The sequence below is a fragment of the Clarias gariepinus genome, chromosome 6, assembly GCF_024256425.1.
Source record: "Clarias gariepinus isolate MV-2021 ecotype Netherlands chromosome 6, CGAR_prim_01v2, whole genome shotgun sequence".
NCBI lineage: Eukaryota > Metazoa > Chordata > Actinopteri > Siluriformes > Clariidae > Clarias > Clarias gariepinus.
In genome coordinates, this window is record NC_071105.1 from 4905580 (window position 1) to 5013598 (window position 108019).

The following is a 108019-nucleotide window of genomic DNA, read 5'->3' on the forward strand; positions in this document are numbered from 1 at the left end:
TTTATATAAGGTATATTAAATTATAAATATAATTCACGGAAAGCTATCATTATGTGTATTGTTTCCTCTTTTTTATTTGTAGTGAGTTTAAATTTGTAGTGTTTTACTATTATTTAATGTACTATTTGTTTTTTTCTGAAATGTGTAGTAACTCTTTTCGTAGCACTTTAAATAATTAAGCAATGTCGCTTGATTGGAGAAATAAAATTCACATCCCAGTATTAACAGCGGTATAAAATACCTTTATATAATTTATTCAAATCTCTGTGTGCAGATATACAGTACTAATGTTTTCTTTTCTTTTTTTTTTCAATTAAGTTTATTTTTGGTATCTGAAACTTAAATTAATAATAATTATATTCCATATACTATTTTAATGTATAAATATATAATGTGTAGATTTATTATTATTATTATTATTTACTGTTGGTGTATTTTCTTAACTATGTAATACTTTATTTCTACCACACGATGGCACTTCAGCATATTAAATAACTAAACATCTTGATTTCAAAGCTTTTTTTAAATTAATTTAAAATATTTAAATCTCAGTATTGCTAACATAATAATGTTTTATCGCCTATTTTACCAGAATTTGTTTTTGGACTTGCTTTTTAATTTTAAGTAGCACTGTGGTGAAGTATACTGTAGTATTTCTCTTACTACCACTACTACAACTCCCTAATTACTGTAGTAACTCCCTTCTACCACAAGACGGCAGCACTTTGGCACTAGTAACCAACTGTAGTTTCGCTTTATGGAACACAATCACGTCTCAAATTCAAGACATTTAAAAAAAATTTTACTTACCCTGTGTTGATATTTATATTTATTGTGATATACTGTACTAGTCTTTTTATAAGCGGATTTTTTCCTCCAATGCGCTTATAACAACGTTCCTAACAGCATCCCTTTTTTTCCACCCGTAAACGACCCGTAAACAAACCCCGCCTTCTGCGCTATGATTGGTCGGTTATTTTCAATCTTCTTCTCTGTGATTGGTCAGCTGACAACGAAGAGGAAAAGAGAAATATTTTAATTATTTATTTATTTTTAATAGCAGTGGTACTTGTGTGGCGTGAGCAGCCATGTTGATATTGTGTCACATTTTGACTCATCTTTTCATTTTTGTATAAAATATTGGGGAAAGTATATTAATAAAAACGTTGCTACTGTTATTACTCCTAGTACATGGACTATTGTTAGAGCTGCTGTTGTAGGAAATTAATCAATACCATCTCAGATTTAAGTGTTGTTTTGTTTAGTTTTTTTGCTATAACCATGCTAATTAAACTGTGCAAAAATAACAATATTTCCCAAACAAATGCTCAATAATAATAATAATAATAATAATAATAGTAATAATAAATGTACTGGTTTTGTCTGACTATAATATTGGACTAAAAGAGGAAAACAGATGCCGAAGTGATCCTCATTGTCATACGAGCCACTGGAGTGGTGGCAAAATCCTGAGTGCACAGGATTTTCCTGAGTGCACAGAGAAGCTATCGCCCAGTATAGAGATATTGATCTTTTAAAATCAATATGCACTGCGTCCATCGTCAGCAGATTCATCAGCACCAGCAGCAACTAACCTCATCTACTGCACCTGTGTTTGCCTCAACCAGCCAGCTGCAACCCTAACTAGACCCTAATACCCAACCCTACACTCATCTCTAAATTTTAGCTGTTCCCTTTCTCAAAAGGTCTCATAGGATAGTTCTCATACCAGCAGAATATCTGTGTAGCCCAAAGAACTGGTTTACATAATAATAATAATAATAATTTAAGGAGCGGTGTAGCTAAAGACTCTAGACCTCATGGTGGTGTCAAAGGGAGCCTTGATGAGGAAGAGTGTAAAAGGGGTGAAGAACTGTTGATGCTCTGAAAGGTAAGGTGGAGCATGATTATGGAGCTCTTTCACAGTCAGGAGAAGAATTTTAAACTGTCTATATATTTTTTACTCTGTATATGTTATGTTTAGTATTGTCATTAAGGTGAGTATAGAGGTGAATTTCAACTACTTTTTCCATACTTTTTTAGACATTTAGGGTTGGTGGACATGTAGAGGACTAGCACAGTCGCCTTGCACCTCTAGGGTCAGGGGTCGATACCCGCCTCAGTGTCTGTGTGCATGAAGTTTGCATGTTCTCCCCGTGCTTAATGGGTTCCCTCCAGGTCCTCTGGTTTCCTTACACAGTCCAAATTTATACAAATTGGCATTCCCAAATTGCCCGTATTGTGTAAATGTTGATCGGAGGTCCAACCACGGTTGTGAAAATTGGGATAAATAAAATGAACACCATTGGCCAGAGGTTCCAAGATGTACGGATGGTAAAATTATGGCAGGAGCTTTAAGGGATGATGGAGCAATGGGAGTGAAGTAAATAATACGAGTTATGGGGGATGAATTTATCTAAAACAATATATAAAACTGGTACTATAACACCTCAGTTTATCACCTTTCAGTTTGTACGACGCTTCCGTGTTTGTGTCTGATTGTTATGGCGACCTGACGGACATCCAACCGGATGTCTGTTCGTGTCCGTGACTTTCCAACCAATCACAGCCCAGGAAAGAGTCCACGCGTTTGCAAATCCAAGCCAGTAGGCGGCGCTTGTTTTAATACAAGCGTGAAAACATAACGCTTTACCCACAAGTCCCTTCTTCCCGACTGCCACGTAACTGCTAACGCTACGCAGGCGGCCGTGTCCCCGCTGCACTTCCTACCCGGCTCGGCTCACCCAAACACGGGGAACAGGGTTAAGATTCATACCGCTTACACGGACAAGGGGGAGTTATGGGGGGAGCACAGAGCGTGGAGATTCCTGGAGGAGGTTCTGAAGGATACCATGTCCTCAGGGTAGGTGTCGGCTGCTGACTCGGGGTTTGGACGCGGCTAAGCTCCGGTAGCGGGTCCTGTCAAGATGCTAATGCGGATAACGAGTGTATACGTGGCGGCCGGAGGAAAAAATCGACCACGGGGATGATTAGCGCGGCCTGCTTTACGTGGCTAATGCTAACACAAACGTAAACTGAAGCTACATATTGGAATAAAATTCTTATTCAATTTTTAATACATTTTAAATTCTGTTTTAAGAATTTAATACGTTTACGAAATAATTACTTTGCATATTAAATTGTTTTTTTTTATGTCATTTCTCCAGCACGTTATTCGCGTATCACTTTAGCTAGCTGTGGGTATTTGCTAATGTTTTATTTTTGCTAGGTATTATATTGTTAATTAGCAATATTGTCCAGAATTATCACATCTGAATACTTAAATCTTTATTAGAGTGTTAGAAGCTGGCATGATTTGTTCATCCAGGTGAACTTTGCAGGTGATTTCTGCAGGGTTTTGTAATTCCTGTGAACACACACACACACACACAGACTGTTGATTCAGGGTGTGTAGCTGCAAGACATTCCGCATTCATCCTTTGTGAGATAAGAACAGGTCTACTACTGGAAGTATGTGTGTGTAAGAGACAGAAAAGGTGTAAAATGGTTTCAGCCCCAATTTCTGTCTCATTCAGTACCATAACTTCAGATTATTTCTTTCTGTCTCAGGTGCAGGAGAACTCGCCTGGACACCGGGCCGGACTTGAACCGTTCTTTGACTTCATAGTGTCCATCAATAACACCAGACTGGTACGTATTTGTCGCTCTCATACATACACTTGAACACTGATCGCGCCAGGAGCTCTGAAATGTTCAGTGGAGTAAAATAGTTTGTCCTGAGTAGTCGAGGATCCAGAAGAGATTTGCAGGGAGATTAATATTGCTCTGAGACTTTGAGACTGATGTATGCAACAACATTACAGCCCATGGCATGGTGGGACAGTTCGTTAAAATACGATATCATTATGATACCTTGGTGCCGATCTGATCTGTATTATGTTTCTGTAAGTATTATTTTTTCAAATTTTATTTAAATTCACTGCGCTGCCTGCTGATGCGTGAATAGTTTATAGAAGGCCATCTGTAGGATTATACACTATTTTACCATCTCAACTGCAAACAGATATACAGGTGGTCCCCGACTTACAAACGAATTTCTTTCCGGGAGCACATTTGTAAGTTGGATTTGTTTATAAGTCAGACAAAGTGAGTCTTTTACACCTTTGACACGAATATACAATGTAAAGCATGTCTAACGAGTCAGCTGACCTTATTTAAATTTTACCCGGGAGGGAGGGACAACACGCATGATGTTTACTGCGCTTGAACGGACAGCATTTTGTCTCTGAGCTGTTTTCCACTGTCTTGCACTGTGACCTCTTATTTGTTAAAGTTTTTCAGAATTTAGGATTATTCTCCATCGGGGCAGCTTTCGCACTCACGCGCATAGTCAGTGCAACGATACAACACCTGAAAGAATTGAGAGATGTAATCAGAGGGGAAAAAAATCCCCCATCTGACATGGCATTTTTACATGGTTACACACGTATATTAAATAGGACATAAGGTATTTTGTAGAACAGTAAAGGTGTAGAATAAATATGATGCACATATACAGTGAAACCTTGGATTGCGAGTAATGCGGTTTGCGAGTGTTCCACAAGACGAGCAGATTTTTTAAAAATTATTATTTGACTTGGAAAACGAACAAGTCTTGGTTTACGAGTATCATGTATCACACATGCGTTTCTTGTTTTGACGCCGATCCCCACGTGATCACAACTGAGCCAACGTTTTTTTCTTTCTTTTATGCTGCGGAATTGTGGGTAATTATCTCCTCTGCTGGGTCTTAGTGCTCGTCTCTCACTGGTATAATCAACATCCGTGGACGTGTGTACTGTTTACTATAACACCGTGACTATGTGTTTGCGCGCGTAAAACGTATTTTATTTTGTGTCTGTATGCGTGTGTGTACAGCGCGCGTGTAAAGCAAAAGCAAGTCTCATTAGAGAGGTTAAAGATCCATTTTCTCTGTCTGTATCAGCCTGCTCTTTGTGTCTGTGTGCGATCCTTGGACACTGTGACACACACACACTCTCTCTGCTCTACACAGAAACACTGCTCTGTCACGATTCTTTTCGAAGGTAAAGTGCAGGGTAATTTGTTTTATTTTTACTTTACATCAGTGATTCCGTTAGTGTGTCACTCGATCGAGTGTCGTTAGAGATTTCTTGTTTATTTTTCCGATAAAAGTGTTTCCGTTGTGTGCGCATGTGTGTGAATACATGATACAACGCATGAAAGTGTTTTGAAATACGAGCTCGCTTCTGAAACAGTTCGTAATCCAAGGTTCCACTGTAAAGTTATTTTTATTTTAAAATGTGCATTTAAGGCGAACCAATAAAGTGTTGCTGTAGAGTCATTTATGCAACGTATGTAAAATAATTGAAGTTTGAAGAGAAAAAAAAAAGATTGGCACCACTTGCTGTTTCTTCTCACCGTTTGCTTTCGTCACTTTCTTTTTCACCCGTTGTTCTTTCTCAGTTGTTATGATAAACCTAGTTATGTAACTCTATATACTTTTCAGAAACATTTGTGAAATGTTTTGCATTAACATCTTTGTTTTTGGGATGTCATGTTTGATAAGTTGTCTTAACTAAATAAACATATTAATCAGCTTCTAAACATTCAGCCATTAAATTATATTTATCGTGGTTCTTTGAGGTAAAATATAGTACATCTTTAATCATTGGAAGAGCTGAATTTCGTCTTCCAGGCAGTGCTGAACTTGAACGTCACCCCTGCCCTGGATAAACACTGTCTGAGTAATGACTGTTTACCCAGGTGTTTCTCTACACGCTTGCTGATCTCATTCGCTTTTAGTGCATTTAAGACATTACACACATCCATGTAAGTGCGCACAAAAAGAGCGTCTCAATTCAATATGCAGGATGATTATAATCTTTTTAGATTGAGTAGTGTGTGAGGGTGTTACCTCAACGCTCTCTGGGATTTTTTTTTTTTTTTTCATTTTGTTAAAATAAACCTTTTGTTTTTTATTTTCTAGAACAAGGACAACGACACACTGAAGGATCTGCTGAAGGCCAATGTGGAGAAGCCTGTAAAGATGCTGGTGTACAGCAGTAAGACTTTGGAGCTGCGCGAGGCCACGGTCACACCCAGCAACATGTGGGGCGGTCAGGGGCTCCTGGGGGTCAGCATCCGCTTCTGCAGCTTTGAGGGAGCCAATGAGAACGTCTGGCATGTGCTGGTGAGTGGAGGAACGGTGGGGGTGTGGGTGTGTGGGTCAGAAAAACTTGATGGTCTTGTAAGTTTAGCGCCTTCTCAGCCCTGAGGGAGCAGGGTGAGATTTGGGACACAGCCTTCAGAGGCCTAAGTGATCAGACTGGTCTAACAGGACAGCGCTGATCATCTGGGTTACTACACGGATTAAATTTTCGATCTGTTTCACGTTCTCTCTTACTCATCCTTGTATTAAATCTGTCTAGCTATCTGTCTCTCACTTGTTCCATCTGTCCTTTGTTTGAATTTGTTCTTTAAGTCTTAGTTTAAACTGTCTTGTGTGCGCGCATGTGTCTCTCTTTCTTGCCCTGAGTTTCTTTTTCTGTATCCCACCCCATCTGTCTTACACTGCTCTGCCTGTCTGCCTGCCTGCATTTTTTTCCTCTCCGTCTGCCAACTTTCTGTCTGTCTGACTTACACCCTCTGCCTTTGTCTGACTACTATTGGTGTAAATTCTAGCTAATTAGCTATTGTCAATTTTTCTCTTGATCTTTGTCCAAGATAAATATCCCTGTTAGTTTTTATTAAATTTAGTCAATCTTATCTTATTTTTGTTTTGTCAAGTTTTAATCAACTGAAAGTTTTGGCATTTTAGTCTAGTTTTAGACAGAGGAACCCTTAAGCTGAACCCTTAATTTTACCAATAAGATTATGATTTTTTTTTAACCATTTTCTAGTTTTTCACACAAAACATTTAAAAATTTGTCTTTTCAGATGATATTTTTAGCTAATGATATTTATTTTTAACCATGACAACAACTGCTGCATGTCCGATACTCTTTTTATTTTTCTTATATGTCGTCATAGTGTGTAAAGGGCCATATTGTTTTCCTAAGGATTTTTTTTCCCTTATTTCCAACATTTGGGGCTTTTTGTTGGTCTTAACATTTTCGAAAAACTCACGAAAAATTCTCAGACAGTTTGGAATCTACTGCCATTAGGATGCCTAGCTCATCCACACTTGCACATATGCACACAAAACCCAGCGCACATTTAGAGCTCATTGAGCTCAACTTAACCAGGAGTCAGTTATTTTGGGTGTTTTGCAAAATGCACTCAATGAATTTTTATATACTTCTCCTCTTAAATGATTTATACGATTGCCAACAAACCGAGCTGTGTGATCTAAAGACATTGAGGATGCAAATTTGTAGACGGATTTTTGATATCTTAAATAGGCACCTTTTTTTTAAATCAGTCCTTTTTTTGAACAATGTAAATAAAAGATCATCAAAAAACTGAAAATACAGTACGCACCAACTTGAAAGTACTTGTTTTAACTTGGTAAAAAAATTTATTTACGCACTTGTAGGGATACTGTAGCTCTCATGGGTCACAATTATCAATCACAAACATCAATGTTTTTAGCAAAGTTTGTAGCTATGAAAATAAAATACCTCACATATAACAAAATGAAATTACCACAGCAATTGTTTCCTCTCCGATATTAATACACATTGGCTTTTTTTCTCTCCGGTCCAGTATCAAGAAAATGGGCCCAAATATCGGCTCATCTCTTTCGCCTGAGTAATGCTGCTGTCATGAGCAAAAGTTAAAGATGACTGAGCTTGTAACATCCCGTCACTGTGCGCGATAACTACCCCTACTGATCTGCCGCACGCAGTGACCCGTGAAACACAGCTGCTTGTGTCGTAATAAATAAACGTCCATATTCGTATGAACTTCATAACGCAATGGATTGTGACAAAAACTATATGTTGACCAAAATAAAGACCTTTTTTTTTTTTTTTTTTTTACCACTTTCAACAATAGTGCATGCTGATTTAGTCACTCTTATTGTTCATTGAGATCTGTGACGTCTTAGTCACAGAAAAAAAGGTCGCCAACTAATTTTTTTTACGTCATTATAGTTTCGTTGACGAAATTAACACTCTTAAGCAGTTTTTATTCCCTCCCATGTCTGCTTTCTATCTATTACAATCTCTCACTATTTCCTTCTCAGGAAATCGAGCCGAACTCTCCGGCTGCTCTGGCAGGACTGAGGCCGCACACAGACTACATCATCGGGGCCGACACTGTCATGAATGAGGTGCGTTTCTTTGCCCGTGTCCTTTTTCCATTTATGAAATCTCTAATTTCACAGTGTAGTTATAAATGTTTATTTCTAACACTGAAGATCTGCACAGCTGATTTATTGTGCATTATTCATGCTTTAATTTGATGTTTGTGTTTTGTCTTTTTTCTCCCCCCTCAGTCTGAGGACTTGTTCTCATTGATCGAGACACATGAGGGTAAAGGATTGAAGCTGTATGTTTATAACACAGACACAGACAGCTGCAGAGAAGTCGTCATAACTCCTAACAGCGCCTGGGGTGGAGAGGGCAGGTGTGTGTCTGTGTGTGTGTGAGAAATGCACAAATTTAGAGAGCGAGTCAGTGATGCCAGTAGTAAGTTATAAATGTAATGGTTATACGGGTGATGGTAGTTAAGTGTGTGTGTGTGCAGTAGGGTTGGGTATCGTTTGGGGTTATTTCGATAACGGTGCCAAAACGGTGCCTGAACCGATACTTTACAAAAGCCACAAAATGATGGTGGATGACTCAAGAATACATTTTTATTGAATACTTAAAATTGAACAATATATTAAAGTTTAAAGTATATATGAATATATAAATAAATACAAAAAACAACAACAAAACATAAGCCACCAAACCCAACTACAATAAGTAAACTTTTGCAGAAATATATTTTGCAGATTTGCATTTTGCAATTAACATAACATTAGCCTACGACTAACCTGCGGAAAGGCTGCTGTCGTCATTATAACTATTGGGCGTCCACACTAATAGTGCCAGCTGTTGTCCGCAAGCTGTCAAGCACGGTGCATCCCTCCGCTTTTAGGTTTACCCTCAAATATTTTATTAGATTTGACGCGTCTCCCCCTTTTACACGCAACTGCTGTAAAACATTCGCTGCACGTCAAGGTGTCGGAATCCTTTCTTGTGAAATAAAGCCACATTTTCGATTATTTAGTTTTAGGCATTTTAACATTTTAAAGTTGTTTAATTTAGCAAGCTAAGATAGCGGTAGACCGCCTGCTGCCGTCATAGCAAGTGTAACGTTAGTTGCTGCGTTCATGTGCATCTCAGATGACCTTATTTCCTGATGATTTGTGCTTTTAATTTTTTAATCTAATCTAAAACTTTTAATCTACAAAAATAAAATGGACAGTTACATTACTGCAACAATGTTTTGGATTTGTATTATCAAAGCTTTCCGAAGTTCTCAAGATTTTTCTAATTAAGGAAATTTATTTTTCTGATCATTTCTGACACCCCATGAATGCAGTATTTAAATTTTACTAGCGATCATGTGTGTTGATGAATCTGATGCTTATTACGACTGTGTCATCATAGCCCCAGAGAACAAATATTTAAATCGACAGTCCAGGCATTTAAGTGGCACCGAAATGAGGCATCGAAATTCATGTTCTGTTTCGGTCCGGTAAATACCGGTTATATTTTCGGTACCCAACCCTAGCGTGCAGTCAGTGTAAAAATTGGACACACCTTCTAATTCAGCGAACTCAGAAATCACTAATTAACAACAAGCACTCCGATTAGAGCCGTTATGAAGGATTTACAGATCATAAGACAGAGCAGATTCATCTCAATATCAACTGTTTAAAGGAGATTATTGTGTATTTTGGAGAAACGCCATCAGTATTGTTTTACAGTGTAGAAAGAAATAAAAATCCTGTTCAGTGGGGTTTATAATCTTGTTTTCATATAAAACTATTCAAATAGTCCTAGATATCAAACAATAAATTGGTGTAGTAATAGTTTTTTCTGTTTCCTTCTGGGTCTCAGTCTGGGCTGTGGAATCGGCTACGGTTACTTGCACAGGATTCCAACTCGACCGTTCGAGGAAGGGAAGAAGATCAGCTTCCCCACACACACACCCAGTGCACCAGCAAGCCCACTGAAAGATGGCTTCACTGAGGTTCACACACCATTTTTTTTTTTTTTTTTTGTTAAGAACAATACCTTTGTGCAATAATTTACATTATACTGAGCACGAAACACTAGCCAACTAAAATTGCGTGTTTGTGTATAAAAAAATTTAATGTGTGTGATCTTGTGATATATAAAATTATTATTATTATTTTTTATTTTTTATTCAATGACCTGTTCCTTGTCTTTCGGCTCTCAGGTTCAGCTCTCTGCAGTAACCCCACCTCCTGTTACACTGCCCGGCCCCACCGGACTTGAAGATAGCCTGTCTGGGCTGTCAATCAATTCAGCTCCACCCACTATGCCTACTGAACTTCAAACAGGTTCCTGCCTGATTTTCTGCTAAATATTGCACCTCCTAGTCACTTCTGTATTTGAGTACATCTCTAATATAATAGTGTTGTTTCAGGTGTGCCCACAGTCCCCCTGCTGCCCACTCAGGTCACCCCGGCCATGGGCACTCTGCCCTCGGTCAACCCCGCCTCTACGCTACCAGGTAACCCACACACGCGTATTCATGTTTGCAGCATATTAACATTGTGAATAAAAAACAGTAACATGGTGTTTCTCGATCCTGTTTAATTTAGTCGCTTCGTTCCAACTAACAAGACTTAACTGAAAGATCAAAAATTATTTTATAATAAGATTTAATTTTGGAAGCCAGAATCAGATGCCAATCAGAACATGATATCAAATTTTGGACTCTGTATTCGTACATTTGTGTTGCCCTTTAGTTTGTAACGCGGTAATCCTCTGTGTTCTGTAAAATGCTTCTTGTTACTCAGCATCAAACTGAATATCTTCAGTAGAGCGAGTGTTTATTGTAGTATTATAGTGCCTGTAATATAACAGACTGGCAGAGAAGATCGCTTAGTGTTTTATTACACGGAGATGTGTTATAACACTTACAGCCTCTTTGAAGTAACTAGATCTATTGCAAATAGCAACACCAGTGTTTCCCATACACACACACAGAGTATACTTTGGAGTATATTGATGGCCGTCCAAAGTATATTTGTAGACCCTTTTTTTTTTTAAAGATCTGTCCATCTGCCCTCCGCAATCGATTTAACTAGCTGTGGACAGTTGACTCTTGCGCTAGCAGAATAAACGGGAAGAGGAGCAGCAGCGACAGAACCGTGTACTGAGTGGCTGTAAATGCAGCGTAAACCAGCTGACGCAAAATGTAGAAGAAAGCTGTACTTATGGTCGCATATGTGTCTGTGAGAGGGTAAAAAAAAACACAGGAGGATTAAAAAAAAAATCATAAAAAAAAGTGTGTTACCGGGGCACACTGCATTTGGGTTTTCTAATATGTCATGTAGAACCAAAGGTATCGTTACTTTGAACACGTATACATTTTACTGCTACTGGATTATGAGCGTGAGGTAGTTTTATTATTTGCTTAAAAAACAACCAAAAACACATGATCTCATCAATCTGTGCCATTTCTTCTCCTTTTTTTCCTCCCATTTATAGTCATGTTTGTATAGTTGGTTAATATTAAGTAATTCTTAAGTTCATCATATTGCCTAGATAAAAAATTGTACTGATAAACGGACAGGTCGCTCTGTACTGCACAATCCTGAGCCCTACATACTGTGTGTATATATAATAAAATGTAAACGTTATGAAGTCATGTAAAAATATATATTTATAAATGCCGGCCTGTTGTGGGGGCTGCCACCGCAAGACTATAGCAGACTTGTGGAAAACACTAGACACACATGTAATGCTGATGATTTTTAAAACCCAGCTTTATCTCTGTCCTACCTCTGAATGTGTGTTTTGACCTGCAGTGACCTCTGGGCTTGGCTGTAATTAAAATAATCTCAAACATGGTTTTGTTTTAGGGTTGATGCCGCTACCTGCCGGCCTTCCACCGCTGCCCAACCTGCCCAACCTGAACATCCCTCTCCCAGACCTCAGCGCGGTAACGTTAACGGGAATCCCCGGCCTTCCTCCTTCCACCACAGGTACACACACACACCTCCTGCAGGATATGCAAGTTACTTTTTCCTCGTAAAAAAATAGCACGTGAGGAACTCTGTGTGCAAGTGTGAATAGTTGCCCAGATGTTTGAATTTTTCTCATATTATAATATGATGCTATCTGGAAGCCCCGCCCCCTTTCTCCTATCTCTCAGTTGCAATCCTAAAAATGAGCAAAGCAGTGATCTCGCTTTTTTTGTCTGAGATAAATATTTCTTGCTCAAATTTTCATCTGTTGTAGTGATATTTTCTTAACCTTTACTTTGTGGAACATCAACAAGAAGTAAGAAAGTGTGTTTAACACATTTGGCGTTAATGTCCTGTACGTCGTTCTGGACCTGAGCTTGTGTCGCTGTTTCTTCTTCTTCTCCTCTGCAGGTTTGCCAACTCTGCCTCCCTTCGCCCCCCTAACTCATCTCAACCTGCCCGGCATGGCCCCAATTCCCAGCATGCCCGGCGTCCTGCCCTCCACTCTCCCCCCTACTCTCCCCCCAATGCCCAGCATGTCCCTTCCCCCTGAGCTCGCCCCGCTCGCCGCCCCGGTGACGTCCTCCCTGGCACCCCATCAGACACCTGCGCTCATCCTGGATGCTACGCCGAACGCCGCTGCCGTGACCGAGATGTCCGCAGAGACCCCCATCGTCACGGCGACGAGCACGTGCGAGATAAGCGGACACGCCCATGTCACGGCAGAGTCGTCATAACAACCAGGCTTTTTATCTTCATCCTAAAACAGGCCTGTCTCTCTCCTTCTCCACATATATATAGCTATATCTCCCCCTCTCCCTCACTCTGATACCGTCTCAGAAAATGTATTTATTCAGTCGATAAAGATCCAAAATGGCTCAGGAGGACACGCTGAGAAGGACGGGGACGGAGAGTATGATGGGCGCATGCGGTGAAAGAACAGGGTTTTAAATCCAGAAAAATCCAGAGGAGCCGAGTGTTAAAACGAAAGATTTGTTCATTCCAGTAGAATTGAGAGTGAGATTAGGCTTTATAATTGTTTTACAAGATTCTGTACTACACAGCACTACATAATTTTTTGTTAGCTAACTTAAATCTAAATATCATACTACGTTCAAGAGCAAGTAAGGATGCAAATCTCACAGAGACTTGTGCTTTTAATCGGCTTAAAAAAAAAAATTGAATAATAAAACGTGGCGTTTAAGAAGTCCGCGACTCTGTAGAGCAAGGCTGCATTATTTTGCTGTTTAACACGAAACTGTTTCAATAATCTGATTACTCATTTTGAATATTGACTTAAAATTATAATTAAATCCGAATTGTAAATTGTACAGTAGAGTCTTTAAATAAGCGTAGAAGCACTGGTTTTCCACCTTTAAAAAGAAAAACAAATATGTGCGCACAGCTTCTCTGGATTTTGTCTTTCTGTTCCATGTCTTTTTTTTTTTTTTTTTTTTTTTTCTTTTGCTGCTTTTGTTTTTTGTCACTTTTTCTTTATTATTATTATTTTTAATTCTCTAACAGTACGGTTGCTAGAGTTATAGTATCACTAAAGCCGTTACAGGATTGTATGATTCCCATCTTGTGATTAGACATTTTATTTGAATTAAGAGTGTGTGTGTGTTTGGGTGCGTGTGTGAGAGAGGGAATGTTAAGTGTCCTCTTCTTCTCAGTGAGCTCTTTCTGCTGATTTAGATGAACACCTACAGAATCTTGTACACACTATGTAGAGCAGTGAATAAAGGGGAACTATTTGAGCTTGTGCAGAATTGAAATGTTGACAAAAACACACAAGCAATAAAGTATGAGGTTTTACAGTAATGCTGTGTCCGTGTGTGTGTATGGGCCAAACTTTGTTGACTAGATATCCCATAATTCCATGCTCTGTAGTCTGTTGTTTTCTGCTTGTTCTTTTAAATAGATGTAAAGTAACTTGAAACATGGCAAATAAGGGAATCATTAATTAAACTGTCAAATTATTTATAAGCATGTATAAAGTTAGACAGTTAAAAGTATATGCATTGTCCAAAAAAAAATACTATGAGGGTTTTTTTATCAATAAATTTAAATAATCTGTCAAATCTAAAGTTTTAAAAGTTAAAAAACATTAAAAATAGAAAACTTGTATGATGCATCATCAATATACTGTAAAAATCTAAGGTGGTCGGTGGCATCTAGCACAAATATTTATTTACATTTTTATTGGTGTTACTTTCATATGTAGAGTTCATTACAGATTGAGAATGATGGTCTAAATAGCAATGTGCAGTTTTTTGTTTTTTTTTTCCCTCCTCCAAATAAGAGTCTTGATGTATGTTGTACAAGTTTTGTGAACATGTCCTCAGAGTAAATAAGAAAAATAATCCATGTGTATGACTTGAAAGTGTAAATGACTTGCACCTAATGCTCCTTTAATCTTAAGATTTCTGTCGGGAAAGCATTTTTCTTTTCTTTCAATCTCGCTTAATGAACTAAACCGGTATCTTGCACAGCTTTGAATGTGTGTCCCAAACCATTTCCCTACAGTAGGCTCTGCAGGGGTGTGTGTATGTGTGTGTCGGAGATAAGTCCAGTTAGCCAATAAACGCATGCGAAGCAGGTGTATTAAAATAGCTTTAGGAATTTTTATTTCTCTTTTGGCTACATTCCCTACAACGGCAGCAGCATTTTAGAGACAGATCACAGATGAAGGGCTGAGAGAGAGAGAGAGGGATTGAGGATGAGAAAGCTGAATGAGCACCACTGCCTCCGGCTCCTGATTGGTCGCACGGTTTCAGGGCAGGGTCAGGACCACTTTCTGTCTGTTAGCTTAGAAGTTGTTTTACACACACACACACACACACACACTTTACCCATCTTGCATACCTGACAAAAAAGGATTGTATCATCATTCATGACAAACTTTTCAAATATGACATATCTTGTTAAATTGTACAGTATACAAAACAAAAATAACAATAAACTGAAGCTTAACTGAAAACTACAAAGCAACAGCGAGCAGCAGCAACATGAACATTGCTTCAGTGGAGATGGCGGCTTATTCCAACAGAGATCCTCACCATGTGACATTTATTTCAACCAATCGCTGCCCTCTGGTGTCATCAGAGTGTACTGCATGCTTCTCCCACATCTGTATTTCAGGTCTTAGTGCTGATGAACCATCCTGACATTTTTCATCCTAATCATGTACAGTATGTGTGTGTCTACTACCGACAAGAGGAGACACGTCTTTCTTAACTAAGAAAAGAAAACGCAGATCAGCCTTAACGATAAAATCAATCTAATGCGTCACTAAAACAACCATAAAGTCATGTTTTTCCATCAGGAACAATCTGATCGATTTGATTTATCTCTTATTTTCCCACACATTTCATTCTTGTGGCCTTTATCTTCTTTTGATTCTGTAAAGGTGCTTGCGACAATGACTTGTTAAAAGCGCTATATAAATAAAAATTAACTGAATTGAATTGAAACCACAAGACACCACAAAACCTCTGAAGGTGAGCTGTGGGATGTGGCACCAAGGGGTTAGCAGCAGATCCCTGAAAGTTGTTGCAATGGTTTTGTCTACATGGATGAGACTCATTTTCCCAGCACATCCTACAGACCATCAATCAGACTGAGATCTGGAGAATTTGGAGGCTGAGTCGATACTTTGAACTGTCATGGTCCTCAATTACTCCTTAATGATTGTGCAGTGTGGCAGGGCGAATTAATCGTAATGAAAGAGGGGGAACCAAGTTTGCACCAAGTTTATGTAGGAGCGTTACCTGTCAATGCAACATCCACTACTTTTTTTGCTCAGAACATTACAATGTCTTCGCCTTCTTTCCATAGTGCATCCTGGCGCCATCTATCGCCCAGGTAAGTGCAGCGCCATTTTAAAAAAGTCCTGCCGTTTTTGAGATGCTTGAACCCAGTCTCTCGGACACTTACACTTGTCCATTGCTCCCAGTCCTAGTTCACGGCCTGACCATCCTGAGTGTGTGTGTGTGTTTGTGTGTAACATTTTCACAGAAGACAACTAACTAAAGTAAACCGCGACTTGCGATGGTTTACTTTACTGCACTTTGATACGTAGGATATACTGACAAGGCGGGATTGTGTAACTGTGTTAAGCTCTCTTATACTATATGGCAATAAATCAAGTAAAGAATTTAAAAACTAAAAGCAAACAAGCGAACACCTATAATTTAAAACAAACCCATTCAATAAATTAATATTATACAAAGTATGGCACATAAAAAATTTCAATTAAATACAAAAAAAAAGCATGATGCATAAAAGAAGAAGAGGCTGGTCTATCTGCAACACTCGCAATACCTTCTGAAACATCAGCACGAAAACTTGGAAACGATGTCCGATATCCAAATATCCAACGTGGGGACTTACAGAGGTGCAAACTGATGACATCAGAGGTCAACAATTAGTTTCAGAAAAACATTGATTCAGAAATATCTATCAGAAGAAACTTGAAGTATTAGATGTTTACCCTGGACCTGCTCCGTCTCTCCCACACACACAGTAACGGGATATGAGAAAGCAATAACAGAAAAGTGTGAACTTTAATGCCCTCTCCAACACACACACACACACACACACACACACACACACCTTGTGAGATTAATATTCAAGTTTTATTTCCCCCTCTCTCACCTGTGCTCACAAACTAAAGATTCAACTACGTGACACCTGACTGGTCAGACATGAGCTCAGTAAGAGATGAGAGAGGAGGAGGCGGGGCTAGTGGGTGTGGCCTGCAGGATTCCAGATGAATTGGTTCGCCGGATGTGAGGAAGCAGGTATGAGTCACTGCAAAGCTGGTGCACGTCGTATCGGTCCTCCTTCCTGTAAGCCAGGCAGCGGCGAATGAACGCCTACATGGAGAGAAAGAGGAGGAGGGAGGAGCTAATGAGTGATGAGGAGCTGGTGTGAGCATGGTGTGTGGACATGGGAGTGTGAATACAAGTGGTCCCCGACTTACGAACGAGTTCCGTTCCGGGTCACATTCATAATTCGGGGTTCGTTCTTAAGTCAGACAGAGTGAGTCTTATACGCCTTTGATACGAATATACAATGTAAAGCATTCCAAACGTGTGGGCAAAAAACGTAACCACACATACGGAAATTGATCTAAAAGTAAAATGTAACGTGTTGTCTCTGTGCCTGTTAATCATAAGGGGAATCCTGGATACCATTTTGTCTCAGAGCTGTTTTCAACTGTATTGGACTGTGAACTCTGTTTTGTTGAGGATTTTCCAAAATTAGGATTATTTATAATCAGGACAGCTTTACAAGACAGACTTTTTATTCTACGATTGTGCTCCCGGTCTTATTCACTGAAACCGGTGAGGCCAACTGATTTCTCTCTCAGAATTATACTTTGTATTTGTATAACACGTGAGCTACTTCTGTGATTTGTTTGCATAAACGGATGTTCATAGAATCATGGTCCGTATGTGTATATGCGGAAATTCATAACTCAAATGTTCGTAAGTTGGAGACTACCTGTACAGTGGTGTGTGTGTGTGTGTGTGTGTGTGTGTGTACCTTGGCTTCATTGCTGACCACAGGTTTGGGAGGGAACTGGACTTCAGTGGCTTTGAGGATGGTGTTCTCCTGGAGGATGTCCTGCTGAGACTGGTTATGGCCGAACGGCTGCAGAATCACACACGCGCACACACGCGCACACACGCGCACACACGCGCACACACGCGCACACACACACACACACAGATTGATATGGCAATACAGTGGGGCAACAAAGTATTTAGTCAGCTAGCAATTGTGCAAGTTCTCCCACTTAAAAAGATGAGAGAGGCTTGTAATTTTATCATAGGTACAGTAGACCTTAGATAGTAGATCCATGTAAAGGAAAGAATGAATGGGGCCATGTATCGTGAGATTTTGAGTAAAAATCTCCTTCCATTAGCAGGGCATTGAAGATGAAACGTGGCTGGGTCTTTCATCATGACAATGATCCCAAACACACCAACCGGGCAACAAAGGAGTGGCTGCGTAAGAAGCATTTCAAAGTCCTGGAGTGGCCTAGCCAGTCTCCAGATCACAACCCCATAGAAAATCTTTGGAGGGCGTTGAAAGTCTGTGTTGCCCAGCAACAGCCCCAAAACATCACTGCTCTAGAGGAGATCTGCATGGAGGAATGGGCCAAAATACCAGCAACATTGTGTGAAAACCTTGTGAAGACTTTTGAAGACAGAAAACATTTGACCTCCATCATTGCCAACAAAGGGTATATAAAGTATTGAGATGAAATTTTGTTATTGACCAAATACTTATTTTCCACCACAATTTGCAAATAAATTCTTAAAAAATCCTACAATGTGATTTTCTTTTCTTATTTTGTCTCTCATAGGTGAGGTATACCTATGATAAAAATTACAGGCTTCTGTCATCTTTTTAACTGTGAGAACTTGCACAATTGATGACTGACTAAATACTTTTTTTGCCCCACTGTATGTATGTGTGATATTACCCAGCTATAGCTCCAACACAACATGAGGTTTACATCATTAAAAAGTTCTTGAGTTTAAACCTGTTTATTTTAAATGTGGTTTTGTGTGTGTGCGCACAAATTACCTTGCGTCCATAGAGACACTGGAAGAAGATGACGCCCACAGACCAGACGTCCACCTTATTGGAGATCTTTGGTGGCTCTTTTCCAACCACGAAACACTCTGGTGGTAAATACCTAAAACATAAAACATTAAAAAACACACGGTTATAAACCTGTAACATCCTTCATTCACAGCTCTGCTGTACCGTCCCAAACGGTCCTGGCTCACCAGTAGGTCCCTGCTCCCTGCGAGGTCAGGTCCATACCGTCCACGCCATAATTATCGTCGTCCATGATCTTCGACAGGCCGAAGTCGGTGATCTTTATCTCTCCGCACGCCGTACCGTCCACCAGCAGGATGTTACCTGGGAGAAGATAGCTCACATTAATACACACTAGTTTGGCAGCGTCAACAAAGGGTTTTGCAAAAATTTGGTGAAATGCCAACCAGTATGACCTCACAAGAGAATCTGATGCATTTCTGACGTTGCAAGCATTCAGGGCAGGACATAAAAGGACAACATGGGATCATCTTCTAATACTTTTTATTTGTGCCCAATTGTGTCTTCAAATGTGGAAATATTATGCAACACTTTAAGCACGGAAATGGTTTTGTCATCCTGAATAGAAACGTTTCTTTCTCCGAGTTACACAACATTGCCTCAAATGCGGACACTCGACAAAAAAAAAAAAAAAAAAAACACTGCGTTCCATGTAATAAAACAATCAGCTGCTGCTGGAACACTAAGATGTCTTAGATAGTAACACACACACACACACACACACACACACACAGGTACAGTCTACCAGCTGAGAGACGTTGGTGTGCCTCACCTGGTTTGAGGTCGTAGTGAATGATTGGCGGTTTGATCTCGTTGAGGTATCGGAGGGCGTTGGCGATCTGCATGACGATAGAACGGGCTTCTTTCTCGGACATCAGCTTGTGCTGCTTCAGATAGAAGTCCAAATCGTTCCCCTCACAGAACTCCAACACTGTGCAGAACCTGGAGGACGGGGACACGCGATCAGCTCATCCATGTCTGCTCTTATTGTGTTGCTGTAGTAGTAAACGCTGTCCGGTTAGTTTAATCTAGCTTGTGTAAATTAAAGTTAATCACCAGTATGGAGTGCTAGAGGGCTGTTTCATGCTGTACATTATTTTTTGTTGTTGTTGTTGTTGTTTTTTTTAAATCTTTATAAAAGGATATAAGGCAAGGAGCATTCATATATACATATGCTTAACAAAAGCTTGCGTGCTGCTCGTGACTCACGTGTCCGTGTCCAGGGAGAAGTAGTCGTACAGTTTGACTATCCTGGGATGGTCCAGCTGCTTGTGGATTCTGTATTCTCTACATGCATGTCTGTGGAAAGAGCACAAACGCAAAACTTACAATCAATCGATAAGGAAACCAACAAAGAACAAACCGAGTTTAAAAGCAGAAAAGTATGGAATGCTATAGGGTTTATAAGGGGGTTAGAAAACCTGTATTAAAGCATTAATTCAATTCAATTTCATGGCTCTTTTAACAATGGTCACTGTCTTAAAGCAGCTTTACAAACATGAAAAAAAAAAAAAAAAAAATTGAAAAAAAAATTACATGTTTACCCTGTAATATCCCTGTTTAAGGCAGAAAAGCAGACGCCGTATCGCCATGACTACTAGAGACATTTGGATCTGTTCAAAAGTACAAGTTTAAAGGTGTACGTACTTGTGGTAATTCTCCTTCTTCTCCTCTCTCCAGTTCTTGTTGAGTTGGTGGATCTTCACTGCTGCGTACCGTTGCTCAAACAAATCAAAAGCCTTCAAAAATAATAACAAAACAAAAGTCTGCATATGAGCAAGTCATGTGACTAGACAAGTTAAAATAACAAGTTAAATTAGTAGAGGCAACAATCATAAATTGGTTATTTAAAAAAAAAAAAGGTCATTTGCCCTCTGATATTAACAAAAAAGTTCTTTACAGAAATCATTCACAAGTTAACACAAGGGCTTACTCAGATTCGACACAAAGTTGGTCAAATATGGATTGAACGTGATGTAATACTCTTTATAAATCAGTCCAGCACTCTTCAGCAGTCTGGACAAATAAACAAATGTTGCCTTTAGCATCACTTTTATACTGCATCAAATTTATCATAGTTTCTAAATCTAAAATTCTTTTAATATCAAATCAGGGGAGATTCATAAAACCGCAATATAAACTAAATCTGCACCTATTAGGTATTGTTATAACAACAACGTATCACGTGTTCACTGGTGATTCTCATCCTTACTAAATAATCTAATTTATATTGTATAGTATCAGATCTGATGATGTCAAAAGTATTCGTCCGTTTCTGAATTGGATGATGTATTGTTCATTTGTCTCATTTCCTTAGCGTTTTCTCACACACACGCACGCACGCACGCACGCACGCACGCACGCACGCACGCACGTACGCACGCACGCCATAAGGAGCAGCAAAGGCAGAGACTTTATGGCTCCATGTCCACCAGGAATAACTTTACAGATCATCCAACGCTCTGCACTGAGAATTTTAACAACGGGAACAGAGCAGCGTGGCACTGATGAACCGAGTCACCTTATAAACCTCACTGAATCCTCCTCGGCCCAGCAGGTGCAGCAGCAGGTATCGGTCGTTGAGGGTTGGGTGATCTTTAAACCTAGACACCAAACACACAAACACAAATTTGTTCAGTAGTCTGCGTGCACAGAGACAAACATCCTAAAAAAACATCTGGATGTGTTCTATTTTTTCCGCAAATATCTTCAATGTACAAACACACCAACTTTTTATTATATGTATAGAAGATTATCAGCACACAGTCTGAATGATTAATAAGCAATGATGTTGGAGATTTTTAAACCATAGCATTTGTAGTATTTTTTGTTTTAAATGTTTTTTTTTGTGTGCCTACCTGTAACATCCCGGTTTTCGTTCTACAAAGATCACGCTGTGTTAAGGGCCATTTAAACAAAAACTGCCATAAAAACAGCCACATAAAGATGTCTAAAGAGATGTCCTGCTCGTTAAGTGCGACTTCCTCATGCTGAGAAAGATCAAGTTGCTGGATAACTAATAGTTATAGCTATAGTGAGAAAATCTGTTTATTTTGTAACCAGGTGATGTTTCTCTCTAAAAATTGTACTTGCTGCTGTAAATAAAAACTTTTTAAAAATGTAGCTGAGGATCTCCACGCAAAAGAAAAAAAAAATCAGATATGTAGTTTTCACAACCATTTCTAAATGTCATTATGTAAATGGTTTTCCCATCCCATAATTATTTCATGCTCAGAGACGCAAGCAAACTTGGGCCAAAGACAAAGAGCAGGAAATGTTTCATTTAAAAAAAAAAAAAAAAAAACTTTCCTTAACGTCATTCTTACGGCTTCTGCTTTTTCAAGCACGTGGGAAGGATGAGTGTGTAGACGAGACTGTCTGAGAGAGAGAAAATAAAACACACACACGCACAGAAAGAGAGGGACTCACTGGGAGCTGTCCTCGTTACTGATCCTCTTCAGCTCCCGGATGTGCAGGTTCCTGACTCGCTCCAGACGCTCCAGCTCGGCCTGAATCTCCGCTTCCTCCTACAAATACGATTGTAAAGATGAGGGGGAAAAAAAAAAAACAGCAGACACTGCTAACAACACGAGTTAGCCAGATGAAGTGAATAACAGGTAGACTGTCAATTCCATTCAACTGTTTTTTTTTTTTTTTTGAATAAACATCACGAATGTTCAGTGCGTGATTTATTTCAAGGCTGTTACACAGGGTGATTCACTCGAAAGAGGCCCAAAATATCCTGTAATTACTCTTCTGATGAAGCAATCTAAAAATAAAAAAAACGCTTTGTGTACGTACTTTGACGTATGTGTAATCGATTGCATTACACGCGATGCTGAAAGTAATCTCTGTTTTCTGCCTGACGAATGTTGACGCGGCGTTCTGTGTTCCTAAGCGTATCAGCAAGGACATCGGGGGAACAGCAGTGATTTCAGGAACACCACATTTCTTCTTAAATCCACTGACTTTGTTTAAACGAATCGGTGACCCAGTAGGTTCACACTATAAGACACACGCTGCTTGTTAATTTACACCCCCATGTTGGAGTGAGGAGTGACTGAGTGTGTGGGGGTATGGCGTTAAACGGAGCACTGGCTGTCTGTTGGCGCCTATATTATCACCCCGACTCTGGGGCGTCCCGGCGTGTTCTGAGCTCCAAACACTTGAGGAGCACCTTGTATGCCGTTTCGTTCAGATTGCTTCATCCTAACAAGAATATTCTGGGCCTCTTTCGGGGGAATCACTCTGTATATTTCTTACAGGTTCTAAAGTATTACAACCTGCTGAAAAGTATCTAATAAACACAAAAAGTGTAACTTGAATTAGTTTACATGTCAGGTCACGCACAAGGCAATAATCTTTACTCCTGACAATATTCTACATCACACTCGAGTGGTGTTTTTAAACAAACTGCACGTAAACTTAAGGATTTTGTAAGTTTATCTAAATAATTTAAAAAAGCTTAAAAAATCTACTCTGAATCGAAAACTGACCTCCATCAGGTCAGATAATTTAGTCCACCTACACAATATTGACTGAATAAAGCGCTAGCGGATCACGTGAATACGGGTCACGAGGTTAAACAGCACACTGCTGACCGCTGACTTCTGACCTCCAGGCCCTTAAGCACGGCCCCTAACCCTAAACTGCTCAAGTGTAGAAATCAGATACATGAACAGATGCAATTCACTCACTCACTCTCATCGTCTAAACCTCTTTATCCTGTATTCAGGGTCACGGGGGTCTGGAGCCTATCCCAGGAGGCTAAGGCACGAGGCGGAGTACACCCTGGACAGGGTGCCAATCCATCGCAGGGCACACACACACACATACAAACACTCACACACTACGGACAATTTGGGAACACCAATTTGGACTTTGGGAAGAAAACCTAAGTCCCCGGAGGAAACCCACCAAGCATGGGAAGGAAAAACGCCTGGGCGGAATTCGAACCCAAACCCTAAAGGTGCAAGGCGACAGTGCGAACCATCAGATGAAATTCAAGTCAATACCGTGGCAACGTAATTATATATTCTGTGTGTGTGTGTGTGTGAAAGAGAGAGAAAGACCTTTTTCAGATGGCCCAGGCGTAGTTTAAATATCTCTTCCTGTTCATGATACTCTGCCAAGGTCAACCTGAAACAATTAATAAAATAAATAAATAAATGAACACAATAAAGCAGTGTTAAAGTTCTTATTCCCTCATAACAAACTAATTACTCTATAGACATGACAGGTATGTGTGTGTTTGCATGTGTGTGCTGCGTACAGTGTAGGTAGGCTGGGTTTGACGAAGGGATCGTTGTCCGCTCCGTTCACTGTTTTGGTCTTTCTGGGTTTGGACTCGCTGTAAGGCGCCGGGCTCTGAGACGGCATTGTGTTCGGAGGTTTACGCTTTGCGAGAAGTTTCCGCTGCCTTTCGATATCTTCCCTCTGCTGGTTGATCCACTCTTGCTGCCTACACACACACACACACATTTGTTTCATTACAAACCAAATTTATAATAATAATAATAATAATAATAATAATATTAAGGGCACAAGCACTATAGGGTTTTTTTTCTAAGGATTTTTTTTCCACCCTTCTGGACTTTTTGGGGGTCTTAACATGCTCAAAAACTCATTAAAATTTAACAGGTTGGAATCTGCTGCCATTAGTTCTACAAATCTGCAAGTTGTGCGGTGCATCCGTGCGGCAATGGCTTTTTTTTTTTGTAGGTCTTAACGCACTCAAATAATACACAGGTTGTGTGGTGCGCAGGGTGCTTGGACATCATCGTTGCTTGTGACTATATTTATTTTTATTATTATTATTATTATTATTACAGTAGAACCTCGGTTCACGACCATAACTGGATCCTAAGGTCTGTTCGCGACTCGATTTGGTCGTACGCCGATCGTACAGGACAGGAGTACAGGTAAACAGAATTTATTTATTCTCTGACAACTAACTGAGGTGGAGTTTGTAAACAGAGACAAATTTTAGGTATTTGTTTGGTCGCAAACTAATTTGTTGGTACTCTGGGGCAATCGTGAATCGAGGTTCCACTGTATTATTAATAATTATAATAATAATATTATACGTTTCTTACTTGACCAGGTTCTGAAAGGCGTATCCATCTGTCCACTGCTCCGAGTAGGACGCCCCGTGGCGCACAGCGGTGAAGTGACCGAGCCGTAAACGATCCTGCATGCTCTTCTCCCGACACGATTGCTTCTCCTGGGTGCTCTGATCAGACGCAAAACATAAGGGTCACAGTTCTACACCCACGCCCGGTTTAGGTACAGTAAAGATTTACAATATCTCAGGAATCTGAAGAACACGTTACACGTCAGCACTGATTCCTGAAATCGAACTTCAAAAACACAGCAATCGAATGCGGAAGATAACAGATCAATAAAAAGAATGGTCCACGTGGAAATACACGCTACACGTGCCGAGCGGTGTGTGACTGGCTGCCTTACCTTCTCGATGAGCAGTTTTTTGCTCATGGTGGTGCACTTGTTCAGACGCTCCTTACACCGTTCCAGCAGTTTCTGCTGCTCCTCGATCTGTCTCCGCAGGTCACAGTTAGCCTGAGGACATCAGAGAGACAGAGGAGTCCTGACGCTTAACACATTAATAGTACAAACACAATATTAGTGCTCAGTTATTTTGCCAGATGATGATGATGATCATCATCATCATCATACAAATACACTGTGAGTCACTCCTTTTGCAATCTTACCCTGAGCAGGTCATCTATTCTGCCTTCCTTTTTCTCTAGATCAAGATTTTTATTGCTCTCAAGGGCAGCAAGCTTTAACAGGGTCAGATCAGTCTGAAAAAAATCATATACACAAAGGTGATTTCCCTGCATCACAAAAGCTAAGTACAACTGCATGGTGCGTCAGTCTCACTGGTGCATGCACATAAGGTGGTCACAGATCAATTACACATTTTTACACATATTATATATATATATATATATATATATATATATATTTAGTACATAAATGACTATTTTATAGTACAGATGCACCGGTCAATCAGAACGGGATTGGTGCAACAGGACACATTTTTTGAAGTTACGTTATAAAAAGTTGCACCCTTTTAAAAGCCTCTGATCTGGTGTTACTTCAAACGAGCAAATTAGCCTTAAAGGCCACTCATTACACTCAAGACTTTGGAGGCATTTAAGGCGGTAAAACATCACAGTTTCTTTATAATCCTACAGATGGCGCACTCTGAACTATTCACACATTTTTATCCCTTGTGGTAAGAGTGAACAATTCACCAAGTTTTGTTTAGAAATAACAATAGTGGATGACAGAAATACATGATGATCAGGAAAAATGTGGCTTTTTGTTAAATTAAATTTGAAGTTAAACGTTGAACTCTTGTATTTGAAGTTAGTTCGTATTGTTTATAAGGAAAGGGCTACTTTTAATTACACGTGTCCAGTTCATTTGTGAAGCTGCTGAATAAAGCTAAGCTATACAACTTTTAAGTTATGATGAACCTTTTTAAAAAATAAGGTAAGAATTTACTTACAGAATATTAATTGAATCTCCACCTAAGGCATCATGATAATATTGTATCAATTGGTGATTCCCTACACTGTATATTCAAAAATATTTACTTATCTAGAAAAGTCCTCTTGAGAGATTTAAGAGGTTATTAGAATTTAAACACTACCTGTTGCGGACACTATGTGTTTGTGTTAGTACTATGGATGCTAATCATAAATCAATGAATTGCCATATAAAATGTAAACACTAAAATGTATTAGCAAATAAGGCTTTGTTTTGCATAAAAGTTCTCTGTAGTTCATTTATCTACTATTTTAGAGTCGTATTGTTTTTCTTTTGTTCTGTTCATTTAAACTGTACTTCGTTAATTTGCCTAACATCATTAATTTGTTGGGATTATGCCGCTTGTTTAAATTAAATTAACACTTAATAATGAATTTTGATTTCCATTAATAACTGACTGATAATTGATTATTTAACTGTTAATTTGTCAGCTAAGAAACCCTTAGGGTTTAATATTGATATAGAGTAGTAGACAAGTATGTGGTTTGAGACACAATTTTAGTTGCGCATGGATTGTGTCAGATGGAGTAGCACTTCTTCAATTATTTGATCTGTACTGCCTCACGTGCATGAGGTCAGAGGGGCCGACTTATCCATCAGTATTTCTGTATCAGGATGGAAAAGTTTATTTTCTTTCCGCCTTGTGGCCTTGATGTCAAACTTTTTACTCACGAATGTAGAATCAAATGTATCGGAAACGCTACCATGAGCCAGTGCTGCTCGCAAATTGCACGTTTCAGTGTTTCTATTGTAATGCGTCATTTAGACGTCGGGTCATTAGCTCATATTCATTAGCTCGTAGATGAAAACCCAGAAGCTCTACTCTCTGAGTGAGAACAGACCAGTAAGCAAATCCCACAGGAATAAATAGATGTTAGCACCATTAATAAAATCTTTATAGAAACTGAATTAACAACAAACAGTTAGTCACAGGAAGCAGCTTTACAGAATCCTCGGATGTAGATTTGGATCCCTAAGGAACAATCCAGACGTGACAGAGTGGGCGAAGGAAGAACCAGGCTCAAAGCCACACCCTGTCCTCTATTGGTATGCTGCGGAGTGTTTGTTTACCTGCACACTTCTGAAACTCAGCTGCTTTGGTTGCATCATTTGATCGGTGAAACACAGGCTGGTGGGTGAGGAACTGTTCTGTCGTACCTGATGGTCAGAGACGAAAATGATTGAGGAAAAATAATAATAATAATAAATCACAAAACATGAACAGAACGGTAAGAACAGAGACACTTACGATGGAGCCAGGGGCAGAATGAGAGCCGTGAGGGGCACGAAGACCAGGCGGCATTCCTCTGACGGGGCTGGAGCCGTTCCCTGCCTGAAACTGCAGCATCGAGAGGATCAATGATACACTGGAGTGTAAAGCAAACCTCGTGAATACTCGGTTGTGTGTACTTTGTAAACCCATGCTCACACACACACACACGCACGCGCACACACGCACAATTAACAACACTTACATCAAAGTAATCGCTGATCTTTGCTCCTCGGCCGGAAGACTTCCCTGGAAAGTAAAATTAACATATAAAAAGACAATCTGTCATGGAATCTCTAGTTACATCTCTGGACAAATATGACATGCAGTATCTCCTTTATCTCTGACAATAAAGTCTGTTTAACAAGCCTCTAATAATTCCATAAACTCACTGTTCACACACTCGTATACACGAGTGACACGTACGCTAACGTCAAAAATTCCAACATCGCCCACTCCCTACAACTCAATCTACCAAACTGTGACCTTATTATTTCTCATCAGTGGGTCACACCTTGGCTGGCCTCTGATTGGTTGTCAGCTTTTCTCTTCCTCCTAGTCGTCTCAGAGTGTTTCTTCTCAGGTGTCTGCAAAAAAAAAAAAAGAAGTAAAAAAAAAAAAAAAAGATTTAAATATACTGCGAGATTGATTCTGAGCCATGGTGTCTGGGCATGGGGATTAAGCGGGTGCCAATATTTTAAGCGAATAAGGCGGCTGGCTTACGGAATACGCCGGAGAGCCTCCTCGCTTCAGATCGGAGTTCTGCCGAAAAGACGGGAGAAGGAATGAGTGACGCGTGACACTAGTGACTACGAATTGGTAATCACTTATTGTGTGTGTGTGTGTGTATATATATATATATATATATATATATATATATATATATATATATATACACACACATATACACACACACACACACACGTGTCAGTATTATTACCTCAGACTCCTTGTCACTTAATGATCCCAGACTGCCAAAGCTGTGGTTGGAGCATTCATTATTGATCAAGCCCTAAAAAAAAACACACACACACACACACACACACACTTAAACTTCTAGGTAACTGTACACTATGAACGTCTGTGTGTGTGTGTGTGTGTGTGTGTGTGTATGTGTGAGCGCATCACACACACCTTGGCTCCTCCGCTGGCGCTGCCCGTGCTGCCCCCGGTGTTTCCACTAACTGCCCCCATGAAGCGTGCCTCGAGCAGCTCTTGTCTGCGGGGGTCCAGTGACTGCAGCTCCTCCATCTCTGTAACACACACGTGAACAAACTATCACAATACACTGTCGCGGCCTAAATCGCTCCTCGCTCACTCCGTAGGCTCCCATAAGACCTCGTGTGAGAGTGCGTCTGTGGTGCCACCCGCGCACAAGGGTCGAACCCGTTACAACACACTCGCACGCACAGAGTCCACTCACACAGCACATGGGCATTAATACTGCCTTGGTGTCAAACTGAGAGGATCAAATGAATAGACCTTTAAACTGTTCGACTGTCTGTGTGTGTGTGTGTGTTCTGGGTGCAGGAGTGTGTCCAAAACACACCATCCACTCACCTCACACACAAACACACCGAACAGTCGTGGCATAACAGATGTGAGTGGATGTGTGACCATCACAGTGTGAAATAAAATGTAATGGTATCTTCGCTCACTCAGTCTCCCTCGCCCACACACCTTCACACGGAGAGAAATTACTGAGAGGTTTCAAACACTGATCAACAAAAACAAGCCGAATAACTACAGGGTGGGCCATTTCTATGGATACACCTTAATAAAAGAGGAATGGCTGGGGATATTAACTTCCTGTTTGTGGCACATTAGTATATGTGAGGGGGAAAACTTTTCAAGATGGGTGTTGACCATGGTGGCCATTTTGGATCCAACTTTTGTTTTTTTCAATAGGAAGAGGGTCATGTGACACATCAAACTTATTGGGAATTTCACAAGAAAAACAAAGGTGTGCTTGATTCTTTCATGGTAACTTTATTCTTTCATAAGTTATTTACAAGTTTCTGACCACTTATAAAATTTATGTTATAAATGTGTTATACAATGTGTACAATGTGCTGCCCATTGTTTTGGATCGTCAATGCAACCCTCTTCTTCCACTCTTCACACACTGATAGCAACACTGCGGGAGACATCCAACACAATGGGCAGCACATTGAACACATTTTATAACATTTATTAAGGTGTATCCATATAAATGGCCCACCCTGTACATCTGTACTAGAACTGTAAAAAAGTCACACACACACACACACACACACACACACACACACACAATGTGGTGTCCAGTTGACGGTTAAAAATTATTCCTTCTGCTCCCAGGATCTCTCGTTCACACTCTGGAACACGACCCCGTGACATCAGGGAAAAAGAAAACCCCCATAGATGTGATAACCTGGTGATTCAGTACATTCAGGTCGTCAGCTGACTTTATTTTATTGCCACATAACATTGCCGAGTCTCGACCTGAGCGACTGAAGCAACACCAGATCATAACACTGTCTCCAGAGGCTTGTACAGTTGACACTATGCGTGATGGGCGCATCGCTTCATGCGCTTCCCTTCTTACCCAACAATCAGGACTCATCAGGTCACATGACCTTCTTTCTTCGCTTCAAAGTCTGATCTATACGCTTTCTAGTAAACTGATGCTTTTTGTTCTGATGAGTTTCACTAACAAGTCGTTTTCTTATGGACACACAGCTGTTAAATCTCAATCAAGTAAAAAATTTAAGTGATCTTCATTCATGATTGTGTTTCTTCCACAAACTTGACGCTTCCAGGTTTTGATAATGTGTTCATGACTTCTTAACCCAGTTACAAATTATTTAAAATCTCCTTAGTTGTTTTCTTTGCTCGATGATTTGACCCTTCTGAAATGGTGACTGTTTTTCTTTTGCTCATGAAGTGTACATACACATTCTAGTTTCACATCAGCATTTTTTCCCCTGATATGGCAATCATATTTTTTTCCATTCACTATGTGTTACTAAAAAAGAAAGCACTGACGACCTCCCACTAAACAATTAAATTATTTTTCTTTTTAATCATAAAAAAAAAAAAATCTGCATGCCTCATACTGCACTTCAATTTAACACCTGAGTATTGAGGATCTTCTTTTAAACTTTTCTCTCTCTCTCTCTCCAAGTGATCATCCATCAGGCTCTCCCTGTTTCTCCACCTTTCTCTCTCTATTTCTTTCATTTTCTATATTCTGTTAATTTATCTGTATCCCTCTCTAAGTTTGTCTGTCTTTCCATCTGTTTCTCCACCTTTTCTCCTCTCATCTCTTTCTCTCTCGTTATGTCTCTCTCTCTCCACATGTGTGTGATTCCCTCCATTTCTCACCTCATGCGTCTCTTTCTTTCTCGACCTCTCTCATTATTTCCCTCTCCAACTCTGTGTCATGTCCATCTCCCTACGTGTGGGACACTCTCCATCTCTCGCTCCGTGTATGCGCGTTTCTCTCTCCACCTGCCCGTCTCTCCACCTTGCTCATTCTGTTTCCTAATTTTTCTCCTGCAATGTTTCTTTCTTTCTCTCTGTTGACCTTCGTGTGTGCCACGCTGCCACCCTTCCTCCATCTTGGGAGCATTTCAGCTGCAAGCACTTTTTGGCATGTAGTTGTACCAACTGTGTATGTGCATGCGTGTGTGTGTGTGTGTGTGTGTGTGTGTGTGTGTGTGTGTGTGCCTGTGCCTGAGCGTAAGAGAGAGAGAGAAACAAACACACAAGTGTCTGTAGGAAAAAACAAGATTCGTCTGGGTTTAAAATGTCTGAGTAAACACACACACACACACTGACCCAGTCCTACTCGTTCATCACACAGACAGCACACAGGAGCCATTTTGTCATGTTAGAGACACACACTGCAGAACGAACACCAGTCTGTTACATCCAGTGTGGATACCAGAAGTGTTGTGGCTGACGTTCCACAACATACGATGGAGTACGACGATGTGGCCGAGTACGAACCGTGCAGAACTTTTATACAGAAATACGAAATTTTTTACAAAATCTGTAAAATTCCCCAAGAGCAGAAAGGCCGTGATTCAGAAGGGCTTAAAAACTACATGATTAAAATACACATATTCGAATGGGAAAGAGAATTATATATTGCCAACTCAAATGTGAAATATATCTATCAATATATATTTACGTATCTATATATCTACATGCAAATGTTGCGTCTGTCGCGGCACAATGTATTTTGTCCACATCACGTTGATTTTACAAAGTGCGACATTATCAGCTGGCATAGGAAGAGGAGCAGATCTGGTACCTACACCATTGCAAATAACCTGATGCTCGATGATAGGAAAAAGTCTTTGCCTAAATTCTCACACTCGCTGATCAGTGGTCAGTAAAAATCAAACAGGCTTACACACTTGAACGGACACGATTTTGTCCCAGAGCTGTTTTCCACTGTATTGGACTTTGAACTCTGTTTTGTTGAGGATTTTCCGAAATTAGAATTATTTACCATCAGGACAGCTTTACAGGATAAACGTTTTCTATCACCGTGCTCCAGGATTGATTCATTAAAACCAATGATGCTGACCTATCCCCCCTCCACACACACATACAATAAACCGGACTTTAAACGTTTTATACATTCACTCACACACTGAGAATATTTTATATAATTGTAAACATTGATATCTGGTTCACTGCAGTGTCTGTTTTTTGTACAACACATGTTAGCTACTTCCGAAGTTTTTTTTAAATCTATGAATGTTCATTGAACCGTGGTCCGTTCGTATCTGCGGAAATTATGTAATTCGAATGTTCGTAAGTCAGGGACTTCCTGTGGACACTTTTATGCCTCACCTAAATAATAATTACCCGCTTGATATAAAGTAAAACATGGTTTAAAAAAAAAGAACAAAAATAAAAACAATAGATTAAGTTTATACGCTTTTTCTGGAGATTGTAGTTGTACAGAAACCCTGCCTGGAAACCAAACTTCCGATCTGATAATGTTTATGTTATAAACACTCCAAAGGACACTAACGATTCTGCAGCAGAAGATTTATGAATACTGGTGGGAATAATTAAAAGAGAAACAAACCTAAACATGAGAGACCTGGAAAAGTGAAGCTTTAAAATGGAGCAAGACATGATGGTTTATTTAAACTGCTGCCGCCATGCAGTGTTCTGCAGTTTCTCTGAAGTTCAGCAGCACCTCAACATACTCGCTCTTGTGACGTGCATCAGTGCAATTAGCACATGCTTGATGCTAAAAGTAAGGCAATTTTCATCACCATCAAACACGTCTGATGAGTATGCTCTCAAAATTCCAGAATCACAAATGTGAAACGTTTTCCTGCGTCATCACACGAATAGGTCACCATTTATAATTGTTGACCCCGGAGCAAAAAAAACAGATGAGAAGTCAATCCAGACTAATACATTATTACACCAAAAAATTAAAGCAGTCGTACTTATCTTATCCAGACCTGCACATTTCTGCTTCCTGGATGAAGTCATGAACTTTGGCACTAATCTGTCATCCATGTCAGCATTTTGGTCAACTGTTGAAACATTTCTCATCCACACAGTGTCGACTTTAACGAGGACAGTGTCCTAATGAGGTGACTCTCTGTAGTTATATCAGAAAAGTTTGAGACACGGCTGATCATTGGTGACGCTTAAAGATAATGAAGAGTCATCACCGTGAGACATCTGAAGCCTCCGCAACTAAAGACTAATAAACATGTCACAAAAATGATGTATGAAATCTGATCACAATCACAAAGTGGACAACGGAGACACGTTTGTATGTTCGGGGGTAAGCAGTTAGGCGTCTCAGCTGGATCATTCAAGGACGTTAACATCAGGGCCATAATGATGGAGAAGCCATGCCGGTGTAAAAGACACTCAACTTGCACAAAAACTTAGAGGAAACAAAAAAAATGTAAAAGAGCTTTGCCTAAGAAAGGGGCAGGACTTGTGTTTTAAAGTGCATTTAATTGGACAAACGCAAGATTAGTACAGAATGAGTCACCAAAACTAATTCATCCATCACTTTCAATCTCCAAGACGATTCTGTATTCCATCATACTGTATGCATTTTAAAGTATATACACGGTCACACTAATGAACAGGTGAAGCAAACCGTGAAAAATGGGTGTTGTTTTGTGGTTAACTTTAAAAGGCCTGTGAAAGGTTGTGGTGAAATAGTGTGACAGACGTGCTGAGGCATGACAAGGCAAAGCAGGAAAAGGGAAACAAAAAAAAAAAGAGAGATTAACCTCCCTGTTTAATCCTGATGTAATGTTTAAAACGCACAAGCTCCATGTACAAAAACAACACCACAGCCACAGTTTAATTTCTGATCAAATGACGTCACACTGTGGCTGATTAACTGACCAGCTCGGGTGTTATTTAAGTGTTATGTGGTGTTTAAAGGGCATTACTGACACCAGGCTAGGCTAGGCACATTGACATCGCAATACATGAACATGTTGTGCTGTCAATAATCAATAATAAACAATAAATAAAAAACACTTCTGTGGGGGGAAAAAACTTCTTAAACTGGAAGTTGTGTTTTAAAAAAATTTAAAAATTAAAAACCAACGAAACGGTTGGTGAAGAATAACCGCTTTAGCGCGTGCGCTAGCAGGGAGACTGGAGCAGTCATCCCGCGGCCTGTTCACATCCAGGGTCAAAACTGTGAATTAGACATTCTCTCGGTCCAATGCAGGAACTGAGGATAGTTTCAAGGGAAAACGAACTTTAAATATCACAAACACGCTGTCATTACCTGTGTCACGGATGCCGCTGGTGGAGATGTCGGTGTTTTTAAAGCCAGGCCCGGGGTCGCTGATGGAGAATTGGGACCAAAGATGGCGCTGCGTCCAAACTTCCAGCGAGGCTCCTCTCACTTTGGACACTCATTAAGCCCAGAAGTAATAGAGTAAAAACGCAGCGTCTCAATCCCAAACTAATCCCACCTCCGACATCTCCTGCGTCGCGTTTCCGAATGACACCCGCTCACATGTCTTTTGCACTATGAAGTGCTTATGTCTCGGTTATAACGCATCGCTTTCACGCTGCACACAGCCGTTATAGCCACAGGTTCATGCACTCACTCTCAAATCATCCCCACACTGTCACAGCCCGAGCTGCGTCCTGCTTCCATTAGGCACCGCGCATGCGCCGAACCTTTGCGCCTGCGCATTGTGTATCACGCGTCCGTCAAAACTTCCGGTTTTATTTAGTTTTGTTTATCCATTTATATATTTTTTGCATTTAATGATTATAAAACACACAAAAAAAGTTTTACATAAAAATATTTACAGACACAAAACTGACTATTGGCCACCTATTAAACGTCACTCGATAGTGATAGCCACGCCCACTTCCGGGTTTTTGATGCCAGGCAGATGTCAAGAAACAAGCAATAAATCAATAAATAAATTCATCTAAAAGGTGTCTATGAGAATTAATTAATTAAATTAAGCTTTAGTTTTTAGGTCACGTTTTGGGTGTCATGAGCTTTATACTTTCAAATGGCTTTTGCTAATAAACTAGTCTACACAATGTGATTAAGCAAGAGCATTCCCTACTTCCGGTTTTGTTTGTTTGTTTGGTATTTATTAATAAAAAAACAAAAACAGAAATGAAAACAGAAAAAATGTCTTCAAATGTCACCATTAATGTCTCTTAATGTTTTTCCATATAGAAACTGTATACTATTGAATGTCACTTAAACGTATGTACCTGTCCACTTTTCTATTTGTTCTTTTGACTTTCTTTGTTTATTTGATAAATATATATATTAAGAAACAGCACATAAGTAAACACATATACAGTAGAATGTGTCAAAACATTACTCAATTATTTTATAGCAAAAAGTAGTTTTATTTAATTAAGTTGAAGGAAACCTCCATGCTGAAACATGTAATACGGTATGTGTTTACCCTAAAACATTATTAGGTGTCTAGTAAGTCTGGTGTTAAGTTTGTTGGCTGAAGCTGTATTTTTGTTATTACAGTGGGACCTTACAGTAAAAAAAAAAAAAAAAAAAAAACGGATAGCGGTTGTGTGATGCTCTGACATCTCCGGGAGACATTCTTATAACTTGCAGCGGAACATTTTTCAATAAACTTAGATATAAAGACTCAGACATCTCTTCTTTCTCACCAGTGTAGAAGTGGTGCAGACTTTGGTGCAAACCCTAGACTCGGTTTCTCAGACTGCAGTGCAGCTATATGACACAGTTAGACAGCAATTCTGCTCATCCGCACACATAAATACACGCAATAAGGATCCATCTGATACATCCTAGCATGCTTGCTTAATCCTTCATGTTCATTCTGCTGCATACGTAAGAGATATGATGAAACTCTATTGTTACATAAAAGCGTATGTGGAAATTTTAATTGATGATAAAGTTATGGCAGAGTGAATGCATATTTTAGTTATGTTCCGGTGATTAAGATGTGTACTGTGAGGACACAGATGGCTGCTGTTTGATTAACTTAGCCCAGATGTGAAGAAAAATAAAACACATCTGTCATATTTTTCTATTTATGCAGCCTTGGAAACTACAGCTTTGTCTGCATTCAGCTTGGAGATTTAAACGCTTTAGACCTGCACTAGTATATGATGAACACACATATAGTAGCTATATCTTAGTAAAATGAATATTTTGGCTATTTACAATTTTTCCCCAAATGTTCATCAGGGAAGATATGAATTATCATTTTGTTTTGTTTTGTTTTGCACCAGGGCTCTAACAAAAGGAATAATGTCTCACCCAAATTTTTTTTACAAAAAGCTTACAAACAAATTGTCTCTTAGAGAATGAGCAAAACTACACATTTTATTTATGTCATTTACTTCTTAAATTTATGAAGAAATAACAAAATGTAATTTATTTAAAAATATTAATTTAAGAGGCATATGTTATGTCACTCACATTGTACGTTAATAATATTTTCAAAATTAGTTCATACTGAGAGTCAGGGTCAAGATGGATTTGGAGGCAAACCGACAACTTATTATTATTAATATTATTACATAAAAATAAATGTCTTTATGTACAATTAACAATGCATGGCTAAACAACTAGATCAGTTTCTAAGGGATTTTTGATGTCTTCTTTGTCTATTCCTTCACAGCTCAGTAGACTTCAGAATTATCAGAGAACTCAAATCTCTTAATTCAACACCTGGGAATTGCAGCTTCTTATCTTAGACTGTGAGTTAATGGAAATTTCCAGAACCTTAATATATCCAGAATGAGCATAGGAGGTACAGAGTGGAAAACTATTTCATTTCTCACTGCTCTTCCTGCTTAATAAACCCCTTGAGAATCATACGAATTGTGCTCATGCCAACCATTCTCAGTACTCTTGAGTTTACTCTCTACACCTGTATATTATAAGGATTTATAATCTCACTATCCAGTGTCAGCCAGAAGAGGCTCAGTTCTCATCATTTCTTCCTCCTGACGTCTTAGCGTTTTTCCTCGCCACTGTCATGTTTGTCATCTCCGCATTGTTCACTCTGGATTTAGCTAAATCCACATCTGGATTTCTGTCAAGCTGCTGTCTGACTCGTCTGTGGTTTAAAGAGCTGTACAATTAAAATGAATCGCATCATGACTGACCAAGACCTGACACGTCTGTACAGTTTTCAGAGTGACTCATGGAGTGATAAATATTTCTGGGAAATGTATGATGTCAGCGTATATTTCCAGCTCAGATATTAACATTAAATAACCAAGCTATTAACAATGAAATAACCAAGCTAAAAAAACAACTATATTAGTAATCTACAAACAACTTACTCAACTTGATTACTAATTTATTGATGTATTATAGTACAGTACATAAAAATAGTCTCAAAATGCATTAAACTTCACTTGGAAACATGTACATCATATTGAGAGAGTATGCAGATGTTTTTGTGTTTTATGCGTGTGTGTGTGTGTGGGGGGGGGGGTTGTGTGTCAATGCTGTGTGTGGTCGACAGAAAGGGAACTTAGTGGCACGCTTACAGCTGCAGGCACCACACACACACACACACACACACACACACACACACAAACACCTGCATATTTAACCTGATTTGAAGTCATACACCGGTTGCCATGGTAATTTCAACAGGTATTTGATCTCATCTTTTTAGTGCTATACAGAGTGTTATAGGTCACAGTGTCATCTCTCTCTCTCTCTCTCTCTGTCTCTCTCTCTCTCTTGATTAACACACATTATATTTAGATGATCTGATGCTACCTTTAAGTGATGTTGGATTTATCAAGAAAATAAAAGCTCTTGAATTTAAAGGTAGATTTTTTTTTTCTTAAAATGAAACAGGCTTTGATTTTATGTAAAAACTTTACTTATACTCTATAGTATAACTTTACTGTATTTCTTGCTGTACTTTCTCACTGAAGTAACTTCTCTCTCAGTTCACAAACTGCTGGGTTTAAATTGGTTTAATATTTGTTAGTCAACAATGACTTATAAATTAAAAAGTCCCGTGACGATTAGAATTAGACTGGGGGTTGTTGCAGAGGTTAATATCATTATATATCATCATTATATAAACTGACATCCCTGGACGAATAATTTTATAATCACTCAAAAAAAACACACACACTGCTTTCTAGACGGCTCTAAATTCCACTTAAGTGCAAATGCACATAGTTTTAAAATGATTCAATGGCCTGAAGTGATGATTTCCTCACTGAGCTTAGCATGAACAGAGAGGAGTGGAATGAAGAAATCATAATGAGGGAATTTAACTGTAATATTCTGTTTGTTTTATAAAATTACAAATATAGATGCTATTGTGGTGTTCAGTTTAATTATAATTTAATGTCTCGGTGTAAGACAGTGCTATTGAATCCTGGATTCCGATTGGACGGGTGTTGATTCATTTTCTACAGCCGTAGCTCTGACAACTTCATATTAATGCACTTATTCTAAAAGGTTTTCATTTCCATATTAACAGCTCGTTAACAGGTAAAATCTATACTATATAATCTGTTAAAGCCGTCTGTATGGAAACTTAATTAAAGATGTATGAGAGGAGTCTCTGTTGTCAGTGTTTTTCCACAAGGTTCACACTTCATGGTTTCTCAGTAATACCACAATCTGTATTTGAAGATTTCAATGAAACCTTACTTCATAAAAAACGGGCGGTGATGGAAACTCCTGTTTATAGCTGTAATAATGTGAGAAGATGAGCGAGAACAGGAACCAAGTTGTTTTGTGGACGTTCCACAACATTCAACAGAGGAATAGATTATTTGAAAAATTCACATCTTGTAATTGTTCGCATGTCGCTGTGATATAAGAGGAATAAAACACTTCAGGAAGTGCTCTGTGATCAGGTGACAATAACAGTGCATTCGAACTTGGCACCATGGCACAGGTAAAAAGGAAATATATTTTAGACCAGAAAAAAATCTCTTCCACTCCATGTTTAACCACATTGTGTTTTCATGGATCTTGCCCTGTACATGGGTATCGTCATGCCAAATTAGACCTTAGTTTTGCTGAATGGAAATGATAATTCTACAACATAGAAAGACATTCGATGGGCTACAGTTATGTGTTTTATGTTATGTAATGTAACTTTGTGACAACTTTCTGATGTCTGCACACTTTTGCACTTTCATCATCGGCACTCACACTCAGCGTCCCTCCTTAAAGGACATCGACATTGCGGAAATTCTGTCTGCAAAGAGCAAGAGGCATTATCAAAGATACCTCTCACCCCAATCATGGACTATTCACTCTTCTTTCATCGGGCAGGTGCTACAGGAAGAGGCGAGGAGCATGTATTCGGTCGAGCTGCCACCTTTTTCTGTCATGGAGAAGATGGGATGTTCCACTGTAAAGACTTTTGCTGCATCAGGGGGTCGTACCCACACACACAAGTTCCATTAGCGGTACTAATCCTCAACATAAAGGACGGCTCATTTACGGCGGAGTTCCTGGCAGACTTTGACGTGATGTTTCTTCTACTCCTGGGGACAAACTTGGCAACAACACACAGCATGTCCATAACCACACGATCGTCTGGACTGTTGCGTATGACACACTCACAACGGCAACCATTATGTGGATTGTTTTTTTGACGATCATCATAATCATTCTAACAATTTGGAGGCTTGAGCTCGTTGAAGAGCCTCATGATTACTCCTCGTCTTCCAGTGATGTTCTTCCACCCTTGCAGTGCCAAAACACTTGCTGAATCAGGCCAACGTCTCTGTGGCATATTTGCCCAGTTTCACACGGAATTTCACGTTTACTTTGTTCTAACTTGCTGTCCATGATGAAACAGCAGACGTAGACCAGTGCACAAAGCAAGGTCCATAAAGACATGGATGAGCGAGTTTGGTGTGGAAGAGCTTGACTGTCCCGCACAGAGTCCTGACCTCAACCCGATAGAACACCTTCGGGATGAATTAGAGCGAAAAACCATGAGACAGGCCTTCTCGTCCAACATCAGTGTCTGACCTCACAAATGCACTTCTGGATGAATGGTTTAACATTCCCATAAACACACTACTAAACTTTGTGGAAAGGCGTTCCAAACGGTTAGAAGCTGTTACAGCTGAAAAGGGGGTGGGGCCAACATCATATTAAGGATATTATGGATTAAGAACTGAATGTTACTCAAGTTTATATGCATGTGAAGGCAGGTGAATGAGTACTTTTGGTGATATAGTGTATGTTTATTATTGATCACTCTCACCCCTATACATACGAACACACACCCCTCATTTACCACATTTGTTGTTTATTGTAAATAGGCTGCTTGGGCATTTCTTGGGTCTATACATGCACTTTGCACAATGACAATAAAGTTGAATCTTATCTAATCTAATCTAATCTAATCTAATCTAATCTAATCTAATCTAATCTAATCTAATCTAATCTTATATTGTGTACAACAATAGCCAAGATGCTCCATGTGTGAGGAAACGTGAAACAGCGCCCTCTAGCGCCTGACAAGTGTTATTGCTCAACTGTGAAACCCTCCCGGCGGCCATAGCAGTCCAGTGTCCTGTTACAAACCTGGGAACAGAAGATTAATAAGTTATAATCCGTGAAGAACAGACGCCCAAAATACAGGACTTTATACGCGGCTATAACGACTCGTCACTAGTAAGTCTAACCGTTGCTATAGCAACGCTACATTAGAGAGATGGAGCGAGTGGAGTTATTAATCCGAGATGGAGTGTAAAGATGGATGGAAAGGCTTCCTGTTGTTGACATAATCCTTTAGAGATCAGATTGCACAGAGAATAGTTCATGCTTTGTGTGTTTTATTAATTTATCTAAACTACTGCAATCAAATACAATGTTTATTTATCTAAAGGTATTATTATTATTTTATGTTTTATTTATCTAAATATTAATGTTTTTTTCCTAGTGTAGTTATTTATGTGAAATCTACGCGGTGGGTGTGTTTCTAACCTTTATAAAATTATTAAGTGTATTACATCAAGAGCATCTATCTGTGCTTGTATTTTAAGATTAATAGCAGCATTGCTAAACTGATGCTTTATTATTATTATTATTATTGTTTTATTTATTGTCATGCACTGAGGGATCTGTACACTTAGCTGAATATAGGCAAGTAAAGACAATCATGTGAAACTAAAACCGTTTTTAAAACTTAAAATCGATTCCAGTTGTTGCTTTTAATGAAACAAAGGTGGAAACAGGTTTATAAAACAATATTTGCACATTGCCACGTCCCAGACTCCATTGTGTCAACCGGCTTCTATCATCGGCAGGGCGTAGCCCGGCAACGCTGCCGTGCTTACGTCACAGCTCAAGTATTCCGGAAGTAAATTTCTTCACGGATTTTATTAAATTTTTTTTACTTTCACAAATCATTTTAACCTTTTCTATGTAATTAATGTTTATAGAGTAAAACATAACGACATCTTGCTTTTATGTCGTTATCTGTACCCTCTTATGCGATGTATTATTTTTTCCCCAAGACGTATAACAGTAGACGCTACTTTCTCAAACTTCTGGGGCACGTCAAAAAGTCCGCCATATTGAAAAGGGCGGAAGTTACGTACAAGCCCACGCACGTTTATACAAAAAAAGCGGGATAGAATGCTTGTTTAAGGTTAAACACACTACATTGCTGTAATGATAAATGTCCCAATAAAAAAATCTGGTCTGCCACGTGGTCCATACTGCAAATGTACATTTAATATAAATCAAGTGTCCGATTCCCAGCTCACGTCTGTGTGCATGCTCTCCCCATGCTTCCATGTTTCCTCCGGGTACTCCGGTTTCCTTCCACAGTCCAAAGACATCCAGATTAGGATTGTTGGTGTGCTCAAATTGCCCACAGTTTGTTAATGTGAGTGTGTGTATATGTGCGTGTACTCCGCCTTGTTGTCCTGGGATAGGCTCCAGGCCCTGTATACCGGATAAAGCAGTATAGATGATGAGTGAGTGAGTAATTGTGTTAACTGAAATTATATGTGTATTCGTGTGTTTTAGTCTGGACATAATGTCAGACAAAAGTGAGCTAAAGGCAGAGCTGGAGAGGAAGAAACAGCGCCTTGCCCAGATCAGAGAGGAAAAGAAGCGAAAAGAGGAAGAACGCAAGAAAAAAGAAGTGAGGTTCCCTTTTTGTGTGTGTGTGTGTGTGTGTGTGTGTGTGTGTGTGAGAGAGAGAGAGAGAGAGATCGAGAGCGAGAGAGAGAATGACACTGACATTGAGCCTCCTGTTCTTGCTGTAGACTGAAGGGCGTGGGGAAGGCGCCTCTCCATCAAATGATGACTCTGATCTGGAGAGAAAGAGGAGGGAGACGGAGGCTCTGCTGCAGAGCATGGGTATCACCGATCCTGCCATGGGTATGACTCCGTTAGAACATCCTGTAAAATGTAGTACAATGATCTGAGGCTCTGAGATGGCACTTTAAGATCTTGCATGTAGATGTTGGCCTAAAATGCTGATTGGTCTTGTACCAATTATAAATAATACCATGGTATACCCTGAAATATTGGTATGTGCAATCTCAGAAAAATCAATATTGTAAGCAAGTTATCAAAAGAAACCTACAGAAAATGAGCTTAGCAATATGCTGAGAGGGTCAGGATCAGATCAGAATCATCAGAAACAGAATTTTTGGTCACGTGCAATATGGGAAATACATGTTCACATTCATAAAAGCTTTAAACATTATTATTATTATTATTATTATTATTATAAGTAGTAGTGTAATAGTACTAGTTGTAGAGGAGTAGTACAGTAGTATTAGTACAGTAGCCGCAGCGGCATGAGGGATGTTGATTTCATAGAGATGAAAATTAGTGTAAAGTTCTAAGGGTGTGTCATTAGCATGTAGCATGTAGCCCATCGTTGCTGCTCTCTGTGTTTGACTGCTGTTTATTTCTGTGTGGAATGAGCTCATGTTAACCTCATGTTATTCCTGCATGACTTTTAACCAATGCTTCTTTTTGTCTTCTCTCTTTTCCCTACTTCCTGTCTTTTCTTTCACGGCCCGGACCTTGCACCATATTGTTTCTCTCCTGTGCCTCCTCTATTATTTTTATGAATGTCTGGTTTTGCATTTTTTTTGCTCTCCAAATCCCTATGCTTTGTGTGTGTGTGCGTGTGTGTGCGTGTGTGTTTAGTTCAGCCTCTGCGAATAGTAACAGAGGATACGTGTATGTTTCATTATTTAGTCCCCCCTCCCATGTCTCCCTCTGCCAAGTCAGTGGGCACTCCAAGCGAAACCGGCAGCCAGGACTCAGCAGATGGCGCTACTGGAGTAAGGTATGCTACATACAGTGGTACAGATACAGAGGTTTTTATTTTATATACTTGTATGATTATTAATATCTAGGTATACACTAATATAGTGAGTTTTCATTTAATACATGTATATATTATTATAATACTCATACTATACTATACACTGTACCATACTATACTATACTATACTATACTATACTATACTATACTATACTATACTATACTACACACTGTACTGTACTATACTTATATGGTGTTAACATACAGGTGGGAGCTCTGTTTGTGTCAGTCCCAGTGAAATGAGGTGTGGCCTCGGTCTCAGTTCAAGTTTTCAGCATCGCTCGGAGATCAAGGAACTAACAACTAGACTGTTTTCTGCGTTGGCACCTAGCTGTTGAAATGAACTTTCTCGAGATGTCCGTACACCTGAGTCTCTGCCATTCTTTAAAAAAAACAAGAACAGTATTTGACCGATGGTACTTAGTTAGTAACCTACTTATCCAGTGTAAGAATCTATTCAATGAAGGAAACTTTAAAACACTTCAGTAAGTCGCTCTGCATAAGAGGGTCAGCCAAATGCCTACATGTAGGCATTCCCAGTGAAAGAGGTGTGGTCTCCTTACCTACCAGTCCCAGAGGAGGAGGCGTGGCCTGTGCACATGTCAGTCCCATAAAGGAGGCGTGGTCTCTATACATGTCGGTCCCTGTGAAGGAGGCGTGGCCTGTGCACATGTCAGTCCCATGAAGAAGGTGTGGTCTCTGTTCCTGTCAGTCCCACTGAAGGAGGTGTGGCCTGTGCACATGCCAGTCCCAGTGAAAGAGGCGTGGCCATGCTTTACAGAGCATATCAACTGATCAAAAGAGATTACTGCATATTTTAGATGACTTCATCAATGTTTTGAAGTGTAAGAAAAAATAAATAAATCAGGAACGACCATGGAGTTAGAAGGTGTGTTCAAACTTTTGACTGGGAATGAACAGTACATGTCAGTCCCAGTGAAGGAGGCGTGGCTTTTTGTCAGACTTTTTCATGGTTTTTCTACATGAGCTTGTCCATTTTGAAATAAAAATAGATTTTCACCAACAACTGTTATATTAATTTACCTTTAAACACTAATTTATACAATATAATATCTACAGTATGTGCACGCTATTGACTGTGTGACTAAAATACTGTCTGTGTGTTTGTACTAAACTCTGTATGACAGCTGTTCCACTAAAACATATCTCTTTTTTGACTGCATGCTTATGTCTGCGTGTGTTTTGAATGTTTTGTGTGTTTACTCTGTGTGTGTGTGTGTGTGTGTGTGTGTGTGTGTGTATAACAGGGCTCTCCACTGGGATTCTGACCCCTCTACTCTCCTGCTGCATTCAGACTCTCAGCATGGGTACTGATCGCTGTTCGTCTGTCTAATTCTCTGTCCCTCGCTCTCTGCTTTCCTAAGACACACCTGCCAGTCACCAGACTCTTCATCACACACACACACACACATCTGTCAATCCTCGCTCCTCACCTCACGGTACAACAGAACACCTCGAGCAGGGACATGTGTCTCTGCGTGTCACTGCAGGAAGTGTTAGTGCCATGACTAAATGTAAATTACAGGATTGTTGAAGGAACATTTCACACTCACTCATGTGCGTTGTAGTTGATCATTTAACACATGCCTGGCTTCTTCAGATTAGATTTGCTCTGAAGCTACAAGGGATAGAGGTCTGATTCATCTTAAATATACGTAAATCTTGAAACGTAATGACACGTCCTCAACCATTAGGGATGAATATGTCAAAAAAATCATTATTGCAATAAAATATTTGCCCTCTTAGAATTAGAACAGTAACTCCCCGACTTATGAACATCTGAGTTATGAAATTCCGCAGATATGAAAGGACTGCGATTTGGAAGCTCAGTCTCGTGAGAGTATAATGCGGAACCAAAACATCAAACCTGTGTGTTAGGTTTTTTTATGAATTACGTTGTATATTCTTGTCAAAAGTGTATAACACCACTATGTCTCCTACGCGGTTTGACTCGCAGTGAGACGCAGTTTTAGGTGCGGCGAGTGACTGCCCGACATTCAGAAAGGTTCCACAAGGCCCAGCAAAAAATTAAATGTTAAATTTTTTTGTGCTGAAAGATTTGAAATGTAATCACTATGGCAAAACTGCAAAAACTTGTGGTAAATTACAATAAACTGTATTTACGTGCAAAATTGCCCTGACACTACGCAGGTGAGACTTGTGAACAAATCCGACTTATGAACGTGCTCCTGGGAAAGGAACTTAGTTGTAAGTCGGGGACTTACCTTGCAGCTTTTTGTTGCGTCTATGTTGTAACTAGTTATAGCTACTTGGCCAACTAGTTCTAACTACAATATTTTAAAGTGTGTGTGTGTGTGTGTGTTCATGCTCAGACGAGGTCCTCTCCGGCTCGGCATGGCTAAAGTCACTCAGGTGGACTTTCCTCCCCGAGAACTCGTCTCGTACTCTAAAGAGACTCAGACACCCGTCTCTACTCAACCTAAAGAGGGTAGGTCTCACACCCCTTCCCCTACGCGGCGCCCGTCCTGTGTGTGGTATTTATATAGTAACCATCTCTTTGCTTTTCCTTTCTACAGCGGCAGAGGAAAACGAGGAGGAGGATCTGGCAGTGGCACTGGCCGCTCACGAATCTCTGCAGGAAAATGAGCCTCATGCTGATGAAGACGAGGGTTAGTCGTTCACTAGTATATACAACACATGTACAGTATGTCTTACACCAGTGCTATTTGCTTATCTCGTCCTCGTATTGTTTTGGCTCTCTAGCGCCACCTCATGAGCTGACGGAGGAGGAGAAGCAGCAGATCCTGCACTCGGAAGACTTCCTGACGTTTTTCGATCAGAGCTCCCGCATCGTGGAGCGCGCTCTGTCCGAGCATGTCGACGTCTGCTTCGACTACAGTGGACGAGACCTTCAGGACAAAGAGGGGTGAGCGTCAGTCACTGGTGGTTGTTCTAGCAAATGGTGCATGGCCCGGGGGGAATGCCTCAAACTAGTTTCAATCCTCCTTCCTCTTCTGTTTTAAAAAAGCAGCTTTCTTCACATCCTAAACAGAATGACTGTTACTGTATAATACACTGTAATAACTACTGTATAATACACTGTAATAAGGAAAAGCTGTATATGTTCTAACAATATTGCATTCAATTATGTAGTCTACATAAACAGCTGTACTAGATATGATCTCATCTTTTACTCCACTACATGCTGCAAAAATAGCTCAGATACATAAACCATTCTGTACTGGAGTGCAGAAGCTTCCGAGTGGCGTAACAGAGTTGCCAAATTCTCCGATCTGCCTTTTTCTCCAAACTTTATGAGCGAATTAATCTCTAACACACTTACTACACGGCCTCAAAACACTGCAAGTGCAGATTAGTTAAAAACCACGTGCGTTAGAAGCCGCTCACTCCTGCCTGCTCGCTCCCGCTCAACCCTCGGCCTTTAATTAAGTTTTAAGACTTTGGAGGGGGTAAAAACTTTTGCAGTTTCTTTATAATCATACAGGTGAGCACTCTAAACGATGTGTGTGTGTGTGTGTGTGTGTGTTGCAGAGATACCCAGGGTGGGACCAAGCTGTCTCTGAACAGGCAGTTTACAGACGAGCGTTGGTCCAAACACAGAGTGGTCACCTGTCTGGACTGGTCACCCCAGGTCTGTGTTTACTCATCACACACCCACACACACACACACACACACACACACACACACACACACACACACACACACACACACGCATTTGTTCATTTTGCTAATATCTCTCCCTCCCTCCCTCTCCCTGTCTCACACACACACACACACACACACACACACACTTGTGCAGTACCCAGAGTTGTTGGTGGCGTCCTACAGCAGTAATGAAGAAGCTCCTCATGAGCCTGACGGTGTGGCGCTGGTGTGGAACATGAAGTACAAGAAAACAACAGCGGAGTACGTCTTCCACTGTCAGGTGTGTGTGTGTGTGTGTGTCTCTGTTACTGCAATCACACTACCGTTAATGCCACTCCATCTACATTCACCCTCACCGGCTGAAAGTTATCACCACATCCTCCGTACAGTCCTAATCTCGCTGTAAACCATTAAAGGAGTTCCTAGGGGGCCGTCGTTTCAGACGTGTATCAGACAGGCAGTGCGATCACGGCTCCGGCGTACTGGGAAATCTTTCTGCCTTGATGGTGTCCAAGCGCTAGTAAAACACTGGGATGATACGTGCATCAGTGTAGCAGCGGATTATATAGAGAAATAAAGGGAGTTTTTACTCTCATAACTCGATTCTGTTATTCTGCACAAATTCTACTTGATTCTATAACAGATTATTCTGTTTCTTATTTTAATTGGCTATTTAAGAAGGGTTTATTTAAAAGATATTTTATTCTGTTCTCCTTAACTTTCTAATACAGTACTAAACTGTTCTGTTCATCTTCTGTAGGACTATTTTAGTCAAACTGTTTTCTAATTCCATGTTATGTTCTTCTTTTAAAACATATTCTATTCAACTCGTTTCTTCTAATTCTATTTCGTCCTACTTTATTATTTTAAACCTCTATGGAAAATGCACTTTATTTAAATCAATTTTTAAATTGTATTATGATCGTAATAACTTCTATACTTTTAAAGCACTATTCTATTAGAACAATATACAGTTTTTAATAATAAGTTTTATTCTAATCATATTAGAATTAGAATTAGAATCTGTGCTGTTGTTTGAAACATCCATTAAAATCTATTGCGTTCTTTTCTATTAGAAAACGATGTAATCTCCCTCTCCCTCTCTCTCTCTCTTTCTCCCTCTCTCTCTCTCTCTCTCAGTCGGCAGTGATGTCGGCAGCGTTTGCACAGTTTCACCCGAACCTGGTGGTGGGTGGGACGTACTCGGGACAGATCGTCCTTTGGGACAATCGTAGCAATAAGCGGACACCCGTACAGAGGACGCCGCTCTCTGCCTCCGCACACACGGTACGCACTACTTTACTTCTTCTTCATCTTCAACATCTTCACCCTCATCATCTACTGTAGGATTAGACCTTGACACCCCGACCCTGTCCCTCTCCCTCCAGCACCCGGTCTACTGTGTGAGTGTAGTCGGGACTCAGAACGCTCACAACCTCATCAGCATCTCTACTGATGGCAAAATGTGCTCCTGGAGCCTGGACATGCTGTCCACACCTCAGGTAACACACACACACACACACACATATACAGTACACATTAATAGTATGGTCTTTAACATGGGTTACCCAGGAGAGACCAATTCTAAATTTCGGAGACTTAAACCAGGAAGTAACACAGCTATCGTGTGTGTCTGTACAGGACAGTCTGGAGCTGGTGTTTAAGCAGTCGAAACCTGTTGCCGTGACGTCCATGGCGTTTCCTCTGGCTGATGTGAATAACTTCGTTGTAGGCAGCGAGGACGGCACCGTCTATACCGCCTGCAGACACGGCAGGTGTGTGTGTGTGTGTGTGTGTGTGAAACGTATAGGCTGGATTATAATGCCATTTTAAACACTTAATGAGCAACTAGTTATATACCTGTTATAACAGTGTTATTACATTGTAGCGAAAGTTAATATGAGCTGAGTTTGTCATATGGAAAAAATGAAATATGTGTTTTTAGTAAAGCGGGAATCAGCGAGATGTTCGAAGGTCATCACGGCCCAGTTACAGGACTCGACTGCCACACGGCCACCGGACCCGTCGACTTCTCTCACCTGTTTGTGACGTCGTCCTTTGACTGGACCGTCAAGCTGTGGAGCACCAGGGTAACACACACACACACACACACACACACACAGCAAACAGAAATGCTTTAATTCACTTGGATTTAAGTTTTATCTGCGTATCTTTGTAGAACACCAAGCCACTTTACTCATTCGAGGATAACTCAGATTACGTGTACGACGTCATGTGGTCTCCTGCTCACCCTGCGCTGTTCGCCTGCGTCGATGGAGTCGGACACCTCGACTTGTGGAATCTCAACAATGAGACTGAGGTAGACACACACACACACACACACACACACACACACGCACAGCTAATAGGTGCTATGTTGTAACACCACCAAGAAATGAAAACATAACCATATATATACGGACACAGCTATACAGGTTATAAGTATCATTGTGTGTATTTTGTGTGTGTGTGTGTGTGTGTGTGTGTGTGTGTGTGTGTGTGTATTTTGTCAGGTTCCCTCGGCTTCAGTGACAGTAGAGGGAAACCCGGCGCTAAACCGCGTGCGCTGGGCTAACTCTGGCAGAGAGGTTGCCGTCGGTGATTCTGAAGGTCGAGTACACATCTACGACGTAGGAGAAGTAAGACACAAAGGCACACACTTAATGCTGATTACACATGACTGCTATACAAAAAAATATACAATACATAAATTATTTTACTTGGCTGATTAAGATTTCCCATGAAAAGACATAAACCTAAAGTGTATTAATCTAAAATGCTAAATTGTTTAGATATTCCAACATGAAATGACAGGGTTACGGACACTACAGATTTTCTAGCTTTTTAAGCTTTTTCTAACGTGCAAAGCACTGAGGCAGCCATGGAATTTAAAGGTGTATCTGTTAACAATAACTATTTTGCAGATTACAAAAAGCAAATTTAACTGAATAAACTAAAGTTTTCTATGTTTTATGACATATCATAAGGAGTGTGTTTACATTAAGCTAAAATTTAAACATTTGGAACATTTAAACTACTGTTGTTCGTAATTTGGGGGAAAATCCTTAATTTTGCATGGAATGCTTTAATTTAAAAACGTTTTTCAAGGTCATATGCTTCTAGAAGCTTACACCCATTTTAGTATCAATACTAAAACAAATAATTTTAAATGATTAATGTTTGAAGTGAGACATATTGACTTATTTATTGAATTGATGTCCCTCTGCAGCAGATCGCTGTGCCGCGGCAGGACGAGTGGACGCGCTTCCTGAAAACACTAAGCGAACTCGGTGAGAACCAGGAGGAGGCAGAGGATCTGGCAACCCAGCGCCTAGCTGCCTGATTGGTGGGCCGCGCTGCTCACAGTGATCTCTCCACTCAGAGTCAGGTCTTATATTTCTAAACGTACCTGAGTGACAATCTCGAGCTTCCGACATGATGGGAAAAGCCAGGCAGTGAGAGAGGTATTATATAGAGATGTGGGTTTTTAATGAAAGAAGGGATGATCTCGAGAGCTAAAGTTCACACTAATCCACTAGAGACCATACCATACTCTATTTTCCAGACTTTAGGAATTTTATTTTCCCTCTATCAGGAAGTACATGGTGTAATTTCCGCTTTTGGTTCATTCACACCTATTTGTGATGAATATTTAAAGTAATTTGCTTTTTTGTGTGCTAAATTAGCACTACTGTTGGCTTGACCCTTATATAAATTCCCTAAAATTAGTATTACGCACATAAATTAGCATCTTTGTAGCAATGAAGGAAATGTCTTTGGTTAGCTTAAATGGCTAAAGTGTTGCTGAGGTAGCTAACGTTTAAGTGTTTTTACAAAAGGGTCTAACAAATCTTTTGGTGCGTCGTACAGTAGCTAGTTAATTCTATGATTCACACAAAATGACATGTATTTTGATGTTTTTTCTTTTGAAATAACTAAATTAAGGATATGAATTTTAATTTGGAACATAGTTTTTATTTTTATTTAACAAAAAAAATAAGTTGTTTGAGCTCCATTTTTATAAAAAAAAAAACTATTTTACGTACTGTTTTTATAAACTAGCCTAGCATAACAGTGGATTTCTGATGTTTGTTTAAAAGCAGACTGTAGGAAATGTTCATACACAAAACCACACACCCTTGAGTGCAGTAGCGTTTAGCTAGCATGTTTAGCTATAAACCTCTGAGTGACGACTTGCTATATGTAGCTGCAACTTTTCGACATGGCCGACACTCTAAACGATCATGAAGTAAAATCCTCACAGCGGTGTTGTAAAATGGTTCCTCTTTCTGTGGAAGTTGTTTCCTGTTCTGTTTGATTAGTCATTTCAGTGTGAGGATAAAACGCTAGCGTTTACTTTAACCACAGCGTTACCTCGGTATACGAACTTATTCCATTCTGTAGGCGAAATTTCGTATTGCAAAACACATTTTCCCATAGAAAATAATGTAAACGCAAGTAATCTGTTCCAGCCACGGAAAAATATTACCAATATTACAAATTTCTAACACTGTAGTCATATTTTTTGCATTGAAAAACAATTAAAATGTAAAAAAAAAAGACATAAATGTAGTAAAATATGAAATAAATTGACATTAAACCCCACTTAACCTTAATTTATGACAAAAAAGAAACTGAAAATGTCTCCTTTTTCTTCTTGCTATCGTTCTTGCAAACATTTTTGGGACCCATGGTGCTATGTATTCACTAAATCTTGCAAAAAAAACAAACATGGAAAATAGTATGTAAACTCGTTTCGCTTGGCTTTCCACTGACGCAAACAAAGTAGGAGTTCGATACGGTTTGTTCGCTTGTATGCCGAGGCACATTTCTTGCAAAATTTCAGTTAGGGTGAACATTGTGTTCTTATGCAGAGTTACCACCGCACATGCACTCAAGTACTCGAGAATCTAGTGTAAGATTAGAGTGCGCACTGTGTGATTCAGCACAATATGATGTTTGTTTTTGACTGTTCACTTTTATAGCTTTTTTTCCCCCTTAATTTATCTAAATTATTAGTGCTTCAAAAAAATAATAGCGTTAATTTTTTTTTCTTAAACCTTTATATTTTAGGTGTTTATTAATGCTTCCTTTTAACCACTAATATTTATATATTTATACACATTCCCTTTTAACATTTGAAAAAATGAAAGGGCTGGTGAGTTAGCCTTTAGCATGTTTACATCATGTCAGAATTACCTTAATGACCGACACATGGCACTGAAAATATCACTGTTAGCTAGTTAAACACCATTTTAGCATTTATGTATGAATACATTTTTTAAATGATGCTAAATGTTACAGGTTACAAAAAAGTTATATTGCAGAACATTTAAAGAATTTTAAAGAGAAAACTGGGACTGTTAAGCATCAATGTTGGCTTTCTGAGTTTCCTGTCGTTACTGTAGTTCTAAGATGATGTGAACATATTAAAAGTGTGTATTTATATCCTGTGTAGTTTACAGGCTGGCGTTTAACATGGTGCACTGCTTTTAAAAAAATACACTTTCTTGTACTACATTAAAAGTCACTTTTTAACTCCACTTGTGAATTTCAGTGTCTTTGCCTTTTCCTTAAAGGGTGGTTCACACACTTTCTACTGAAACTATACATGATTCCACTTCTAGTTAATGTCAGGGACTTGTATTTTATATTGTTTAATACTGATGATGCCACCTTGATTTAATGATACTACACATATTTCCCCCCTTATTTCTTTTATCAGAAATGCAGGTGGATAAAGCCTGAAATTGGGTATAACTGATTGATAAAGTCTCAAACATGATTTCTGGTCCCTCCGTTCTGATTGGCTAGATGCACTTCCTTAATGAGGTGTAACATCCAACCACAAGCTGTATGTTTATATCAGGATTCAGCACTGATAAGTGGAAGACGTTGGCATCCCAGAAATATTAGCAGAGAAATGGTATGTGGTTGTTTTTGTTAAAATGTACAGATCTACCTTTTGGTGTCTTCATGATTTTACTTTTACTGTACATAGTCCTGTCAATAATGAATGTAGTCTAAATGCTTGGCTAAAGTATTTGCGAAGGCTAATAGATACCAGTTAACCAGAATAAAAATCACTCATTCTCTATACTGCTCATGCCCGAAGCCCGGAGGAACCAGAATAAACTTAAAATTGATATAGTAAAAAAGTTTAAAATGCAGTGAAATAAAACTCAGTCTGAATTTAAAATTTTAACTGTGTATGATTTATTTCCATAAAATACAATACAAGAATGAAATGCATTTAAATTATCCCCTAAACATTATCAGGTCAATTATATCATCTCATATTTTTATTTAATTTTTCATTTTCTTTTTCTGCCTCTGGTCTGATTTTGATCAGTGAGCGGACTCTGGTAACCTCTGTACACGCATCAGTGTGAGGCCGTGATGAAGACGACTGCACCGCGCTCCTCTGTGCAAAAGAGATGTACAACTATGTACAAGGCTTGTGCAAGCTACGCAAAGCATTATGGGGACGAGGAAGAGAGGGAGGAGGAGGAAGAGGGGGAGGCGGGGCTCTACAGAGAACATGCTTTGATACCACAACAGGAGGAAGAGATGCCTAAACACCAGCAAAATTATAATAACAATAATAATAATGAGGAGAGAAAGAATTAGATGCAGCATATACACACACACAAGCACAGAGAACTCAGGTCAAGTGGGACAGGACGAGAAGATTATTCAGAAATAAAACAGGTTGTGTGCGTGATTGTGGAATTATGTTTTATGTTTTTTTCCTTTCCTCCCTAGAAGTGTTGAAATGATAACAGGTTTATTAAAAAAACAAACAAACAAACAAACAAAAAAAGCAATGGCAATGGTGATGGCATTAAAGCTCATCAGAAGGAGTGTGTCAATGATAGCTGCCTTTCAAAACCCTTATCTGAATCAATTACAGGATATTTGCATGATCTGATCTAAGGGAACATTACAGGCATTTTTTAAATTATGTGGTATCACCATCAACCCAAATTATTAGATATAATTAGTATTTGTGTTAATTTTCTGATCTTAATCATTGCTGTGTTTGTGTTATTTGTGCCCTAAAAACAAATTGAATGAGTAACTGTTTGTGTGCTCACACAACGACGTGAGAACTTTCGTTCAAACTTAGGTAAGGAAAACAAACATACATCCTCAGGTACCCTTTATGAACATTTTTCTGTACTTATAAAACAGTCTTCATCATTCAGTAACAGCCTACTCAGTGCTCTATTGGTCTCATACTTAGTAAGAGGTGGAATATTTACAGTAACAGTTTCAGGTATGGAATGTAACACAGCTGGATTTCATTTTATTTTTCTCTCTTTTCTAAAGTGTTTTTTTTTTTTAAAGAAGCATAATTTTCATGCTCAGTAAGGTTCCTTTCATAATTTGTAATATGTTCGTCTGATCAAAAGGGTTGCCAGATTTCTGAAAACGAATGGTTGCCAAATCTCTCAATCATCCCCAAGCACCCAGTAACACATGTATATACATACACACGCAGCAGTCATATTAAGATGTGATTAGGAATTAAAGAGGATCAGGCAACCACTGCTGTCCCACATCACCCGAGTTAGAGTCAGAGTAAAACAAAAGGCTCAAGCAGCTCATTTCAACGCATGAACTGAAACATTCAGTCGAAACAGAGGAGGCACTGATGAACTCCTAGCGGTAAATAAACCCACCGTCTCCCCCCCACCACAATGACGACAACAACAAACTGAAACTAAAAACCGAAGCAAAGCAGGCTGGTGATCAACACGTACACACAGCCTCTGGAGAACAGGACCGTCGTGGGCGTGGCTCGTTTAAGGAGCTGCCGCTTTAGCGGGTTGGATGCTGACCACGCCGGACGATTTGAATTTGGGCAAGTGGAGTCCGAATTTGCTCTCGACGCCGGCGAACGTAGCGGCGGCGAGCCGGTACCCTCCGACGTGCTCTGCATTTACAGGGGGGAGCTCGGAGATACGGGACTTTGGTGTCGGCTCCGAACCAGATGGACGGCTGTGAGAACAAAAGAAGGGTCAAAGGTTATAATATCCAACATCAAAGTGGTCCAGATAAATGAAACTCCCTGGCTGTTCAAGTAACTAAATAACAAGAACATTTAAATGCTCATGAAGTCAGTACTTACTGTCCGCCGAAATCGACATAGAACCATCTCTGCAGTAACTCGTAGGTCAAAAGGGTCACAGCGAACTGCGGCGATGAACGGAAAACACGAGCTAGAAGGGGAAGAGGGAGAAATTTTGGGTGTATTATTAAAAAAAACAAAAACACAATATACAGTATAAACCCCAATATACAGTATATTTACAGTCAATCACTTGTAGTTGCAGTAAGTAACTAGAGACAGGTCTGTACAGTTACATAATGAACTTAAATGCAAATGCAGGTTTGATCTCAGCTCATTACTATAACCTGAGTGTAACGTGCGTGTGCTCTTTTTTTTTTTTTTTTACCTCCTGCTCCTTTCCAGAAAGCTCTGAAGCCCTCCTCTCTCATGATCTTATGGAAGCAGTCGATAACGCCGTTGTAGGTGGTCTGACCCGCACGGGCTGCCACCTGCAGTCGCGTTTTGATGACATCAGCCGGGGTGACTAGTGAGGCAGCTGGGACTCCTGTTCAAAAAAATAATCAAGAATATCCAGTGTGTATATTTTGTAATAAGAATTCGAGAACGCTGAGATACGTTTCATCATGTGCAGGACCCAAAAGTAAGTATATACACAGTAAGGTCCCGCCTTACTAATGTTCAAATTACAAGTTTGTTAGAAAGTATAATGTGGAACCAAAACACTAAACCTGTGTGTTGCTTTACATCGTATATTCATGTCAAAGGTCTAAAACACCCCTCTCTCTCCTACGTGGTTTGACGTGGTGTTAGGCCAAAAAAAAAAAAAATTTCATGTTTAATTTTTCACAACGAAAGGTTCGATCACTACGCCAAAACTGTAAAAATCCCCAGTGAATCACAATAAACTGTACTTAAAGCCAGCACATAAAACTGCGCAGACTCCATGTAGGTGAGATAGGGGTGTAAGACTCACTTTGACCAACTTATGAACAAATCCGACTTACCCGGAACAGAACTTGTTTGCAAGTATTTTGTACATTGTTTTGTATTTTGTATTATATACAGTGAAACCTCGGATTGTGAGTAATGCGGTTTGCGAGTACAGAGTATCATGTATCACGCATGTGCTTCTTGTTTTGAGCGCTGAGCGTCACGTGATCACAGCTGAGCTTACGTTTTTTTGGTCTCTCTTGCACTGCAGAATTGTGGTTAATCGTCTCCCCTGCTGAGTCTTAGTGCGTGTCTCTTACTGATATAAATCAACATTCGTGCAAGTCTCCTTGGAAAGGTTAAAGATCCATTTTCTCTCTCTGCTCAAGGCTTAGCATTTTCTTTGTGCCTGTGTGCACGTGCATTATTGGACATCATGCCCCGCACACACACACACAGACCCCTAGTACTTTTGCCTTTGCGCGTGCACACACACTTTCTCTCTCTGCCCTACACAGAAACACTGCTCCGTCATGATTCTTTTCAAAGGTAAAGTCCAGGTTAATTCGTTTTATTTTTACTTAACAGCAGTGACTGTTAGTGTGTCGCTCAATCGAGTGTCATTAGAGAAATTTCTTGTTTATCCTTCTGATAAAAGTGATTCCGTTGTGTGCGTGTGTAAGAAAAAAGTGAAGAAAGGGTAACTGTTTAAGACAAGAGGGAGAGGGGCTCCTTTTTTTAGCTTAACACGCACACACACATGGAAACACTCATCTGTCAGGATTTATTTTTCCTTTTTTTTAAAGGTAAAGTGCAAGTTAATTTTATTTTTACTTAATATTTTGTGTTAATTATTTTTATGTATTTATTTTTTTGGGCTGTGGAACAAATAAATTGAGTTTCCATAGTTTCTTATGGGAAAATTTTATTGGGTTTACGAGTGTTTTGAAATACGAGCCCACTTCAGGAACGAATTATGCTCGTAATCCTGTTTGGACAGTGGGATTGTAAAAAAGGTGATTGTGTGACAGGAGTATTTACCAGCGATGGCTCCGGCAGTGAGCAGCTGCAGTGCACCGACTCTTCCTTCCTCATCAGCAAATGATGCTTTAGTGTGAGCGTACACAGGGAAGTAAATTGCGGAAAAGGGAATATCACGCAGGAAACAAGCCTTTGCTCCCTAAACACACACACACAGTGCAATTGTTTAAAGTGTTCCAATACATCATAATCGTGTTAATAGGCTTGGCTTTGCACTCCTGCCTTTTGGATGTGATCATGCTGGGATTTGCAGTGTGCGTTACCTTGTAAAGACCAAAGAAGCCGAGGTCCCGCATCACACTGAGGGCACTCACTCTGGGGCCTGTGGTGATCTCACCTGCAACCTGGAGACGGATTTTGACGATCTCAAGGGGATTGGTGAATATCACCTGAGACCCACCAGCCTGTGGGAGCGGGAATAATACTGTTTAGTCCAAAATATAAAAAAAATTATACAACAGTTATCCAAGCAATCCGATTGGACTAGAGGCATTCCATGAGTGGTGATAATCAACAGTAACAGCACTGGGATGTTTATATGCATCATTCTGCGTGACAGGACATCTAACAAACATTAACTACGAGAGCAGCTGTTTGCCAAAACTCACATTTAACACCAGTCACGGGAGCACTTTCAGCAGGAAAAACACATCTGATAAGGTTGTCATCTAAAAAAAATAGTATTTTTTATAAAAAAAAAAAAAAAAAAAAAATCAACTACACTTTGTCTCATTAATAATGGCACCCAATTTGTTCCAAATCTCATCTGAACCGGTAATGTTCTTTGATTTACGGCTACAAAGCTAACTGGCTCCTAACACAAGTCTAAAGCCCCAAATGCCCCTCTAATCCCTGATCAAGAGCACTACTAGGCGTGTGGGAAAAGTGACTGTACACTCTAGCACACTAAACACTATTTGGGATTTATCCCTAGAAGTTAACAGAGCTGATATCCTAAAGTGGAATAAGTGAAAATATAAAAAGAGACGTACGAGATTGACAGGACTGTCCACTACCTTCATTATTTATTCTCCTGACATTTTGTCTACTTTCACTGGTGTTAATTACACTAACTGTTGGTTGGCACCTCATTAATTAAGATTAGTTAAGTTCCATCCAGATGCGGAAGGTTATGAGTTGGGTATGATTGAAATTAAAACAAACAAATCAAAATTTGAATAAAAGAAGTATCACACTCAAGGTGATGCTGTTGTGATGACTATGATGTCTTTTGCACTCAAGCTACGCCCTGGTGCCTACGACTGCATCCCAGCTGTGCTGATATTAATTGCAATAGCACAAACCCGAGTGCGAGATCTTTTAATTATTGTGCACTGAACATACACTATCAAAACACTGTTTATAACAATGTGATTAAACAACCCTTCTGTTGCTTAATGCATGTCATTAAAGAACCCTTTTTTAAAATTAAGTGAATAATAAAGCAGAAAAATGTTTTGATGAATAGTGGATTTTAAACCATTAATTATTGTGTAGGTGCAAATTCAATATGGCACATTATCCAATATCAGAATATAAGAGTACCAATGACAAGAGAATATAAATGAGTATATACATTAACAAACAAACAAACAAAAATCCCCTTTTGGTTTGTGACATATGTAAAGTGTAGATATAAATACAAAGTTAGAAAAAGTAAGTGAGAGTCAGAACGTGTGCTGATGTTATGATGTGATGTCGAGAATACAAGAATCGGCATTTCAGCACCATGGACAGCTCTAGTCACAGCATGTGCACTTTGGGTGACTTACTATTTTGTCGAATATCCAGAGCAAATTGGACAGCTATTAGGAGTTTTAGTCATTTGGTTCATGCAGAACCGACCATTATTATTACAGATGTGTTTCAGCTTTATTAAGTACATTGTCTGAACAGCTTTAGAGAAAAATCTCAGTGATCTTAGTCCTTTTTCTAAAGACTATTTCTATTAATCTGGTAATTTTTTCACAACTTTTGTTATTCAGGGAGAAATAAAAATATTTTTTTAAACATCTCGTATCAGAACAAAACAAGCTTAAAATGCAAAGCATTGTAAAACTTTAAGAGACCGGTCACAACTCATCCAAGCTCCTGACTTTGCATACATACAGTACTACATCTTGTTTACATACAGTACTTATGGTCATGTGACATACTAATTATGACTATTGTTGTGATAATAGTTTGAGTTGAGATCGTAGATACAGAAAGTTGTGCAAATCACGGATAAGTATTCTTTAATTGCATTTCTTCAAAAACTTTAGAGTATATCTGCACACCCTCACATCCTGATACTCACACATCCACCAGCCAGAATCTCAGCAGCCAGAGGAATGGAACCATCTTTTTCAGAAAATTTGTCCCTCACAAAGTCGTTGACCTGGACGATTAAAATCAGAAAAAAGAAATTATTAAACTAATGAACAAAAATATTAAAACACTACTAAAACCGTTCGTCTTATTTTGTATTTATTTTATTTATACATACTACAGATACAAAGGTGTGTCTTTTTAAGAGTACCAACTGGGCAAAAAGAAAATGAAGTTTCAGCGCCCCCTAGTGGCACAGGTAAAACTGATGAAACCAGAAAAGTGCATAGGAAGGGTAGATGGAGTCGCAACGCGACTAATATTAGGGGTGAAATAAACAATAATACAATTAAGATCTGAGAAAGTATCATAAACTGAAAACTTTTATTTATTAGAAGGCGACGCATAAAACATTCTATTCTCCTATTTCGTTTAGAATATAAAGAAACTGAAACCAAAACAACTGTGCGACTAGAAAAGGTTTTATTCCTTAGCTGAAGACAGAATGTTTATCTAAACCGTTACTGTCCTGCTCCACTTACTCGACTGAAACCGTAGGCTTTTAAATACACACACTGTCACTTTGTATTTTGCGAGCCAATCACGGCTACTTATTAGTTTATTACAAAATATGAGCATTCCTGCATTGTTAAGAAACACTCTATTCCTCTCAGTCTCCAGAACGTGTGCAGCCGTGATGAAGTCGCCCGCATACAAATCCCGCTTTTTTCTTTTTCTTTTTATTATTATTGTTGTAATAATAGTTTGAGTATTTTTTACAGAATAAAGACCGTTTCAAGCTTTTAGAGGGTTTCTGCTATAGGTGGTTTAGTGTGGATCGACTCGGAGCGCCCTTAAAACAACATCGTGACGAACAGACAACAGTGTAATGAATTTCCTTTGCATTGTCGTCTACATCAGTGGTCCCAAACCGTTTTAATACCGCGGACCGGTAAACGCGCGAAAATTTTTCTGCGGCCCGGGGTTGGCATGATGGTGTGCCCGCTAATAATCACAAGCTCTACTTCTCTCCAGAATACCGGTAAGCCATTTTTACCACCCATTACTTATCACTGAAATGTGCTGCCAGCAGTGACTTCTTTTCGGAGAGAAATCTTTGCAGAGGCTCTCGTGATGTTCCGCAAGATGTAACCGAGAAAATCCGGACATTTTTCAAAATAAAATATTGTTTAGACTCAGATAATTGATAAAACGGAAAATGTATTTATTTATTGTGCGGCCTGGTACCATTTGCTCCACGTACCGGTACGCGACCCAGGGGTTGGAGACCACTGGTCTACATGATAAAACTTTCTTTTGTTTCTATTTGATGCAACTTTTCTGTTGTGAAATAGAGTTTTGACATCTTCAAGTTTTCTTTGGATTTAAAAGTATTTGTGTTGATTTCTGGCCCATTTTACAAACAGGATAAAACCACTAGTGAAGTCAGTTCACTTAAATTTTATTTATTTAATACTTTTTGATTTCTCTCTTTTTTAATGCCATGCCAGCTTGTCTGGCTACACTGTACTCATGGCTAGAGTCAGTTTTAAAATTTAATATTAAAACTAGTGATGTTAATAAAAAAAAAAAAAAATCTAAAAACTTTAAAATTACATTTGGATTTACTCGTTTTAAAACTTTTTTAACAAGTGTCAACAAAATAAAACAAGTTACCTAAAAAAAAGTAAAAAAGTTACAGTCAAATAACATATGTTTGATGGACAGCAAAGTTCTGCACGATAAACATTGTGGTGGATTTTCTCTAGACAGTAAAAATGTGTGTTTAGCTTTTGAGTGCCTGATCCTGCATCTTGTATAAGGATTTTTGATCCCAATCGATTTTTGAAAGGAAGCGCATGTCTTGATCCAAATTGGGATTTATTTAATATAGTTTATTATTTAAGCATTGGTCATACTTATGATTTAAATACAATTTTATTTATCTTATTTTTGCTAATTACATAAAAAATAATCATAGTCCTCATATAATATGATTATCAGATTCAGAGACCAGGTATAAAGTACTGATATGTCCTGCTCCACAGTATCCACGCTTTTCTGAATACACTGGAACAATTTTTACTTAAACGTGGAACCTTTAGGGTACAATAAACTGTGGCACTGTCACGTCTGACTGTCAGATACATCACTGTGTGTGAGACAAAGGAAGCACCTTGTATACGACAGTGTGTGTGGAATATCAGTAAAACCGAGGAACAGGTAAAGCACTTACAGTGAGTTTGATAGCTTTCTCAGGAGCCACACCGATGAGCTGGGGAAGGAGACCTAAAGAAATATAAACGTACAAAAACACAAAATGAGCCGAGCTCAGATTCATTAACTCTTTTCAAAATTAGCAAAGTTGAATTAGTGGCACAACTTCAGGGAGCTTCTTGGAGCAGTCCGTCTCTAGGCTTCTAATTATGATGTCATTGAAACAAGACTCTCTTATGTATCTTATAAACAACGTGTCTAGAGACGTGTCCAGACTACAGGCTGCCAGAGACATGTCCAGACTACAGGCGTGCACTGACGTTTTACAGAGTGAACTTTTACAACACACTGCGTTACCTCTGTAGAAACCAAAAAAGCCTTCGTAACGCAGGACTTTCTTGGCACAGTCAAAGCTGTTCTTGTACATCAACTCTCCTACGAAGGAGCCCGTAGAGCGCTGGTTCTGCATTCGCGTCTTCACCAGGTCGATAGGGTACACCGCCGTCGCGCCCGTTGCTACGCACAGGCAAAAAAAAAAAACGCTTATTAGTCATCTCACATCAGCATGCGGTGGATTCAGAGGTGGGACATTTTTTAAATAGTCTTGAATATGATGCAGCTTACAGTTATGCTAAGGAACTACATGAGCTGAATGGTGTGTGCGTGTGTGTGTGTGTGTATGTTTATGTTTCGTTTCACCTCCAGCAATGGAGCCTAGGGTGAAGCGATATGCTGATTCAGCAGCTTGGAGCCACACAGGACGAGACTTGTCGCCGTGCATCTGAAAGAGACAACAGATCAACATGCTCACATCCTTTAATTCGTTACAAACTGCCATTTTTTTTTTTTTTTTTAAACACACACACACCTGTCTCTGAGCCTCGGCGAGGTGATAAGGCAGCGCGCCCTCCTCCAGGGGAGCTATCCGCTCGATATCAAACAGGTTTAGACGCCTAAAACAACAGTTAAGCACGTGATCAGACATCCAGGTCGTGTAACCAACAACAGTCTTAACCGTTCTGTACGTGCTAAACCATGTGGTGGAGATTATATTATATTACCCAGTTTGAGAGTGGAGACCGGCGAGCTGATACAGGATATCGATCTCCATAGGAGTGATCTGACCAAACTTGTTTGCAGCGTGGACAAACTCCTCTACAGACACAGAGTGAAAATGAGAAACATGGAGAGGTAAAGAAAGTACTGGTTAGTACAGAGATAAATCCCAGGATAAACCATCAACTCATGATAATGAGAAGTAGAGATGCCCTGACTGGAATTGATTCCGTTATGAATTGAGATTCTTTTGACTCCAAAATTCGTTTTTTTTTTTTTTTTTTAACTATTTTTAAGTTTATAGGACAGTCAGCCTCAAATGTACAGAGCGCAGAAGCTTCTGAGTGGCGCAACAGAAACGCATTTTTACAGCGCTAAATTATCAAAAATTTTGGACGTTAAAATCCTCTGATCTGCCTTTTTCTCCAAACTCTGTTGGTGAACTAGTCTCCATTCCCCTCATTACAAACATTTACATAAGTCTCAAACACTAAGTGCAAAAAAAAATTAAAATAATAATAATAATAAATTACATGTGCTCAACATTCGAAGCAAGAGCAGAGTTTTGAGACTTTGGAGGCAAACATCGCCATTTCTTTATAATACGGGTTGGGTCTTGGGTCTCCTGTTGTCCAAGAGGTGGTCCTTCTCGCCCATCACCCTGTCTCATCTCAGTTTTTCATCATTTGAATTTCATGCAGTTAAGGTAACCTCTCCAATTAACCTCCACATCTTGGTTATTTACCGTCCTCCTGGCTCTCTAGGAAACTTTCTAGATGAAATGGACATACTTCTTAGTCTTTTTCCTTCTGCTAACACTCCTCTCACTGTTCTAGGAGATTTCAACCTTCCATCTGATAAACTCCAATCCTCTTTCCTTCTCCCTCTCCTTAACTCCTTCTCTTTAACCCTAAACAGCTGCCCTCCTACACACAAGGCAGGAAATTCTCTCGACCTTGTTTTCTGCCGCCCTTCCCCAGTCACAGATATCACTACTATTCCTCTTCATAAATCTGATCATTACCTGGTATCCTTCACTATAACCCTTCCCATTCTATGTAAACCTAACCACCAAATTGTCTCTTTTACCCGCAAAAACCTTCACTCTGTCTGCCCTTCCTCTGTGTCTTCATACACCCTATCATTCCTCCCAGACCCAGACTCCTTCTCCTCTTTACCACTAGAGACTGCGACTGAAACTTTCCTCTCCTCTCTCTCCTCATCCATAGATCTCCTTTGCCCGCTGTCATCTAAACCAAGGAAGAAATCTTGTCCTGCTCCTTGGCTATCTGATGTACTGCGCAACAACAGGAGAGAATTAAGAACTGCGGAGAGAAGATGGAAGAAATCACAGCTTGATGCAGATCTCATCTCTTACCAGACTCTTCTTTCCAAATTCTCATGTGATGTGACTTCTGCCAAAACTACCTTCTTCAGACAAAAGTTGGAAGCGTCTGCACATGATCCTGGCAAACTCCACAACATCTTCTCCTCACTACTCAACCCACCGACTCCTCCTGCCCCTTCCTCTCTGACTGCTGACGATTTTGCCACATTCTACGATGGGAAGATTGTAGCAATCCGCCAGTCCTTCGCTCTCAACCAAAGTCCTACGGCAGAACCTCAGGACCTTTCCTTCCCTCCTTTAGCAGATTTTTCCAACTTGTCATCTGACGAGATTCAACAGATCATCTCGTCATCTAACCCCACCACCTGTTCATTAGACCCAATCCCTTCCACAATGCTCCAGGCCATCTCACGTGACCTCCTTCCCTTCACCACAGCCATCATCAACCAATCCATATCATCTGGTCATGTTCCTGCCGCTTTTAAGAAGGCGAGGGTTATTCCCATCCTCAAGAAACCCTGCCTGGACCCATCAGAAGTTAACAACTATCGCCCGGTATCACTGCTCTCTTTTATTTCCAAAATTCTTGAAAGAACGGTTTATAATCAAATGTCTCTTTATCTCTCACAGAACAACCTTAATGACCCAAACCAATCTGGATTCAAAGTGGCACATTCCACAGAGACTGCCCTTCTGTCAGTCACTGAGAAGCTCCATGCTGCTAGATCTGCTAAACTTTCATCTGTCCTCATCCTCCTGGACCTGTCAGCTGCATTTGACACCGTGAACCACAAGATTCTATTATCTATTCTTACAAGCCTTGGAATTTGTGGAACAGCGTGGCAATGGTTTGCTTCTTACCTTAAAGATAGGTCATATGAGGTAACATGGAGGGGATCTACATCTGCCTCACGTAGACTCTCTACTGGTGTCCCGCAGGGCTCAGTACTTGGTCCTCTTCTGTTCTCCCTCTATACCCGGTCTCTTGGTAAGGTCATATCATCGCATGGATTCTCATACCACTGTTATGCAGACGACACACAACTTGTCCTCTCCTTTCCTCCCTCTGACACTCAGGTTTCCACCCGGATCTCAGCATGTCTGGCAGACATCTCATTTTGGATGGCTGCTCATCAGCTGAAGCTCAATCTCAGTAAAACCGAACTGTTGTTTATCCCTTGTGACTCATCTCCAGGTCAAGACCTTGTGATATCCATGGACAACAACCAAATCACTCCCTCAACCACCGCCCGCAATCTTGGGGTAACCGTGGACAATCATCTGTCATTTTCCCCACACATCGCTAACCTTACTCGCTCTTGTCGATTTCTTCTTTACAATATCAGAAGAATTCGCCCATTTCTTTCTTCACAGGCTACTCAGGTGCTTGTTCAGTCCCTTGTTATTTCAAGACTGGACTACTGCAACTCACTCCTGGCAGGCCTGCCTCTGTCCACGATTCGTCCTCTGCAACTGATCCAGAATGCAGCAGCACGACTCGTTTTTAACCTTCCCAAGTTCTCCCACACCACCCCACTCCTCCGCTCCCTGCACTGGCTTCCTGTAGCTGCCCGCATCAAATTCAAAACACTGATGCTTGCCTACAAAGCCAAAAATGGCCCAGCACCCACTTACCTCTCGCAGCTAATTACACCACGCACTGCACCACGTTGCCTCCGATCCTCCAGCACTGCTCGCCTCATCCCACCATCTCTAAGGGATCGAGGGCGGCATTCATCCAGGCTCTTTTCTGTTCTGGCACCTAGATGGTGGAATGAACTTCCTCTAGATGTCCGTACATCAGAGACTTTGACTATCTTTAAACGACGACTCAAGACTCATCTGTTTCTCCAGTACTTGGACTAACCCCCCTCCCCCCCCAAAAAAAAAAAAAAAAAAAAAAAAAAAAAAAAAAAACTCAGTTGTGTTGGACTAATGGTACTTAGTTATTAACTTAGTTAACCCAGTGTAAGTATGTATCCAATGTTGTAAACATTAAAGCACTTTTTGTAAGTCGCTCTGGATAAGAGCGTCTGCCAAATGCCTAAATGTAAATGTATGTAAATGTATAATTCTACAGGCGGTACAATCTGGACTATTTACACTTTTTCAATTCTGTGTGGTAGGAGTGAATTATTTGCCAAGTTTGTTTAAAAATTATAATTATGCCGGATGACGGAGATACGCACTGCTCAGTTAAATGTTGAACTCTGTATTTTTTGCAGAAAAAAAAGTTAGTTTATATTGTTTAAATGCTGCACTTGGCTCTTAATTGAGAAAACTGAATGAAAGTAACGCGTTCCTTATAAAATTACTCACTCATCTTCTATACCGCTTTATCCTGTATTCAGGGTCCGGAGTACCCAGAGGAAACGCGTTACATTTAATTAATCATTAATCTTTTTTAAAAAGTTTTATAATTGTAACAAAATCAGGGAAAATGTTCAGGGAAAAAATCTAATTGGGATATTTATAAAATAAATAAATCGTGATACTTCTAGAATTATAATTTTAATCAAATCAGCACTGACGCATCATAACGGGGATTAGTGACTAGTGATTCCCCTACTCCCTATTACACGAACACACTGTACGCTCCTGTACCTTTAGTGACGAGCGTGTCTTTGCGGCTGCCGGCGAGCGTGCTGTAGATTTTCCGTATGAGCTCCATGTTGTTCAGAAGCGAGTTGAAGGCGTTGAAGTAGGAGAAGCTGACCATGTGAGAGGTACCGCTGCCTGCTGCCTGGAGATGACAAACAGCACCGCAACAATCAGCTATGTCCACAAATACAAACAATTTAAAATGTTTAAAGCACTAAACAGTCTCTCATGCTGTCTTTGTCAGATAACTCCTTGATATCACTGAGCGAAAACAGAGGTCGAGAAAGTAAACACAAGACTATGAATGAATGTGGATCTACTTTCCTAAATAATAAATCTAGTACAGTGAGTCTTCAACATACAAACAGTTTTTCAAGTCTAATTTGTCCTCAAGTCCAACAAACATTGTTTAGGTATTGGAATTCTAACATATTTGGTTTTACACAGTATAACTTCTTAGCAGTACCAGCTTCATCGCCGATGCTTTTACACCCTATGCATGTGACAATGTACGCAGGACATGTGATCTAACTGCTGCGATTGAACGCATGTGTACGTATCTTCGAAAAATTCAGAACTGGAATGTTCATATGTAGGGGACTTACTGAATTAAAGAAAAAAAAAAAGGTGTTTGATTCAGGCTTGGGGTGACAGAAAATCCATATCCATGTCTATTTGGCGTTATAAAAATTAGATTCAACTGTTTTTCTTATTGAGTACATAGAGCTTATGCAAGTGACTAGAACAAAAAGTGCATTTACTTTATTGATGCTGCCACATTCCCAGTCTTGCAGAAGTGAACCAGTATACTGTAGCGCTGATCGACATCACCTCAAATCAATATCATGTTTAAGTGAACATTTTACCATTTTGATCTGAACCATTTTGTTGTCACTGAAAAGGTTTTGTAAATATTCTACTAAAGCTGAGATATGCATTTGATTTTTTTTTCTTCATTTTTGTTAAACAAATAATTTTGTTATTTATCTGAGGTAATGCAGGTTACCCAAGACCTGCTACAATCAGATAATTTGTAAAATGTTTTTTTAACATAAAAAGAATTAAAAAGAGGGAGTACTAACTTTTGAGCATGACTGTAGACTGTTTTGAAATCAGCTTCTCTCTAATAATGTTAAGCATGTCACTATTAAATCAGCAGGTTAAACATGCAGGTGTGTGCTGTTAGTCACGGTGAGAGTGGAGGCTAAAATGACATTTACTTTATATTGTCGTCCTGCAGCTCTGATACAGAACAGGATATTAACTCTGGCATATCACATGAGCATTTTATTAAAATTACAACCTTTGACCCAGTATGGTCTTTAAAACAACTAGTCTAGAGGATGTAGCCTGAGATAGAGCAAAAGTTTATGAACTCAGCACAAGAATCAGGCAGTCTAACAACCCTGTAGTGAGAGTAAAATAAGCATGATGGACTTAAAGACAAATCAAATGTGACGTAGCTGCACAAACTCTGAAGGGAAACATACAACACGCTAAATAGAAAACATTTTCACGACTGCAGTTACACTAAACTTTAATTTATCTACATCACTGATAAATCTAATATATAGAACAATCTAGCTCTAGTTAGTTAGAGCGTCATTATGGTACAGTACAGTGTGTCAAATTTACCTCGCATGGAAATCTCATGGGCCATAATAATGAGTGTAGATTTTTAATAGGGTGTTGGTTCTCGTAAATTTACTCTCAGTGGACTGACCCAGATTACAAAGAACATCCCTAAAAATACACACACACACTTACTGAGACCAGATTCTCCTCAACAAAAGTGGTCAGCATGTGGTGTCTGATGGTGGACATGATGTCACTGAAGTCCAGAGCGGAGATCATCCCGGTTTTGGCTTTGTCTTTCTGTGCGAACGCCTGCCGTGCGTGCTCCAACTGCAGCTCCTACAGCAACAGGACAGGCACAACAACTAATCAACGTCTGAAAAATGAAATACGTGAGAGAGAGTATTGACGAATACAGCAAGCCAGAAAAAAGATAATAAGCGAAAACAAAGAGAATAATGATTTACAAAAATAACCCACACCCACCTCTACCTGTACCCTCATAAAAGCCACACCCATCCCAACACTCAACTAAGCCCCACCCATTCCTGTGCCCCCTCAATTAGCCACACACATTCCCACACCCTCAATAAGTCACTCCCATCCAAACACCCTCATAAGGCCACACCCATTCTTGTGACGCCAAGTAAGCCACACACACTCCCCCACCCTATAGTTGCACAGTACCTGCAGGAACTGGGTGAACTCCAGGTAGTTGAGGTGTTTGGTTCGGTCGTGGCCGAAGTGAAGGCGGATGAACTCACAGTCCCAGTTGAAGGGGATGTGGTGATGCACCGTCGTCTGGCTAAATATATCACGCACATTTTCTAGACAGACAGGCAAAATAAAAATTGATAGATAGCCAAGGAGATAAAAAAAAAAACAGATTGAATGACCGGGAAGAAGAGAGAGATAGATAAAGATAAAGAATGAGTTAAAAAAAAAAAAAAAAAAAAAAAAACAGTACACACACAGTCATTTATTACGTTTACTACACTTTTTCTGTTTCGGAATGAAATTAGAATGTGTACGTCATAAAATAAATAAAATAAAAATATTTATCACTCAACAAACTGCTCAGGTGAAGTGATACAGCATGAGACTGGAACATGGTGTTCAGCCAAGATGCTTCATGTCAATAAAACAAACAACAAAGTGTGTGACAGATATGTTCCTGATCAGATAGAGGTCAGGTAGATAATAGGATAGAGATAGAGAATAATTAAGACACAAGAATGAAAATGCGACATCACTGTAAGCTTTCATACGACAACAAGTAAATAACACATTAGATGTCTAAATGGCCTGAAGTGGTTACAGACAGGGTGCTGTTATAGAAGATTTAAATCACAGAAACTCCCGATAGTGAACTGAGTACGAAGTTGTGAAGTGAAACAAGGACACGAGGAATGAAAGGCAAATTATTACCGAAGGAGATGTCTCCGGTCCCAGTTTTATCGAACAGCTGGAAGGCAACGATGAACAGAGCATCTGGGACACAGAGTATAGACTCAAAGGCCAGAAACTCCTGAAATGAAATCAGCCTGTGTGTTGAAACAGAGAGAGAATAAGAGTTTATTACTACATACGGGTTAACAGTGAGCCAGCTCTTGCCTGCAAAAAAAGTAAAGTGGAACCTCGGGTTACGAGCATAATTCGTTCTGGAAGCGGGCTCGTATTCCAAAACACTTGTAAATCAAAGCACATTTTCCTATAAGAAATAATGGAAATTAAAATTATTCATTCCACAGCCCAAAAAAATAAATACATACAAATAATTACAACAAAATATAAAGTAAAAATAAACTAAATTAACCTGCACGACAGATAAGTGTTTCCATTTATGCACACAGGCGCTGTGTGTGTGTTTTTTTTCTCTCTCTCCTGCGCTGCTGAGTGTGTGTTATGTGTGTGCACGAGCGTAATTTGACACCGTGCCGGTTGTATGTGAGTGAAGCACCCCCTCTCTGTTTCACACACACACACTAAAGGCAAGAGAGAGAGAACCTGCGCAGTGTCAAATTACACGCGAGCATACACAACACACACTCTGCAGCATAAGAGAAAAAAAAAAAAAACTAACAGTAAAGGCGAAAGAGAAAGAGAGCGCGCGTGTGTTTGTGTGTGAACCGACGCGGTTCACACACAAACACACACACTCAAATTATGCGTGCACACACGTAACACACTCTCTGCAGCGCAAGAGAAAGACAAACACACACACGGATGTTGATTATAGCAGTAAGAGACGAGCACTAAGACCCAGCAGGGGAGATGAATACCTGCAGCGCCAGAGAGAGAAATTTTTTTTGTCTCAGTTGTGATGACGCAAAGCTCGGAGTCAAATTGAGAAGCGTATGCGTTATACACGATACTCGGTGCTCGTAAACCACGACAACGCTCGTTTTTTTAAGTCAAAATTTATCAAAAATCTTTGCTCGTCTTGCGGAACACTCGTAAACCGCCTTACTCATAACCAGAGGTTCCACACTGTATTTGGTCAATAACAAAATTTCATCTCATTACTGTATTATATACCCTTTGTTGGCAATGACAGAGATCAAACGTTTTCTGTCTTATTAGAAAATGAAAGACATACATACTCGATAGTTCAGGACTGGAATTTCCTACAAGTCTACCCGAGTCTCCAATAACTACCTGGACTCCACATTAACATCAATCAACATCGACTGTTATAGCTGAACTGGCTGCCGTCTAACACACAGTATGAATGCAGATTAATTCCTGCTTTTTGTTTCACCCAGATGCGGATGGGTTCCCTGTTGAGTCTGGTTCCTCTCAAAGTTGCCACTGTTGCCCTCAGCTTGCTTACCAGGGACTATCTGACCATTTTGATTCATACACATTCACATTCCATACAAACTTAAATAATTCTTTTGATTGTGTAAAGCTGCTTTGGGACAATGACAATTGTTAAAAGCGCTATACAAATAAAATTGAATCGAATTGCATTGAATACAAGACCACTAATGATCTCCCTCGATCTGGGGCTCCATGCAAGATCTCACCCGGTGGGGTCAAAATGATCACAAGAACTGTGAGGAAAAATCCCAGAACCACACGAGGGGACCTAGTGAATGACTTGCAGAGAGCTGAGACCAAAGTAACAACGGCTATCATCAGTAACACACTGCGCCGCCAGGGACCCAAATCCTGCAGTGCCAGATGTGTTCCCCTGCTTAAGCCAGTACATGTCCAGGCCCATCTGAAGTTTGCTAGAGAGCATTTGGATGATCAAGAAGAGGATTGGGAGAATGTCATATGGTCAGATGAAACCAAAATAGAACTTGTCATGTTTGGAAGTGAAAGAATGCCATATCTACTGAGAAGCATGGAGATGGAAACATCGTGCTTTGGGGCTGTTTTTCTGCAAAGACACCAGAACGACTGATCCATGTAAAGGAAAGAATAAATGGGGCCATGTATCGTGAGATTTTGAGTGAAAATCTCCTTCTTTCAGCAAGGGCATTGAAGATGAAGCGTGGCTGGGTCTTTCATCATTACAATGATCCCAAACACACCGCCCAGGAAATAAGGGAGTGGCTGCGTAAGAAGCATTTCAAGGTCCTGGAGTGGCCTAGCCAGTCTCCAGATCACAACCCCATAGAAAATCTTTGGAGGGTGTTGAAAGTCTGTGTTGCCCAGCAACAGCCCCAGAACATCACTGCTCTAGAGGAGATCTGCATGGAGGAATGGGCCAAAATACCAGCAACAGTGTGTAAAAACCTTGCAAAGACTTACAGAAAATGTGTGACCTCTGTCATTGCCAACATGGGGTATAACAAAGTAGTAAGAGAAAATTTACTACTTACCTACTTGGTTATTCACCAAATACTAATTTTCCACCACAATTTGCAAATAAGTTTTTTTTAAGTTCATAGTTGAAATATACCCATGATGAAAATTACAGGCCTCTCTCACCTTTTAAACTGGGAGAACTTGCACAATTGGTGGCTGACTAAATACTTTTTTGCCCCACTGTAGCTTGCTTAATTAGTTATTTTTTTACTGTTATTATAAATATAATTTAATTCAGATTATCAAGTCACTGTTGCAGCAGATGCGACTTAGTCATAGTAAACATGAATGTTTCTCAATAAAGGGGTGCACTTACTTTAGCAGTGTTCTCTTTGTGCACTAATGAGATTTGTGGTATAGGAGTGTGTGTGAGAATTATACTGTGTGTATAATTCAGATGTGCGAGATTAAATAGCAAGTTAATTAAGCTATAGGAGACAGGAAGGAGCTGAGAGAGAGACATTACTTTTGTACAGTTTCAACACTTTACACGTACTCCTGAAACACACTGCAAGAAACAGCACAACATGAAGCAGCAGAAACGGGGAATCTCTCTCTCTCTCTCACACACACACACACACACACACACACAATAAAGTCAGTGATGTGACCAATACACATGTCCTGATATAAACATCTGCTAGTCAATAACGACCACATGTTAAGCAAGATGGCGGACAGGAAGAGACAGAGCCGGAGCACAGACAGAATAAGTGAAGAGATGACACTGACGTGAGAGCACAAAGCAGTGAGAACGAGTGGAGAGAAGAAATGGAATGAAACCACAAAGAGGATGAGTGGAGAGACAAGGACAGGGCAGAGAAAAAGACCATGTTAAAGATGAGGGCACAGACAAGACGAGAGGAGAAACAGGATGGAGGTGAGACAAAGAGTATAAGAAAGGAGGCAAGCCAATAATAAAAAAAAACTAATTACAACAAGTTCTGTCGTTCGTAAGTTGGATTTGTTCTTAAGTCGAATTAGTTCTTAAGTCTGACAAAAGTAAATCTAGTACGCCTTTGACACAAATATACAATGTAAAGCATACTGATCCACTTGACTGAATCGGTCCCCTTTTCCCACACTGCCATTATGTGGCCAAAATCTGTAACCACGACTATGGTGTACTTGATCTCTCATTGTCGTCTCTGCGCCTTTAAACACGAAGGCGAATCCCGGATGCTATTTTGCATCAGCGCGGTTTTCCACTGTATTGGACCGGGAACTCTGTTTTGTCAAGCATTTAGGATAATGTTAAGGAAATTAGGATTATTTACCATCAGGACAGCTTTACAGGACGGGCATTTTCTATTATAGTGCACCCGGACTAATTCAGTGAAACCTGAGTCCGGCTCATTTTTTTACAGGAGTGAGTTTATCTGCCTTTTGGTTTTTTATACATTTAATTACACACTGAAAATATTGTATAAAATTGTAAATATCGGTATCTGGTGCACTGCAGTGTCTATTTCTTGTACAATACACGTGAGCAACACGATTTGTTCGCATCGACGAAAGTTTGTAGTTTGTGTCTGTGGAAATTCATAAATCAAACGTCCGTAAGTCAGAGATTACCTGTACGGTTGGGATCGCAGAAATGAACAATTGAAAGAAGAGGAGATGAAAATTACTGCGCAAAAAATTCATGAGACCACAGAGAGAACATGATGAGACCAAAGGCAGAAGATGAAAAAAGAAAGGAAAAATATAAAAAGATTAAAACAAAGAAAAACTGAAAGACAACACAGAGATAAAAGCAGAGAAAGGAGCAGAGAAGAAATAGGACCCCAAAGAGAACGAGATGGCTGTAAGAGGACAGACAAGATGAAAGGAGAGAGAGAGATGAGACAGAGGCGTGTCTTGGTCTTACCCGTCCTTGGTGGTATCTGCCACTCCGGCGAGCAGCTGCACAGTTTTGGGGTTGTGATGGACTTGTGCGTGGAGGCCCAAAAACTTCTGCACAAAGTCACTGGGGGTCATAAAACGCTCGCCTTCCTTATCCACAACGCTGGCATACTGATACACAAACACAAACAAACAAACAACGTAAGGTAGGCTGTCTTGTTTCTGTTGTTTAATTTAGAAACACTTTTAACTTAAGTGAAAACATCCTGAGGAACTGCTGTGTCGCTGCCTTCATTCCCCTCCCGTAACAACTAAACACTGCTTCTAAACCACACGGCTCAGTCTGCAGTAACACTCGTCCCAAAACAACTCTGCTGGCGCACTGCCCAGGTCACCTGAGACCAAGTCGGGTGCGCACACGGAAACACACACACACACAGTGTGAGAAAGAGGAAGCCAATGAATCCCGCTGTATGCGCATGCAGATTTGCGTGTTATTAGCTGAAAGAAAAGAAGGTGCGACTCTGCACTCCTATTGTGCTACATGGAAATTACACACACACACCCTGCTAAAGCTCATCTGTAGACAACTTTATTCATCCCTCAAAAAAATTAAAAACATAAAAAGTGTTACTAAATATATAAAAATATGACAAGAACGTCCAAAAACAATTCTTGTCCACAGTCAGCTGTGTACTGTGTACAGACAAAATAAGTTTATTCACTAATTTAAAGGTTAGGTTATATCTAGCTATTATGACCAACTCCATTCTGTTGAGTTTCTGTCTGCTGAAGGTCTTTAAAGGGGTCATACAGGCCTACATGCACTTTTTTAAGCTGTTTGGACTGAACTGTGTGTTAGGAGAGTGCGTACACAACCACTCTACGATGATAAAGAGCCGCCCAGTGGTTTTCTTTTCATTTATTACAATAACATGCCCCTTCTGAAATCAGGTCAATCGCAAATGCCTGTCGATGTGACGCCACACCGCAAGAGGCCGCTCCTACACTAGTTGATTGACACTGGTGTTTTAGCAAAAACCCGCCCCGAGTGAGAAGAAGCTATTGGCCATTGTTTTTCGCCGCTGGAGCAAAATGTCGCCTAAGCGAGTGTGTTGTACAGTTGTTGGGTGTAATAGCGAACACAGCAATCGTCATTCACTACCGACATCTGAGCCGCTGAGGACGCAGTGGCTGAATTTAGTTTTTGAAGCTAACGTCCACGCCGATCTACCTAAATGCGTTTATGTTTGCGCTAATCATTTTTCAACAGACTGCTTTATAAACGCGGGTCAATATAAAGCAGGTTTTGCTACGAAGCTGCTCCTAAAAAAAGGATCTGTACTAACTTCGTGTTCCTGCTTCATCTTCACCAGGCTTGGTAAGTGTAATTCCTTTTTCTATGAATCTTTGCAGATCGCCTTTTTAATAATCACGATGAATGCGGAGTGTAAGTTAACCCTATACTCTCATAGAACATGGTTATGGCTTTTTCTCTGTGTACATCCGTCTCTATATAATCCCTAATCGCCCGTTTATAATAAACAATGCATTAAGGTGATTGTCTAGTTGCAAACTGTGTACGTAGTCGGAAAACTATATTATGCTTACCTTTGTTACGTTAAATGGTTTATAACGATGTCTGTCAAAGATTAAGAAGTCATGTAAACACATCGCGTTTGTATCTCTCTCAGTAAGCTTCTCCGCTTTTGTTGTTGTTGCTCGCGGCAGCGTAACAGCCTGTTAATTCATGCCCATGCAGTGATGAGAAAAACAAATCGAGTTGATGCATGTCCATTCTTTTAATTTTTGCGTTGTCAGGCGATATTACAAACTTCCGCGTAGGTTCCGTACTTAAATTAAACCAAAAACTACTTAAGAAAACAGGCTTATGCTCTATATTCCAACGTTTTTCAGTTTGGACAGCATTACCCACAAAGCACTGCACTACACTCCAGTGGCTATACCCCACGTGTGTTGTGAAGACACGCCCCACAGAACAGACAACCCCCTGGGATTTCACTTTAGTTAACATCAAGTGAAATATTGACTTAAAAAAATAAAAATTAAAATTATCGTGGAGCAATCCCCTGGTACGTAGCCATGTTCTTATGCTTTTTTTTAAAGCTTGCTTCGGGACTTTATTCTAAAGCTGTTTTATACATGGACAAAGCGAGAGAGCGAGAGAGGGGTTTGGCCTTGTCCCTGTCCTGAAACACAAATCTAAATTGACCTCCTCACTGTACTTACACAACATTGGTAAACACTTGTTTATTCACAGAACAAAAAAAAGGTATACAGGCCGTAAGCCAAAGCCCTAAATAAACACAAAGTAAATACATGATCCTATCACTGACCGCCATGTGAGCGATATGATGGGTACATGCACCGATACATCACTGAGCATGAGACATCCACATGCTCTAGTACATAAAGTACATAAAGCCACAGTGAGGCTTCTGTAACAGAGGGAATAAAAAAAACTCAAGAAAACAGAAAGCGAGAGCATGCTAAAAGTTTATATAGTTAAAGAAAAAAGCAGGAAACCCTGACAAACCCTGGGACTTTTATAAACCGAGTCATGCTTAAATATTATTTTTCTTCTGAGTTACACTTACGGACAACATATCTGTTCATCACAAAGAGAGCAATTATTATGTGACACAAGCCACAAGCGATTCAATCAACTACCCTCACGTTTTACTTATGAACGGACATTAAAATGCAGAAATATTAATGAAATTATAATTAATAAAATTTTATATAATAATGTTAAAAAATATATCTTTAATAATTGTGTTATGTAAAAACTTGACAATTTTTTTTTAAATCATCTTATCATGACAGGTCTCAGACTATTAGATGATTATGAACCGCTGACAAACATCACCCCTTTTTTATTTTTCACTGTGCCATTATTTATTTAACTAAAATAAAACAGAAAAATAATAATAATAATTAGGGCAATAGTATGATTTAAAGGCTTGTAAATCCACCTTAACAGCAAATTGAGGTAATTATTTCCTGTATTTCCTGACTTTATTAGGCTCACATTAATGTGGTGGAATTTTGCCTCATCCTATTTTACAACACTACTTCAGTTTATTGAGGTGTGTGTGTGTGTGTGTGTGTGTGTGTGTGTGTGTATATATATATATATATATATATATATATATATATATATATATATATATATATATATATATATATATATATATATAGGGGATGCACCGAAATGAAAATTCTGGGCCGAAAACGAAAACGAAATTTTTGGATGCACTTGGCCGAAAACCGATACCGAAACCGAAAATGGCTTCATTAAAAAAACATGTTTAAAATATTTTCTTTTTGTTTGTATTAAAAAAATGTTGCATATTGCAACTTTGCTGTCCTCATCTGAAACTTTGAAGTGCTTCCAAACCGCCGACATACTCCGTGTTTGATGCGTAATGACAGCACGAATGAGACGGGAGGATGGGAGAGGCGTGGCGACAATTTCGGCTTTTATTTTTTGGCCATTGTTTAAAATAAATAAATAAATAAATTTCGGTGCATCCCTAATATATATATATATATATATATATATATATATATATATATATATATATATATAGAGAGAGAGAGAGAGAGAGAGAATCAATTAATCAAAATCAATGGCTGATGATTAGCAGCACATGCCTGTAACGACGTGTTTTGTTTGTCGTTCTTGTTAAATAAATGATGGAACGTGAAAAAAGTTCTATGTTGCCATAAGTATAAACGCATGTGCTTTATTTTTTTCCAATGTACCCGAACACAAGACCACCCCGGCCCGAGTTGGGAAATCATCACACGATGACGACAACATCTAAACAACAAGCAGATTAGATTAGCAGGTAATTAGATTACATTCTTTGTGAACTTTGCTCCCCTGCAGGTGATCATTACAAGCTGGATATTTATGTCTCCTCTTTCAAATTGTGAAATGACATAACATACTGCACAAGCTTCAACATTATTGTTCAAAAAACAGCAAGAGATGTGTGTCGGACTGTGTAGTGCGCACTTTCAGGATCAAGTGAGCCATTTAAAACTGATTTCCTAAAACTAAACATGAAAAGATGTGATTGTTCTCACAATGATCTAGAAGGTCCAGCTCCGTCACATTCAACAGTGAGAAGAATAGACAGAGACAGTCACAGAGAGCGCGCGCGAGAGAGAGACAGACATGAAAAAAAATAGAGCGAGAGAGACAGACAGAGAAAGATAAAGAGAGAGAGAGAGACACACACAGACAGACAGAGGCAAAGAGAATGAAAAAAACAGACAAAAAATAAGAGACAGACAAAGAAAGAGAGAGAGAAAAAGAGACAGACAGACAGGGAGAGGGAGATAGTGACAAAGAACAAGGGGGAAAAAGAGAGAGGGATAGACAGACAACGAGAAAGAGACAGACCAAGAGAGAGAGAGAGAGAGAGAGAGACAGAAAAAGAGCGAATTAGAGAGAGAGACAAAAAAATGAGAAAAAAGACAGACAGTGAAAGGGAGAGAGAGAGACAGAAAGAAAGAGAAAAACACCTGTAGAACAAGAAAGCAAATGAACTAAACACAGTAAAGAATAAGATATATTAAACACCAAAAGTAAATACAAATAATATAATTATGATAAAAAATGATTAAACCAAGATAAAAGCTAAAAAAATCACTAATCACACGCATTTATGTAGAATTAACATAAAAAACATGGCAGTATGGACCTCTGCAATTATTTAATTACACAAGACTGAAGTTTATTACAGATAATTTACATACGCTCTGGAATTTATGCCGCTATTTAACCATAATATTTCTTAACACATCATTTTGAGGTAAATAAATATTGGAAAACATCCTCCTAACGTGATCATTAGTGCCTTGATAAGTACATTTGAATAACATTTATAAGTACATTTATTATTTATAAGTACATTTGAGTAAATTTAATAGTTAAATACTGAAATTGATTTTACACAGTTGCAATGTGTGTCAAAATAGTCACTGTACAAGTTTTATTTTATTTGTTTATTTTTTTTTAAATAAAATCGCGCAGACCGTAGGCATTTATCCTCTGTGAAGATTTAGAGTTCAGCTTACGATTCCTGATGTAAATGCAGGTATAAGGTTTTAACCTACGCCTCTAATACATAATACCACCAGCTTTTACACCTTAGGGCATTTAATACATGCAGACTCGCAGGATATAAAACTCGTCATTCCTGTTGGTTACCTTTTCTCCCCCAAAAAGGAAAAGATTCACCTTTACACACGCCTAGGAGCGAAAAATACCAACAAACTAGAAAAGAGCTAGAAGTCTTGCAGGAAAGGTTTAAACTAGAGCTGGGCGGTATGATCAAAAATTTATATCACGGTATTTTTCAAAGTTATATCCATGTCACGGTATTTGACGTTTTTTTTCCCCCCATGCATGATTAGGTGTTAACCCCATTTCCTAATAGGTTGGAGAATAATTACTGCACTTTATTGGCTTACAGTGACCGGACTAGTATTTGTAAAGTTAAATAAGTGAAATGTTGGAGCTGAAGTCACTCGACAAGAAACAACTGTGACATGATCAGAGTATCACCTCACAGTCGCTAATGGAACAAAGGTACAGACTCAACATACAAGCACCATGTGCAAGCATATGTGAGACAGGGAAGCACATTGGCTGCTGGTCATCTCAGGGACACTGATGGTATGATAATACCGCTCTTTACTTATAAGAAGGACTGATTACTTGAATCTTGATTGAGTTACTTGAATCTTGATTGAGTTACTTGATGTTTAATTAATTCACTATAGTGCTCATTGCTAGACAAAGAGTAACTAATGTTATGCTGTGATTGTTGTTTAAGTGTTAAAATGTATTCACAAAAAAATGTAGTACGATGTGTATTACATGTCCTTTAAAGGATTATTAGAATAGTATGTTAGAAGCTTGAGTAAATAAGTCTGTGTTGCATTTGTTTAAATTTTATTTAACTGTTTTTTCTTAGAAGTAGTAATTTAACTGTTATTTATCAGGAATAGTGATGTACCCTTTTTGTTTTTTTCATTTATGTAAGGTTATCTAGCTATCCCTCACTTAGTTAAATCCACTTTGAATGATTATTGTGTAAACTGCAAAGCTGTCAGACACAAAAATTTAAGTGATTCCAGAGTTGATCCCCATGTCCTCTGTAGTTGGCTATGGCTTTTTTCGAGTTTGAAGCGGAGGCCGATGTGCAAATTCCCAGATAACTTACAGTATTACCCCAGGTTTGATTGGTCTCACAAAATGCTGCTGTTCACAAAGAGGTGACAGTTTCACTTACTAGCAGTCAAAATACACAACACTTTGTGTAAGTTTTGCAACTTGAAAACATCTTTAAGCTGGCTACAATGTAAACAAGCAGTCCCCTTAGTAAACGCATCTTTGAGTGACGTCAGACGCGTTTTGTGTCACAGTGCCAACTTTATCGTTACCTGCAGATGTGGAAAAGGATGCAGATCTAAGTTTCATGCATTCTTCATATTCCAGGACATGTTTGTGGTAGAGTTGGGGAAGCAAACTGCTTGTGTTGCTTCCTGCGGCTACAACTTTAGCTCGACAACATTAACATATGATGGTTGATTTTTTTTAAAGCCAAAGTATTTTTTACACAACCGACTCCTCTTTTCGGAGGAAGTTCCTCGTTGTCTGTGACATTTTCTTCGTCCATGCTGTTCACCGCTCAACACACATAGGCCGCGCTTCCACCGCTTTCATGCAGACGCATACAGCTTGTTTGGCAACCACTGCAAAACAATCCCCCTCTTAAACAATGTCCCGCGGGACGTTCCACCGCTCTGTGTTCCCGACACTTTGTACGCACACGCTCATCGGGTATATGAAAAATGAATATAATTTTTTTTTTTTTTTTTTACACCAGTATTCGGTATGAAAAGGTATCCTGCCCAGCCCTAGTTTAAACATCAGCGGACTCATGACCTGGTCAAGCCGGGCTTTCTGAAAGACAACTCTGCACTTAAAATCTGTGGAGAAACAACAACCCTCTCATTTCATGTCTAGACGAGCTGATGCTCTTAGAGGAAAGTTAATAAAATCTTAATCGTGTAATAGATGAACATAAATCTGAACGCTTGTTAGACTCAATCAAGGACGTGCTAACTTTTACTTTATACTGAGCAGACCTCTGTTCAGCGCATTTCTTAGGATGTACAAAATATTATAAGCCTACACAGAGGGACTACACTAAGGCACTACAGCGTTCCACAGAAAGGCATTTATATTTACATTCTGCCTGTGATTTGGGTTTCGGCTTCTCACACTGAAGTGACTACACAGGGAGTAAGATAATGCCTTCTAGGTTGTATTTATGACACCTACATACCTGGTGCTGTATTTTTGACACCTACATACCTGGTGCTGTATTTATGCTTGTGCGTGCATGTGTGTGTGTCTGAAAGATCAGGGGAGTGTATAATGCAAAAATAGTGACCAGTGGTGTTAGTTGTGTGCTTGGGAGGACAGAAAAAAGGTCATAAGTTCAACACTCAGCGTAGTCAATGCGCAAGGCCAATAAAGTTATACAAAAATCCAAAAATATCACAGCATGATACTTCTGAGATACACAGTATTTATCATGAAATGTCATAATATAGTAGTTTGTGAAGAAATACCTGCTAAACAATATCGCTGCATTTTAAAACAAAGTATATTTCGAAAAAAAAAAATTTTTTTTAATGGACGCTAATTAGGAGGGGGGCAAACAGCCAAATTTCACATGCACAACCATACACTGTGACCTAAAAAAGGAAACAAGAGAGGCAAAGTCCAATAGAAAGGAATTTAAAACCTGCGTGCTCAATGTGACATTTAGTTTTGAGACTTTAAAGGCATTTGAGGCCATAAAAATTATTTACTAAAATAATCCTACAGGTGGAAGACAATAAACCACTGTATTTACACATTGACTGGTGATTCCTGTCTCTACTAATCAGTCCTAATCCAAGAACAGTCAGCAAGTTCAGACATTATTCCACATGCTGCCTCACAGAGGCTGATCCTGACTCTGGACAAAAAAACAAACAAACAAAAATCCTTGAAAACTAGAGAAATCAAAGCAGGATGAACAGACAGGTGAGAACTGACAGGATGTCTAAATGATCTCAAACAAAAAGCACGACACAGACCAGAAGTCCTGAGGTTTTGGTCCAACTTGGTGGAGAAAGTTCCCGGATGCATCTTTAACCATAGCAACCGGCTCTACAGGGGTGCTTGTTAAATCCTTAAATAGCGTAACATGACACGCAGGTTTTGTGTATCATTTTGCACATTTCTTGCACTGATTCTTGCTTTCATTGTTAACAAATGGAAATGCAAAGTTGATGTAGTTTGTACTGTTGAACCCCTGACCCTAAAGCCCCTAAACCCTGTCTGCTCCAGGGGTGCTCCATACTGGCAGACCCTGTGCTCTGACCCCAGCTTCCTAAAAATAATTTCACTGTGCTCTAAAGTAGATGTGACAAATAGCTGAATCTTAAAACTAATCTTAAATATGGTATGAATGGAAGGATGTGTTTAATGACAGCGAGATCTCTAGGAGCTGTTGAACAAGTTTGAAACAAGCTTGAGTACTATTAAGTGACTCAGAGAAAGCACACAAATACATAATCATGATGCCCTGAACAAAATTTTTGTCTTTTCAATGAAACAGCCATGCAGAAGACCCAGGTTTGATTTCTGTGCAACACCCAAACCCCAAGCAGTGCTAGTCCCACCAAGCACGGTTTATAAAACAAGAGCGTTGTGCGTCAGGAAGGTCATCCGAGGTTAAATCTGTGCAAAAGACTTACGACAACGACTCTGATACGATAAAAAAAATGACACGATGAAGTACGTCTTTAAAAATCTTACCTTTTGAAAGATGCCTTTGAGCTCGTTGGGGTCGGCCCTTTTGGTTGACTGAACCTGAAAAGAGAAACGAGCAAATCTCTACGTTAGACTGCTGTAACATTGTGTGGTTTTGAGCTTGTCCCTGATGTTAAACACACACACAGTCACTGATCACCTTATAGTCCTTACTGCTTTCATGGACTCAACCTTCAAGCTAGAAATCCTAACAGCAACACATCAAGGGCAACACACACACACACACTTCCTGCATCTGAATGATCTTAAAGGACGCACCTTCAACTGGAGGGTAAAGATTTATCAGGATCCATCAACAACTTAATCAACACATGACATGTCAAATTACACTAATTATGCTTATCATAATCATCATTATTAGTCACGGTGGGAGTGATGTGACCAGGAATTAATGCCCTAAAGCCATAAAATCAGGGTTTAAACCAGAAATGCACATTAACATTCAAATTACTAGGATGTATATTCACTGTACTAATAACAGTTTACAATTTAAATAACGTTAACGAGTCTGAGAGCTCAACGGTCCACCGGCTAACGGCTAACAGCGCGCGGAGTAGCAATGAAAAAGAAGAAAGCATGCTAACAAGCTAGCCGAAGCTAAACTAGACACCAGGAGGAAAGTATTTACACCCCCAACCTCTATCTAAACACTTAAACACGCACGAAAAGTCCAAAACAACCTGCAAGCCGGCAATAAAAGCGTGCTTTTTCCCCCTAGATAAAGCGGGTGTGTAAAGCCGGAGTCACCTTGGCCGCCATGCTGCTTCTGACGTCACTCGGGCAGAACTGGCAAGTTGACGCATGCGCAGTGCTCTCCGCCGCCGGCACAGTATAGAGAGGTCGCTTTGCCTCGCCACTCCTCCCTACTTACCTAAGTGCCCTTCCACACAGGGTGGTGACTTTTATGTAAAAACTTTCACACCAACGTGAAACCACCTTAATAAAAAAGGTGTTTATAAAGGAGTATTATATCCCTGTTATACACCACCGGGGAAAAGGGCGTGGCATCATGATCCTGCCCCCATATACCCTGAAGTAAACCTACAGCAAGTGTTTAAGCATGATGCAATCACGATAAATGATTATGTGTGTGTATGCTGTAGACATACTGTGATTTTTTTTTTTTTTAGAAAAATTTCACTAAAAGTGATTATCTATATATAAATATTCAATTTATTTGTATAGCGCTTTTAACAATTGTTATTGTCGCAAAACAGCTTTACAGCTTTGTATGAAATGTGAATGTGTACGAATCAAAATGATAAGACCTTCCCTGATGAGCAATCCGAGGACGATGAAGAAAAGTGGCAAGGAAAGAACTCCCTGAGAGGAACCAGACTCAACAGGGAACCCATCCTCATCTGGGTGAAACAGAGAGCAGGAATTGATCTGCACTGTGTGTTAGTTGGCAGGCAGTTCAGCATAACAGTTGATGTTAATTGATGTTAATATGGAGTCCAGGTAGTTATTGGAGACTCAGGTAGACTTGTAGGAAAATCCAGTCCTGAACTATCGAGCAACTACGGCCCAGTCAAATCCTCAGAGAAACAGCTGTCAACATCAGTCGAGAACAGAACCGTCTTCTAGGTAGAGTGAAACCGTCCCCAGACACCAGACGCATCCCAAAGAAACACACAGGGCATCCATGTGACGAGATCTCCAACCAGAAGCAGGGCACCAGGATGACTCAGACAGGTCCAGAGGGCAGAGGGAGTCTGGATCACTGGCAGCTCAGGAACGACATGTGTAGCTCGACAGAGAGAGGGGAAGAGAGAGAGTGTGAGAGAGAACAGGAGAGTAAGAGGGGAGAGCAGAAGAGGAGAAAAATGGAGTCCAGTTTGTTCTTGGAGGCTCGAGAATAATAATAATAGAGAAAAATTTTCTCTGTAATTGGTTAGAACTCGCTCTTTCACTGATATCTTTACATTATATATATTGGAGGACCTGAAACAAAGTTTTCTGGAGTTAAGAAAACCTTTTGTCTGTATATACGTACAGTATGTCTGTCCAGCCAGATTTGGTCACACCATCAGGCTTAACTGGCTGGTCAGAATTTATTTAAAACTTTTTTGCAGGACGTTGGTATTTACCTGAGATTAAATCTGCAAAATAAATGAATTCAATATGTTGAGTAAAAGTGAAGTTATGCACCGGATTTAATAATCTACTTTAAAATAAGCTACTAATGCGCTACGCTCAATGTAAACAATGTAAACAAACACCTGCACCAATAGATATTAATTAGAAAAGCTGAACTGATTATGATATTTTTACTGGGATTAGTTCATATTTCCACCGCTGAAATAACAGCGCTGAAGTGGTTTACTGTAATTATAAGTGAATTTTAACACGCTTGAGTCGTTTCTAGACAAAACGTCATCTTTATTGTCCGATCTACTTTTCGATTTCTTATCTGTGATTCATTCTCTGAGGGAGTGTATTTGGCTGACAATGAATGAAGTACCAATTGTACCTGACACTAAAGGGTTTGTCACACTAAATACTGACTATATTTCATTAATTTTTCTTTACTGGGCTTTATAGTTTTTTTCCAGAGCATTTCTGATTGATGCAATTTATTTGCATGTGCCTAAGACTTTTGCACAGTATTTTATATCAGACACAGTTAACCTTGTGATCATTTTGAGTAAATACCATATACGTAAGTGGTAAAATAATACTCCCTCCTTTATCTTGTTCGAATGCGTTTGTTGTTAAAGCTGTTGGTGTAACGGCTGCTCCCGTCAAGGGGGTCTCCACAGTGGTCCAGCAAATCCGCACACAACTTGGCACAGGTTTTACACCCAATGACACAGCCTCTCATTCTATCCGGGCTTGAGAGCAGCACTGCATCCAGAGATTAACTGGATCTCATATTAGAAGTAAAAGGGTTTTGCAAGATACAGTATAAGACATATTTTAAATGTGTGTGCTCCAGGTAAGAGCTGGAGGCGGGAAAAGAAGGTAAACGCACTGGTAGCCCATATCCCTGTAATGAAAGCATGAAGGCGAGGAGTCGGTGTGGGTCGGGATGCCTCAGGTTGAGACAGCTCTCTCTTTTCCTTCATGAATATCAAATTGATATGCTGTATAAGTGGGGGGAATTTTATTCTTTTTCACCAGTTTGGTTGGGTTTGGCGCAGTCTATCTTCTTAAACACACCTTGCCCAGACATGCTCATACAGAGGATGCAGCTGTGCATAATAACTGAAGTTACAACGGGTAGGGCAGTGTGTTAAAGCTCTAGGGTACTGCTCAGAAGGTTAGCTGTTCAAGCCCCACCAAGTTGCCTTGGGCAATCCCCTTAACCCCGCCTGTGACATGGCTGACCCCGTGCTCTGATCATGCAAGTCACTGTAAGTTGATAAAAATAAGAAATTTAAAATTTCCATAGCAATCTTTAGCACTATTAGCTTTCATAGTGGCTCTTCCCATTACTGCTTTTTATTATCCCCAAGGTTTCAAGACAAACTGGTTTTAAACTTCCAGCAGGGACAATAAACATATATTGATCTATTCATTCATCTGTAAAGGTTTTCATGGTCTACTTTTCTCATCTTGGAGTAAATCATGCTCTGTCACACTTACGATTCGGTTTCTTCCACACTCTTATCTGTATGCATATAAACTAGTGCATCGATGGGTACGTAAAAAGTGCTAGATTACTGGTTTATTAATTATTTTCATTCATCAGAAAAGCATCAGGGTCTGTATGTATTAGACATTGAGGTGACCGAGCCACAATAGCAGAAGACCACATCAGGTTTTTATCTTGTCTGCCAAGAAGAATCCGAGTATTGTACTGAGATGCCACATTCATAAAGAGTGATGCAAGTTACTGTAGGCCTCCTGTCAGTTCACACCAGTCTGGTCATGTTCCTCTTATCTCTCTTAACAACAAAGCGTTCACACACACGGATCCTTCACTTTATTTAATGTCTCTTGTTTTTGTACCCATGAGATCTAAAATATAAAAATTTTAACCCATTCTCACTGAGATGTTGAGGTACATCATATAGCAGGGATGTTAATGGATACTGTACATGAATATCATAGTGAATTGTTGCCTGCTTTTAGTCCATCATCAGATTATTGAACATGTAAAGGAGACGGATGTACAAACAAATAAATAATACGGACAGCTGAATAAGTGAAGTCTGACAGCCTGTTTACTAGACTTGTTTTAACCAAGATGCATAAAATATCCTCAACCACATTCCATCATTAACACAATAAAGTCTGCATGCAGACCTCAGCTTTTCATTAAATCAGATCAGATCAGGTAAATTAATCAAGCTTTAAAAAAAAAAGGGAAAAAACACATTATAAACATTTCCCACATTCTTTCTTTGTTACAGTCTTTAGCTACAAACAGTTTATTTACAAAGTATACAAAAGTCCAGGAAGTGACGGTGACAATGTGCGAGTCTCTGAGAGTAGAACAATCCACACTGTAAAGTGACGGGAAGCGAATGTCCTCTACTGCACTCTGTACTTGTAGAACCAGCAGAGACCTTTAGTGAAGTTCCAGCCCAGTGTGACGGAGAGAACGTAGAGGAACGCGAGCAGAGCGAACGGGTAGAGCAGAACAACCGTGTTCTTTAGGAAGGGTAGAGCTGAAACACGCAGAGCGGAACAGAAGGTTAAAGTACAGGAATTTCACAATATCATTTTATATTTCAAACCCGACAGCCATGCTAATGGGAATCTAAGAAAGAAATGAGAAAAATGAAAAAATGAATTTAACTAGAAAAATGTGTAATGGTAGATTTGGTGAGGGTCTCTACAAGGACAAGTTTTAAATGCATGGAAGAACTCTCCAGTGTCACAAGTCAACTCCAGTCTTAACTGTTAGAAATTTGCTGTGATATGAATGTAATAAAACACATAACACAATAAAACCACCAACACACACAGATTCACTATAATCAAGACACTCTCACACACGTACCGCTGTAACCGAGGAATGTGATGTACACGTAGTACCCGATGGCGATCAGCCACAAGGTGTTGCCCACGAAATATCCCACGAACCAGTCGGAGTTGATCACCACGATGTCTGTAACACAAACACACTCGTTCACACTGCACAGAAACACCATCCTCATCTAGAAACACGGTTTAAACCAGATATTTACATACACACACAAAAACGGTTTTTTTTTCTTTACCGTCAAACATTAAAACAGAGTAAACTTTTTCTATTTTAGATCAATAAATATTAACACATGTTTTGCATTTGTTAAATGTGAGGTGAGAATCAGGTGAGGGAGAATTTTATGGATTTTTTTTAATTACTTGCGTCAGTCAAAAATTTAGATACATTTCCTTAGTTTTTGGTAGAATTGCCCTGAAACTGTTTTACTTTGGCCAAAGTTGCGTGAATCCTTCCACAAGTTTTCTACAACAGTTTGCTGGAATTCTGTCCCACTCCTCTTGACAGAACTGGTGTAACTGGGGCAGGTTTGTAGGCCTTCTTGGCTTTCGCCTCTTTAGTGCCGCCTATTCTCTATGGGATTGAGAATCAGGGCTTTGTGATGTCGCTCCAATACCTTAGTTGGGGTCATTGTCCATTTGGAAGACCCATTTGCAGTTTAACCGTTTTAGCCAGCATCTTCACAAGGTCTTTTGCTGTTGTCCAGGGGTTGATTCGCACATTTCGCACCAATAAAGTTCCTCTTTGGGACTCAGAATCCGTCTCCTTCCTGAGCGGTGTGATGATGTACATTCCCATGTTTTTTATACTTGTGTATTATTGTCGGAACAGATGAACCTGGAAACTGCACCTAAGGACAAGTCACACTTGTGGAGATCCACAATTCTTTTCCTGATGTCTTGGTTGATTTCTCTTGATTCTCCCATGATGTCAAAGAAAGAGGCTCTGTGTGCCAAATGAAATCAATTAACCAATCAGGAGCTCAGAATCGAATCATCTGGAGTTCTTTTTTGTCTAGTCTTAGTGAATGTTTACTTCTTACTTTGATGATTTAAAAAAAAAAATCTCCCTTGCTAGATTCTGACATTTAATAAATGCAAATAAATGCAAAATGATTTATTGATGCAAATCAGAAAAAAAGTTTACTCTGATTTAATGTTTGACAATAAAGTTTATTTCTGAAGTGTATGTAAATGTAAATATTTGGTTTCAACTGTATCTGGATTTTTATAGACGAGACACATCAGTCTGGCGTACAGCTCAAAATAAAACAGCTGCTCTGCTGCTCGCTCTGTGATGAGTGTAACCTCCGGTGGTTTTCACGGTTTCACGTCTGCACATTAGTGTAATTCTTTTTTTATATTCTTTTTTGTTCATTTTCAATCAGTTATTCAGTCTAACTATTACTTTCACAATTAATCAATTTTAATTTGTTTAACTTGAGCGAAAAATTGCAATCTCTTCAAATCTTTTCTTCAAGGATTATTTTATATTATACCGTCGTAGAACAGTTCTCCATTTTAATTATTTTGGTGTAACGAGTCAGAACAAGACTATTTAATGACAGGAACTTTTGCATTCTGGGGATAAAGTCCCATTTTTCACCACGCGTCGGCAAATTCTTGCCATGCGTTGACATATTTATGTGATTGATGACGTCAACACGTCTTTCCAGCCCTTACGCTGGATCAGCACTTAATTTCACTCAGAGGAAAGTGATATCTACTATCTTCTGCGTACATAAGCTACAGATGGTCATGATTTCCGAGTGTCCCTGTGATTGACGGGGGGAGAGAGTGCATTGCCCCTCCCCTCTTAACTGTATGGGCAGTTTCTTTAGTGCTCGGGAGATGTGTACTGGAGGAATGAAGACTCACGGTTAATGAAGAACAGCTGGAGGAAGTGTAAGATGACCAGCAGAGGGTAGAAGGCGTTCAGATGCACGTCGAAGGCGTATCCCCATTCCACATCGTAATCCCTACCGGGATGCTTCATCAGGTATTTATTACTGACGATCCTACACATAAACACACAGAAACACACAGACACACACACACAGACACACACAGACACACACAGGTATTAGACATGACTCAGATTAGACTTACCTCACCTTTAAGTCTCGTTTTATTTGATCACATTATAAATTATTAGTGTTTAAAGCTACAGTAGGTGATTTCTTACTTGTATGTAAATAACTTGCAAATATGCAGAATGTGATAAATAGTCAGTAGAAATGCAGGAAGTAACTTGTAACACATAATAAAAACCGCCTTATGCTACAGAAAGACAAGACACTTGCGTTCCCTGATTGGTTGAATCCAGGAAATGTGTATTTAGTGTGTATTTTGATTAGTTTGTTGTGGGTTTTTTCATTTCCTTTTTCTTAGTAAAAATGTGTGATAATTTTTTTTATACATGTTTCAACTCTACATATGATAATTATGGTTGGGCAATCTTTTCCATGAGTGCTGATAATAGACAGTTAAAGCACTGGGATGTTTAACTACATGAAGAAAATATCACTCCACGTCTCAGGTGTCCTACACCCGTTAATTACACTTTAAGTACTTAAAAAAAAAAAAGTAGGTCTGCACGATCTGCCATGCTGAGAAGAGACACATTCAAAACCAGTCACTTCTAGTTAGAAAACACACCTAATAAAGTTGTGTACATTTAGATGTTCTTATCCAGTGCTTAAAAGTTTCCATCATTAGGAAGTCCCAACCTAAATACCAAAGAAACCGTCGTTTAAAGATCGCCAGTGACTACAGACATCTAGATCAAGTGACCAGTCGAGCAGTGCTGGAGGATCGGAAGGGGACGAGGTGACATTATTGTTTGTCACATACCCTCCTGAGGCGACCTACAAAGCACAAGGCTGAACCCCAGATCCTTCTGTAATTCCTAAATTCCTAAAAATACCAGGAGGAATTTAAAGCTACTTCACCCTGTTAATTACACTAACTGTCAGTCGCCAGCTGCTCCAGTCACAGTTATTTGGTTCTGTCAGCTGTGTAATGATATGTGGGGGTGGAGCTAAATACCTAGTTAAATAAATCACGAAATCATAAGTCTCACCACATGAGGGTGGAGATCAACAGGCCGACGCCGATGCAGTCGATGAACACGACCCAGAGCAAGAGCTTCAGCGTCTCCACAAAGCCCATATCTAACACCAGACCAAAGCCCACTGTGGACACTGTGGACAAAATACACATTAAATTACAACAACAACAATTAAAACACTTTTACTCTTAACACACACACACACACACACACTGTAAATGCAGCCTGCGTGACATCATGATACGGCCTGTCTGATCGTATTTCTTTCGCCTTTTTAATATGAAATGAAACTAACTGTAAATATACGAGGGTGAGTCGAACATTATCCGCACTCTGGCTGTAGCATTTATTTTTAAATAACTTTTAGAAAAGACAAATACATGATTTATCAACATAATCTCATAGACTCTGTCGGTACGTCGAAAAGCTCTTGTACTCCTTCGTTAAAAAACATTTAAGTTTGAGCTGCTTGAGCAGGGAGGACGCTTTAACACCTTAAAACCATTTTTTTTCCAGAGTGTCGACATTGTGGACAGAAGTGTGCGGACGTGCGTCGTCATGCAAGATCACAACGCCCTCAGATATCAGTCCTCTGTGTTTAAAAGTTCAGTCTTCAGCTCTTCAATAAGCGTCTCACTGTAACGAGCACCGTTGATTGCTGGAGCTTTTCCCTGATGTTGTTCCAATACTTCTGACCTGTGAGAATCCCAGAAAACTGTAGGCGTTGATGAATTTGCCAGCTGATGGTTTTGACTTTTGAACTTTTTCTTGAGGATGTCTCCATCCCACACACTGCCGTTTACTATCAGGCTCGTTGTGAGGAATCCGCGTCTCGTTACCAGTAATGATTCTCTTTAAAAAAAAACCTTTCATCTTCCTTAGAGTTTCACTCCACAATTTGTTTGCAGATATCCAAACTCTTCTGTTTACAGTATTCTACTCCAGAGGTCCGTTCTTCGTACGTCGCTTGACACATCCGAGATGAATTGACACATCTAAGATGAGATCATCGTGCTAATTACGATCCGGCTAAGTCGGTTCTTTGAGCACACCTGTTGTTGATGATTAGTATAGCTGGACTGAGTTGTCTAGGATTATTGCGCGCTCGTGCGTTGGTTTAAAAGGCGATATGCATCGACAGTAGAAACACTGATCACAAGCCCTCCGATTGGTTGATGAAATGGAAAAAGAGCGGCTCAATTTTTTTTATAACATGTGTTATGCGCTGAAATGCCCCCCTGCCATGGATTGCCCCCCCCTACATAATCGCTATCAAATATTATATTAGAACATAAATTCATAGGTTAATGGTTTACAAATTACAAATTACATGAGACAATAAAATAAGCAATATGAAAATAAATATGTTGTATATGAAAAAATAGAAATATTATGTATACTTTTATATTGTTTATTTTATAATAAAATTAGTTTCGTCCAATTTATCATTATACAATATTAATTTTTAATATATATAAATATTTATTAGCATATTTTTATGACAAACCCCTGAAAAATAAATGTTACAAAATAGAGTTTGTAATAATGGTCTCGACGGCTGTCTCGTGCCTAGGGTTTATTATAATAGTAATATCATATTTGATAACAATAAACCTATGCATTTATGTTCATATATAATATTTTATAGCGATTATGTGTGTGTGTGTGAGAGTGGGGGGGAGTCCATGGCAGGGGGCATATACTTTTCTTTTTCCACGTGAGTCAGTCATGCTCTTTAACCAATCAGATGTGACCTCGCCATTTCAACCAATCATAACCCGCCAGGAGCGCAGGCTAAATCCTGTTTTCATGAAATAAACCTGCTCCCGGGCAGGTTCAAGCTTACGGATATGTTGCTATGACAACAAATGCTAGAAGCGCATCGAAGAACGAAACAATCCAAGATCAGGACAAATCCACAACAATCAAATCCAGCTAACTGAGTTAGCGACGTACGAAGAACGGACCCCAGGTCCACCCTCAAATCATAATAAAAACGAAAACAAAAAAACACACAATCAGAGAACGCTGCTCTACTTTCGTGCAAATCACAAGTGGGGCGCTAACATTTGCTCGCACCGCAGTTACAGATGAACTGAAGTAACACGTTCACACCTGCACAGCGGTGACTGAGAGACAGGAGACGTGAACGGAAACGCTGATGGGAAGCTGAGTGCAGATCATTTTAGACTTACCCTGTATTATTTGTATTATAATCTTTGTGTGTATATGTTTTGTTTTTTTTCTCAGGAATGCATAGGTCTCTACAATACAAGAGCTTAATGTTTAAGTCCTGTACAATATTGTGTGTGTGTGTGTGTGTGTGTGTGTGTGAATACACTAACCACACAGCCAGATGCTGAGCAGCACCAGGAAGGCGGGGTCGTCGCGGGCCCACTGGTCCTTGGTCTGTTTGCGGTAGTGGAAGTTGCGGTAAACTCTCTGCGGCGAGGTGAAGAGGTAAAGCATCTGCCACATGGCGAACTCGAAGTCCATCTGTTTGAAGTGCAGAAGGCGGCGCAGGTACTTGTAGCGCTTCGCACCGGCGGTGTGTCGAGCGGCATCGCGGGAGTTCAGGCTGCCGTTGGTCTGTTTCTGTGGGGAGTACGCTGTGGTGGGCAACATGCTGACACACACACACACACACACACACACACACACACACATTATTACAATAAGAACAATTAGAGCATTAGATTAAACTTTTACTGAAGCTTTAATACATCTGCCTTCAATAATAATAATAATAATAATAACAATAATAATAATAATATTCCTCTTCTTCCCTTACCCCACTGCATCTTTTTGTTAAACATCTCACGAAGTGGAAAATTACCAAGATTTTTTTCTTCTTACAAAATTTTTCATACCTAGTTAACCTGGGTGGTTTTAATGTTACGGCTGATCAGTGTTTGAATGAACCAATCAGCTCCTTAGTGAGCTCAGTGTTTAAGGTGTCGGGCCTAATGTCCGGAAGGTCCCAGGTTCAAATCCTAGCAACACGCAAGTTGCCGCCGTTAAGCCCTCGAGCAAGACCCTTGTAACCCTCGACTGCTCTGATGTGTAACACGTGGGCCTCCGAGTGGCGCGGTGGTAAAGTGCTTGCCTTATCTTCTTCCAAGTGTGTTACTCCATCCCCAATGGTGCGAGGAAAACGGCTGGCATCACATGGTTCGGAGGAAACACGTGATAGTCTTGGAAATGGACATGATTAAATTAGGAAGAAAATCAGGGAAAAAAAAGGTGTAATATATATATATGCCATAAATGTTCAATGTTTTAAAGGTTCCCCCTTATGCCCCCATAGATGAGCCATGGATGCTTGCGATCCTGTCACCAGTCTTCTTCTTCTTTGTCTTCTGGCTGTTCTCTTTCAATGGTCGCCACAGCGAATCATCTGCCTCCATCTAACCCTATCCTCTGCATCCTCTTTTCTCACACCAACTAACTTCATGTCCTCTCTCACTACATCCATAAATCTTCTCTTTGGTCTTCTTCTAGACCTCCTGCCTGGCGTTTGCAACCTCAGCATCCTTCTACCAATACCCTCACAAGCTATCCTCTGAACATGTCCGAACCACCTCTCTGACTTTATCCCCAAAACTGTCACTCCCAAAGAGAACCTCAACATCTTCATCTCTGATACTTCCAGCTCCGTATGCCTTTCCTGAAACACCCCTCCCATTTTATTTGAGCTTGGGACCGGCACGGCATCCAGCAGCTGGGGTTTGGGCACCGGGAGGGAATCGAACCCGGGCTGTCCGCATGACATGTAAGAAACCGTCCTGGTATATAATCGATAATTAATGTTCTTCACTTCTCCTGGTGGCTGATCAGTGCACACACCCACTGGTTAACAATAAGAAGTCCTGTTGTGTGTATCCAGGTCACATGTCTGTCCTAATAAACACCACTAGTCAGTAGAATTTAAAGGATTGTCAACAAATGACTCATTACTTTCAATCAGAGTGTATGAGGAGTGACACTCACTCACACACACACACACACACACACACACACACACACCTTTATAACTCTGCTGTAAACTGGGATGTTTATATTCTCCTGGATGCTCTTCTATTATTAATGTTGTTTTGTATTTTAAACATACAGCTGTTGAAATGCTAACCTGAGTGTGTGTGTGTGTGTGTGAGTGTGTGTGTGTGTCTGCAGAAGCCTGAGGCCTGGGTTGACATCATCACCACGACAGCGCTGTGAGAAACGACTTAAAAAGCTAAAAAAGCGCATATTTAACGTTTACATTTCCTATAGATTCAGATCATTTACTCACCTGCTTCCTCGCCGAGTTTCTTAAACTCAATCAGCCACTTCAGGTTTCTTTTCCTTTTGCCAACACTACAGAAATCAACACATCACAGCCTTCAGCTCAAACACTTCCGGTCGCGACCTGAACACGTAGCCCGTACGTCCTGCGTCATTGCGTCGTTACGTCATGACGCACGCCGCCTTTCCAGGAAATGTAGTCCTACTGAGAAATCTTACTTAGGAGTTTCAGTGATGAATTCTATCCTAAACCATAAACCATATAATATATATTATTATAAAATAAAAAAAAAACTAGAATATAATATCATATTTTCCCTCCAGGGTTTTTATATTGAAACGTGCCTGTTTTTTTTGTACTTTTATCCATTTAAATTCTACTGTTCTAATCATTTATTTCTGTACCTATTTCTAATAATCTTGGAAACATCTTATAGAATATTGAAAGTTATATATATATATATATATATATATATATATATATATATTTATATATATATATATATATATATATATATATATACCATGTGTGCTGACAGTTCTCTGTAAAGATAATTTCTTGAATTATGTTTTTTTTTTTTACAGTAGTTAAGTTAAGTTAAGCCGTTATTTGTCACATATACATTACAGCACAGTGAAATTCCTTCTTCGCATAACCCAGCGTAACTGGGGTCAGAGCGCAGGGTCAGCCATGATACGGCGCCCCTGGAGAAGTTAGGGTTAAGGGCCTTGCTCAACAGTGGCAACCTGGTGGAGCTGGGGATCGAACCGCCAATCTTCCGATCAGTAACTCAGTGCCTTAGCCCTCTTGATCATTATTTAAAGTTTAATATAAATTTTTTAAATTCAAGTTTTAAGTTTAAATTTTCAAGTGAAATAATTTTTTTAAAGCACCTTTAAGGGGAGGGGAAAAAGATAGATAAACCGTTGTGTTTACTGTTTGAAAAGCAGCATTTGAAAATAGAAATTATTTTGTTAATAACCCATATATTGTTCATACTGTAACATATCACATGGCAATGATTTACATGCTGAATTATATTTTGTATAATAAACCTGCCTGGTATATAATTAATTAATATGTACAAATCATATGTGTGTTGTATATTTAGCTTACTAATGTAGTTTAGATAAAATCGGTAGTGATTAGTGTCCATAGTTTTTAAATTAGTAGTACATAATTATCATTATTTAAATAAAGAAAGGCAACAAACAAACAAAAAACTCCTGTTTAATTTACTATAATTAAATAAAACTTTTTACTTAGTACTGAAATAACATTTAAACCTTTAATAGCAGTATGTGTGTTGCCACTACACAACCACCAGGGGGAGCCAACAAACCACTAATAATAATCTAAATCAGCCCTTTATTCTTACTTTCTTTGCTACTAAATGATAGATAGATCCATAGATAGACATATCTATCTATCTATCTATCTATCTATCTATCTATCTATCTGTACAGTATACAACGTGTATATGTATATATATATATCTATCTATATATATATATATATATATATAGATATATATATATATATACAGTATTGCTGAGTAAGCATGAATATTAGTGGACAGTTTAGTGATAAATTGAGATGTGTAAAGAGTTATAGCCATTGAAAGTGACAGCAGATGAAGTTAAAGGTGCAAGACTGAGGTAATGATAGTTAATGCGGATTAGGGTACATAATGAGTAGATAAATAAATATGACTGTGAACACTGAGTCTGTTATGAAGGAGAGCTGCATGTGGAACTGAGGATGAGAAGTGGTTGAGGGAACATTTGAGTAAGAATCCGTACAGGGGTGTTAAAGCAGCGTACGGCTCCGGGAACGACTCAATTCCCGAGTCTGTCAGTAGAGCAGCTCTGTGATAGGAGCCTGACACTGAACATGCTCTTCTGCTTCGTAAAAGCTCCATACTGAGGGTGACTGGTGTTGGACATGACGGACAGCATTTTGTTCAGCACCAGCGAGTCCAACGTAAAGCCAACCACAGATCCTAACTTTCGTGTAAGGTTGAGTGTTGCTTTTCTCCCAAACACACTACAGCACAGAGAGGAATACTGGCCACCATGACTGTTAGACCGTCTGTAAGAGTTTTGTGCAGATGTTAAAAGAGCAAGTTTCCTCAGAAATAGACCTGCCTGACTCGTCTAGCAGGAGCCCCAGGTCAGCTCTCTCACACACCAGTTTAATCACATTAATGAACAGAAAACAGGCTGAATTGGTAAAGTAAAGTTATCCAGGACCAGTGGAAATCTAAACACATTACCAAAGTAAATATGTGAAGATTACACCAAGGTGTGAATTTCCAGGCTGTCCTGCATGAGCTGACCCCTCTAACGTAAACTTCATCACCAACAAAGGATGTAAACACTAAAAGTTATTTTAATTCAATTATACTTACAAAATCGTGTTATATTTAATATTAAAACACGACTCCTTAATTGTAGCTAAAGACAGATGATTGTCTGAAGACCTTTCCAACAGGCTGTACCTTTATTTATTTATTTATTTTTTTATTTACTGTGAACTTACAGACTGAAGTTACAGACTTCAAAGCTTGGAATTAGTTTTTAACGCTTATGTTAACTTATTGATATTAGTTTAACTGTTTACTAAAGTTAGTTTAATAACTTAACTGTGATTAACTGGCTATTTTTTATATAACTGACACATTTCATTGTATAATAAGCATTGCACATGCACGAACGCTTTTAAACACTAACTGCAGCCTATTATTGTCTGGATTGACAAAAATCTAATCTTTCTTCATTCCTTTCTTCTCTGCAGTCCCATTAAACCACAGACCCATCATCATAAACATGCATTAAAACATTCATAAAACTCTATATTTAATGATCCAATCCATCCAGGGTGATGAATCACAAGGCGCAGATGGACAAAACTTGAACCTTTTCATGGCAGCGGCTGTAAAACACCTGAACATCTCTCTGGAAAATATGAGGCAGAGTTAAAACCATGATATCTGCGTCTTACTGAGCGTCCAATATACTAACATCATTAACAACAGATTATATTAAAAGTGTATGTGTATTTCTTCTGTCCAATATCTTATACTTATGTCTAATTTATTTATATATAGTATATGCTGGCTCAGTGGTTAGTGCTGTCTCCTTGCACCTTCAGAGTTTGGGTTCGATTCCCGCCTCGGGTCGGCGTGCATGGCCGGGTTTGCATGTTTTCCTTGTGCTTGGTGGGTTTCCTCCAGGTACTCTGGTTTCTTCTCACACTTCAAAGACATTCAGACGTGATAACCAAATTGCCCGTAGTGTGTGTGAAGAACAATCGACGACCCAACCTCTGGTTCCACTGTGGCTTAGTGGGTAGCAATGTCGTCTTGCACCTTCATGGTTGAGGGTTCGATTCCCACCTCGGGACTGTTTGCATGTGGTGCATGGTGGGTTTACTCTGGTTTTCTTTCAAGTCCCCTCCCAAAAAAGCAGATTATATTAATTGGTGTTCCCAAATTGCCCATAGTGTGTGTGTGTGTGTGTGTGTATGATCTGCAATAGATCAGCAACCTGTCCTCGTGCCCTAAGTCAACCGTGATAGGCTCCAGGTCCCTCACAACCATAAAGCAGTATAGATGATGAGAAAGACACTTTTACTGAAAGCTAGAATACCTCATTATGTTGGAAACACTCCATAAAAAGCCATAAATAAACATTTTTTGTGCTAAATAATTAAGATTAATACGGATGATGCAGTGGTTTAGTGGTTAGCACTGTCGCCTCACACCTCGGTGGTTGGGTGTTTGGGTCTCGTAGCTCAGTGGTAGCTCAGTGGTTAAGGCACTGGACTACGGTTCGGAAGATCCCAGGTTCAAACCCCACAACCACCAAGTTGCCACTGTTGGGCCCTTGAGCAAGGCCCTTAACCCTCAACTGCTCAGATGTATAATGAGATAAAAATGTAAGTCGCTCTGGATAAGAGCGTCTGCCAAATGCCTAAATGTAAATGTAAATGTAAATGTCTCCTCAGGGTGCGTTTCCAAAATGCCAGTAGTGTGTGATTGGGTGTGTGAGTGTGACACATCCCCAGCCAGGGTGTACCCCGCCTTGTGCCGTAAGCTCCCTGGGATAAGATCCAGGCCCCCCGCTGTGACCTTAAACAAGAGAACTGGAATAAATAATAGATTAATGAATGTATATTAATGCAGAATGTTTATTGCTTTGAGGGATAAATCTCCGAGTGACAAGGATGATGGGTGCAAAATGCAACGGTTCAGATGACATTTAGCCGCCGCGCTTTCCCTGTCTCACACACTCCAGGTGCATCGCTTTCCATTAAGCCGTTCTCTGTTCACACCCTTATAAAATGCGTAGCTTGTGTGTTTTTAACAGCCGCCTGTGTCTCCATCCATATTTCATATATTTCATCCAATTTTAATGGTTCCATTTTATAGCCCTGCTGCTTGCTGCGTGTTTAAACCAAAAGTTCAGCAAGAAAATAAATAAAAAGGACACATTTTCTCATTTTATCCCAGATGTAGTCAATGAGCCACGACAGATTGATCTAACTACAAGCTAAGAAGTAATAGAAGCTGATTTCACTTATATAATTTTGGTTAAATACACACATGCACACACACACACAGACACACACACACACACACTATAATACTCTCCCTCCAGGAGATTAGCCAGACATTAAGGTTAGTTCTGTTTCTTATGTCAGATTATTGATTGAATGATTGAATATGAGAAGGAAGCGCGTGTGTGTCGTGTGTACTGTAGAGGTCAAACATTAGAAAAGGAGATGACGTGGCGACGCCAAATTCACACCCGAGTGTGTAAAGGGTGAGGGCAGCACAGTGTGAAGTTTACGACACATGGGTCGTAAACTTCCTCTTTAAGAAAAGTCACATGAACTTGTGCGTGTTTTATTTTCACATTCAGCGGATTCCCTCCCATGATTCGTTTATTTTTAGATGCGATCGCATATTATTTACAAGCCTGTCGTATCTTTTGCTCGGGTGTGTTCACAGGTGGAAATTGAGGGTATAACATACGCGCACCTTTGTGTTTATTTAAACGCACAGCATTGCAGTGACGTCTGAAAGACCTTTCTAAGATGATAATATATGAACGAGATGATGGCAACCAAAATACTTATAGGAGTCTAATATATATGTTAATATCTCACTGCATGACGAGTCCTAGTGTTAATCATCACATGAATTTGGTTCAAACTAACCACATGCTTTATAATAAAATAGCATTTGACCCACACATTTATTTATTTATTTATTTATTATAAGATTAATTTTAAGATTTAAGGTTCAAAACTCTCTTAATCCCAGAGGGAAATTGCTTCGCTTTGTTAAAGTTGTTTACTGTTCGAAAAAGAAAAGAAAAAAGGAATCACAGTTTACAGCTGTGGTACAAGTGAAATGAAATGACAAATATTACTTATGATAATAGCTAAGAGATGAGTGTTTGACACATTAAACTGATTGAAAGTTACTAATACTAACAATGTATTTTGATTCTTTTTTGATTTCATCTTTGAACAGTTTGCCAGCAAAATGAGATAAAGACCATTGGCAATTTATTATTCGCAGACACACGTAGTTATCTTTAACAACACATTTTTGTTGAAAACCGCTTTCAGTTCTTCTTTAAGACGTTTTGAGACGTCACTAGCACCGGGTTTGCTGCATTTCGGAAACATGATGCAATTCAACATTTACAAAATGAACATTTATGAAAGAGGATTAAGCGAAAAGATAAGACTACAAAACTCAGAAGACTTCTTGTTGCTTTGTATTCAATAAACGATTTCTCACACACACACACACACACACACACACACACACACACACACACACACACACACACACACACACACACACACACACACTCTCTCTCTCTCTCTCTCTAATGGAAACACTGCTCTGTCACGATCCTTTTTAAAGGTAAAATGCAGGTTAATTTGTTTTATTTTTACTTTACAGCAGTGATTCCGTTAGTGTGTCGCTCACGCGAGTGTCATTAACGATGTTCCTTGTTAATTTTTTCCGATACAACAGTCTTTCCGTTAATCTGTGTGTGTGTGTGTGTGTGTATGTGAAAAACTCGAATAAGAGAGGAAGAAGGGTAACTGTGTAAGACGAGAAGAGAGAGGGGTCTGATTTCTCCTCTCCACTTACTTTAGCTTCACACACACACACACACACACACATACAGGATCTGCGCGCATAAATGGAAACGCTTATCTGTCGGGAATTATTTGTATTTTTTTTTTTAAAGTAAAGTGCAGGGTAATTTGCTTCATTTTTTCTTTATATTTTGTATGAATAATTCTTATGTATTGGAGCTGTGGAATTAATAATTTGAGTTTCCAGTATTTCTCATGGGAAAATGTGCTTTGGTTTGCGAGTGTTATGCTTGTGAATTATGCTCGTAATCCAAGGTTCCACTCACTCACTCACTCACTCATCTTCTATACCGTCTTATCCCGTATTCAGGGTCACTGGGACCTAGAGCCAATCCCAGGAGGCTTAGAGCACGAGGCAGGGTTCACCCTGGACAGGGTGCCAATCCAGCGCAGGGCACAAGGTTCCACCGTACTTTGTAATTACAAAAGGAGTTGCGTGTGACACAAAACTCAACACAAGTTCCAAGTTGCAGCCAGTACCTCACTACAAAAGCACAACTAAACAATAAGTTTGCTATATTTTTTTCGAAACTCAAGCAACACTTTTATTTATAGTCAATTGCATAGTTACATGGACACAAACACACCTGCTTTCATTGTGAAAAAACAGTGAGAGGTGAAGTTACAGCGTTTTGAAAAAAAAAAAAAAATCATCCAAAATTCACACTAAAATAACCAAAGCAGTTTTTGCTGTAAAGTTTCACCCTTTGTACTTTTTGACACTCTTTTTAACTCAAAGAATATATATATAAAAAAAAAATATTTTAACAGTTTCTTATAGTGCTTGCATCTTTTGAAAAAAAGTTCCACAATGGAGATATCTCATTTTGCTGTCAGACTTTTCATGCTCTCCAGGCCAGCGGAAGACAGGGGTATTGGATATGTATTTACCCATGAGCACTCTGCAATTCCCCACTCGCCAAGCCTCAAAGCCCTGCCACTTCACACCGTAACCAGGAAAACACTTTGCTCTATCCCTCCGCTCCTCTTTCACCTCTTTATATCGATCATCTTTCATATTACTTATTTATATTCTGAAGTAGAGGTCTGTTGTGGGAATAGACCCAATAGAAAGGTCACAAACACAGCGTGAGCAAGTGGATTTATAGCACATGTGACCGCCAATTAGTCATCTACAGCTTCTTAAATCTCTTAAATACTTCGGGGTTTTATCACCTTGCAAGTTCAACAAGAAAAAGAAGTGAATTTCTTTTAATAAAAACAAAAAACGCTTTCAGTTTCTCACTTGTTAGAATAATCTGAAAGCAAGTTCCCAGTGAAATCAATTCACCGTTATTTGTCTGAATCAGCTCTGTGTGTGTGTGTGTGTGTGTGTGTGTGTGCCGTCACATATCAAGCTTTTTTCCATTTGAATTTCTTTTTTAAACAAAATATCGTGAAACTAAAAATGACTCGAGCGTTACAGAAGTTAATTCCAGATCTTTGTCCTCTCTGTGTGCCGCTGAGAAATCCTGCTGACTGTATAGTACATTTCGAAGACGTGTTTTTCCTGCTGTTGTTTCTCAGTTCTTTCAGAGTCTACTGCTTCTACCCAGATAAACACACCGGTGTAAAATAGCATGAAGCAGCATTACAGCTACAGTACAGCCTTTGACACTTGTGAAATGCTTGTAATTATACTTCAGTATACCGTAGTAACATCTGACAAAACGGATCCGAAAACACTGAAGCAGCAGACTTGGTGGAAATTAATATTTGTGTCATTCTCCAAACTTTTGGCTCCGGCTGCAGATCAGCGACGTAGTGAGTTTCAACCCATCACGCAGCAGACAGAGCAGCGGCTTAACCCCACCTGTCCTTCTGTTTTACCGCGTTATCCCCGCAGGAGATGTGTTCCTAACTGGATTTAAATGATCAAACAGTTTCCTAATGTGTGTGAACGTAAGTCTAGCTGGAAGTTCAGCAAGTGTGACCAGAGCTTCATGGACGGTTACAGGAAGCTCCGCGTTGGCATTCGTCTCCGCTCGAGTTTGACTTCTAATCGCGTATTTCCAGCCGAATCCACTATTCAGAATCCACATCTTTATGACTTTATGTATGTGAGTTCCCAAGAAAGCTTGCGGTTGTATCACGGGCCAGGGGTAGCTCAATGGTTAAGGCATTGGACTACGGTTCGGAAGATCCCAGGTTCAAATCCCACAACCTCTGTTGGGCCCTTGAGCAAGGCCCTTAACCCTCAACTGCTCAGATGTGTAACGAGATAAAAATGTAAGTGGCTCTGGATAAGAGCGTCTGCCAAATGCCTAAATGTAAATAAAGCTTCTTGCTTTCCAACAGCAAGTGCGTAACATTCTGAGGCTCTGATTCACTCTCGGTTTCAATGTGTAGAAACATGTGCAAGCTAGTGATGTCAAGTCCAAATTATGCCGTAAACAGCTTCTCATACGGACACACCCAGCTGGATGCACACACACACACACACACACACATATATTCAAGAAATCGAACAAGCTTTCAAGTCATGAGTCAAAACAGAAGATAACATTAAGGGAGAATAGAGGAAGGACAAAAAGAAGTAAGGTAAAAGGACAGAGAGGGGAAGACAGATATAGAGTCGTGAAAACAGAGAGAAGGAGAAAGGTCAGAACTTCCAGAGAGCCGAGATAGCGCCTTTAGACATCCATATCCTTATTAGAGACAGAGGTCACACTGCCGAAACAGGCAGGATTCTTATACATAGTTGTGTCTTTAAAGAAGATCCTTATTATTGTTTTATTATTGTCTTCGAGGTCATGGATGATTTTAAAAAACGTTAGGTTCAGGAGGTTTTTTATGGCAATAACAAGAGTTATTTTGTCACATATGATCATGACACTTCATTAGGTATACCAGTTTAATGGCCTGTTAAGGCAAATATCTAATCAGCCAATCACACGAATGCATTTGGGAACGTGGACATGTGGACACGGTCAAAACCGTCTTCAAAAGTTCATCAGAATGTGGAAGAAAAGTGACTCAAGTGACTTCGAACGTGGTTTGGTTGTTGATGCTGACGGGCAGGTCTGAGTATTTCTGGAACTGCTGATCTACTGGGATTTTCACACACGCACACACACACACACACACACACACACACACAAATTTTCTAGGGTTTACAGAGAATGGACTGAAAAAGAGAAAATATCCAGTGGGTGAAAATGCTTCGTTGATGTCGAAGGTTAGAGGAGAACCACCAGACTGGTTCAAGCTGATGGAAGGGCATCAATACCATCTTATTACACCTGAAGTGCATTTTTAAATGCACAACACATTGAACAGTAAATCAGATTGACTATAGCTGCAGAATACCACACCATGTGTTGCTCCTGTCAGCTACAGTAACAACAGGAACCTGAGTCTACTCTAATGCTCTAATATTAGACTCACTGTTAATCCTGTATAGCCCATCCCAGGAGAAGAAGGGCATGAGGGTGCCAATCCATTCATCACGGGCAATTTGGGAACATCAAGTAGCCCAATCTGCATTTCTGTGGGAGGAAACCGGAGAAACCCACCAAGCATAGGGAGAACATGCAAACTCCATGAACACAAAGATGGGAATCGAACCTGGACCCTGGAGGTGGAAGGCGACAGTGCTAACCACAAAGCCACCGTGCTTTCTCAATATTAGACAAAAGAAAAAGGACCTGGACTGATGAGGGTCAGATTTTGGCATAAACAACATGTAAGCATGGATCCATCCTGCCTTGTATCAGCGGTGCAGGCTCCTCTGGTGGTCTTAAGCTGTAGGGGAGATCGTCTTTGCACACTTTGCGCCCCCTTAGCACCGACTGAGCATGGCTTGAATGCCACTTGAGTATTGTTTCTGACTGTGTACCATCCCTTTATAACCATCTCATGAAGCTAAAATCATCTCAAACTATTTTCTCGAACATAACAATCAGGTCAGTGCACTCAAATGGCCCCCACAGTCTCCAGATCTCAGTCCAATAGACCACCCTTGGGATGTGATGCAACGGGAGACTTACAGCATGGATGTGCAGCCAACAAATATGCATCAACTGGGTGACGCTTTTGGGTCAATATGGACTCTAAGGAATGTTTCTAGCACCTTGCAGAATCTCCGCCATGAGTCCTGAGTTTAAGGAGGATAGATATACAAGTCACTCTATTCTATCCTGTCAAGAAAAAAAAAAACGCGTGAACGTGTGATTTCATGGTAAGTTAAAAAAAAAAAAAGTGTTGAGCGATGACGTGTGAAGTGTCTGACATGGACAAGTGTAAAACTCATACATTGATTATGAGATTATTTGCATGTGAAACCTTCTGTAAAGGCAGACTTACTGTAGATGCTAGCCTGTTTGGTTTTCATTTTAAATATTAAAAATGTGTCACTGAAAAAAATATTGTTTGCTGGGTAAAAGAGAAAGGGCTTGATTAGCGTGCAGTCTGTTGTGTGTTTTGGTGTCCAATTTAAAGTGTTTGTTCACATAAATAAATGTTAGATGTGTACAGATGTGCTGAATTATTCGGATTTTGCAACACTGTGTTGTGTAACGTTATGCTGTAACTATTTTGAACTGAATTTGACTTGAATGTGAGGAGGATAGAGAAAAGTTCTTGTGGATCTAGTAAACATCTCTCTCTCTCTCTCTCTCTCTTTCTCTCTGACACATGTCAGGTGTGCGTCGTCTCCCAGCTAGTTTTATTTATTCTGACTGATACAGTTTTATTATGCCTTATTCCCTTATTCTGGACGGCTCTGCCTTTCTTTCCACCACTACACGCCAGGTTTGTTTTTACAGCTCAGCAGTTCACCGAACAAGCCCAAAGCGAGGCACAATAACCGCACACTAAGCACGCGCTCAACACACACTGACATGTTTGATGTTGAAGCGGCCAGATGGAGCGCTGGGGAACATCTGGCAACCATTCCTGCTCTGTTCTGCTCTGCTTATGTCATACTGTAAAGGAGTCTTAACACGTGCGCACAAAAACACAGAGCGTATACAGAGTAAGAGTGTGATGGATGGAGAACCGTCGGCCTCTCGGGTCTCGGCAGGGCGGAGTGAAGAATCCAGGCGTTATGCAATCGGACCTGCAGGAGAGCCAAACACGTGCAGAGGTTTAGTTTGAGTTTACTATGCCGTAATCGCTTCTTTACAGCTCACACAATCTGATTACAACTTATTTACAGTCTGAAGCCGACACAGTGATCAGATTCAGCCTTAGACTGGAAGCAGGAGGGAAAAAAAACCACACCACCATACAGCCAATCAGGCAAAGGAGGCATACACACACACACACACACACACCTGTAAATTATATTTGCTGTAATGTTGTAGTGAAATGCCAGTCCAGGCCAGGGGTCATCGAGCCCAGCTGTGGATAGAACAAAGTGTTTCCATAATACTGCAGATGTGCAGACAAACATATTGTAAACAAAAAGGCCTTTAGTTCAGTGACTCTAACTTTATAAACGCAGACCGCTAGCAGATAAAGAAAAGTTTTTTCATTTTTATGTCTATCTATCTCAGGGGTCAATCCATCGCGGGGCACACACACACTCACACAGTACACACACTACAGGTAAATTGGGAATGCCAATTAGTCTAATCTGCATGTCTTTGGACTGTGGGAGGAATCTGAAGCACACAGACCCAATGCGGGAATTAAACCCAGACCCTAGAGGTGCGAGGCGACAGTGCTGACCACTATGCCACTGTGCGCGTCTTACCAAGTTGTTATTTGACTATTTTTTTTAACCTAATGTGTCCTTGCTCTAATCTCTAATCTAGTATCTCATTATTTTGACTTACTAAATCTTAAAATATATAATAATATCTCGTCACTTTAAACACCCTGAATCTTCATTATTTTGACTGAGTTATTCAAAATATTGAGATACTAAGTTTTTTTTTTGTCGGAAATTAGAAATAAAAGTGGAAGCAAGTGCAGAAGAACTGGAGAACGGGGGTTACTTGGCACAGAACACTGAGACTATGAGCAGCACAATATTTAGTGAGCGAGACGCCAGGGCTGTGACATCAGGAGAACACAGGGTCAGTTGTCCCACGCTCTGGGTCGGGTCACGGCCCAAAAAGACACTGTAACCTTTAAATATTCTCCTGGACTAATTTGTTCAAAACAACAAAACATGTTTGTGAAAATGTTTTATAGTACTTGTGAGTCATATAAAAGTGGAAGAAAAGAGAAGAGCTCTTCTGAGATGTGCAAATGGATCATACTGTGTGTGTGTGTGTGTGTGTGTGTGTGTGTGTGTGTCATCGCCAGTCAGTGACCTGTGTGCAGTCCTGGGTGGTGGTGGTGGTGGTGGTGGTGGTGGTTGGGGTTTTGAAGATCATCCTGTTCTCTGCTTGAGTAAGACTCAAGAAGGAGTAAGAGGATGAAGAAGGAGGATTTTTGTTTTTAAGGATATAGATTAGTTATACTCATATTAATGTCTGTGGTTATTATTTAATGAATGAACGCTGACATTTGTTTAGGTGAAGTAATGACAAATTATACACTTTGCAATTCCAGTAATCCAGAGATCTGTGTGGGAGGGGCATATTAACTTGCTCCTGTCAATCAGAGTGGAATTAACCAATCCAGTAGTGTGTCTGTGTGCTCATGGATGTGGAAACACTCTGGATATATGAGATTTAATTAGGAAAAAATAAATAATGTTCAGATTAAGAGAAAAAGAAAGAGTAAAAGTAACTAATA

At 39.7% G+C, this 108019-nt stretch overlaps 5 protein-coding genes across 11 annotated transcripts; 2 read left to right on the forward strand and 3 right to left on the reverse strand.

Moving 5' to 3' along the window:
- Positions 1-2662: 2662 nt before the first annotated feature.
- gorasp2 (golgi reassembly stacking protein 2) lies at positions 2663-13957 on the forward strand. Its single transcript, XM_053497921.1, has 10 exons — positions 2663-2863; positions 3571-3651; positions 5969-6172; positions 8168-8254; positions 8420-8550; positions 10035-10167; positions 10378-10501; positions 10588-10674; positions 12032-12154; positions 12548-13957. Exons 1-10 carry the CDS (start codon positions 2801-2803, stop codon positions 12871-12873), a joined length of 1359 nt encoding a protein of 452 aa, XP_053353896.1. The 5' UTR covers positions 2663-2800; the 3' UTR covers positions 12874-13957.
- A 2196-nt stretch (positions 13958-16153) lies between these two features.
- tlk1b (tousled-like kinase 1b) lies at positions 16154-34777 on the reverse strand. Its single transcript, XM_053497923.1, has 22 exons — positions 34405-34777; positions 28758-28876; positions 28564-28635; positions 28347-28385; positions 28138-28210; positions 27829-27872; positions 27603-27692; positions 27425-27511; positions 25507-25599; positions 25244-25354; positions 24871-25007; positions 24048-24236; positions 23848-23914; positions 22205-22302; positions 21297-21378; positions 20423-20514; positions 19985-20074; positions 19548-19717; positions 18943-19078; positions 18737-18848; positions 17687-17794; positions 16154-17013 (listed from the first exon to the last, which is right to left on the reverse strand). The coding sequence occupies exons 2-22, from the start codon at positions 28872-28874 to the stop codon at positions 16849-16851; spliced, it is 2172 nt and encodes a 723-aa protein (XP_053353898.1). The 5' UTR covers positions 28875-28876; positions 34405-34777; the 3' UTR covers positions 16154-16848.
- Positions 34778-40630: 5853 nt separating this feature from the next.
- dync1i2b (dynein, cytoplasmic 1, intermediate chain 2b) lies at positions 40631-52849 on the forward strand. Of its 7 annotated transcripts, none has more exons than XM_053498627.1 (17): positions 40631-40770; positions 42133-42250; positions 42375-42489; positions 43273-43414; positions 44722-44781; positions 45808-45923; positions 46012-46104; positions 46199-46361; positions 46988-47087; positions 47257-47382; positions 48243-48389; positions 48491-48604; positions 48744-48877; positions 49048-49192; positions 49282-49422; positions 49616-49741; positions 50332-52849. In XM_053498627.1, exons 2-17 carry the CDS (start codon positions 42143-42145, stop codon positions 50443-50445), a joined length of 1944 nt encoding a protein of 647 aa, XP_053354602.1. In that variant the 5' UTR covers positions 40631-40770; positions 42133-42142; the 3' UTR covers positions 50446-52849. The 7 variants fall into 7 exon arrangements, with proteins under 7 accessions (XP_053354602.1, XP_053354603.1, XP_053354605.1 ...); XM_053498628.1 differs by having other exon boundaries at positions 43324-43414; positions 50332-52848; XM_053498630.1 differs by having other exon boundaries at positions 43357-43414; positions 50332-52848.
- A 445-nt stretch (positions 52850-53294) lies between these two features.
- Positions 53295-83658, reverse strand: slc25a12 (solute carrier family 25 member 12). The gene is made up of 18 exons (XM_053498835.1): positions 83601-83658; positions 82839-82892; positions 73947-74092; positions 69686-69801; positions 68945-69084; positions 68450-68596; positions 66686-66824; positions 62739-62832; positions 62546-62630; positions 62377-62458; positions 62035-62193; positions 61697-61749; positions 59450-59530; positions 57414-57554; positions 57151-57289; positions 55565-55723; positions 55237-55327; positions 53295-55106 (listed from the first exon to the last, which is right to left on the reverse strand). Exons 1-18 carry the CDS (start codon positions 83610-83612, stop codon positions 54911-54913), a joined length of 2034 nt encoding a protein of 677 aa, XP_053354810.1. The 5' UTR covers positions 83613-83658; the 3' UTR covers positions 53295-54910.
- A 3112-nt stretch (positions 83659-86770) lies between these two features.
- On the reverse strand, positions 86771-95266 carry unc50 (unc-50 homolog (C. elegans)). Its single transcript, XM_053497697.1, has 6 exons — positions 95150-95266; positions 93204-93484; positions 90871-90991; positions 89667-89806; positions 87805-87912; positions 86771-87469 (listed from the first exon to the last, which is right to left on the reverse strand). The coding sequence occupies exons 2-6, from the start codon at positions 93481-93483 to the stop codon at positions 87333-87335; spliced, it is 786 nt and encodes a 261-aa protein (XP_053353672.1). The 5' UTR covers position 93484; positions 95150-95266; the 3' UTR covers positions 86771-87332.
- Positions 95267-108019: the final 12753 nt, after the last annotated feature.

Excerpts from the sequence above, each read along its gene's own strand:
- gorasp2 (XM_053497921.1), top strand. The coding sequence starts at position 2,801 with ATGGGGGGAGCACAGAGCGTGGAGATTCCTGGAGGAGGTTCTGAAGGA. Across the intron at positions 8,255-8,419 it reads CCGACACTGTCATGAATGAG|TCTGAGGACTTGTTCTCATT; the intron begins GTGCGTTTCTTT and ends CTCCCCCCTCAG. Across the intron at positions 12,155-12,547 it reads CCTTCCTCCTTCCACCACAG|GTTTGCCAACTCTGCCTCCC; the intron begins GTACACACACAC and ends TCTCCTCTGCAG.
- tlk1b (XM_053497923.1), bottom strand. The coding sequence starts at position 28,874 with ATGGAGGAGCTGCAGTCACTGGACCCCCGCAGACAAGAGCTGCTCGAG. Across the intron at positions 25,600-27,424 it reads TGAGTTTCAGAAGTGTGCAG|ACTGATCTGACCCTGTTAAA; the intron begins GTAAACAAACAC and ends GATTTTTTTCAG. Across the intron at positions 19,718-19,984 it reads TTCTCCCTGGACACGGACAC|GTTCTGCACAGTGTTGGAGT; the intron begins GTGAGTCACGAG and ends CCCGTCCTCCAG.
- dync1i2b (XM_053498627.1), top strand. The coding sequence starts at position 42,143 with ATGTCAGACAAAAGTGAGCTAAAGGCAGAGCTGGAGAGGAAGAAACAG. Across the intron at positions 42,490-43,272 it reads TATCACCGATCCTGCCATGG|TTCAGCCTCTGCGAATAGTA; the intron begins GTATGACTCCGT and ends GTGTGTGTTTAG. Across the intron at positions 48,390-48,490 it reads TCTCTGCCTCCGCACACACG|CACCCGGTCTACTGTGTGAG; the intron begins GTACGCACTACT and ends CTCTCCCTCCAG.
- slc25a12 (XM_053498835.1), bottom strand. Across the intron at positions 69,802-73,946 it reads GCAGATACCACCAAGGACGG|GCTGATTTCATTTCAGGAGT; the intron begins GTAAGACCAAGA and ends TTCAACACACAG. Across the intron at positions 57,555-59,449 it reads AGATTCTGGCTGGTGGATGT|GCTGGTGGGTCTCAGGTGAT; the intron begins GTGAGTATCAGG and ends CCGCTCCCACAG.
- unc50 (XM_053497697.1), bottom strand. The coding sequence starts at position 93,483 with ATGTTGCCCACCACAGCGTACTCCCCACAGAAACAGACCAACGGCAGC. Across the intron at positions 89,807-90,870 it reads TTGATCTCCACCCTCATGTG|GATCGTCAGTAATAAATACC; the intron begins GTGAGACTTATG and ends GTTTATGTGTAG. Across the intron at positions 87,470-87,804 it reads CACATTCCTCGGTTACAGCG|CTCTACCCTTCCTAAAGAAC; the intron begins GTACGTGTGTGA and ends TGCGTGTTTCAG.